Source organism: Amblyraja radiata, chromosome 1 (genome assembly GCF_010909765.2).
Source record: "Amblyraja radiata isolate CabotCenter1 chromosome 1, sAmbRad1.1.pri, whole genome shotgun sequence".
Lineage (NCBI taxonomy): Eukaryota > Metazoa > Chordata > Chondrichthyes > Rajiformes > Rajidae > Amblyraja > Amblyraja radiata.
In genome coordinates this window covers 90559004-90703182 of record NC_045956.1, presented here as the reverse complement: position 1 = coordinate 90703182, position 144179 = coordinate 90559004, and the positions used below count along the sequence as shown (strand labels likewise).

General features: G+C 43.3%; 2 protein-coding genes and 2 long non-coding RNA genes across 8 annotated transcripts; 1 reads left to right on the top strand and 3 right to left on the bottom strand.

The window, feature by feature from the left end:
* Window positions 1-41469: 41469 nt before the first annotated feature.
* On the bottom strand, window positions 41470-50783 carry smim20 (small integral membrane protein 20). Its single transcript, XM_033026562.1, has 3 exons — window positions 50511-50783; window positions 45588-45644; window positions 41470-42180 (listed from the first exon to the last, which is right to left on the bottom strand). The coding sequence occupies exons 1-3, from the start codon at window positions 50617-50619 to the stop codon at window positions 42143-42145; spliced, it is 204 nt and encodes a 67-aa protein (XP_032882453.1). The 5' UTR covers window positions 50620-50783; the 3' UTR covers window positions 41470-42142.
* Window positions 50784-59113: 8330 nt separating this feature from the next.
* sel1l3 (SEL1L family member 3) lies at window positions 59114-134584 on the top strand. Of its 5 annotated transcripts, none has more exons than XM_033026522.1 (25): window positions 59114-59179; window positions 59305-59449; window positions 67196-67760; window positions 76634-76760; window positions 78504-78625; window positions 79271-79386; window positions 81240-81298; window positions 86400-86532; window positions 91954-92089; window positions 98601-98753; window positions 102509-102729; window positions 110045-110224; window positions 116719-116838; window positions 120299-120439; window positions 120911-120973; window positions 122028-122204; window positions 124405-124532; window positions 124620-124703; window positions 125711-125801; window positions 126197-126275; window positions 126365-126474; window positions 128228-128355; window positions 129136-129238; window positions 129808-129880; window positions 133054-134584. In XM_033026522.1, the coding sequence occupies exons 2-25, from the start codon at window positions 59363-59365 to the stop codon at window positions 133146-133148; spliced, it is 3291 nt and encodes a 1096-aa protein (XP_032882413.1). In that variant the 5' UTR covers window positions 59114-59179; window positions 59305-59362; the 3' UTR covers window positions 133149-134584. The 5 variants fall into 5 exon arrangements, with proteins under 5 accessions (XP_032882413.1, XP_032882422.1, XP_032882406.1 ...); XM_033026531.1 differs by having other exon boundaries at window positions 59302-59449; window positions 133087-134584; XM_033026515.1 differs by having other exon boundaries at window positions 59302-59449.
* LOC116976708 lies at window positions 61780-65656 on the bottom strand. Its single transcript, XR_004413023.1, has 3 exons — window positions 65587-65656; window positions 63443-63447; window positions 61780-61791 (listed from the first exon to the last, which is right to left on the bottom strand). It is a non-coding gene; the product is annotated as an uncharacterized LOC116976708 (long non-coding RNA).
* Window positions 67294-87030, bottom strand: LOC116976704. Its single transcript, XR_004413022.1, has 3 exons — window positions 86876-87030; window positions 75402-75407; window positions 67294-67324 (listed from the first exon to the last, which is right to left on the bottom strand). It is a non-coding gene; the product is annotated as an uncharacterized LOC116976704 (long non-coding RNA).
* Window positions 134585-144179: the final 9595 nt, after the last annotated feature.

The following is a 144179-nucleotide window of genomic DNA, read 5'->3' as shown; positions in this document are numbered from 1 at the left end:
AATGTTTTTTATTCATTCTGTGGTTCTTATAATCCCAGATAAAATTTGTAACAATTGAATCAATTTTTTTGAAGAATTTTTTTTGGAGGTATATCGGAATTGATTGGAATAAGTATAATAATTGTGGGAGAAAAATCATCTTTATAGCATTAATTCTACCAACTAAAGAGATGGGAATTGTTTTCCAATATTGGATATTTCTGTGTAATTTAGTAAGTAAAGGAGGAAAATTTGATTTGAATAAAGAAGTATATTTCTTAGTCACATAGATTCCAAGGTATTTAAACTTATCATAAGCGATTTTAAAAGGATACTGTTGAAGTATAAGCGGGTTTTGTTCCGTTATTGGCATAATTTCGCTTTTATTCCAATTAATTCTATATCCCGAGAATGAACTAAATTGAGTTATGAGGTTTAGTAAGGTCGGAATGCTAATTTCTGGGTTTTGATGTATAATAATACATCGTCTGCATATAAAGAAATTTTATTAACTGTGTGTTTAGTATTATACCCATGTATTTCTGAGTGGGATCTAATGCTCTGTGAGTGGTTCGATAACAAGGGCAAATAGAAGCGAGGAAAGTGGACATCCTTGTCTACACCCTTGAATAAATTAAATTTAGGTAACAACGTTTGATTTGTCAATATTCTAGTTGTTGGGTTTGTATATAGGAGTTTCACCCATGAGCAGAAGTTTTCACCAAGCTGAAATGTTCCCATCACAGAAAAGAGGTAAGGCCATTCCACCTGATCAAATGCTTTTTCAGCGTCTAACAAAATGATTGATAAATCTTCATTTAATATTCTATTTGAATATATTATATTAAACAAACGTCTTAGATTATGGAATGAATATCGTTTCGGGATAAAACTTGATTGATCAGGGTGTATTAACTTGTGGACCACTAAACTTAATCTATGAGCTAAAACTTTGGCTAATATCTTTTGATCAGCATTTAAAAGAGCTATGGCTCTATATGAGCCTGGGTCTTCAAGATCCTTATCTCTTTTAGGAATTAGTGTTATTGGTGATTCAGTCAATGTTTATGGCAATATCTGGTGCTTAAAAGCGTAACTATATAGAGTCTGTAAGCGTGGGGAGACCAGGCCATTACATTTTTAATAAAATTAATTGTTCAAACCATCAGGGCCAGGGGTCTTCCCATTTTTCAGAGATCTAATAGTTTCTTCAATATCTGTTAATGTTATTTCTGCACCCAGTAAGTCTATCTTTCTCATTTAAACCTGAAAGGTTGCATTTCTGCAAACAATTTTGCACGTTCACTGAGCTGTGTGTTGTTTTTGCTGAGGATAGTGTCTGGTAATATTGCTGAGTATATTGTCTGGTAAGACTTGCTTATTTCATACTTCACTCTGCTTTTGAGGCTGGATGATGAATTGTAAAGCAATGTTTGGTCATCTTACATTTCACATAATAGTCCAAATAGTCGTAAAACCCCATCTAGTTCATTACTGTCCTTCAGGAAAGGAAATATGTTATCCTTATCTGCCCCGGCTATATCTACCTCCCGATCCAATAATGTCGGTGGATTTTTAATCCTGAAGAAATTAGGGATAAACAATAAATGTTGCCATGTCCAGAAAGATTCACATCTGATAAATGTGTTTCTTTAAAAAAAACAACTAACGTGTTATATTATCTTATAAAAATCCAACAGAAAGACCTTTTATTGTGAAAATAGATCTGAATTTGTCAATTATGCACTTAATGTTGATGCATCAACCTACAAGCTTTGTGTCAATTTATTTTGAACAGCTATCCACCAACATCAGGAAACTGTCTACACCTTACTAGATGGAATATGTGGATAATGTTTCAGGGATGAAGCTGAGGGGATAGTTGTATCAGCAGAGAGCAGTTCTATGATAAAAATTAAAATGCAATTAATTTTACGTGCTTACAGAAAAAGACAAAAAAAACAAATCAAGGTAAGTCGAGTTTATTATTATGTGCACAAGTATGGTGAGGTACTAGTACCAAAAGACAATACACAAGAGTACATTATACATAAATTACACTTAAATTCAAAGTACAAAACAGTAAAAAGAAATTTAAAAAAAGACTGCAAAAAACAAGACACCAGTACAAAATGCAATTAGATAAAACAAGTCTGTGGTAGCGCAACTTTGATAAGGTGCCACCTGGGAGGCTGCTATGGAAGTCGAGAGCCCATGGTATCAAAGGGCAGATACTAGCATGGATAGCTGGTTGGATGAATGGCAGAAGACAAAGAGTGGCAATAAAAGGGGCTTTTTCTGGTTGGTTGGCTGCCAGTGACTAGCGGGGTTTCGCAGAGCTCGGTGCTGGGGCTGCTGCTCTTCACATTGTATATTAATACTTTGGATGAGGGGATTGAAGGCTTTATGGCCAAGTATGCGGATGATACGAAAATAGGTGGAGGGGAAGGTAATGTAGAGAAATCAGAGACTCTGCAGAAGAGACAGGTTAAGAGAGTTGGCAGAGAAGTGGCAGATGGAATATAGTGTGGCAAAGTGTGGAGTCATGCATTTTGGTAGTAGGAATAAAGGTATAGATTATTTTCTAAATGGGAAAGAATCCAGAAATCGGAGGTGGAAAGGGATTGGGAGTGCTGGTGCAGGATTCCCCAAAAGTTAATCTGCAAGTCGAATCAGTAGTAAAGAAAGCAAACGCAATGTTGTCATTTATTTCGAGAGGGTTTATATACAAAAACAGGGATGTAATGCTGAGGCTCTGTAAGGCGCTGGTCAGGCTACATTTGGAACATTGTGAGCAATTTTGGGGCATCATATCTGAGGAAGGATGTGCTGGTTCTGGAGAGGGTCCAGAGAAGGTTTACAAGAATGATCACAGGAATGAGTAGGTTAACATATGATGAGTGTTTGATGGTACTGGGCTTATATTCGCTGGAATCTAGAAGAATGAGCGGGGACCTCATTGAAACGTACAGAATAGTGAAAGGCTTGGATAGAATGGATGTGGAGAGGATGTTTCCACTAATGGGAGAGTCTAGGACTAGAGGTCATAGCTTCAGAATTAAAGAACATTCTTTTAGGAAGGAGATGAGGGGGGATTTCTTTAGTCAGAGGGTGGTGAATCTGTCAAATTCTTTGCCACAGAACGCTGTGGAGGAAAGGTCAGTGGATATTTTTAAGGCAGAGACAGATAGATTCTTGATTGGTACGGGTGTCAGAGGTTATGGGATGAAGGCAGGAGAATGGGGTTAGGAGGGAGAGATAGATCAACCATGATTGAATGGCGGAGTAGACAATCTTATGATCTAATGATCTTATGATAGGATAAGGCAAAAGGAAGCTTCTGTCAGGGAACCTTTTTGAAGAGAAGTTTATTTCCACCCAAGGATAAACATTTTCGATGAAATGAAAGGGAGGGGCTATGAAGGAAATGAATTTAATGCAGAGTACATGGGCTTTCAGAAAGCCATTGACACCATCCAAAATGGCAAGTTGATACAATAAATAAACCCCCTGTGATCCATCTAATGCAAAATTAGTTCAGTTGGCAGGCAATACAAACTTGGCCCAATTGTTGACAGTAAGGAGAAAAGCTTTAGACTGCAAGAAAATATTAAATATTTATATATAATGATCTTATCATTCGGGTATATTGGATTGAATCCAGAGAGCTGTGAAGTAATATTTTTAGGAAGATACATGGAACTGTAAATTAAATGAGGGATATTGAATAGTGTGGATGAACAGAAGGACCTTGAAGTACATGATCAGGCAGATATAAATTAGGATAAAGAGGCAGAGGATGGAGGAAGGAGGTCATGCTAGAGACATCCACAACATTGGTTAGATCATAGTTCAAGTACTGCATATAATTTTGGTCGACATTTTACAGGAATTATATGAACATGCTTGATAGCAGCAGAGAGGATTATCAAGAATGTTGTCAGGAAATATAATATCCATAATGGGACAGGAGGAGGCTCAGCCCTGCATTCTGACGAGTCCAAAAATGGGCAACAAGAAGCTTTGGTCAGTGACCAAATTGAATGGTCTGTATTACAAAATTGGTGGAATCTTGTGATCTCAGCAATGATTCAATCTTAAAATAATTCCCCTTGGTCTTCGTGAGTGTGTGCAATGCAAAGGGAATGGGCTTTTCATTGTACTTTTCCACGGTAATGGATTATAACAGCATCAGCATAAGCAAGTTCCAGACTGGTGATGTAATACTCTCAGAGGGACTCACGACTAAGATTTCTCTTCTACAGTTTATGTGCCTGCTCTTGCTTATTTTTTCTCAGTCCCCTTGCCTCACTCTGCCTATTCCGGCCCCTCCCCTTTTTTATAGCACAGGCCACACAGTCTGTGACCCAGTGCAGACTCCCAACCTTTCTCAGAGAAACCTCAGGGAAACACTGCTTGGCTCCACCGCCCACTGTCCTACCACCCCAGTCTTAATGCTGTCCAGTGTCTGCAGATCATGGTCTTCCTCATTACTCCAAACATAAATTGGTGGGTCCTGGCTGGAGAGAACACAAACCCAAGGTTGCCACCATCAACTGCTTCCACCAAGCTCGGTCTAGCCCACTACTTTGAGAGGCCAGATTCAGAGATCTGCGACCAGCCACTGGCAGTAGAAAAAGTGGGCTTTGGGGGATGGGCCAAGGTGAGGGAATGTGAGGGATAGGATCTATGAGGGGACAGCGTGAGTGAAGGGATGTAGAATTAAGTGGACTCTCTTCTCTGCACTTCAACCTACATTATATCATGTAAGATCATGAGGGGAATAGATAGGTTAAATGTACAGAGTCTTTTCAACAGAGTAGGGGAATCAAGAACCAGAGAACATGGGTTTAAGGTGAGAGGGGAAAGATTTAACAGGAACTCAAGCGGCAACTTTTTCACACAGGGCAACAGGCAGATGGAACAAGCTGCTAGAGGAGGTAGTTGAGGCAACATTTAAAATACATTTGGACGGGTACATGGATAGGAAAGATTTAGAGGGATTTGGGCCAAACATGGCTAGGTGGGACTACTGTAGATTGGCCATGTTGGCTGGCATGAGCAACTTGGGCCAAAGGGCCTTTTTCCGTGCTGTGTGGCTCTATGACTCTATCTTTGCAGTAGAGTCTGGTCTGTAAACATTTTGGTCTCTCTAGACACTGGACAAGAACTTGCTTTGTGCTGTCTGCATGGCAGTTTGTATACAACAGTTAAACAATGGTAAAAGAGGTCATGAAGCAGGCTGCCTACACTCTTAATGTGAAGTCCAGGACCTAAATTGTCCAGAGCCTCAAAATAACAACAGATCTGAAGTTCTGTGAACAAAGCCTAACTACTCATACTTGTTGTTGATATTCCTGTCCGACCAAGACATGTAGGGCACGAAATGGCTCGCATAAAATACGATAAGGATTACCATCTCCATGGGCATGATTTGCTGCGCAGTATGAGGCGTTTTGGCATCTTAGTCATTCCTCCTTCAGGGTAAGTGCGTGTTTCATGTCCCTCCAGCTCAAAATGGTGGAAGCCATCAGACCTGCCAAGAGTATTTGTGGGAAGGGACTGGACAAGATGAGAAAGAATAGTCAAGATCAGAAGAGAGCTTCTTCTTGCGTATGGCGTGCACAGCCTAAAGTTGTAGGAGTTCTATTTGATCTTATTTGATTGTGCACGCTGGGTTGATTGCATCCTCTGAAACAAGGCGGACCACGTGAAGGTTGCAATCTCCCGCCCCAACAGAAGAGATAAATTCCATTGAACAAGAATAGGATGAAATAGCAATCTAGTGGGACAGTCATTGTTGTGGTTCTTGCAGAGGAGGTAGAAGCAGGATATGTGTGGTTAGGGGACGATGACCACTGGCTCTGCCAGTAAAATGAGTTCAGTGACTGCCTGGAAGAGAATGGTCTGATGTTCACTGGTGAGGTCATGGTCCAATGGGAGGTGTAAGGAGGCAGATGAGGAGAGCTAACATCAAATCTTTGCAAGCTAGAGCTCAGCTGGCCAGACTACATCAGCGCCACCCTTGTCAGCAGGTCTGATGAAAATGTTGGGTTTGGTCCATCATGAGTGGAGTGCATTGAGTTTAGAGGATTGTTTAGGGAGAGAAACGTGAGTGTCAAAATTGAGTGTCAACGTCACTTCAGCAGTAAATAAATCTGGAGAGGGCAAGGGAGTGTGTCCTAGGTGGATTGTAAACTCTGAAGAAGGAGAATGGGTCCACAGGATACTGGCCAAAGAAATGGGATTTGATTTCATGAATTAGTGTCAAGCAAGGCTGTGCCATCACCCCAAAACATCTCACAGTCATTCTCACTTCTATTCTGTTCCTCAGCACTAACAAGCCTCCTCCTGGAGTGGAGCTAATAGAACATAAAACACAGAACAGTACAGCACAAGTACAGGCCCTTCGGCCGACAAAAAATGTCCATGCCAAACATGATGCCAAGACCAGTTTTATCTGCCTGCACATAATCCATATCCCTCCATTCCCTATATATCGACATGCTTATCCAAAAGTCTCTGAAATGCCACTATCCTATCTGCCACAAACAACACCCCTGGCAGTACATTCCAGGCATTCACCATCCTCTGTGTAAAAAAACTTGCCATTACCCTGAACAACGTATTTAAACTTTGTCCCTCTCACTTTATAGCAATGCCTTCTAGTATTTGATTTTCCCATCCTGGGAAATAGGTTCTGACTGTTGACTATTTATGCTTCTCATAATTTTATGTACTTCTAGCAGGTCTTCCCGCAACCTCTGGCATTTTAGAGACAACAATCCAAGTCTGTCCAATCTCTCCCTGCCCCTAATCTAAGCATATTTCTGGTAAACGTCCTCTGCACCCTTTACAAAGCATCCACATTGTTCCTGTAATGGGATAACCAGAACTACATGTGATACTCCACATACGGCCCAACCAAAGTCCTATAAAGTTGCATTATGACTTCCTGACTCTTATACTCACTGCCCTAATCTATGAAAACGAAATCAAATCTGCAGGTCAATTAAGAACTATTCCACCTGTGGTTCATATGTTCTAAATCAGTCACCCCAAACTCAGTGAGTTTCTGGATATAGTCATCAGTGGACAAACAAGAAACTGCAGATCCTGGAAACTGTAACAAAAAATGAACTGCTTGACAAACTCAGGAGGTAGAGCAGCTTCTTGACAAAAGGGGTATGTCAATGTTTTGGGTCGAGACCCTGCATCAGGACCGGGAGGCGGGGTAGGGGAACAGGAAAAATGGCCCGTTTGGCAGCTACATAGAAGTGCAGGGCTGAAGTAAGTCAGGAATGTGATAGATGATAGGTCCATAGGCCATCCTTCCATTCACCCTCGCCCCACTCTTGGTCCAGATGCAGGGACTTGACCTGAAATGCGCTGAAAACACATCCTCTTTGCCTCCACAGATGCTGCTTGAGCCACTGAGTTCTTCCAGCAGTTTACAATCAAACCATTCACAGGTACAACAGATATGCAAGTGAACAATACCAGAGTGTAGAATATAATGTTACAGCATTTTAGCGTTATAGTTACAGAGAAAGTGCACATTGAAAAGTACTAGAGCCCAATGAGGTATGTTAGGAAATTGGGGCTACACCCTTAATTTATGACTAAGCTTATGACTACATCCCTAGCTTAAACTAAGAATAATGCCCACAAACTATACATGAGGGCCTTGTGTAATATTAAAGTGGTGTGAGTATCACAGAGTATCTGCGATAAGCATCAATAATAAAAAGTGCAGAGATGTTAAAATTTAAAAGTAAATGAGCAGTATTTCGACATTGATATTAATTATGGATAGAGGTTTGAACATCACAATGTTCACAAAGTACTGTTAACTGAAACTGATACTGAACACATACTGAAACTGAACACATTCTGGCAGGATACTTAGAACTGATATGCAGTTTCTCATATCAGAAATTCAACAAAAGCACCAAGAAAAGATTGGATCAAGAAATTAAAAGAGGATTAAAATAATTTATTTTGTGGGCACCTCACAGCCAAATCTAGATAAAGCTGCATGACCAAATGTAGATATAATCAAATATATGTATATCGGCATTAAGATACATACATTAACCAATGTCAATTCATTCAAATGTCTTGACTGAGATCATTTAGATTGAAGGCTTAAGTAGAACAACAAACTTTCCAGTGGACCTTGCAATGGTACAGATATCAATGGCTCCAAAGTGGAGATGAAGTAGATAGAGTTCAAGTGGTCAAGAGTTCAAGTTCCTCGGCAACAATATCACCAACAATTTGTCCATGTTGCTGCTATGGCCAAGAAAGCACAACAACATCTCTACTTCCTCAGAAGATTACGGGAGTTTGGCATATCTCCAATGAGTTTCCTTTCAAATCTTAAAGACCTACTGGTAGGTTTTACCAACTTCTATAGATGTACCGTGGAATGCATACTATCGGAATGCATCACAACTTGCTTAGACAAAAGTTCCACCCAAGACTGCAAGAAATTGCAGAGCTGTGCATGCGGCCCAGTTCATCACACACACACACACCGACTTCCACTCATCAATTTCATCTACATTTTACACTGCCTCAGAAAAGCAGCCAACATAATCAAGAACTATTTACACCCTGGCCATTTCCAGTTCACCCCTCTCCTAGGCATAAAATGCAAAAGCAGAGTAATTTTCTCCTTACACTACCTGTTGTACTTGCGTGTGACTTGAGGTCAAGGTCAAAGGTCAAAAACTTTATTTGCCATTTGTGCTTACACACATAGGAACTCTTGTGCGGCTATTCAGAGAGTCAAGTTAAGTTAAAAATTAAAATTAAAAATTTAAAAAAAAATTTAAAAATTTAAAAAGACACACAGAAGACACATAGAGCATTGTAACTTGCACAAACACTATATCAGGACATCAGTTCATTTTGTTGTGTTTTGGCCAAGAGTCTCACTGTTGCAGGGAAGAAGCTCTTAAAAAAGCGTGTTCTATTTGTGGCGATACTGTCCGCTCGTCTGTGCCTGAGGTTGTATGTGCAGTTTTTGTGTTTGAGCAGGGAGTGAGCTGGATGTAGTGTGTCTCTAATGATTCTCCCTGCTCTTTTTTGACAGCGCTGTGTGTAGATTGTGTCCATGGAGGGGAGTTCAGTTCTGATGATCCTCTCTGCAGTCTTTATGACTCTTTGCAGAGCCTTCCTCTCTGTCTGTGTGGTGTTTCCATACCACACCGTGATGCCTGTGGTGAGGATGCTCTCTACCAGTCCTTTGTAGACCTGCGTGAGAGGGCGACAGTGCAGACCAGCTTTTCTGAGCAGCCTGATGAAGTACAGTCTCTGCTGGGCTTTTTTCACTGTGGCTGCAGTGTTCAAAGTCCAGTTCAGATCTGATGTTATTTGTAGTCCCAGGTATCTGTAACTGTGAGCCCTCTCCACCACAGTCCCCTTGATGATGAGGGGCTGCAGGGGGGTGGATTTTTTCTGAAGTCCATTATTATTTCTTTTGTCTTGTCTGTGTTGAGGCTTAGGTCGTTCACCTCACCATAGGCAAGAATGTCGTTCACCAGACTCCTGTAGCCCGACTCGTCCCCCCCCTTGATGAGGCCCAGGATGGTGGTATCATCCGCATACTTAATAATGATGGTGTTTTCCTGGGTGGAGACACAGTCGTGTGTGTACAGGGTGAAAAGTTTGGGACTGAGACAGCAGCCTTGTGGTGATCCTGTGCTGACGGTGAGCTCTGCAGACACCCTCCTTCCCATCCTCACCACCTGTGGTCTTTCAGTCAGGAAATCTAAGATCCAGTTGCAGGTGGGAGTCGGGACGCCGAGGTCTGTCAGGGCAAATAGCCCTGAATTGAACAGAGCCTTGAATTAATGTATAAGATGATTTGACCAAATAGCATGAAAACTAAGTGTTTCTTTTTTGACAATGATAAACCAATACCATTACCAAACTTTATTTCAGTATGGCTTTATGTTGCCCATTTGCAACAGATGGAGTGCCTGAAAATGTTCAGTATTTTTGGAAGTCATCATTTTTAATGCAATAATTTTGGATGCATGTTCAGTTGTTAAATCACGTGTATTGTCATTTATACTGAAATTGCTTTATCTGTTCAATCACACACAAAGTTGTCTTTGTTGAGTGGTGTGGGCTGAATCACCTTCAGCTCAACACCGACAAGACTAAGGAGCTGGTGATGGGCTTGAGGAGGAGAGGAACACCCCTGTCCCATGTCACCATCAATGGTGTGGATGTGCAGTTTACCAAGGAGTACAAATGCCTTGGAGTGTACCTGGACAGTAAACTGGACTGGTCCAGGAACGCTGAGGCCCTGTACAAGAAGGGACAGAGCCGGCTGTACTTGTTGAGAAGGCTCCGCTCCTTCAATGTCTGCAGTAAGATGCTGCAGATGTTATACCAATCGGTGGTAGCCAGTGCCATCTCTTTCACTGCGGTGAGATGGGGCAGCAGGGCGAAGGCCGGGGATGCCAATAGGATCAACAAACTCATCAGGAAGGCTGTCTCCTGGGGGCAGAGTTGGATACATGGGAGGTGGTCTAGGAGGGGAGGATGCTCCTCAAACTGCAGAGCATCCTGGAAAATACAGTTCCCCCCCTCCATGACACACTGGTCAACCTGAGGAGTACCTTCAGCAACAGACTGGTTTCACCAAGATGCAGGACAGAACACCACAGGAGATCCTTCTTCCCTGTGGCTATCAAACATTACAACTCTTCACCCGTCTGTCGTGGGATAGACTGAGACCAACTACCCCACCCCCCCCCCCCCCCCCCCTCTCCCCCCAATCTTTGCACATCCCCCAAACCTTTCCACTCGTCACTTTAATTTCATGTTTCATGTGTTTTGTCAATTTTGTTTTTATGACGGTTGGCAGATCAATTTCCCTCCTGGGATAAATAAAGTTATATCGTATCGTATCATCTTTCAGTGCTGATTTCAGGAAGTGCCAAAATTTCCCATTGCTATTGTGTACTCAGCGGCCTCACTTAATGTTGGGGGGTTTTTGTTCCAATTTTGCAACTTTCTCCAAGCTCCAAAGAAAACATCTTTTTATTTTGCATGGTCTGTCAAAATGTCACCCATATTTGAGCCCTTCCCTGTTAATGACGTTTCAGTCTTACTTTTTTGTGTGGCTTCATTTTGAAGCTTGGAGGGACACTTTTCCCCTTTTAATCCAAATAATATAATAAAAGTGACTTCACCCGAACTCATGGACCCAAGCGCTTTATCATAAATGCTAACATTCCCAATAGAGCTGGTGCAGTTGTGAAGTGCCACCTTGCACAATTCCCAGCTAAACATTTACAGCACTTGATCCCTCCACTTACATTATGCTTTGATTTATTCTGCACAAGTATGAACTTCAAATGTACATGCAATTTGATTTATTGTATACTTTCAGACTCCCCTACTAAGACATGTACATTGCAACAGTCTGAAGAAGAATCCGGACCTGAAACTTTGCCTATCCATGTCCTCCACAGATAGTGCCTGACCTGCTGAGTTATTCCAACACTTGCAGATTCCAGCATCTGCAGTTCCTTGTGTCTACATTACAGGCCACAGCGGCAGAGGGCGGAGCCTCGCGGGTCGGATGTACTCCACGGAGCCCACGGAGCCCACGGCCGCAAAGCCTGGAGCCTCACGGGTCGTAGCCTGCGGCCGGCCCCTGGATCGACGGAGCCCGCTGGTCGGTCTAAAGAAGGGCCACGACCCAAAACGTCACCCATTCCTTCCCTCCAGAGATGCTGCCTGTCCCGCCGAGCTATTCCAGCATTTTGTGTTTATCTTTAGCTGTAAAGACTGTCTGTTTTATTACGGTTTCTGATTGGGGTAGACAGATATGCGTAATGATACATAACATCAAATATATCTTCACATTTCAGAAGACCTCACATGGTCCACAAACACCGCCGCGCTGGTCAAGAAGGCACAGCAACGACTGTTCTTCCTGAGGACATTAAAAAAGACTGGTCTGCCCCAACAGCTGCTGACAACGTTCTACCGCTGCACCACAGAGAGCATACTAACGTATGGCATCTCTGTGTGGTATCTCAGCTGCACGGAGGCGGAGAGGAGAGCTCTTCAGCGCATCGTCAACAGAGCGCAGCGGATCATCGGGACAGAGCTACCAGCCTTGGAGGGCATCTACCACACGCGGTGCCTCAGGAAGGCCCTCAGCATCCATAAGGACTCATCACACCCCTGCCACGGTCTGTTTCAACTACTTCCCTCCGGCAGACGTTACAAGGCCTTCTACGCCCGAACCTCCAGACTCAGGAACAGTTTTATCCCAAGAGCTATAGCGGCTCTGAGCCGGCCCTAATGAGGGCCCCCCCACTCACCCCCTTTGGACAGTCTCCCTCAGATGGTCACGTCAATCAATTCAGCGTGCTTATTTATGTATTGTATTTATTTACCTTTCTTGTACATCAGTGGAGCTGCACACTAAATCTCGTTGCACTGACGTGCAATGACAATAAAAGATATATTATTATTATTATTATTATTATTATGTCATATTTATTTATATACTCTACACAAACCAACAATGTTACATGTGATGGTGATTACGTTTCTGAACACTGACCCAAAAGCTGGACTGCACAAATTCTCCAGTTCAAATAATAATAATAATAATAATAAATTTTATTTTTGTGCGCCTTTCAGACATCTCAAGGACACCTTACAGAGATTAACAGGAATAAAAAACATATAATCAGAATAAATTAAATAAAAAAGACATCACAGAAACACAAATTAAAAACAGAATTCAGTTCAAAAACAAAAAATCATAAACACAATGTGAAGAGAGAGCAGCGGCAGCTAAAGCGCGCCAGCGTCCACTCTCCCTTCACGACAGCCATCTTGGACAAAGACTAACAGGATTACGTACAGACAAAAAAATCATCCCCCCACAATGGATACCACTGTGGGGGAAGGCACAATGTCCAGTCCCCAACCCCAAGTTCACCCAAAGTCAGGCCTATTGAGGCCACCGCAATTGCCTCTACGGAGGCCCGATGTTCCTGGCCGTTCTCACCGGGTGGTCTTGCCCCGGCGTCGGGAGAGTCCTCTCAGCGGCTGGGCCACCTGGAACGGCCGCTTCCTAGCTGGAGACCGCGGCTTCCGAAGCCGACAAGGCCGCGCCGGTTTGGAGCTCCCAGGCTCCCGATGTTGAAGTCGGCGCCGCCCGTTCCGCTCCGCAGACCCGCAGCCCGGAGGTGTTGAACTCGGCGGTCACAGCTCACCAGAGCTCCAGCGCGTCGATCCAGCGTGGCGACCCAGGCAAGGCATCGCCCGCTCCGCGATAGCGCTCCAGCGCTGTGCCGCCACCGAGACCGAGGTGCTGGGTGGTCCCCGCCAGGAAACGGCGCTCCAAGCCCGCTGGTAGGCCGCGAGGACGGGTCGACGGGCAGCCCGGAGAAAAAGCTGCCTCACCGACCAGGTAGGGACCTAGAAGTAAAATTGCCCCCTACCCCCCACATTAAAAAGTCCATCTTCTCCAACGGACGAAACACACGACTTACTAAAAACCTACACTAGTCCCACCTGCCCACTTTTAGCCCATGTCCCTCTAAACCTTTCCTATCCATGCATCTGTCCAAATGACTTTTAAATGTTGGTATTGTTTCTGCCTCAACTACCTCCTCCAGCAGCTCATTCCATATGTCCACCACTCTGTATGTGAACAGTTTGCCCCTCAGATCCTTATTAAATCTTCCCCCTCTCATCTTAAACCCATGTCCTCTGATTCTTGATTTCCCTACTCACGTAAAAGACTGTGCATCTACCCTGTCTATTCCCCTCATGATCTCATACACCTCTACAAGATCGCCTCTCATCTTTCTACGATCCAAGGAATACAGTCCGAGCCTGGCCAATCTCCCCCTATACTTCAGGCCCTTAGGTCCTATCAACATCCTCGTCAATCTTCTCTGCACTCTAACCAGCTTAACAACATATTTCCTCTGACATGGTGCCAAAATCTGAACACAATACTCCAACTGTGGCCTCACCAGCGCCTTGTACAGCTGCCAAATAACATCCCAACATCTATACTCAAAATTCAGACTGATTAAAACAAATGTGCCGAAAGCCTTCTTGACCACCTTAGATCCTAGATCCCTGTGCACGACAACACTGCCCAGAACCCTGCCATACACTGCAGGTCTTGCCCTGGTTTGACTTCCCAAAATGCAACATCTCGCACTTCTCTCTATTAAACTCCAATATCCATTCCTCAGCCCACCTGCCCAACCGATCAAGATCTGGCTGCATTTTCTGACAACCGCTATCTACAATACCACCCATTTTAGTATCATCTGCAAACTTACTAATCATGCCCTGTATGTTCTCATCCAAATTATTGATATACTGTAGACCACCGATTCTTAAGGCACATCACTAGTCACAGGTCTCCAGTCCGAAAAACTTCCACCATCACCCTCTGCTTCATTCCATGAAGCCAATTTTCTATCCAGTCAGCTAACTCTCCTTGCATCCCATGCGATCTAACCTTCCAGAGCAGCCTACCATGTGGAGTCTTGTCAAATGTGCAAACCCATCAGTCTCTTTCTGAAGCCTCAAATGTAAAAAAAAATGCAAAAGGGCTTTGCCCTCCCTTGAACTGTTATCTGCGGAATTTATTAATTGCCCCGTAATCGTATTGACCCCCCTAAACTACTGACTGACACACACACATCAACCTTCCCTGATTCTCCTACAACCAGTATGTCCGTATTGATGGAAATGTGTCATCCTCGATAATAATCAGCACGGGAGCACGTCAAGGCTGCGTGCTCAGCCCCCTGCTGTACTCACTCTATACATATGACTGCATAGCCGGACATAGTGCGATCCAGTTCGCCGACGAGACCACTGTTGTGGGACGTATCACTGATGGTGACGAGTCAGAGTATAGAAGTGAGATCGACCGACTGACCAAATGATGCCACCACAATAACCTGGCTCTCAACACCAGCAAAACCAAGGAACTGATTGTGGACTTTGGATGGGGTGGGATAGGGACTCACAATCCTGTTTATATCAACGGGAGACTGGTGGAAAGGGTCAAGAACTTCATATTCCTGGGCCTGCATATTTCCAAAGATCTTTCCTGATCCCAGCAGACTGATGCAATTACAAAGAAGGCACATCAGCGCCTCTGCTTCCTGAGAAGATTAAGGAGGGTCGGTATGTCAAGGAAGACTCTCTCGAACTTCTGCAGCTGCGCAGTAGAGAGCATACTGACAGGTTGCATCGTGGCTTGGTTCGGCAACTTGAACGTCCAGGAGCGGAAAAGAATGCAGAAAGATGTGACCACTGCCCAGTCCATCATCTGCTCTGACCTCCCCACCATCGAAGGGATCTATCGCAGTCGCTGCCTCAAAAAGGCTGTCAAAATCATCAAAGACCCACACCATTCTGGCCACACACCCATCTCTCCGTTGCCATCGGGAAGAAGGTACAGGAGCTTGAAATGTGGAACATCCAGGTTCAGGAACAGCTTCTTCCCCACAGCCATCAGGCTATTAATCACAACATCAAACAAACTGAACTATAACAGCCTATTGCACTTTATCTGTTTATTTATGTGTATATATATGGTCTATGCTATATAGACACACTGAACTGTTCTGTATTTATGCTTACAATATTCTGTTGTGCTGCAGCAAGCAAGAATTTCATTGTCCTATCTGGGATACATGACAATAAAACTCTCACTCTCTCTCTTGTCGTTTATGTGTGAGGAAACCAGAGCATCCTGAGGAAAACCACAAGGTTACAGAGAGAACATGCAAATTACGCACTGGATCAAACCTGGGTTACTGTAACAATGAACCACAAAAGCTATTTGAGCACAATGATTTTTGTTACAAAATAGGCTAAAACTTGAAAATCCATTGTCCCAAATTGTACACATATTTAATAAGCAATCCTACCTGGAAGAGAAAAAAAGTGGATGGTAAATGATAGCACCTTAACAAATGATTGAAAGGGAGATAGCACAGTAGGCACATAGATCTATACAGTTCAGAAGAAGACTCTTTAGCCCACCTTATTCATGTCGACCAAACTGGCATATAGGTCTACTCCTGAGCTCTCTGAACCATTCTTTGTCGTGCCTGACCATCAAGGCTGAGCAGGTGAGGAAGGAGCTGAGCGGACTCCGCCCAGGCAAAGCCACGGGTCCCGATGGTGTCAGCCCTAGGGTACTCAAGGTGTGTGCCAGCCAGTTGTGCGGAGTACTCCTGCATATCTTCAACTGGATCCTGAGCCTGGAGAGGGTTCCTGTGATGTGGAAAACATCCTGCCTGGTTCCTGTACCAAAGAGGACACGCCCCAGCTCGTCCAATGACTACAGACCGGTGGCTCTGACTTCACACATCATGAAGTCCCTGGAGAGGCTGGTGCTCACTCACTTGCAACATCTGGTTAAACCCTACCTGGACCCCCTGCAGTTCGCTTAGCAAACAAAGATGGCCATCATCCACCTGCTCCATCGGACCTATGCTCACCTGGATAAGCTGGGAAGCATTATGAGAGTCATGTTTTTTTACTTCTCCAGTGCTTTTAACACTGGGGAGCAAACTGACTGACTGGACGACCACAATATGTCAGGCTACAGAACTGTCTCAGACATGGTAGTGAGCAACACAGGGGCCCCACAGTGGACAGCCCTCTCTCCCTTCCTGTTCACCATCTACACTTCGGACTCCAGATATAACTCGGACCCCTGCCACCTGCAGAAGTTTTCAGATGACTCTGCAATTGTGGGCTGCATCAGTGAGGGGAGGGAAGCTGAATACAGAGGTGTAGTCAACGACTTTGTTGAGTGGTGTGGGCTGAATCACCTACAGCTCAACACCGACAAGACAAAGGAGATAATGGTGGACTTTAAGAGGCAAGGAACACCCCTGTCCCCTGACTCCATCAATGGTGTGGATGTGCAGTTTACCAGGGAGTACAAATACCATGGAGTGTACCTGGACAGTAAACTGGACTGGTCCAGGAACGTTGAGGCCCTGTACAAGAAGAGACAGTGCTGGCTGTACTTTTTGAGAAAAGCTCCGTTCCTTCAATGTGTGCAGTAAGATGCTGCAGATGTTTTACCAATCGGTGGTAGCCAGTGCCATCTTCTTCGTTGCCGTGTGCTGGGGCAGCAGGGTGAAGGCCACGGACGGCAATTGGATTAACAAACTCATCAGGAAGTCCTGGGAGTTGGTCTTGGAGGGGAGGATGCTCCTCAAACTGCGGAGCATCCTGGACAATACAGCTCACCCCCTCCATGACACAACGGTCAACCTGAGAAGTACGTTCCACCAAGATGCAAGACAGAACATCACAGGAGATCCTTCTTCCCATTGGTTATCAAACTGTACAACTCCTCCTCCTTCTATCATGGGGTAGACTGAGACTGAGACTTCCCCCCCCCCCCCCCCCCCCCCCCCCCCCCCCCCACACACACAATCTCTGCACATCCCCAACCCTCTCCACTCGTCAATTTAATTTCATGTTGCATGTATTTTGTGGTTTTGTGTTTTTATGACTGTTGGCAGATCAATGTTCCTCCTGGGATAAATAAAGTTCCATTGTATCATATCCATATATCTTTCCAAGTGCCTTTTGAAATCCCCTTCTATGTTAACTTAAAAAAAATCACAGGAATTACATTGTAATAAGGAGTTGAGAAGACCCATGGATAATTTTATCAATTTTTAATCTAACCTGCCTTCAAGCTAGCTATGGATGGTACTTTTCTACAGGTGTTACAATTAGTGCCAATGGAAACTTTGAAATGATTACATTGATCACAAAAAATACACATTTCCTTCTTTTGATTCCATGCCGATCTCACTTCCTATATTTAATTGTGCCACAACTTAGCTGCTTCCCGTTCACATTACGTTATTCTCTCTTCCTCATTACTGCCTTCAGTTAGCTTTACAGAATACTTACTAAATTTGCTGTGCTGACTACAGAAACTGGAGAACTATACTTAAAAGGGGAAATACCAGATCTTCAATGGGGAGCAAAAATATACAAACATAGACATAGAAACATAGAAATTAGGTGCAGGAGTAGGCCATTCGGCCCTTCGAGCCTGCACCGCCATTCAATATGATCATGGCTGATCATCCAACTCAGTATCCCGTACCTGCCTTCTCTCCATACCCTCTGATCCCTTTAGCCACAAGGGCCACATCTAACTCCCTCTTAAATATAGCCAATGAACTGGCCTCAACTACCCCCTGTGGCAGAGAGTTCCAGAGATTCACCACTCTCTGTGTGAAAAAAGTTTTTCTCAACTCGGTTTTAAAGGATTTCCCCCTTATCCTTAAGCTGTGACCCCTTGTCCTGGACCTCCCCAACATCGGGAACAATCTTCCTGCATCTAGCCTGTCCAATCCCTTAATATCTGTTTCTTTTTCCCAATGGGCTCTCTTATTTTACAGAGTAATCTGTTAGGTAGATTTTATTCTTCCGGCTTGTGAATAGTGAGCAAAACATCACTGCTTCAGCTCCATATATTTAACAATAGACAAAGATTCAAGATTCAAGATTCAAGAAGTTTATTGCCATGTCAACAAGTTGATAGGAATGTGTCTTGGTTCGCTCTCAGACAGATACAATTCAGTACAATACATCCACCACATACACCACAATAAATAATAAATAATACAGACAATACCGTACGAAGGACTATATATACAGGAAGGACAGTACCCAGCAGCGTCATGTTAAACGTAGGTGCAAGTGCAAAAGAAAGTGCAAAGTGATTAGTGCAAATTCAAATATCTGATGGCTTGGAGGTAGGTGCTGTCTCTGAAGCGAGATGTATTACTTTTAATGCTTCTATATCTCCTTCCTGATGGGAGGAGATTAAAGAGGTGATGTGCCGGGTGAAAGTGGTCTGCTATGATTTTTTTGGCCTTTCTGGTGAGTCTTGTTGAGTAAAGTGATGTCACTGAGGGGAGTGTGCTGCAACCGATGATCTTAGAAGCTCGGCGCACTATTCTCTCCAGCCGAATCTTATCCTGCGAGGTTGTGTGACCATACCAGACAAGCATGGAGAATGTGAGTATGCTTTCTATGGTAGACCTATAGAAGTGGGTCATGGCTGGTCGACTGACCCTGAATTTTTTGAGCTGCCGCAGGAAGTAGAGTCGCTGATGGCACTTACTGATTATGAGACTAGTGTTGAGCTCCCATGATAGGGATTGATGTATGGTGGTCCCGAGGAACTTAAAGGTGACCCTCTCAACCACCTCTCCATTGATGAAGAGAGGGAGGAGGGGGGTGGCCCTCTTTCTGAAATCAACAACCAGCTCCTTAGTTTTTGACATGTTAAGATGCAGGAGTGGGCCATTCGGCCCTTCGAGCCAGCACCGCCATTCAATGTGATCAATAAACTATTGGTTGGGCAACCACAAACCCAAACTGAAGCATGGCTTCTTGCCCATGAGGAAGGTTGTACACATCTGTAACTTTATTAAATTGCTCGAATTTGTGGCTTGTGTTCTTTGCTTTCATTCAGTGCATTACGGATGTATATCTAAAATGGAGAATCTTTTACCCAGCATGAAGATTCACCAAAAGATAAGCATTTCCTTGCCATCACAGACAAAAAAAGCTGGAGTAACTCAGCGGGTCAGACAGCATCTCTGGAGAAAACGAATACGTGATGTTTCGGGTCGAGACCCTTCTTCAGCCTGAGAGTCAGGGGAAATGGAGACGAGAGAAATAGACGGTGATGTAGAGAGATATAGAATAAATGAATGACAGATATGCAATAAAGTAACAATTATAAAGGAAACAGGCCATTGTAAGGTGTTTGTTAGGTGAGAACGAGTACAATGAGACTCAACAAGACGACTTTGAAGCTGGAATGACTTAGGTGGGGGAGGGATGGAGAGAGAGGGAAGACAGGGGTTACTTGAACTTAGATAAATCAATATTCATACCACTGGGTTGTAAGCTGCCCAAGCAAAATATGAGATGCTGTTGAACCCAAATGTCATCTATTCCTTTTCTCCAGAGATGTTGTCTGACCCGTTGAGTTACTCCAGCTTTTTGTGTCTATCTTCAGTTTAAACCAGCATCTGTAGTTCCTTCCTACACATTTTCTTGCCATCAGATTATTAATGCTTGTCTCATTATTCGTTGCTAATTCTAATAGGGTGGCCTTTGTTGTTATCCAATTTAAGTTTTGCCAGTCATACCTCGTACATTTAATTTCAGTGCCTGGCCACAAATGATCACCTGAGCCCAGGACATAATCATAATAAGCCAAGGGCTGGAGAGTACAAATAAAATCACAATACCTTGGTATTTCATGCTATTCAAAAATTGAATAGTGGATAAATCTTTGTCTTGGCCAGCAGCGTTGTTGTATGCTGGGGATAAAACAATCTTCCCAGATCTTTCCATTCACTTAGCCCTTATAGAGGTCAGAATTACATTATTTTGAGATATCTAAATGAAATTGGTTCCTGTTATCATGCCGTTGCAGAACTACTTGTAATATATGAGGGCTTATCTATCTTTCCACTCGCATGTTTTTTTTCAACAAAGAATTATCTTTGGCAACTTTCTAGAAATCAATAAGATCATGGTCAATTATAACTCAAATGCCAGAATTTTCTTGAGGTTATTTGATGCAAGATTGCAGAACAGACACAGCCAACCATGTCATACAATTAGGAATTTGTGTCATTATTGTCAGATGCAGCACCAAATCAAATCACTTGCTTACGTCAAATGGCACAGAATAAACTGGCTGGTCTGTGGAGTGGTAACAACCTGAGTGAAACAAATACATAAAAGTGACTGTCGTTGAAAATGTGGAAGGCATTTTCATTAAAGTTCAAAAAATTCTAACTGAGAATCTGCTTTCCACCGCAGTAGCCTTGAGCAAAGAAAATTCTGTAAAAATATGGAAAGTCTGGAGCATAGCGTAATTAATTCAAATGAATGAACTATACATTGTTGACTAATACAAGAGAAAACCACAAATGGAAAGTCTGGAGCATAGCGTAATTAATTCAAATGAATGAACTAGACTTTGTTGACTAATACAAGAGAAAACCACAGGTTAACTTCTGAAGCTTGAAATATTTCAGTTTAGTCAAATATGTATTATTTCTCCATATATGCAAAACTGATTGTTTCCTCACCACAAAACTAATTTATAGTGTCTAACCATTGCACGATGTATCCAGCATGCAGTATTTCCTAAGTTTTGCATAAAATATTCAACAAATATGGTCATTTGTTAAATTGACATCTGAACTTTAACTCACACTTGGATTATTTGTGCTGACATGTTTTAATACATTTATAGTGGTTCTTCAGTTAAACTGGTCCAAAATTATCTGAAACTGTCCAAATCTTGTATTTAAGCTCAATTTTGATTGAAATCGCCTTGAATTTTTGTTGCCGTTCAATCCTAAAAGAAGTAATAAATGATTGCTAAACTAATTTATTTCTGCATGGCTTGACTTGGAAAATGAGGAATGCAAATGCAGATAAAGACGGAGACATTTGCTCATGGAGTAAAAAATGTCAAACAATTGGGATTTGGGCAAGATATAGTGTGATATGCTGTCGAGGGCGGGAGAAAGGTAGATTACCTTTTGGAAGATGAAGATGGAGAGAGCTGAAAAGAGGAAAACTGTGGAAAGAATTTGTAGTATTAAAGGATAAGATAGAGAGAGTGTTGTTTATGGGAAAGGCAACATGAAAAATTCATTCTATTTCAGGGATGAAAAAATATTTTAAACGGAAAAGAAGGGAGATTTGGATCAGATTGGGAAAAAGATGTGGTTGAGTATGGTTTGTGCTCTTAGAGAGCGGTGGAGTAAACGCTGCTGCTGGAGAGCTGCTTGTTGGAACAGGTTAAACAGTTGCTATATATAACCTCTTTCACCCTCTACAGGTAATGCCACCCAGCAATCTACTAAAGAGAACGAGGCAATTTAATTTGAAGTATTCCAGAGCTCCCGCAACAACAGCTTCGTCCGCTGGACTGGAGGGCGGCAGCTTCGACCGCCCCGGGCCGCGGAGTTTGAACCGGCCCGTTCGTGGTGTTTGGATTCAGCCGCGGGACTGACTTACTTACCATCGCCCGGCGGAGTAACAACATCCGAAGCCTGGATCGCCTCGGCGCAGAGGGAGAATAAGGAGGGAAGAGACAAAGGCTTAAGATTTTTGCCTTCCATCACAGTGAGGAGGTGCCTGATGAACTCACTGTGGTGGATGTTAATTTGTGTTTATTGTGTGTTTTTGTCATTTTTTATTATATGTATGACTGCAAGGCAACGAAATTTCATTCAGACCGAAAGGTCTGAATGACAATAAAGGCTACTTTGACTTTGACTATTACCAATTACTGTTTCTTTGTCAATGGCTGTATGAGCCAGCACATGCGTAAATTAACTACAGTATGATTTTTTTAAATTGGAGTATAGAAACCTTCAATCTTCTTCGATCATCATGCTTTGAAGAAAAAGGTTATATTGCTATTCGTGTCTAAATTTTCTGTGAAGGCAGGTAATATTCAGTTTAATGGGTGACAACACATCTCAAAACCTGTCCAAGTGGACATTCTACATGTGTGTTTAGATGATGAATGACAGAGGGATGGCAAATGGTTTCGTTTTTCCCAATAACGTCCACGTTGAATTTGAAGTTGTTACTGACACAACCCTTTCTCAGGAACTGCCCCACTGAAGTCTCTAATAAGCAGAAGAATAAACAAGTATTTACTCCTTCATCAGCCCAAAAGACCAACTCAACCCTTAGGCTCATTATCAACGCAGCTCAGATTATCATGTTCTGACTTCATAGCAGATATTAATTCCATAATCAACTTAATTCGTCAGCTCATAAAACAAACTAGAAATGCTAATACCATTTTATGTATTATTTTCCTCCTCTCTTACCTCGGCTACTTTTAGTATAAGCGAAAATCAAATAACATCAGATGCAGAAAATCTAAATTATTCTGACAGTTCGCCTGAAACACTAACTTTGGATCTCTTTCCTCAGCCTGACCTGTTGAGTGTTTCCAGCACTTTCTGTTTTTACTGTAACTGTAAACTTTGCATTGCATAGCATTTTGAAAATGGAAGAAAGGAGTAGGCAATTTAGCCCTTCACGCATGATCCAACATCCATAAGACCATAGCTGATTTTTAACTCACTTGTTCTAGCTTTTTTTTATCAGGCAAAATGCAGACTTGCTGTCCAATAAAACTATACTGCGGTCAAAAGCCCAGGCATAAAGCACAGTAATGATTGGTTTAACAAATTGAAGCATTGCAGCACATTGGGATGAAAACTAATATTCCAATAGACTTTAAGAGAAGACACATGAAACTACAGATGCTGGAAACTTGAGCAAAACACAAAGTGCTGGAGGAATTTAGCAGATCTGTGGAGGGGATGGACAGATAACATTTCCTGTCAAGACTTTTTCATGTTTATTGGAGTAGGGGTGGAGAAAGCTGGAAAAGTGTTTTCTTTTCCAGCTCTCTCACCCCACTACTCCAAAGTTTAAGTGTTGTACTTTTTGATAGACAGGATTCACAATAACTCAGGGAATAGCTCTTCAGTCACTAGAAGGCAGCATTTCAGGACAATCCAGAAGGTGGAATATGGGTATAGTGGGAAAAGTGCATGAGTGGGGAAAAAAAACAGGTTTACTGGGGTATGGATAAATGGATACCATTTCAGGGCACCATAATGTTTGGGACACATGGCTTCACAGGTGTTTGTAATTGCTCAGGTGTGTTTCATTGCCTCCTTAATGCAGGTATAAGAGAGCTCTCAGCAATTAGTCTTTCCTCCAGTTTTTCCATGACCAAAGTTGTGCTAATGAAAGTCAAAGAGGCCATTATGAGACTGAGAAACAAGAATAAAACTGTTAGAGACATCAGTCAAGCAGGCTTACCAAAATCAACTGTTTGGAACATCATTAAGAAGAAAGAGAGCACTGGTGAGCTTACTAATCGCAAAGGGAATGGCAGGCCAAGGAAGACCTCCACAGCTGATGACAGAAGAATTTTCTCTATAATAAAGAAAAATCCCCAAACACCCGTCCGACAGATCAGAAATATTCGTCAGGAATCAGGTGTGGATTTGTCAATGACCACTGCCCGCAGAAGACTTCATTCATGAACAGAAATACAGAGGCTAGACTGCAAGATGCAAATCACTGGTTAGCTGCAAAAATAGTAAGATTAAACGAGAACTTACCAGTTTGAAGTTTGATCTTCAAAGCAGCGGTGTGGAATCACAGATACCAGTAGTTGAACTGAACATAGTAAGATTTTGAGAACTCGAACCACCATATGACCTTGATAATATGAGGGCGGGAGCGGTGGACACGTAATCGCTCATCGTAACTCCTCATAAAATCAAGATTAAACTTCAAACTGGTAAGTTCTCGTTTAATCTTACTATTTTACTTTGCAGTCACGTGAGTGACTACGTGAAGGTTTCAAAGCTCTGTGATTTCATGCCGGAAACGAATCCATGCGTTACACGCTGCATGAAGTGACCATGGATGAGTGAAAAAGATTAATGCATTCAGACATGACTTGATTTGTTATGCTGATGCTTTAATCATCCAATGAGAATAATAGTGACCCCTTTCATCCAGAGGAAACTATAAGCAAAGTCTAAAATGGAGTTGGAAAATATCCCCGCTTTGGCAATGGGTTATATTAAATGTTGGTAAAGTATGTTTGTTTGACCATCCTGCAGCTGCTAGGATGTGGTCCAGTGGAAACGTACATAATCCTTTGAGCTGATGTGGTAGCAGCCCCGGTGGAGTAAGTGTTGAAAATATTAGTATCAACTCCTGCATTTGCCAAACCCCGTTTTACCATCTGGAGATGGTTGAACTAAAACTTCTTGTGAAGTTTTTTATTTTTATTTTTATTTTTTTACTAACAAACATTGTTTTGTTTGGAGCCTTTGGATCCTTTGAGGATGATCTAGACGTATTGTTGTGAATGTGTGACCACACATTCCCGAAGGTCCATCGGGTATGCCATGAATCTGTTTGAGACCTAACGCCCCTGGTTAGCTCTGGTTGATTAAATCAAAACATAATATATTGTTATTAGCAGATGTAACCACCCTGTCCAGTCGCAATTTATGTCGTGACTGGACCCGTTGCACTGAGGTCTGTGCCATGAGGATTATTACCTTATGAGAGCCGGCTAAAGATAAGGATGTAGCTGGAGCCCCCTGGTGAAGTAATGGTAACATTACGTCATTGTCCCATACTCCCATGCAACTGGGCCTGGGAGAACTTGTGTTAAGATATCCTATATAATTCTGGATATCAGAGGGTGAGGCCCGACAGTGTGGGTCCCACTTGCTGCAGAAAATATGAGAAAGCACGTTTGCACAGTTAATGGCACTGTAACTTAATATTGTCAAAGACTCATTTGAAAATGAACTCTAGGACATCAGTTATCCATGCTGTATAGTATATAACATGTGTGGTATAGTATATAACATGTGTATTCAGACAAAAATGTTTCCCATCTGCTGAAGTGGAGATGTCCTGTCTTTTTTGGTGCTTGCCCTGCATTCTGCAGTGAGCACACCACGGATTGGTCTGACAACCCGCGCCGCAGGAATAATCGTCTCAGAGTCTGCAAGTCAATGACTTGATGTATCATGCAGAGGCTGATCTCCCGAGTCACAGGCTGAACCAGCAAGTTTTATGTTTTGAATAACCATATAAGGTTCTATACCATTCCCTACATTTGCGGGAACCATGGCTCCGTATGCCAGTCAGGCAGTTTGAGGCCTGAAGCGGTATCTTGCTGGATTAATTGCAAAACCCGACTGATGAGGCAGAATGGAGAAAAAACACATGCAATACATTCCTCCCCAGAGTGGCGATAATGTATCTCTTGCCACTGTATGCCACATATTTTGCAGCTGGTAAATGAGCCTGGATGTAAACATATCGATATTCGGTGTTCCATTGAGCCAAAATGACATTAAATACTTTGTGATCCAACATCCATTCTGTGTTGTCATTGATTTCACATGATACAGTAGCGTCAAATGAGATTAGGTAAATATCACAGGATATTTAAACTTGATTGCACCCATGTGACTAACATATGTCACCACCATAGTGTATCAACTTGGAGTTGAGCATGCAGATTATGCACATTCTTACAATAACCTTTAATGTATAGAATGCACCGAGTGTTTATAGGTAGTTGATACCAATTACTGAAAATCGGTAACTTATGCAACCCGCATCCGCCTCCGTAACTGGAGATGGCATTCGTAACTTCTCATCTTTGAGCACTAGCATCAGTTTGTAAATACTGAGGATTACTGAGATCGATGCTTGCCATATAGCTCCTATAGAAATCAGTTGTTAGACCGTAACGAAGTTTACTATTCTGAAAGTCTGTACTGCACATACGAGTTAAATCTGGATGAAGTGACATCCTCCCTCTGTCAACCTGTCCTAAAAGGCAATCCTGCCCATAATACTGGGCCTGTCTCGAAGACAACTCCGGTCCCAATTCCAAGTCTGCTTGGAACCTATGTATGTTGTGCAGTATAAGTAATCACATGTTATCATCTGTTTTTTAAAACCAGATCTGAATCTCATGTTGTTTTTCATTGTCACTTGTACAAAAACACAAGAGTAAGAATTACCAACATGTAACTGGTCCACAATCCCATGTTTCGGAAAAACCAGACCCACCTACCTCCATGGCTACCGGTGGTCTTATGGTAAGCCAAAAGGCCGCTGATGCGGGTTCCTTTTCCCTCCTTGAATGGGGAGTAGGACTGGTAGGGTGCGTGGATTCCATGTTTCTCCTGAGACCGGCTTGGGTCTTGGTCTGAAACCTCATCATACTGAGCCTGCCTTGTAAGACAACTCTGGTCATAACTCTGAGCCTGCCTTGAAAGACGACTCTGGCCATATTTCCGTGCCCAGCTTTCAGGCTACCACCGGCTTCAGTGAACCGCTTACCCCCTATGGAGGCGTGGGGTGTGTTGTCGCCTACCGATGAAGCTTTTGCTCGTCGTTGGTACCTTGATTAGTCCGACAGCTTTTTGCTTCCTCCTGGTCTTACCTGTGGGATAGGTCTTACCTGAAGAGAGGATTCGGCGGCTGGTTTCATTTTCTGGATTTCGCCCTCCAATGTCACCCTGATAGCGCTGTTCACTTGCCGGCACTTGTAGCGTGAGAACTCTGGCCGCTTACGGGTATTCTGCCAACGGCTGGAGACCAACTCTTCTGGCAGCAAACCCTTTGTTTGCGAGTACTCTTGAGGCCATATGCATGTGCTTCAGTATGTTCATACTTTGAATTTGGGATCAGTTACATACTGACCACTCGCACTCCCCTCCATAGAGAGTGAGATTCGTAGGCAGCCCTGAAAACAGGTGCTGCCGCAGGCCCCTGAGGATACCTGCGCTGACATGGCCCCTCCAGCGGACCTATATCAGGTTTTTTGCTTTGGGTCAGACTGAAACTGACCGTGGATGCTCCTCTCCTCAGCGCAGGAGACATTTGTGCAGCCCTGAAACAGGTGCCGCAGCCTGCGGGTTCTCCATAATACCCGGGCTGATTACTCCCTCCTTTGGAGTATATCATTGTGGAGCACCTCTCCACCAGGTGCTCCATGTGGGTTTGAACATTTAAACATGTTACCCATTTAAACATGTTACCCATGAAGGAGGGAATCCTCTCCATCCGGAATCCTCCTGGCCCGACTTGTTTGCGGGCTTTCTCCTTGCGCTCCCCTCCTCAGAGAGGGAGATATAATATAGTGGCTAACCCTCCAATTGGGTTTGCCTAGGTACTCTTGGCCCATTTTGTTTGAATGAGCGGGCCTCTTCCCTACACTCCCCTCCGCAGAGAGGGAGATACAACTTTTCTGACTAACCCTCCAAAATGGCTGTCTAGGTGCTGTCGGCACCAGTCTGACGCCGCTGGCTCCATCGCCAGCGATTCGAGAAGCGAATTTCGACCGCCGCCCGCTACTCGCACTTCCGCGGTCTCCGTAGCGGGTCCCGATGTCCATTTCCGGGATTCCCCAAGGTCATGACCGGGATTCCCTATGGTCCATGACTGGGGTCCCCGCGGTCCATAGAGGTTCACCCACAGCCCGTCCGGACTTCGCCCCCAATCCAGCAGGCAAACTCTGTAATGAGTTTCCTGCAATACAAAAACCAACCCCAGAGGTAAGTTTAAAACTTACCTTGTTGGTTTAAACTTACCGCTGGACAGCGCAAATGCTGCCGCCAGTCGGCTCATTTGCGCAAAGCGAGTCAACGTAATGACGCGCCAGGCGGGATGACGGCCTTCTTCACGTAGTCACTCACGTGACTCCAAAGTAAAATAGGATGGCCAGGTTACAGTTTGCCAAGAAGTACTTAAAAGAGCAACCACAGTTCTGGAAAAAGGTCTTGTGGACAGATGAGACGAAAATTAACATATCAGAGTGATGGCAAGAGCAAAGTATGGAGGAGAGAAGGAACTGCCCAAGATACAAAGCATACCAACTCATCTGTGGAACACGGTGGCGGGGGTGTTATGGCCTGGGCATATATGGCTGCTGAAGGTACTGGCTCACTTATCTTCATTGATGATACAACTGCTGATGGTAGTAGCATAATGAATTCTGAAGTGTATAGACACATCCTATCTGCTCAAGTTCAAACTAATGCCGCAAAACTCGTTGGCCGGCAGTTCATTCTACAGTAAGACAATGATCCCAAACATACTGCTAAAGCAACAAAGGAGTTTTTCAAAGCTAAAAAATGGTCAATTCTTCAGTGGCCAAGTCAATCACCGGATCTGAACCCAAATGAGCATGCCTTTTATATGCTGAAGAGAAAACTGAAGGGGGCTTGCCCCCAAAACAAGCAATACAGGCCTGGCAGAGTATCACCAGAGAAGACACCCAGCAACGGGTGATGTCCATGAATCGCAGACTTCAAGCTGTCATTGCATGCAAAGGATATGCAACAAAATACTAAACATTACTACTTTCCTTTACATGACATTGCTGTGTCCCAAACATTATGGTGCCATGAAATGGGGGAGGGACTATGTATAAACACCGCTGTAATTTCTACATGGTGAAACCGAAATGTGTAAAAATGGCCTTTATTAAAATCTGACAATGTACACTTTTCTTTCTATTACAAATCTCAAATTGTGAGTAAAGAAGCAAATAAATAAATGATGGGTCTTTGTCCCAAACATTATGGAGGGCACTGTGTGCTGATATATCTAATCAGGTCAGATACTACTATACAAAGAAATTAAGTCAAACTCAAGAACGAGAGTGCAGAGTGCAAGATACAGAGTACAGAATATTGTTTTCATACTATACATAAATAGAATCAAGCCAAACTCTTATAGTTTTCAATGGAAGTGGCCAAGACAGAAAGATTGGTAGGGGAATGTGAAGGGGAGTTGGCAGCGGGGAGTTTTGGCAGGCCTTGGTGGACAGAGCACAAGCATTCGGTGAAACAATCATCTAGTTTACACTTGGTCCCAGTGATGTAAAGGAGAGAAAGGAGAGAGAGGGGTTAGAGAGAGCAGGGGGAGAGAGAGGAGGAGAGAGAGAAGGGGTAGAGAGAGAAGGGAGAGCGAGGGGGGAGAGAGAGAAGAGGGGAGAGAAAGAGAGGGGAGAGAAGAGAGAGAGAGGGGGAGATAGAGGATGGGGAGAGAGAGGAGGAGAGAGAGAAGGGGGAGAGAGAGAAGGGAGAGAGAGAGAGGATATTCTTGGCTCTTCTTGGCTCTTAATAAACTTCCAACCATTCAACAGCTCCCCCATGTGTACAGTTATGGTATTTTTGTCCATTTCTGACATCCTTTGAGACGATGAGCATTGATGTAACTGAAATACTTTTTAAAAAAGGTACAGAGTAGAATTGTAGAAGCTCCTTTTTCGAGTCTGTTCCATGTGTGGACGTGGCGCCGATGGATGAGAAGCCGAAGCAAAGAAGTCAAAGCCAAAGAACCGAATGGAAACGAGGCTGAAACGCCAATAAACCGAAAGAGTACGAAGACGAAACGCCAACTAACCGAAAGGATGAGACGCCTAAAAGCCAACTAACTGAAAAGCTGCGTCGCCTAAAAGCAAACTCACCGAATGGCCGCTCTGTCGAAACGCCACCTACCCGAAAGGCGGCGTTGCCTACAAGCCAACGAACCAACTGCCGCTCAACAGAAAAGTCCAATAATGGACATGACGTTGCCGGGGGGCGGGACTTGTCAGCGATTGGTCCAGACCCCCGTGTCCATCACATGACTGTGGAGGGATGAACATTGTCCCATACCTCCGCTCCACCCGACCCACAGCCCGTGGAGGGTGGCCTTGGAAGAGTGGGGGCAGTCCCGAGGGATGCGCACCTTCGGCCGCTTACAACTTGGTGCTTGGGTTCAGATTGCCCAGTCACCTATGGCTTGTGTGGGAAAGTGACCCCCTTCTCTTTCCCCTCTTCTCTCTCTCTCCCCCCTCTCTCTCTCCCCTCTCTCTCTGTCTTCTCTCTCCCCCCATTCTCTCTCTACTCCTCTCTCTCCCCCTCCTCTCTCTCCCCCTCTTTCTCCCTTCTCTCTCTCTCCCCTTCTCTCTTTCTATCCCCTCTTCTCTCTCTCCCCCCTCCCTCTCTCTCTCCCCCTTCCAGGGCCAGATTTAGACGAAGAGAGGCTTGCATGACACGTGCGATAATGTGCTCGGACGAAGTGCGTAGTTGCCAGTCGGAATTATGCTCAATGAAGCATTCACATATTATTTCTGCTTCAAATAAAGTCACAAACTAAACATATTCACCAATCAAGACATGATATATACCACAATGACATGCAGCAAAATTATAATAAAGTATCTCAACTCTTTTTACACATTGCAATGAATGCAATTTCTATTATTTCTTTCGACTTCCAAAAAATGTGGTTGGATTATTCAGCGTATGATCAACCTCGGTGAGACCAAGCGCAGGCTTAGCGATCGCTTCGCACAACACCTCCACTCAGTTCACAATAACCAACCTGATCTCCTGATGGCTCAACAATTCAACTCCTCTTCGCATTCCGAATCCGACCTTTCTGTCCTGGGCCTCCTCCATGGCCAGAGTGAGGCCCACCGCATATTGGAGGAGCAGCACCTCATATTTGCTTGGGTAGTTTACACCCCAGCATTATGAACATTGGCTTCTCTAATTTCAGGTAGTCCTTGCTTTCTCCCTCCTTCCCCTCCCATTGCCAGCTCTCCCACAGCCTACTGTCTCTGCCTCTTCCTTTCTTTTTCATGCCCCCCCCGACATCAATCTGAAGAAGGGTCTCGACCCAAAATGTCGTCTATTCCTTCGCTCCATAGATGCTGCCTTACCCGCTGATTTTCTCTAGCTTTTTTGTCTACCAATGGGATCCCACCACTGGCCACATCTTCCCATTTCCTCCCCTGTTGGCTTTCCGCAGAGACCGCTCCCTCCGTAACTCCCTGGTCAATTCGTCCCTTCCCACCCAAACCACCCCATCTCCTGGCACTTTCCCTTGCAACCGCAGGAAATGCTACACTTATCGCTTTACCTCCCCCCTCCATTCAAGGACCCAAGCAGTCTTTCCAGGTGCGTCAGAGGTTCACCTGCACCTCCTCCAACCTCATCTATTGCATCCACTGCTCTAGATGTCAGCTGCTCTACATCGGTGAGACCAAGAGTAGGCTTGGTGATCGCTTCGCCCAGCACCTCCGCTCGGTCCGCAATAACCAACCTGATCTCCCGGTGGCTCAGCACTTCAACTCCCCCTCCCATTCCGAATCCAACTTTTCTGTCCTGGGCCTCGTCCATGGCCAGAGTGAGGCATGCCATAAATTGGAGGAGCAGCACCTCATATTTCGCTTGGGCAGTTTACACCCCAGCGGTATAACCATTGACTTCTTCAATTTCAGGTAATCCCTGCTTTCTCCTCCCCTTCCCAGCTCTCCCTCAGCCCACTGTCTCCGCCTCTTCCTTTCTTCTTCCCGTCCCCCCCACCCTCACATCAGTCTGAAGAAGGGTCTCGACCCGAAACGTCACCTATTTCCTTTGATCCATAGATGCTGCCTCACCCGCTGAGTTTCTCCAGTCTACCAGTTGTGCCACTATATTTTGTTTTCCAACACACAAAAAATTATACGTTGATAACTTTGGTTACTAAAAAAATGAAAATATCTACTTTCAGTTTTAAATCACCAAGTGACGCTATGTCATCCTTTACAGCTACTGTATGTTTTAATTAAGTTCAAGACTATGGGGGCAGTACATTGGCCATAAAGTTGCTGCCTAAAAGTGCCAGAGACCCGGAATTGATCCTGAATATGGGTGCTGTCTGAATGGAGTTTGCTCCTTCCCTTTGATCGCATAGATTTTCTCCAGGTGCTCTTGTTTCCTTCCACATTCTAAAGGTGTGCAGGAACCTATTTCAGACCCAACCCAAAACATAATATTTTCCTTTTGTCCAGAGATTCTGTCTGATCTGATGAATTACTCCAGCTTTTTGTGTCTACCTTCAGTTTAAACCAGCATCTGCAGTTCCTTCCTATACGCACGATACTATACGATAGAACTTTATTCATTTCAGGAAGGAAATTGTGTGTGTGTGTGTGTATATATTACACACACACACACACACCCATATACATATATATATTTATATATTCATATATAAATATACACCGTTTTGTTTTCTCGTTTATAACATTGTTTACAGAGTACTATGTTTACATATTCTATTGTGCTGCTGCGAGTAAGGATTTCATTTTTCTAACTGGGACATGAGAGAATAAAACACTCTTGACTTACTCCGCAAATATGTGGGATAGAACTAGTGTACGGGTGATCGGTGGTCGGCGTGGACTTGGTGGGCCGAAGATCCTGTTTCCACACTGTATCTTTAAATTAAACTAAAAACACTAAAACCAGAGGGAGTCTAACGAAGGGTCTCTACCCGAAACGTCACCCAATTTCTTCTATCCAGAGTTGCTGGTTGCTCCAAGGAGTTCCCCCGAACAATTAAAGCATAGAATAGTCTTCACCCTACCATAGTTACCCAACCAAACGCAACAAAATTTAAGGTACCTCTTTTTTCCCCAAGAACCCTTTTTTGCTTAAGTCAAGAGTGAAGAGAGTTTTAGTGTCATGTGTCCCAGATAGGACAATGAAATTCTTGCTTGCTGCAGCACAACAGAATATGTAAACATAACACAGAGCTGGAGATAAAAGTTCAGTGTGTTTATATACCATAGACCATATATATACACAATACATAAACAGATAAAATACAATATGCTGGTATTGTTCGGTATCTTCTTTTAGCTTTTCTAATTTCTTTCTTAAGATTCTTTTTACATTCTTTATACTCCTCAAGCACCTCATTTACTCCATGCTGCCTAAAATTATTGTAGATCTCTCTCGTTTTCCGAACCGTGTCCAATTTCCCTTGAAAACCATGGCTCTTTCCAATTTTTACTCTTTCCTTTCAACCGAACAGGGACATAAAGATTCTGTAATTTCACCTTTAAATGTCCTCAATTTCTCTTCTACATCTTTCCCATAAAACAAAATGTCCCAATTCACTCCTTTTAAATCCTTTCGCATCTCCTCAAAGTTAGCCTTTCTCCAATCAAAAATCTCAACCCTTGGTCCATTTCTGACCCTTTCCATAATTATATTGAAACTAATGGTATTGTGATCGCTGGACCCAAAGTGCTCCCCAATACATACCTCCGCCACCTGGCTTGTCTCATTTCCTAACAGGAGGTCCTGCACTGCCCCTTCTCTAGAAGGTACCTCTATGTATTGCTGCAAAAAACTATCCTGCACACATTTTACAAACTCCAAACCTTCCAGCCCTTTTACAGAATGTGTTTCCCAGTCTCTGTGTGGAAAATTGAAATCTCCCACAATCACTACCTTGTGCTTACTACTAATAACTGCTATCTCCTTACATATTTGCTCTTCCAATTCTCGCTCCTCATTAGGCGGTCTATAATGCACCCCTATAAGTGTTGCTACACCTTTCCCATTTCTCAGTTCCACCCAAATAGCCTCCCTAGACGAGCCCTCTAATCTATCCTGCCAAAGCACTGCTGTAATATCTTCCCTGACAAGCAATGCAACACCTCCACCTCTTGCCCCTCCAATTCTATCACACCTGAAGCAACGATTTGCTCCCAATTTCTCTCTCCCCCCTCTCTCTGTCTCCTTTCTCTCTCTCTCCCCCACTTATGCAGAGCGGTTAGAGACTCTTCAGACTCAGTCTTCAGGTCTGGAGAATGGTCTCGACACAAAACGTCACCCATTCATTCTCTCCAGAGATGCTGCCTGTTCAGCTGAGTTACTCCAGCATTTTGTGTCTGTCTTTGGTGTGACAGTTGTCTAATTTCATCGGCTTCGTGTATTGCGCGCCTAGAAGAGACGCTTTACATGCCGTTTGCATCTATTCAACCAAGTGCGCTCAAATTGAAATCTCACATCTTTGCGAGGGAGGGATGGAATGGGTGTGACCACCGGCTAAAGCAAAGGCATAGTTAGGACAGGGAAATAATGCCACCAGTTAATTAACCAGGTTCCCGAATGTAAGAACGATTTATACATGTAAAATTTTTGTTTTTAAATCAACGTAACTTGTTTTGATTTTAATGCCGAGTTAAAACCCCGTCCCGTGGGAAGGGCATGCGGCAGATGGTTTTATAGTGCCTTCATTGTTGGTAGGTGCTGTATTTTCAACTTCCATAGCCGCTCTGCATGTGAGGGAGACAGAGAAGGGGGTAGAGAGAGAAAAGGGAGAGAGAGAAGAGAGAGAGAGAGAGGGGGGTAGAGAGAGAAAAGGGGAGAGAGAGGAGGAGAGAGAGAAGGGAGAGAAAAGAGAGAAGGGGGAGGGGGGGAGAGAGAAAGAGGCGGAGAGAAGAGGAGAGAAGGGGTCGAGGGGGAGAGAGGGGGGAGAGGGGAGAGAGAGAAGGGAGAGAGGGGGGAAGAGAGAGGGAAGGGGGGGGAGAGAGAGAGGGAGAAGAGAGAGAGAGAGAGAGGGGGTGTGAGAGAGAGAAAAGTGGGAGGGAGAGAGAAAGGGGGAGAGAGGGGGTAGAGAGAAGGAGGGGAAGAGAGAGAGAGGGGAGAGAGAGAGGGGCTTGGGATTGAGAGAGGGGATAGAGAGAGGGGGAGAGAGAGAGAGAGAGAGAAGGGGAGAGAGAGAGGAGGAGAGAGAGAAGGGGTAGAGAGAGAAGGGAGGGGGGAGAGAGAGAAGAGGGGAGAGAAGAGAGAGAAGGGAGAGAGGGGGGAGAGAGGAGGGGGAGAGAGAAAAGGGATAGGGGAGAGAGTGGGGGAGAGATAGAAGGGGGGAGAGAGAGAAGGGGAGAGAGGGAAGGAGAGAGAGAAGGGGAGAGAGGGAAGGAGAGAGAGAAGGGGAGAGAGAACGGGGAGACGGGAGCATTGGGGTCACTTTCCCACACAAGCCATAGGTGACTGGGCAATCTGAACCCAAGCACCAAGTTGTAAACGGCCGAAGGTGCACATCCCTCGGGACAGCCCCCACTCTCCCACGGCCACCCTCCGCGGGCTGTGGGTCTGGTGGAGCGGAGGTTTGGGACAATGTTCATCCCTCCAGTCATGTGATGGACGCGGGGGTCTGGACCAATCGCTGACAAGTCCCGCCCCCTGGCAACGTCATGCCCGTTATTGGACTTTTCTCTTGAGCGGCAGTCGGTTCGTTGGCTTGTAGGCAACGCCTCCTTTCAGGTAGGTGGCGTTTCGACAGAGCGGCCATTCGGTGAGTTTGTTTTTAGGCGACGCAGCTTTTCGGTTAGTTTGCGTTTAGGCGTCCCATCCTTTCGGATAGTTGGCGTTTCGTCTTCGTACTCTTTCGTTTTTTTGGCGTTTCGGCCTCGTTTCCATTCGGATCTATGGCTTCGACTTCTTTGCTTCGGCTTCTCGTCCGGGTACCAGTCAAATCATCCAGCATGGTAATAAAATCATTAAAGTTCATGAATTAAATTCAGAAGCCTTTTACATCAGTAACATTGAACAAAAATGTATTTAAAGCCTCAAAATATATAATGATACTAGACCAATTGCAGACCCGTTGGGTCTGTTCCCCCAATGTGCGGTTGTGGGGGGGGAGGGGGGAGGCGGCACGCAGCGTCACACACACTAACTATCCCCCCCGCACTCACGAGGGGGGGAGAGGGGGGGGAAAGAGGGGGAGAGAGAGGGTGTGCTGAGAGGGGAGGGGGAGACGTGGGGAGCAGGGAGGGGGAGGGAGGGTGGAGGGAAGGGGGTAGGGGTGTGTGGAGGGGAGGGGGTTTAGGGGAGGATGGTGGGGGAGGGGATGGAGGGGAGAAAAAGAGGGGAGTGAGAGAGGGGGGGAGATGAGGGGGGGAGAGGAGGGGGGGGAGAGGACGAGGGGGAGAGGAGAGGGGGAGAGGAGAGGGGGAGAGGAGAGGGGGGAGAGGAGAGGGGGGAGGGGGGGAGAGGAGGGGGGGAGAGGAGAGGGGGGAGAGGAGAGGGGGAGGAGGAGAGGGGGAGGAGGAGAGGGGGAGGAGGAGAGGGGGAGGAGGAGAGGGGGAGGAGAGGGAGGGGGAGGAGAGGGGGAGAGGGGGAGGAGAGGGAGGGGGAGGAGAGGGGGGGAGGGGGAGAGGAGAGGGGGGAGAGGAGAGGGGCGGAGAGGAGAGGGGGGGAGGAGAGGGGGGGAGGAGAGGGGGGAGGAGAGGGGGGGAGAGGGGAGGAGAGGGGAGGAGAGGAGGGGTGAGGTGGGGAGAGGAGAGGAGAGGAGAGGGGGGAAAAGGAGAGGGGGGGGAGAGGAGGAAAGGGGCGGGGAGAGGATAGGCGGGGAGAGGAGAGGCGGGGAGAGGAGAGGCGGGGAGAGGCGAGGCGGGGAGAGGAGAGGCGGGGAGAGGCGAGGTGGGGAGAGGAGAGGGGAAGAGGATGGAGGGATAGGAGAGGGGGGGAGAGTGGAGAGAGAGGAGAGGGGGAGGAGAGGAGAGGGGGGAAGAGGAGTTGGGGGAGAGGAGAGGGGGGGGAGAGGAGAGGGAGAGGAGAGGGGGGGACGTGGGGAGCAGGGAGGGGGAGGGAAGGGGGTAGGGGTGTGTGGAGGGGAGGGGGTTTAGGGGAAGAATGGTGGGGGAGGGGATGGAGGGGAGGGGGGGGAGAAAAAGAGGGGACAGAGAGAGAGCGGGGGAGAGGAGAGGGGGAGAGGAAAGGGGGGGAGAGGAAAGGGGGGTGAGGAAAGGGGAGAGGGAGAGGAGGGGAGAGGAGAGGGGGGGGAGAGGAGAGGGAGAGGAGAGGGGGGGAGAGGAGAGGGCGGGGAGAGGAGAGGGGGGGGAGAGGAGAGGGGGAGAGGAGAGGGGGGGAGAGGAGAGGGGGAGAGGAGAGGGGGGGAGAGGAGAGGGGGGGGAGAGGAGAGGGGGGAGAGGAGAGGGGAGGGGAGAGGGGGAGAGGAGAGGGGGGGAGAGGAGAGGGGGGGGTGGGGAGAGGAAAGGGGGAGTAGAACCTAAACAACATTTTAGAACCAAAAAAGACACATTCTGCAAGCATTGTAGATCCAAAAGAGACTTTTTGCAAACATTTTAGAACCAATAAACTCTTTTTGCAAACATTTTAGAACCAATAGACACATTCTGCAGGCGTTTTAGAACCACTAAGGACACTTACATTTGAGTTGACATGTGTTCAGTGTTATTCACAGCTCAGGGAAACGTGACCCTCTGCCTTCCTCCAGCTTGCAGGCACTGATTGAGGCACACCACTTCCTGGTTTTACAGTCCCTCCCCCCTGCCGCCAGCAAGGGCAGCAGAGAGAATGGGGAATTTTGTAAAATCATTAATATCTCTGTCATTTTTCATCGATGGGAAAAATCCTCAGCACACATACGGCGGAGGGGGGCTCTGAGCAAGGTGGCCAAAAATGACGGCCGTAGGTGGCGGCATTCTCTCGGAAATCGCAGCACAGATGGCCAAAACCAGTCAAGAACAGACTTTTAGTAATATAGATATACATCTTCTATCTATATTACTAAAAGTCTGATCTTGACCACTTCCTGTTGTTCTGTATATTGATTTTAGTGCTGCCACTTATGGCTGTGATTTTTGGCCATCTTACTTAGAGTCCCCCTCTGCTGTGCAGGACAAGAGGATTTTTCCCATCGAAAAATAAAAGAGTTATTAGTGTTTAAAAAATGTTGAGATTCTCTCTCCTGAAGGCCACGCCCCTTCCGGAGGGACTATAAAACCCAGAAGTGCCTCAGTCAGTCACTGCAAGATGGGGGAAAGCGAGAGGGTCACGTCTCTCAGTCTGAGCTGTGGATAACACTGAACACATGTCTACTAAACTGTGAGTGTGGCTTTACTGACCTTGAGTGCCCTTAATGTGGTTTGAAGTGATGTACTGCAAATGGCTGTTGTTGGTGGTGGTTGGTTCGAAGTGAAGCACTACAAATGGCTGTTGTTGGTGATGGTTGGTTTGAAGTGAAGCACTGCAAATGGCTGTTGGTGGTGGTTGGTTTGAAGTGAAGCACTGCAAATGACTTGTTGGTGGTGGTTACTTGACAACTTCCTGTTTGCACTGTGTATTGATTTTAGAAAAAACGCAACCAATTACAGCTGTGATTTTTGGCCATCTTACTCAGTCCCCCTCCGCTCATCAGGTGCAGAGGATTCTTCCCATCAATGAAAAATAAAAGTGTTATTAGTGTTTAAAAAATGTTGAGAATCTCTCCTGTCAATCGCGCCATGAAGGCCACGCCCCTTCCAGTGGGAGGGGGAAGGATTATAAAACCCGGAAGTGTGGGTGTGGCTCAGTCTCTGCAAGATGGGGGAGGGAGAGGTCACGACTGTCTGAGCTGTGAATCAACTGGACACACTGAATGTCTTCTGAACTGTGAGTGTGGTGTTTATGTAGTGTTTATGTGGTGTTTTGATGGTGGTTTCACCCTGCTTTAAATGGTATGAAACTGCATTTGAATGTGGTGGCCTTGCACCCTGCATGAAATGGTATGAAGCTGCATTTGAATTTCGTGGCCTTGCACCCTGCTTGAAATGGTATGAAACTGCACTTGAATTTGGTGGCCTTGCACCCCGCTTGAAGTGGTATGAAACTGCACTTGAATTTGGTGGCCTTGCACCCTGCCTGAAGTGGTACGAAACTGCACTTGAATTTGGTGCCCTTGCACCCTGCTTGAAGTGGTAAGAAACTGCACTTGAATTTGGTGGCCAACCCCTGATCAGCATCTTGAACAAAGCAATACAGGCCTCTCCAGGAAGCCTTCAACGGATGTTGCTACAGCTTCAGAAGTATGACATTGTTCTGATCTACAAACATGGCAAGGACATGGCTGACACCCTCTCGCGTGCACCTCGAAAGACTTGCGAGGGTTCACCCTCACCAGATGACGGTTTTGTGGTAATGACTGTTTCCTTTATTCCCTCGTTCTGCTTGGAGGACCTGGTAGCCCACACTGACGATACCCTACGATCGCTCTCTTTCGTCATTAAGCGAGGTTGGCCTGACAAGCAATACAATCCACCACTTCCAGTTCGGCCCTTCTTTGCCGTCCGTGATGAACTAGTACTACAAGATGGCATTATCGTAAAAGGCCACAAAGCTGTTGTTCCTGCCTCCCTACACAGCAAGTATTTTGATGCTGTCCATGCAGGACACCCAGGCGCCGAAGCAACTGTCCTGCTAGCAAAAAACATGTTCTACTGGCCTGGCATGACTGATTACATTCATGAGAATGTGGAATCCTGTGCAGTGTGCAACAGTTTGGCGCCATATCCACAAAAACAACCACTTTTCTCAGACCCGGTTCCTGCCCTTCCATGGTCCACCGTGGCAACTGACATATTTGAGTGGCATGGCAAACAATACCTGGTTTTTGTTGACTCGTATTATGGTTGGTTTGATATCGATCTTTTTAGTAGCTCCACTACTCACGGGGTAGTTCAGAAGCTGGTACGCCATTTCTCCGACCACGGAGCTCCATGTCAAATACTATGACAATGGCAGTCAATTTACCAGCCAGTATTTCAAAGACTTTGCTGCACGCTGGGGTTTTCGTCACATCACCAGCAGCCCTGAATATCCTCAGTCAAATGGGCTGACTGAACGTGCCGTCAGGATTGCCAAACAATTAATGGAACGTTCCCACAGAGCAAAATCAGATGTGAACCTGGACCTGCTTAATCTGCGCAACATCTCCCGCGACCCAATATTGGGTTCACCCGCTCAGTGTCTAATGTCAAGGCAGACCCGAGCCACACTGCCTGTGGTGAAGCAGGCACTAGTTCCACAAGTGGTCCCACCATCAGAAGTACAGTCCAGACTACAGCAAAAGCACGACATTCAGAAAGGGTGGTATGACAAAATGAGCAGACCGCTTCCATCACTAGCCGAGGGACAAGTTTGCAACCGACAAAGGTCGCGAACGCATTGGTGTAATTTCTGGAACTGCCTCTGAGCAGTTCATACTTGGTTAATGCCGATGGCGGCTCCTACAGACGTAATAGGAAACATATCCTGCCTGTGAATGAGCCAGTACCACCTCCGTACTATCCTGATCGTACAAGTATACTTCCATCCTGTAGATTAGTGGCTCATCCACATCCAGCGGCATCGGCCCGACTGCACCAGCATGACAACTTGTTTCTGATCCGGTTACTTTGCCGATGGCTACGCCACCTCCACCTGTACCAAAGTCTCCTGTTTCGTCCCCAGGAATGCCGTTTCAATCTCCGACACCTATTTCACCACCGATTGTGTCCCCGGTGACGGAAGGAGATGGACTGCATCGTATGCGTGCTGGTTGTGTTTGTAAGCCCACCGTAAAGTACCTGGGCTATGTTTGAACTTCCTCCAGTTTATTGCCACATACTATGTGTGCTTTATAAAGTCGGCAGTATACATTTGCATTTAATTCTTTGTAGTACTCAGTAGTTTTGCCTTTGCAATTAATTCTTTAAGAGGGAGGATGTAGATTAGTGTCACTCATACTATTGCTCCGCCCACAGGCTTATTAGGGAGCTCTCTCTCTCTCTGGCAGACTAGTACTATGCGTGTAGAGATGAAAGCATCTTGTGTTTCCTCTGCAGAGTTGCTAATAAAAGACTATGAATTCTAATCACTATGTGTGTCTGATCATTTCCAACAATGCTGCTCTGAATAACATGACCATATGCAAATAGAAACATAGAAAATAGGTGCAGGAGTAGGAGTAGGCCATTCGGCCCTTCGAGCTTGCACCGCCATTCAATATGATCATGGCTGATCATCCAACTCAGTATCCTGTACCTGCCTTCTCTCCATACCCCCTGATCCCTTTAGCCACAAGGGCCACATCTAACTCCCTCTTAAATATAACCAATGAACTGGCCTCAAATACAGATGAAAAAGTAATTAAACAATACTGTATATGATTAGATGCAAAGAAATGTAGTCAGATGAGTAACTATGCTTTATTTAATAAAACATTGTCACAGCATACAAAGGTATGTAAAGCATACATCAGACAAAGGTATAGTACACCAAATGAAGAGTTTGGGTTTTAGAGACAGCATGAAAACAGGCCCTTGTGCCTTGAATCCACACCAATCATCGATCAGGTGTTCATACTAGTTCTATGTTATCCAACTTTCTCATCCACTCCATACACATCAAGAGTCCAATTACCTACAAACCCATACATCATTGGGATGTGGGAGGAAATCAGAGGACCCAGAGGAAACCCACACAATCACAGGGAAAACATGCAAACGGCACACGGACCTATAGTACAGAATATAAACTCCCCTGGGTGCCTCAAAATGCATTACGCCCAATGAATGTGTGAGCAATTGCAATGTGATGTAAAGAACGCAGTAGCCAAGATGTGCACAATAAATTTTCTGTGATACCCATAATAAAGACCAGATAATTTATTTCAGTGGTGTTGAGCTAGCATCAGTCAATATTGCGAATTTAAATAGAAATATCCATTTATATACAAATCCTGCCATTGCCTAATTCATTGATTAGCATTACAATGATTACTGACAATTATTTCCTCATAGAATTTGAATGGCAAGGCACAAATGGTCGCTGAAGCATTCTTCATAACATCAACAGTTTGATTATTTCCGATTGAAGGGGTCAGACCAGACTTTCATTCCTTTAAAAAGAGATTAAAATTTGGTCAAAGTGGAATATGTCACACACAAGATTATATACATCTGCAAGATTGCCACATTTAAAATCTGAATTCCAAAGGTAAAAAAATGAAACATCTGCTCACATGACATTCAACTTCAATGACAAAACTCGGTTATAAAGTCATGCTTCGAAGAAAATTCAATGGCACAATAGCCCATTGTGCCATTGGGACGACAGATGGCACAATGGGCTAAGTGTTCGGCTGGCAACCGGAAGGTAGCCGGTTCGAATCCCGCTTGGAGTGCATACTGTCGTTGTGTCCTTGGGCAAGACACTTCACCCACCTTTGCCTGTGTGTGAATGTGTGTGAGTGATTTGTGGTGGTCGGAGGGGCCGTAGGCGCAGAATTGGCAGCCACGCTTCCGTCAGTCTGCCCCAGGGCAGCTGTGGCTACAGAAGTAGCTTACCACCACCGAGTGTGACTGAGAAGTGAATGAATAATGCGATGTAAAGCGCCTTGAGTATTAGAAAGGCGCTATATAAATCCCATCCATCATTATTATTATTATGATTCTGCTATCACCAGTACAAAAAAATATTCACATGAAACATGGAATGTTAATCAATTGCAAAATGTACGAGCTGAGTTCAAGAGAAATATGATCACGTGCATGCAATGTTACATAAAGTACTTTCAAATTTAAAGAGCAGAGTTTACAACACATATGTGCACTTGCAAATATGGCTAAATATTATACAAATTGCTAATAATAGCTATCATTCATTAGATTCACCAATGTGTACATATTTTTGAAAATTTAAGTGGAGTTTCGCCTCCTTCTGAAAAAATTGTGAGGAAGTCTGTAGTGCCAAACTGCCCAACGGTGAAAATGTGGTGGGAGTAGAAACACAATAGATGTTGTACCTTATTGCACAAAATAAAGTCTGTTGTGCCTATGTTCTTTTGTAACATAAATATCTACAGTTCATAAATGAAAGGAGATTCTAGTAAACATTGATAATGCTGTTCCACATCACAACTTTAGTACCAGTACCAAAGATCAACAAGCGTTCAAGAATGAACCAAAACAAGAGGACATGACTTCAGAATTAAGGGACAGAAGTTTAGGGGTAACATGAGGGGGAACTTCTTTACTCAGAGAGTGGTAGCGGTGTGGAATGAGCTTCCAGTGGAAGTGGTGGCGGCAGGTTCGTTGGTATCATTTAAGAATAAATTGGATAGGCATATGGATGAGAAGGGAATGGAGGGTTATGGTATGAGTGCAGGCAGGTGGGACTAAGGGAAAAAAATTGTTCGGCACGGACTTGTAGGGCCGAGATGGCCTGTTTCCGTGCTGTAATTGTTATATGGTTATATGGTTAAATATAATTTGTTGAATATTGCCAAAGTATTTTTCCTTGCAATTTTCATTTTCAGAAGGTTGAATCCAAAGAAAATACAAGTATATGAAATGTAATGCTCCAACAACAAACAAAATCAAAAAACACTAATCACAGATACTTTTATTTGATTATTCAATCAAAACAAAATTCATAGAACATCGAACAATACTGCACAAGAATGGGCCCTTCGGCTCACAATGTTTGTGCCGAACATGATGCCAAGTTAAACCAATCTCATTGCCTGTACATAATCCATATTCCACTATTCCTTGCACTTCCAGGCGCCTCTCTAAAAGCTTCTTAAACTCCACTATCCTATCTGCCGCCAACACAACCCCAGGCAATGTGTTCCAGGCCACCACTACTCTCTGTAAAAAAAACTTGCCCTGCACATCTCCATTGACACATTTCCCTTCTCACCTTATAGCTAGGCACCACTAGTATTGGACATTTTCACCCTGGGGAAAAAGGTTCTGACTGTCTATCCAATCTATGCGTCTCATAATTGTATATACTTCTATCAAGTTTCCCTTGAACCTTTGACATTCCAAAAAAAAAAACCCAATCTAAGTCTATCCAATCTCTCCCTGCAGCCGAAATCCATTAATCCAAGCAACATTCTGGTAAACCTTCTTTGCACCCCCTCTAAACCCTCCACATCATTACTGCAATGGGGTGATCTGAACTCCATGCAGTGCTCCAAATATGACATGACCAAAGTCCCAGGAGCTGCATCGTGACTTTCTGACGTATATTCAATGCCCCTAGCAATGAAGGGAAGCATACCATAAGCCTTTACCATCCTATCTCCTTGTGCTGCCACCTTCAATGAGCTATGAACTTGGACTTCAAGATCCCTCTGCACATCAATGCTGTTAAGGGTCTTGCCGTTAACTGTATATTCTTTCCTTACATTCAACTCCCCAAAGTGCAACAATTCACACTTGCTCAGGTTAAACTCCATCTGCCATTTCTGCAGCTGGTCTATATCCTGTTATGCCTTCTGACAGCAATCCTCACCGTCTGCAACTCCTCCAATCTTAATGCTGTCAGCAAACCTACTCACCAACCCATCTACATTTACTACTAGTTCAATTATATACCACAAACAGAGGTCCCAGCACAGATCGCCGCAGTATTCCAATGGTCACAGACCTCCAGCCAGAATATCTACCTTCCACCACAACCCTCTGTTCCATGTATAAACCAGCTCTGCATCCATATGACCAAGCAATCCTGAATCCCATCGACCTTAATCTTCTGGATCTGCCTACCATGAGGGACCTTATCAAAAGCCTCACTAAAATTCATGTATACAACACCCACCACACTACCTTCTTCAATCCCTTTTGTCACCTCCTCAAAAAGCTCGATCAAGTTAGTCACGATCTGCCACTACAAAGCAGTGCTGGCTATCTCTCGTTAGTCCATTCTCTTCCAAATGGGAATAAATGTTATCTCGAAGTATTCGCTCCAATAGTTTCCCTACCTCTGATGTGAGGCTCACCAGCCTATAGATAGATCCCTGTATTCTCTCTACTCCCCTTCTTAAACAATGGACAGCATTGGCCACTATCCAGTTCTCTGGGACCTCATGTGTGGCTAGAGAAGAAAAAGCGATCCCTGCAATTTCCTCTCTGGTTTCCCTCACTAAACTGGGATAGAGCCCATCAGGCCGTGGAGACTCGACCACCTTAATGCTCTTGAAGAGTCTCTGCACCACCTTCTCATTCTATAATTGCCCTAGCATATTTGCATTCTCTACACTGATCAAGTTGTCCTCCAACTCTTCCCCCTCAGTGAATACAGATGCAAAGCACTAATTTAGTACCTCACCTATATCCTCCAACTCAAAGTAAAGATTCCCTCCGTTATTTTAATTTCTTTCATCTCTGCAATTTTTCTTGACACAGCAAATGTTAAAAAAATATTTATCAAAGATAATTTGGAATATTGAATAGCTTAAAATGATTTCTATATTAGCATAATCAATGACTAAGCAACAAGGTCCGAAAAGCTCACCTCCAGGTTGAATTTCGTCCTGATTTATTCCAGTTCGATTCACCTTTTGCTCCTGCTCTGTTTAAAAGTATTTGTGCAATTGTTTAATATTCACCTTATGACAATAACAATGTAATCATCATTGAATTGATAAATTATTCAGAATTAATTTGTTTTACCTAACTACTATTAGGTAACAAACAACAGTTCCACAAAATAGCTAACACAGCAGAATCACAATTGGGAGCATGAGTGACTGATTTTGCTTGAGTGCAGCCATTTTGAGGAAGACCTAATGTTTCCTTGGAGAGGTGCTGCCTATGTGGTAAATGGGGTGGGGAGAGCACATGATTTTGATTGGTGACAACAATGCAGTAATGGCAAGTCAAGCCCTGAACCATGTGTAGGAAGGAACTGCAGTTGCTGGTTTGAACCAAAGATAAACACAAAAAGCTGGAGTAACTCAGCGGGATAACTCTGGAGAGAGGGTCTGAAGAAGGGTCTTGACCCAAAGCATCACCCATTCCTTCTCTCCAGATGCTGCCTGTCCCGCTGAGTTACTCCAACTTTTTGTGTCTATCCTGGACCTGGAAACATGAGTAACGATTGGGATGAAGGTACAGAGTTAAAAGGAAAACAGCTTTCCATTTATAAAGCTTTACTCCTTTAAAGACTCCTCAAAATGCTGGCTCCGTCCTGGGGTTGGAGTTGGATTCACTGGAGATGGTCTTGGAGCAGAGGATGCTCCTCAATCTGCAGAACATCTTGGACAATACAGCTCACCCCCTCCAGGACACACTGGTCAACCTGTGGAGCACCTTCAGCAACAGACTGGTTACACAGGACACACACAGATCTATTTTCCCTGTGGCTATCAAACTGTACATCTCCCCCTTCTGTCATGGGGTAGACTGACTTCCCTCCCCCATCTTTGTACATCCCCAATCCGGGACTTTCAACATCACTATAATTTCATGTTTCATGCCTCTTGTTGTGTTTTTATGACTGTTGGCAGACCAATTTCCCTCCTGGGATAAATGAAGTTCTATTGCATCGTAAATATTTTTTTCTTATTTATTTGCAGGAAACTGGCAACACTAGCAAAGCCAGAACTTATTACCCAGCCCAAACTGCCCTTCGATCTGATGAATGGTCTCGACCCGAAACGTCACCTATTCCTTTTCTCCAGAGATGCTGCATGACCCACCTCCAGTTTAAATTCCATTTGGAATATTTTGGAGGACCAAGAAACCAAGAACCCACTGAGTTATTCCAGCATTCCAGCATTTTGTGTCTATCTGTCCTTCTGAGGTTGGCTGTAAGCTATCATAAATTGATAGCTTGGTGGAGAGGTTTCTGGTTTGGGTATACATTTCATCAATGGCACACGCTACACTAGTGCACCCTTCTGCCACATTTGAATCTGTCTTCCGTTGCTTTTGAAAGCACATTCCTACTTTGAATCCCTCTGACAATGAGGACAGTTTCTCTCTCTCTGCCTTCAACCAACATAATTTGTCTTCAAATCAACATGTACACCTCCTCTGATCCAAAGAGAACAATATTAATTTCTCCAGTGTATCTATATAATTGAAATGCCTCATACTTGGCATTATTTTTGTAAATCTGTTCTGCGACCTCACTGAAGCAATGACATTTTTCCTATCCATCTTCCAAAATTTAATCAATTTTGTAATTATTCCTGTGGATTGGGGCGTAAATGTGACCTCACTATTTAAGAAGGGAAAAAGAAAACAGGGAACCACCAAACTATTAGCCTAATGGGAGGAATAGGGGAATTACAGGAACCTACGATTAAGGATATAACATAACAGAAATCAATACGATTGACTAGCTTCACAATGAAAGGAAAATCATATTTGATTCATCTGATTTTTTTTGAGAATGTAATTAAAACAGAAGGAACAAGTGGAAGTGATGCATTGGGATTTTGAGGAGGTTTTTAACAACTGTAGTGTAGGTTGGTCATTGAGGTTTGAGAACATGAAATTGGGGAAATAACATTCGGACATTGACTAAGAATCACAAACAAGGGGAGAAAGCTACTAGATAAAAGGCCAGTCATTTAAAACTGTGCATATAAAAGCATTCTCTCAGAAGTGAGTCTCTGCAATTCTCTGCCCCAGGGAGCAGTGCGAGGCCAGATTATTAGATATATTCAAGCTGCAGATAAATCGATATTTAAAAGATCGATGAATTGTGTGCTTATAGGGAACCGACAGAGGAATTAAATTCAGCATAGATTAGCTATGATCATATCAAATTGCAAGGCTGTCGTGAAGGGGTTATGGGTTGCTTCCACTCCTATTTTCTGGAGAGCAGGTAATTGAATGAAAAGCACAGTGGGAATAAATGGATGGTTCTTAGGTTGACACCTGTGATGAGTGATGAACGGCGGATTGGAACTTTGGTCCCAGTTTTTCATAACCGACACTGTCAATTCGTCACGAGGGGAACAAATGCCATACTTCCAAGTTTGCTTCAGATGTTAAACTAAGTGGAATGATGATACAGAGAAATAAGTAATGAGGCTTGAAGAGGACATAACCAATTTTAGTGAGTGAATGAGAGAATGTAAAGTGGAAAATATCCACCGTGAGAATAGAAAAACATGGTATTTGGTTAATGGTGAGAGATTTCCAAAGGGACCTGGTAGTGTTTGTCTAGTGCTAGTCCTGAGGGGCAACATACCGTTAAAATGAGCGGACAAATGGCATCCAAGTCTTTATTATCAAAGAAGTACAGAAGTAAGGAAGTATTTTTGCAACTGTGTAGGGTTTGGCGAGTACTGTAGAGTTTTGGTCTCCTACCTATGAAAGAGGGGTTTCTAGAGTTTAGAAGAATGACAGATCTCATCAAAACACAACATAAAGGGCTTGACAGGCTAGATATAAGGATGTTTTCCCTGGCTGATGACTCCAGGTTCAGGGAGCAGATATTCAGAATAAGGGGCAGTCCATTTGAGACTGAAACATAGAAAATAGGTGCCGGAGTAGGCCATTCGTCCCTTCGAGCCTGCACTGCCATTCAATATGATCATGGCTGATCATCCAACTCAGTATCCCGTACCTGCTTTCTCTCCATACCCCTGAGCCCTTTAGCCACAAGGGCCACATCTAACTCCCTCTTAAATATAGCCAATGAACTGGCCTCAACTACCTTCTGTGGCAGAGAATTCCAGAGATTCACCACTCTCTGTGTGAAAAATGTTTTCCTCATCTCGGTCCTAAAAGATTTCCCCCTTATCCTTAAACTGTGACCCCTTGTTCTGGACTTTCCCAACATCGGGAACAATCTTCCTGCATCTAGCTGAGTTCCTCCAATACTTTGTGTTTTGCTGAAGTAGAGGAGAGTTCTTAGAGATTCTACCATCTACTAGGTATGTTGCAAAGCCTACCTGAAGCGTCGTTAAAATCTGCCGCTGCGGGTGTGCGCGATTTGGGCACCGTTTAGAGGGGGGCGGGTTTAAAACGCGATTTTCTCTAGGCTGTTCAAATCGAAGATGTTCAGCCTAGTTAATTATTAACGAAAAATCGCTGGAAGACCCCGTCGCAAAAGCTATTATTAGTTTTAAAGGCCTCGTATAATAGTTATAGTAGTTTAAAAATCAATCTCTAAACCCGCGACCGCCAGCAACCGCAGGGTCTCATAAAGCAAACCACAGACTGAATATTTTTACATTAAAAAGGGCTTCTAAAGATCCCTTTATACAAAGTTTAATATTGCGAGTAGCTCATTTTGGGCCCATTATATCCCGCAGTATTTTTCTGGGCATTTGGGGCACAAATCTACCGCAATGTGAACGTTCTAAACCAGCGCTTTCCACCCGGACCCACTGGAAAGCTGATTTAAATGGGCATTTATTTACAGCAATTGAACACTGAATTCCTTCCATTTGGCCTATAAATTAATGTAAATGAGATTTAAAAATCATGTTTTATTGTGAATTATTTGTGAATATTATTTGGACATTTAGGCTATTTAAAAATGTTAATCATTTATTAAGAAATGGATAGATGTTTAGATCTAGTAATTGAAGTCTGAAATTAGCTACAATTAGGTAACTAACTAATTATATGCTTTAATTTCAGGTCATCCAAGTAAGATTATTTTATATTTGTTTCAGAATGCTTCAATCTATGATAACTGAAAATTTCATTCAGTTCTCTTAATTTTTAAGAAAGTTATGGGCTTTTGACTGTTCACGATCACAGCTTTTTTGTTATGTCCATAGAAAATCAATAGGGAACAAGATGCTCATTTCCAAGTATGAAAATGGCCATAACTTTTTAAATACTTGAGATATGAAAGTGAATTAGGTGTCAAATTAAACTTATTTTTATGCTTTATCTGATGGGATAAATTACAGACTTGATTTTTAAAATCTCAAAATTTTGTAACATTGCTACATCTACGGTCTCTATCCATCCTTTAAACCCGCTTCCAGGTTGTGCCGGCCGCACAGGCACCAGTCCTCCGGGGCCGTACCGGGAGTTGACATTTGTTTGTTTTATCCTTCCAGTCGATTCGCAGGAATTCACAGAGATCGCATTAGTGGTCCGGAAAAAACTGCTCGAGGAACTCAGCTCCTCTATAATCTTTGCTCAGCAGGTTAGACTGACTGACTGACGGCCGGGCCGGGCCAGCGCCTGCTCCAGTCCTCCCTCGGTCGGTGCATCAGCCGAGCTCATGGAGACGGGACCGCGAATCGGCGCCGTCCTGCTGGGGCCCAACCTGGACCCGGACCTGGACCCGTCCCGCTGGGGCCCAACCTGGACCCGTCCCGCTGGGGCCCAACCTGGACCTGGACCCGTCCCGCTGGGGCCCAACCTGGACCCGTCCCGCTGGGCCGGACCCGGGGCTCAACCGTCAAAGCAAACCGCCGCGGCCGCGAAGTGCGGACCCGCATCCTCTGCAACTCACGGTAATCCTGAGTGTACATCAGCGGTCGGAAATAGATGGGATAAAACGCAGCTCCGACAGCGGCCGCAAAGCCGCCGAACAGCAGCACTGCCCGCAGGTTCTTGGCCATCACGGACCGGACCCGACCGGCTGCAGCGGTGGCCAAAAATACTATAAGAGCTCCTCTAGTATCTATGGCAGTGGCGGCTCCTCTCCCTCCTCCTCCTCTCAGGCTGCGCCGGCTACCACGTGACGGCAGGCGCCATCTTTGACACGGTCACGGGTGGGCGCCATCTTTGACACGGTCACGGGTGGGCGCCATCTTTGACACGGTCACGGGTGGGCGCCATCTTTGACACGGTCACGGGTGGGCGCCATCTTTGACAGGTCACGGGTGGGCGCCATCTTTGACACGGTCACGGATGGGCCCCATAGAGTACGAGTGGCGCAGGCGCAGAAAGCTATGCTTCCAAACTTGACCCATTTACAGAAATACAGTGAACCCTCCTTATAACGAACTATGGAGGGGAATGGCGTCCGTTATTGCCGAAGCAAAGAGTAGGAGTGAACGGGACCTTTTCAGAATCACAGGCAGCGGCGAGTGGAGTTCCGCAAGGCTCGGTGTTGGGGCCGCAACTGTTTACCATATATATTAATGATTTGGAAGAGGGAATTAGGAGCAACACTAACAAATTTGTGGATGACATAAAGCTGGGTGGCAGTGTGAACTGTGAAGAGGATGTTAGGAGGTGGCAGGGTGACCTGGACAGGTTGAGTGAGTGGGCAGATGCGTGGCAGATGCAGTATAGGGGGGTTGCATGTAAGGTCACCGGGTCAAAGGGCTTGACGCACGGAGCCGCTCAATCAATCTGGAGGACATCGCAGCTTCCTGTATATGTTGTTAATACACGAAACGCGTACTTTCCTACCTGTTAAAAACCGCCAAAAATGGTGAATTTTTGCACTGTAAAAAATTGTGGAAGTCGGGGTAATCATGAGAGACATCTATCCTACTTCTGAATTCCGAAAGTGAAGAGAAATGAAGGTAAAGAGAAGCAAGAGCTGAAGGGACAACAGCTAAAGTGCTTGGCGAACATTGGCCGTGCAGATATCAAATTGGAAAATATTGAACAATGCGCTTGAACAATGCGTTTGCTCACGGCATTTCATCATCAGTAAGGCATTATGTATGTTTTTTCTTTATTCATTTGGTATCTAAAAAGTTTCAGAAGTGATAAATCTGGCTGTAAAATTTTAAAATCACCCATGGTTCTGAAATGGGTTATAGAGCAGATAGACTTCACTGCTGCTCATTAAACTGAGTTCATGCCACTTATGAAAACTTCAAATATCTTATTTTTTCTTCAGTTTACTTTAAAGCAGTGGTGAACTTCATGATCAATCTTGGCTTTCTCCGAGATGCATCTTAGAGATACAGCATGAAAACAGGCCCTTCGGCCCACCGAGTTCTCACCAACCATTGATCACCTGTTCACACTTGTTCTATGTTATCTCATTTTCTCACCTTGGCTAAGGACCAAATACACCAAGGCCTCATCTTCCTGGGTGCCAAGAACAGAGGTGAACTTATCAAATACGAAAAGGCAGTGTATGCTCAGTTGAAAAGACACTTCAAAAGCCTCCTCAACCCTGAAGCATTCCTTGATATGAACTCGCTTGACGCCCATCCCAAAGTATCCCGGCGAGCCAAAGGACCAGCTCGCCTGCCGAAGACTGGGGACTCGCCTGGTCGGCCTGACTCGCCTGCCGCAGATGGAGGACCCGCGTTGCAGACCAGAATCCACCTCAAAGGCCCAGCTCACCCACCACGGACAGAGGTCCCACGCCACATTCCGGAACCTCACCAACGTGGATCAAGGGCCTGCGCCGTGGATCGAGGACCTACCCTGCAGACCCACCTGGAAGGCACGGCTCGCCTGCCCAGAGTGGAAGGAATTGGATGGAGCGGACCGGTTGAGGGAGGCAATGCATTGCCTTGACAGTGGAGCGGGTCACTGGAGGCCCTGCAACATCCTGGTGCTCAGCTAAACTGGGCGCCACTCCAAGAGGCCAAGTGCATGGATGCACATCGCCTACACTAGCACGGAGCAGTGGAGCATCGCTGGAGAATACGAATTGCCATGCATGGCTGGGCTGACCCTGCAACGCCGCCATGACAACGGACCTTCATGGTCAGGTCAAGAACCCTACACGTGCAACAACTGGGACTTGAAAATGGCACCAAAATCTGTCGACTGTATACTGTCTCAGTGTACTACTGCTATACACTTGTACTGTATCTGAGGCTTATTTGATATGTATAGAAGTGCTTATATATAGTGATACTTGTACTGAACTGTAGACCAAAATGAATTTCACTGCGCCTCAGTACATGTGACAAATAAAGTACCTTGCTACAATCTATTCAATCCAGCTTTGCCGTTGCTTCTTACCGACACAGATTTATAAATGCCATATTGTCATGTAAAAAGCAACATGGCCAGGGCATCAGATAGTATACATGCTGAAGTTCAAATACCCACTGGTGAGGAATATCAGTCGCACATCCAACACCTCAGTTACACAACCAAAACCCCATTTTATCCTGCAGCAGAATCTCAAGCTAAAACATGGAGTGTCACTTTCCCTCCGCAGTTGCTGCCTAACCCACTGAGTTTAATTTAATTTTTGGCTCCAGATTCCAGCATCTGCAGTCTCTTGTGTCTCCACAATCTCACTGAACACATCTGAGAAATGGAAGATCTCAGAGACTCCATAATGGATGTGCACCTCTAATTTCTGGATTCTCTCCCCTTTTAGAAAATACTAGACTAAGTGGGACCCGTTGGGTCCCATGTTCACATGGGAGGGCTGGTCCCCGACGCAATATTCTACCTCTCCACCAATTCCAATATTGGTGGCCAGTGGGGGGGCTTTCTGGAGCGCTGGTATGGGTTCTTGGGGTGGCAGCTCAGTCTCTCAAGCCTGATCTGCTGGCAGCTCACTCACGGTTGGTGGGCTGGCAGTTGACTCATGGCTATTCCTTGAAATTCCATTTCAAGCAAGGCCACCAAATTCAAATCAATTTTCCTACCATTTCAAGCAGGGTGCAAGGCCACCAAATTCAAGGGCAGTTTCTTACCACTTTGAGCATGGTGCAAGGCCACCGAATTCAAGTGCAGTTTCCAACCACTTCAAGCAGGGTGCAAGGCCACCAAATTCAAGTGCAGTTTCATACCACTTCAAGAAGGGTGGAAGGCCACCAAATACAAGTGCAGTTTCATACCACTTCATGCGGGATGCAAAGCCGCCAAATTCAAGTGCAGTTTCATTCCACTTCAAGCAGGGTGCAAGGCCACCAAATTCAAGTGCAGTTTCATTCCATTTCAAGCAGGGTGCAAGGCCACCAAATTCAAATGCAGCTTCATACCATTTCATGCAGGGTGAAACCACCATAAAACCACACAAAACACCAAACTCACAGTTCAGTAGACATTCAGTGCGTTCAGTCAATTCACAGCTCAGCCAAAGTCGTGATCTCTCCCTCCATCATGCAGAGACTGAGCCACACCCACACTTCCGGGTTTTAAACATCTCCCACCGGAAAAGGTGTGGCCTTCATGGCGCGATTGACAGGAGAGGGATTCTCAACATTTTTTAAACACTAATAACGCTTTTATTTTTCATTGATGGTAAGATTTCTCTGCACCTGCTGAGCAGAGGGAGACTGAGTAAGATGGCCAAAAATCACAGCCGTAAATGGTAGCGTTTTATCTAAAATCAATATACAGTGCAAACAGGAAGTGCATTTGCAGTAGTGCCTTTTAAATTCAAGCCAAAGCACCCAAGCCACCATTTGCAGTAAGTAGTACCTTTCAACTTCAAGCCAAAGCACCCAAGCCACCATTTGCAGTAAGTAGTGCCTTTCAACTTCAAGCCAAAGCACCCGCCACCATTTGCAGTAAGTAGTGCCTTTCAACATCAAGCCAAAGCTCCCAAGCCACCATTTGCAGTAGGTAGTGCCTTTCAACTACAAGCCAAAGCACCCAAGCCTCCATTTGCAGTAAGTAGTGCCTTTCAACTTCAAGCCAAAGCACCCAAGCCACCATTTGCAGTAAGTAGTGCCTTTCAACTTCAAGCCAAAGCACCACAGCCACCATTTGCAGTAAGTAGTGCCTTTCAACTTCAAGCCAAAGCACCCAAGCCACCATTTGCAGTATGTAGTGCCTTTCAACTTCAAGCCAAAGCACCCAAGCCATCATTTGCAGTAAGTAGTGCCTTTTAACTTCAAGCCAAAGCACCCAAGCAACCGTTTGCAGGCAGTGCCTTTTTACTTCAAACAAACCATATTTTCATTTTCAAACCACATTAAGGGGACTCACAGATGGGTAGACATGTGTTCAGTGTTATTCAGAGCTCCGAGAGACGTGCCCCTTTGGCTTCATCCATCTTGCAGAGACTGAGTGAGGCACACCACTTCCTGGTTTTATTGTCCCTCCCCCTCCCTCCAGCAGGGGCAGCAGAGAGTATGGTGAATTTTTAAAAAACATTAATATCTCTCTGATTTGTCATCGATGGGAAAAATCCTCCGGTCCAGGAATGCGGAGCGAGGTGGCCAAAAATGATGGCCGTAGGTGGCGGCGTTCTCTCGGAAATTGCGGCACAGTGGGCCAAAAACGGTCAAGATCAGACTTTTAGTAATATAAGATATTGATGGTAAGGAAAAGGTGGGGGGGGGGGGGGGGGGGGGGGGGGGGGGGGGGGGGGGGTGCGGGTGCAGGAACAGATAATTTGCTTGCCATTGAATAAATCTGCTTACCATTGAATAAAATTGCTGATCCAAAGAGATTGTTATCTTTTAAAATCCTGCAATCAAATCTTCAAATAAGGGCAAAAACTGGCAGAAAAGCAAGTAGAAATGTATTCATGGAGTCATAGAGCTGTACAGTCGGGAATCAGGCCCTTCGGCCCTCCCTGTCCATGCTGACCAAGTTGGCATATGGGGCAATTCCATTTGCCTGGATTTGGACCATATCCCTCTGCTTGCGCAAACCGCCCCCCCCCCCCCCCCCCCCCCCCCCCGCATATCCATGTGTCTGTCCAAATGTGTTTAAAAAATGTAATTGTGCATTTACAGTGTTGGTTCTGATTAATTTGTCAATGTTAAGCTAGTTTTAGCAACTTAATTAAGCTACCAGAGATAACAAGAAACATAGTCCAATTTAATAACTCATTCAGCGCACCACTGGACTGGAGAAGCCTGCATTTCCACTGCAGCTTGGAGTGGCAGCTAATTGTGCTTGAATAGGGGGTTGCAATGCTAGCTGAAGGTAGACACCTAGGGCTGGAGTGGCACAGCGGGTCAGGTAGCATCTCTGTAAAAATGGAATAGGTGATGTTTCGGATCGAGACCCTTCATTTTCAACCTAGGTTGATCCCACAACAGTGCTAATGAAGCTCGTCACCACTTGCATGTTGGAAAGGACGGTCTCCACGTGACTTGGCAAAACACTAATGATTTGGTGCCAGGATCTTCGATGCATCCTGATTCTAAGCTCAGTGTTTCTGAGATTCATTGATTCGTAGATATTAAGGGAATCAAGGGAAACAGGATTAGTGCAGGAAAACAGCACTGGTCAGCCATGATTGTGGTTCCCTCTTCTCCCCTCTCCCATCAGGCAAGAGGTACAGATGAAGTGTGAAAGCGCACACCTCCAGATTCAGGGATAATTTCTTCCCAGCTGTTATTACAGCAGGGCAAAGAATATCATCAAGGACAGCTCCCATCCTGCGTTTGGACTGTTCGACCTGCTGCCCTCTGGAAGGCGCTATAGGTGCATCAAAACTAGGACAAATAGACTCAGGAATAGTTGTTTTCCGAAAGTCATAACTACTCTTAACTCACACATGCACTGACTTCACAGCCCAACACCCGGACTTCCATCTATTCTATCCACGTACTGACATTTGGAACTGTAATGTGTATTGTAACTGTAATTTTTAATATTTCTTAATAATTTTTAATATTTTAATATAACTTTTAAACATCTGCCTAAGAATACTACCTATTCATCCTTCACCATTTTGCCTTTATAGATATGCATATAGCGCCGCAGAATTGTGCACCTATCCCCCACCCCACCCCCCCTTGTTTTGTTTTCTGTTTCTTATTTTTTGTACTAAATTATATGTATGCACTGAGTACGAGCTGCTTTTAATCTCATTGTACATGTATAGTGACAATAAATGGCATATCTATCTATATCTATTAGGCAAGAGAACCATCCTATCACCAACTAGAGAGCAGTCCTGAGCTACTATCTACCTAATTGGAGACCCTCAGACCATCTTTAATCGGACTTTACTGGACTTTATCTTGCACAAAACGTTATTCCCTTTATCATGAATGTGTACACTGTGGTAATCATGTATGCTCTTTCCGCTGACTGGTTACCATGCAACAAACGCTTTTCACTGTACCTCGGTACAGGTGACAATAAACTAAACTAAACTTTCATCAGGTCCACTTTCCCACCCATCCCCAGAATTCTTGATTCCCTCACTAATTAAAAAGCTATCAGTCTCAGGTTTGAATATATTCTTTGATGCAGTCTCCGTGGTTTCCAGGGGCAAGGAATTCCAAAGATCCACAACTGTTTGAGTGAAATAAGTAATTCCTCATCTCAGTCTTAAATGGAGACCTGCTCATTCTGAGACTATGCCCTCTGGTCTTATTCTCTCCCATGAGGGAAACCACCCTCCCAGCATTTACTGATAGTCACAAAAGATAGACACACAATGCTGGAGTAACTCAGCTGGACAGGCAGCATCTCTGGAGAGAAGGAACGTGTGACATTTTGGGTCGAGATCCTTCTTCAGAATCCTGAGTCTTCAGACTTTACTGAGAGGCAACCTCCCACCAACTCCATCTGAACAAATTATTCATCAACTCTGCCCAGCCAATTCATTAACCAACTTTGGGAAGTTTGTTAACCATTTCCAACTGGGGAATTCATTAACCAAGAGCACCAAAAATCTAAACAGTTCAAAAGTTAGTTAATCTCTCCCGCTCTCTTAGAATTGTTACTCCTCATTGGCATACATTTTGTTGATAGTTACAAATTATATCCTTAAATATCTGCCATCACTTGTCCATTGTTTTGCCTATATATTGTTTTTCCCAGACCATTTTAACTATTTTTAGCTAACTTTCCTTTGTAGAATTCACTTAAATTTAATGCATTTGTATCAGACCTAAGTTACTTACTCTCTCGCTTAATGCTAATGTGCACTATACTTCCTTGGGGTTCTGTTACTCTTGAGATTATTTATTAAAACTATCTAATTTGACATTATCCGATCCAAAGTAGCCTGCTCTGGTTGGCTGGATAATGTGCGGTTCTGGGAAACTACCGAATGTGCTCTGTGAATTCATTCTTGTGGTTCCCATTTCCAATTCAAATAACCCAATCTTTGTGAACATTACATTCACAGATGATTTTGTTTACACCACGCCCTTCCCACCTCCTGTTACTGAAGAAGGGTTTCGGCCCGAAACGTTGTCTATTTCCTTCGCTCCATAGATGCTGCTGCACCCGCTGAGTTTCTCCAGCTTTTTTGTGTACCTTCCATTTTCCAGCATCTGCAGTTCCTTCTTGAACAATCCATCTGAATGTTGTCCTCTTGGCGACGGAGTTGCTAACTGATTTGCGCATTAGTTTTAAATATGTGGTAAATAGGTGTTCGTTGATTTAACAAATATTGCAACCTTAAAACCAATTCAAAAGTGCAGTTTGCTGACCAATGCAACTTCCTGTACCTTTCTCCGCGTTTGAAGAAAGACAAATCAAACACCGAGATTTATAATATTTTTAGATGCTGAAACTTTTTAATTGAAAAAAAGTCAAAAAGCTCACTTTGGTTATTACATATCTGGAATTAATATAATGATTCATCAGTTTAATAATTTGAACTATAATAGTCCATGAGAGAGGAAAGAAAACAACATGTTGTTTCATGAGTAATTGAACTAATACAAATTTCAAGCGACCTGGGCAGTGACAAGGTTAAAACTGTCTTTCCCTGTTTGAGAACATGTGGCATAGGTAGAATTAAAAATGCACATATTAAACACCGTAATTGGGGGAAATGACAGGAGATTTGATGATTGTTTGATATTTGTTTGCCTACCCGCCCCCATACTGTACACACATATCCATAGCTTTTAGAGGGGAGAGAAAAGAAAAGGGAGGTAGACACAAAATGTTGGAGTAACTCAGCGGGACAGGCAGCATCTCTCGAGAGAAGGAATGGGTGGGCGTTTCGGGTCGAGCTCCAGTATTTTGTGTCTACCTTCGATTTAAACCAGCATCTGCAGTTCTTTCCTACACCAAGAAAAGGGAGCGTTATATCACCAAGGAAGAAAGCCTCACATGCTGTAGAAGATCAAAACCCGCTCATACTGTTAAAATTCGGGCGGATTAGTCTCATTTAATTTACCCAGGGGTTGCTTTGCGCCAAGGAGACGTTTGGATCTTCCTGGATTGCGCTGTGGCTGTCTCTCCTATTGGCTGCGCAGCTCCCGGAAGTACCTTGGGTTGCTCCACGTCTGTCAGATTCACCCGGGCTGAATCAACTGTGGCCACCAGGCGAGACTCACCTGTTGCTTGCTGCTCCCCACCTGAGATCACGTAAGTGTGAACGGGTCCCCAAACTGGGGCAAAAAAAGTCGAACTATCTTTCCTAGAACTTCCGAAATGATTTGTACACAGTTGAAACATGCAAGCCTCTAATCACTGAGCTCTTCTTAAAGTAGTGTCCAATTCGAAGAAGTAAAATATACAGATGGAAGATGCAAAGCTATTGGATTTAGGATGGTGACCAGATTGTGTGCCATGGCGACTTGCAGGAGAATTAGGTCATTTCACTGGCTGCACTGCCTCGGGTGGCTATTCGTGCTGGTAAGTGATATTAAACTTACTGATATTGTAATCAGAGATAATAGGTTATGCTGACGCCAAGATCAATGTTTACATAAGTGTTTCCAGGTTGAACTGCATCCTGTTCTTTTGCCCCGCTCTGCTGGTGACAGGTTGTGTGAGCTGGATGATCGTGCGCCTATGAAATGGGATTTAAATCATTGTCTGAAAGAAAAATCTGATTTTACTCCATTGCAGTTTCCCATTTTTCATCAGTTTTCTAATTGAAATATTTTCTTTAATCTATTTTGGATTCATATTCTGGTACAGTTTTGGGAAATTATTATACCCCACAATAAGCTTTAACTAAAAGTAATCTCAAACTGTTTTATTTTAATTTTTTGAAATTATGAGTCAGTTTATCAATTTAAGAATCAGTTTTTATAGCTTCTACTGATTTACCCTACTGTGAACCTTTACAGTTGTCAGTATTTCAATCTGATCTCCATTTGGCCTTTATTGTATAAAAAGAGTGCAGAGCTGTTGCTTTCTCAGATACAATTCCAGATTCTTGATACCATTTTTATGACTGCAGGTTCTATCCATGGGTTTGACATTGATCTCAAAGTAAAATCACAACAAAAGTAGTTTCCATGCTCCAGAACCTATTGGAAAATAGTGACAAGTCCAGCATACCTGCGCTTATAATAAGAAAAAGGCATGCCTGCTGTTGTGAATGCTATAAATTGCTTTGCATTTTGGGACAGTCTCATTTTACTCTCACAAACATGGTTCAACTCCCTGTTACAAGGATAGTTTAACAGTCAAGAAACGTTTGCATTTGATCAATAGAACTGAATAAATCGTACTATACAGACATTGTAATATGGTATTTGATGTCTCAAAAGTGACTGGTAATTGATGTCCAAAAAGTGCAGTTAATGAAATGATTTATAGTCATGAGATAATATTCAATCTCGGAGGCCCAAAATGGATATAATTGAAACTGCGAAGAGAAGATGGAGTCATATTTAGCTCTTTGCTTCCTCTGAGGAAGTATCATGGTGACTATGTTCATGAGATTTGGAAGGAAAGCACAAGGCAAACTGCTTGAGGGAATTGAATTTTGAACCAAATCCAAATCCTTTTTTTGTACCCTTTTGGAAATATTTAAAATTCGCCACAGGGAAACAGGCCATTTGGTTTATGCTCCATATAAGCAAATAGTCTTATCAGAAATTGTGGAGAACTAAAAGTCTTATGAGAGCAAAGAACTCAACAATAAATATTAACAGAATTTTTTTTTATTGAGCATAAAGCTGATAAATATTGTTGTGTTTAATTAATGGCTTAATCCCAATGGCTACGCAGAGATTGTATGATTTAATTTGAATCATTAATCTCTGACTTGGAATGTTTTGTAAATAATAAGTACAGATAAAGGGTCTCGACCCAAAATGTCAATTGTCTATATCCCTCTACAGATATGCCTTACTGGCTGAGTTGCGAGCATGGAACATGAATTCAAGCATTTACAGCTTCTCATGCCGCCATTTAACGAGAATGTTGCTTCTCAAAAAAATAGGGAAAGGGATAATAGAGACCCACAGGTCAGTTAGCATGATATTGGTCATTGGACAACCAACAGGTTGATAATGGGACAGAGCTAACATGGTTTCATGATAGTGGAATTATCCGTGGAGGAACCAATCTATGGGATTTAAAAAGATAACTAGGTTCAGTAATGTTGATCCTAGTTATTTTTTCTATCTAGTTTTTTCTAGACCATCAGAATGGCATAAAATTCATATTTGTAAATATTCTTTAGAAAAGGAAATTCACTATCCTATCCATAACTCCAGTCATACAGCAATACACTGGTTCTAAAATGCCCTCTGAAATGGCTTTGAAAGCCAAGTAGGTCTAGCAAACGGGCTATGTTTGAAACGCAATAAAAATAAAACCAGACAGATCACCCGACATTGACCTGGGCATCAAGCTTGCAGTCATTTACACAAACACTCGGGAACTGGTATTTAAATTGAAATAGTTGTCATAATTGTACTTAATGAAACATAGAAACATAGAAAATAGGTGCAGGAGTAGGCCATTCGGCCCTTCGAGCTTGCACCGCAATTCAATATGATCATGGCTGAACATCCAACTCAGTATCCTGTACCTGCCTTCTCTCCATACCCCCAGATCCCTTTAGCCACAAGGGCCACATCTAACTCCCTCTTAAATATAGCCAATGAACTGGCCTCAACTACATTCGGTGGCAGAGAATTCCAGAGATTCACCACTCTCTGTGTGAAAAATGTTTTTCTCATCTCGGTCCTAAACGATTTCCCCATTATCCTTAAACTGTGACCCCTTGTTCTGGACTTCCCCAACATCGGGAACAATCTTCCTGCATCTAGCTTGTCCAACCATTTAAGAACTTTGTAAGTTTCTATAAGACCCCCCCCTCAATCTTCTAAATTCTAGCGAGTACAAGCCGAGTCTATCCAGTCTTTCTTCATATGAAAGTCCTGACATCCCAGGAATCAGTCTGGTGAACCTTCTCTGTACGCCCTCGATGCCAAGAATGTCCTTCCTCAGATTAGGAGACCAAAACTGTACGCAATACTCCAGGTGTGGTTTCACCAAGACCCTGTACAACTGCAGTAGAACCTCCCTGCTCCTATACTCAAATCCTTTTGCTATGAATGCTAACACACCATTCACTTTCTTCACTGCCTGCTGCACCTGCATGCCTACTTTCAATGACTGGTGTACCATGACACCCAGGTCTCGTTGCATCTCCCCTTTTCCTAATCGGCCACCATTCAGATAATAGTCTACTTTCCTGTTTTTGCCACCAAAGTGGATAACCTCAAATTTATCCACATTATACTGCATCTGCCATGCATTTGCCCACTCACCCAGCCTATCCAAGTCACCTTGCAGCCTCCTAGCATCCTCCTCACAGCTATCACTGCCCCCCAGCTTTGTGTCATCCGCAAACATGGAGATGTTGCATTAATTTCCCTCGTCCAAATCATTTAAGATATATTGTAAATAGCTGGGGTCCCAGCACTGAGCCTTGCGGTACCCCACTAGTCAATGCCTGCCATTCTAAAAAGGACCTATTTACTCCTACTCTTTGCTTCCTGTCTGCCAGCCAGTTCTCTATCCACATCAATACTGAACCCCCAATACCGTGTGCTTTAAGTTTGTATACTAATCTCTTATGTGGGACCTTGTCGAAAGTCTTCTGAAAGTCCAGATATAGCACATCCACTGGTTCTCCCTTATCCACTCTACTAGTTACATCCTCGAAAAATTCTATAAGATTCGTCAGACATGATTTACCTTTCATAAATCCATGCTGACTTTGTCCAATGATTTCACTACTTTCCAAATGTGCTGCTATCCCATCTTTATCGGGACGACAGATGGCACAATGGGCTAAGTGTTCGGCTGGCAACCGGAAGGTAGCCGGTTCGAATCCCGCTTGGAGTGCATACTGTCGTTGTGTCCTTGGGCAAGACACTTCACCCACCTTTGCCTGTGTGTGAATGTGTGTGAGTGATTGGTGGTGGTCGGAGGGGCCGTAGGCGCAGATTGGCAGCCACGCTTCCGTCAGTCTGCCCCAGGGCAGCTGTGGCTACAGAAGTAGTTTACCACCACCGAGTGTGACTGAGGAGTGAATGAATAATGCGATGTAAAGCGCCTTGAGTATTAGAAAGGCGCTATATAAATCCCATCCATTATTATTATTATCTTTAATAACTGTCTGTAATTCCCTGTTTTCTCTCTCCCTCCCTTTTTAAAAAGTGGGATTACATTAGCTACCCTCCAATCCTCAGGATCTTTGTACTAATTGTACAAATTGTACCAATTGTACTAATGGACTTCTAATCAACCTTGGGCACATCCTATCCTTGTGGCAGAATAAACCCTGTGAGGTAATGGCCCAATAGAATACCAGCAGGACTGAGTCCTCAATATTGATCCAAACCCAATTGCAGTCATAATACTGCCCAATTTGACCAGGGCTGTCGAACATTCTATCTAAACTAGGTTTACAGCAAATTATGAATGAAGCAACACATAGGTAAACGTGTTTGACCTTGTTCCCATCAATCTACCTGTACCAGACTCATTACATTACGGCAGGAATGAACCACTAGATAGGCCTTGTGGAGGCAATGTCCCAACTTTGGAAATACCCTTTATTGTATCATGTGGCACTTTCATTATGTCTTAGGGGATATGTGCAGAACCAATTCTGGGACTCCATGAATATCCCTCATTATGCCATTACTTTAAACTAGTAGTTCAACCCTGGTTCAATGAGGAGTGTAGTTAGGCTTGCCTGCTGTGGCATTGGAATGTTTGCACATTAAACAGGAAGAGTGTTATGCAATGGACAGAGGCAAATGATTTTGCAGTTTACAGATCAAAGTTCTCTCGTCCAGTCATAATCATTTGTGAGTATAGGTGGGCAAATAAGCAGCTAATAGAAACATAGAAACATAGAAATTAGGTGCAGGAGTAGGCCATTCGGTCCTTCGAGCCTGCACCGCCATTCAATATGATCATGGCTGATCATCCAACTCAGTATCCCGTACCTGCCTTCTCTCCATACCCTCTGATCCCCTTAGCCACAAGGGCCACATCTAACTCCCTCTTAAATATAGCCAATGAACTGGCCTCGACTACCCTCTGTGGCAGAGAGTTCCAGAGATTCACCACTCTCTGTGTGAAAAAAGTTCTTCTCATCTCGGTTTTAAAGGATTTCCCCCTTATCCTTAAGCTGTGACCCCTTGTCCTGGACTTCCCCAACATCGGGAGCAATCTTCCTGCATCTAGCCTGTCCAACCCCTTAAGAATTTTGTAAGTTTCTATAAGATCCCCTCTCAATCTCCTAAATTCTAGAGAGTATAAACCAAGTCTATCCAGTCTTTCTTCATAAGACAGTCCTGACATCCCAGGAATCAGTCTGGTGAACCTTCTCCGCACTCCCTGGGAGTGGGAGGAAGAGGCTGTAAGAACATTTCCAATCTTATCTTTGGTAGATGCTAATATGCCAGTGCTAAAGGCAAGGCTGAATCTTTTGCAACAAAACCATTCAAAAGTACTGGGTGGATGCTCTTTATCTATTTCCTCCTGAAGCCCCCGCTATCACACGCTAACCTTCAGCTAACTCAAATTGTATTATGGACCAGCTGAAAAGACAATTGGACTGGGAAACATATCTGCTGTAATGCTTTAAAATTAGCTACAATTCCAGCCAATTTGTCACGAAACAGCTGCAATATTGGCACCTATCAATCAAATGTGGAAAATTGTCCAAAAGTGTCCTGTCCATAAGCAAGCAGGACAAATCCCTCCAGGCAAATTACCATCTTATTAATCATAGGCAATGTAATAGAAGGTTTATCATCAGTGCGATTAAGCAGCACTTATTCACCTCTACCCATTAATTGATGCTAGATTTACATTTTGCTATGGTGACTCGCTCACATCTCCTATAGGCTTCTTCCAAACCTGGATTATGTAGCACAGGGCACTAGTCGTCGTACTCAATGAAAAGCTCAGGCTTATGGTGATTGGGGGAAGGAGGGTTACAATAGTAAAAAATACTAAAGGACACAAAATGCTGGAGTAACTCAGCGGGTCAGGCAGCATCCATGGAGAAAATGGATAGGTGATGTTTCGGGTTGAGACCCTTCTTCAGATTGATTGTAGGGTTGTAAGCGACCCTAGGTGCTGTTCCTCCAGTTTGCGTGTGGCCTCACTCTGGCAATGGAGGCGGCCCAGTTCTTTATTTAAAAACAAGGAGTAACTCAAAAGAGAAAAGTGGGAGTTAAGGAATTAAATGAAAGAACAGGACAAGGAAAACAAAAGGGGGAATCAAAAAATGCAATGCCACCTCAAGGGAAAGCAAGGTCAAGTGTTTTATTATCATATGTCCCGAAATGGAATAATGAAATTCTTACTTGCAGCAGCACAACAGAATATGTAAACATAGTAGTCCGTAAATAATAGTACATCAGTCACACGATTGAGCTGATTTGTTAGTTGTTGGTGAGTATCCTTGTTTTTAAACTCTATTGATTTCTGAGAGCACTGGATACAGCAAAGCCTATGGGACCAGGCAATATCCCAGCTGTGGTACTGAAGACTTGCACTCCAGGACGCATGTTTGTGAACGGATGGCGGGTCACATCTATCACGTGTATGCATGGATCCTGCCCCTTCGCGAAAGCCACTCATAATCGCTCGTCCCCAGCCTATTGACAACCCCGATCCCGACCAAAGATCATAGAGCGGATCTTTGATCCCGACAGTGAAGCCCAGACACAGAAGGTGCGCAGCCGTGCCGGCAGCTTTGCGCAGGATGCGGTACAGCCAGAGCTCAGCGCTGCTAGGTGCTCGGTGGCTCTGCCATTGCGGCCGCCAGTGCAGGCCTCCTTGTGTCACCGCGCCTGGGCGCCGCGGCCTCGGGCACGGGAGGTACCGGAGATAATGGAAATCTGCGGGCCGGTTGATTTCGGGTTACGGGCCGCATTCGGTCCAGGGGCCGCAGGTTGCTGACCCCTGATCTAGTCAGTGGAAGCTTGTGACCCGTGGTCCATAGCCTGAAATTGCTTGGCATTTACTACTCACCAAATTCCTTCACTGCAGTTTGCAAATCTTTAGAGATTTGAGTCTGAAGAAGGGTTTTCGGCCCGAAACGTTGCCTATCTCCTTCGCTCCATAGATGCTGCTGCACCCGCTGAGTTTCTCCAGCATTTTTGTGTACCTTCGATTTTCCAGCATCTGCAGTTCCTTCTTAAACACTATTCTTGTTGTGAATCGTGGAATATGGGAATTGATGTAAAAGAGAGATTAGTATAGCAACACATCACTCTATGGCCTATTCCTACTCTTATTATGCCCATCATTTTTATGCATCCTGTTTCTGTATCGTATTCAGCTTGTTCTGACTTGGCCACATAAAATTTGGTTGTTAATTCTTTTGCTTTACAACTGTGTATAAAGGAGTTTCACATGTCATCTGTTCACATGTCATCTTAGATTAAAGCCAATTAAATTTAGAAAAAAAGTCTCCAAATGTCACAAAAAATCAGATGGATTACAATGCCACATAAATGCGACATTAATTTTTGTAATTTATATCTTGACCATTGTGGGGCATGGAAGCCCAGGTTTGTTGGTTGTTGGGGACAGAGGTAAGATTGATATTTATAGTTTGACCCCCTACTGCAATCATTTTCAGATTAATCAACTGGATTTCATAAACCAGTAGACAGGGGAGGAGTGTGATTTATCAGAAATATATGTTGTCCTTGTATTTCCACCTGCCTCCATGTTTCTGCTTATGCTGCACATAAGCACCTCAGCTAAACTTCATGGTGTTGGAAACTTTTATCTTCAGCAGTTGCCATCATCTGTTGTTTACTCAATCATAATCCAGCATTTCTGGAAGTTATTAAAATAATAAAGAGAATTAAAAATTATAACTATTGCGTGTATAAATAATTCCAAGAAGTATGATTGTTACATTTTGGATTTTATGTGGAGAAAACAATAATGCCAAGATTATCACTCTTCAAGGTTAATTCTCAGTTTTTGTTTGTGTTATGTGAATTACTTTTCATAATTCTAAGTGCCCATTTTAGGTAATTTATTATGAGATACATGAAAGATTAAAAACTATTAACATTAAAATATAAAAACATCATGACAATGGTGATGGTGATCTAATAGAAGTTTGATGTTTGTGAATTTCTTTAGGTACCAGCACCTTCCTACAGTGCAGATACCACACAAACTACATCTGTTTTGAAATTATCAGGAGATAGAGCGGTCAAAGATTTCATTCGATTCATTAATGCAACTGATGTGGTAGAGGCCAAGTATAAACTCTCTATTGAATATTTATGTTCTGAACCGAGTACTGTTGGTGTTGAGGTGTTAGTTTCGACTGATGTCAAAATTGGCGTCACTGTTTACAGGAAAAAATGGAAATGTAAGAAACGTCTTAATACCTTCAGCAATCGGACGCTGTGGGTGAAATTTCCAAGCATCATGTTATACAGACCTGATAATTTGATCAAACACTCCATTGTCATTAACAATGTAATATTAAGAGCCTGGATTATAAATACCAACCGGGGAGCATCTGAGAATCGTGAAGCAACTTTTTATGAACAAGCAATTGCTAGAACCTACAAATTGCTGAAGACATTCAGTCCTTTTGAAAGGCCTTACAAAGATCATGAACACTGCCTTCAGTGGGACACAGAGAAGATAGAAGCAATAAAAGAAAAGCATATACCCCAATGCTTGCTTGAAAATGGTATGTGTATTTTTCTTCACTGTCCTCATGTTTATCTTTTCTCTCAGATTTGCACAATCCAGATAGGAAACTGCTATGTGAATGTGCATTTCAATTTATCACATTGATGTTTGCCTTCACTGGCTTTGCATCAACTGATTTAATAATATGTCTGCTACTCATTTAGATTCTGCCTGATCAGTTTCCAGAAATCAAAGATGAAAAGTCTATCATATTGTTATAAAAATATTTAGTTACAATATCTTTTGTGAAATTAATATTTTTATTAAGGCAATTAATTTGCATCTTTCGGAAGTTGGATTTCAGAAACTGAGGTATTTTTCCATTGGAAGTGTCCCAAACTTTAATTTCACTTTGAATAGCATAATATATCTTCCCTGTAAGGACTCCATCCCCTACTCCCAATTCCTCCGTCTACGCCGCCACTGCTCCCAGGATGAGGCGTTCCACACCAGGGCATCTGAAATGTCCTCATTCTTCAGGGAACGGGGGTTCCCCTCCTCCACCATAGATGAGGCTCGCAGCAGGGTCTCTTCCATACCCCGCAACACTGCTCTCTGTCCCCATCCCCCCACTCGCAACAAGGGCAGAGCCCCCCAGTTCTCACCTTTCACCCCACCAGCCGTCACATACAACAAGTCATCCTCCGTCAGTTTTGCCACCTCCATCGTGACCCCACCACTCACCACATCTTCCCATCTCCCCCCATGTCTGCCTTCCGCAAAGACCGCTCCCTCCGTAACTCCCTTGTCAATTCTTCCCTTCCCTCCCGTACGACCCCCACCCCGGGCACTTTCCCTGGCAACCGCAAGTGATGCAACACTTGTCCCTTTACATCCCCCCTCGACTCCATTCAAGGACCCAAGCAGTCGTTCCAGGTGCGACAGAGGTTCACCTGCATCTCCTCCAACCTCATCTATTGCATCCGCTGCTCTAGATGTCAGCAGATCTACATCGGTGAGACCAAGCGGAGGCTGGGCGATCGTTTAGCCGAACACCTCCGCTCGGTCCGCAATAACCAACCTGACCTCCCGGTGGCTCAGCACTTCAACTCCCCCTCCCATTCCGTATCCGACCTCTCTGTCCTGCATCTCCTCCATGGCCAGAGCGAGCATCACCGGAAATTGGAGGAACAGCACCTCATATTCCGCTTGGGGAGTCTGCATCCTGGGGGCATGAACATTGAATTCTCCCAATTTTGTTAGCCCTTGCTGTCTCCTCCCCTTCCTCAGCCCTCGGGCTGTCTCCTCCCATCCCTCACCCTCAGGCTCCTCCTCCTCCTTTTTCCATTCTTCTCCCCGCCGCCCCCCACCATCCCCCCCATCAATCTGAAGAAGGGTTTCCGCCAGAAACGTTGCCTATTTCCTTCGCTCCATAGATGCTGCTGCACCGGCTGAGTTTCTCCAGCATTTTTGTGTACCTTTGAAAACAACCTTAATTGGCTTCAACGTACTGATTCAATATCAGCCAATATCTGCCTACACAGTTTTGAGAAAACTGCCTACGCAGTTGTGCTACGAATCTAATCCCATGAATGCTATATATATATATCTTATGTGTCTGTGATGTATCCTACAGCCAACCTACTCAGCTCTTAGTTACACCTTGTCATGTAAATCTGGAATTCAGTGAAGTTCTGAGAACGAGAGGTCATGTTGGAAGTGCCATCTTTTGGATGAGACAATTAATTGAATCCCATCCGCCTCTAATCATTGAAGTAATTCTCAAGACATCAATATGGAAGAAAAGCTAGGGAGTTATCACTGGTGCCCCAGACTAGGTGTACCTTCCTTTCCTTGCCTGACCCATCTCACCCTCGCCAACTATCTACCATCATGTCAAGAAAGCTAAATGGTCATTATTGTGTTGATGTTCTTATGAACTTGATGTACACAAATTGGCTATTGCTTTCTACGTTTGCACTTATCTTCAAAAAGCACTTTTATTGTCAGTGGGAGGACTGAAAAACACTATGGAAATATAACTTTAGTTTTGAGAAAAATGTTGTTTTCCTCTACCACCAGCTGTGCCCTCTTGAATTAATTCCTGTAGCCTACCCACCTCTTTACCTCTCCATCTAACTCCAACCATCCCTGTCCTCCTGTCCCTGAACTTGAGACACAGAAATTATTTTTGAATATGGTCTTTCAAAGCCATCTTGTGATTTTTTTACATAAGAAGTGTTATGCAAATATGTTATTTTATTGTTGTAAATGGAATTGGTCATGTAAGTTATTTGGGGTACAGTGCTGCACTGATTATTCAGATACCTGGACAAATAGAGTCGGACAAATAGTTCAAATTTCATCATGGCAGGGGGGAATTTAAATTCTTTTGATTAAAAATCTGATAATATTGAACCATTTACATAAAACTACCAGATTGTTATCAAAGACCTTGAGCAAATGAAATTGGCTGTTCTAATGTGAACAGGCTTGTCAGTGAAGTCAGAACCTTAACAATGTGATTAAGTTTAGCTTTACTCGAGGTGGCCCAGCAAACCATTTGACTGCAACAAACTGCAGCTTCAAAGTACGATAAATGCTAAACAGGATGAAGTAACAGCCATGACCTTATTGAATAGTAGAGCAGGCACAAAGGGCCACTCCTGCTTCTTTTTACATGTAGAAGGAACTGCAGATGCTGGTTTACACCGAAGATAGACATAAGATACTCAAGTACCTCAGCGGGTCAGGCTGCATCTCTAGAAAAGGAATCGGTGACGTTTTTGGGTCAAGACCCTTCAGCTCCTCTTAACAACTGGGGTTGACATAGACACTGGATTTGACCAAAAAAAAGCGAGTAGATTTGGCACAGTGAACCCTGCAATCTCTTCCAAATGAACATGCTTAGAATGCCAGTGGTGAAAGAGGTAGCCACGGACTAGTCCAGCAGAACTTGACTGGATCAGAATAAGATCTTTGATCTAACATCCTAGATTATTCTTCCATTGGTACTCTGTGCTTACCCTGTCCTACCACCAGGGCTGTGCTGGCATCAGAGCCCTGGGGAAATGGCCTGTTGGGGAAATGGCCTTGCTCTGAATATTCATCTCAGGCTTTTATGAAGTCCCTTGGCCTCGGGTCAATCACAGAAACATAGAAACATAGAAAATAGGGGCAGGTGTAGGCCATTCGGCCCTTCGAGCCTGCACCGCCATTCAATATGATCATGGCTGATCATCCAACTCAGTATCCTGTACCTGCCTTCTCTCCATACCCCCTGATCCCTTTAGCCTCAAGGGCCACATCCAACTCCCTCTTAAATATAGCCAATGAACTGGCCTCAACTACCTTCTGTGGCAGAGAATTCCACACATTCGCCACTCTCTGTATGAAAAATGTTTTTCTCATCTTCGTCCTAAAAGACTTCCCCCTTATCCTCAAACTGTGACCCCTTGCTCTGGACTTCCCCAACATCGGGAACAATCTTCCTGCATCTAGCCTGTCCAACCCCTTAAGAATTTTGTACGTTTCTATGAGATCCCCCCTCAATCTTCTAAATTCTAGCGAGTACAAGCCGAGTCTATCCAGTCTTTCTTCATATGAAAGTCCTGCCATCCCAGGAATCAGTCTGGTGAACCTTCTCTGTACTCCCTCTATGGCAAGAATGTTTTTCCTCAGATTAGGAGACCAAAACTGTACGAAATACTCTAGGTGTGATCTCACCAAGACCCTGTACAACTGCAGTAGAACCTCGCTGCTCTTATACTCAAATCCTTTTGCTATGAATGTTAACATACCATTCGCCTTCTTCACTGCCTGCTGCACCTGCATGCCTACTTTCAATGACTGGTGTACCATGACACCCAGGTCTCGTTGCATCTCCCCTTTTCCTACTTGGCCACCATTAAGATAATAGTCTACTTTCCTGTTTTTGCCACCCTAGTGGATAACCTCACATTTACCCACATTATACTGCATCTGCCATGCATTTGCCCAATCACCCAACCTATCCAAGTCACCTTGCAGCCTCCTAGCATCCTCCTCACAGCTAACATTGCCCCCAGCTTCATGTCATCCGCAAACTTGGAGATGTTGCATTCAATTCCCTCATCCAGATCATTCATATCTATCTATCTATATTACTAAAAGTCCGTTCTTGACCGGTTTTGGCCATCTGTGCTGCGATTTCCGAGAGAACGCCGCCACCTACGGCCGTCATTTTTGGCCACCTTGCTCAGAGCCCCCCTCTGCCGCATGTGTGCCGAGGACTTTTCCCGTCGATTAAAAATGACAGAGATATTAATGTTTTTACAAAATTCCCCATTCTCTCTGCTGCCCCCGCTGGCGGCAGGGGGGAGGGTCTATAAAACCAGGAAGTGGTATGCCACACAGTCTCTTCAAGATGGAGGAAGGCAGAGGGTCACGTTTCTCTGAGCTGTGAATAACACTGAACACATGTCTACTCAAATGTAAGTGTCCTTAGTGGTTCTAAAATGCTTGCAGAATGTGTCTATTGGTTCTAAAATGTTTGCAGAAAGTGTCTATTTTGGTTCTACAATGCTTGCAGAATGTCTCTATTGGTTCTAAAGCTTGCAAAAAATGTCTATTGGTTCTAAAGCTTGCAAAAAAAAGTCTATTGGTTCTAAAGCTTGCAAAAAAAGTGTTTATTGGTTCTAAAGCTTGCAAAACAATGTCTATTGGTTCTAAAGCTTGCAAAAAAAAGTCAATTGGTTCTAAAGCTTGCAAAAAAGGTGTATATTGGTTCTAAAACTTGCAAAACAATATCTATTGGTTCTAAAGCTTGGAAAAAAAATGTCTATTGGTTCTAAAGCTTGCAAAAAGTGTCTCTATTGGTTCTAAAGCTTGCAAAAAGTGTCTCTATTGGTTCTAAAGCTTGCAAAAAGTGTCTCTATTGGTTCTAAAGCTTGCAAAAATGTATATTGGTTCTAAAGCTTGCAAAAAAATGTCTATTGGTTCTAAAGCTTGCAAAAAAATGTCTATTGGTTCTAAAGCTTGCAAAAATATGTCTATTGGTTCTAAACCTGGCAAAAATATGTCTATTGGTTCTAAAGCTTGCAAAAATATGTCTATTGGTTCTAAAGCTTGCAAAAATATGTCTATAGGTTCTAAAGCTTGCAAAAATATGTCTATTGGTTCTAAAGCTTGCAAAAATATGTCGATTGGTTCTAAAGCTTGCCAAAATATGTCGATTGGTTCTAAAGCTTGCAAAAATATGTCGATTGGTTCAAAAGCTTGCAAAAATATGTCTATTGGTTCAAAAGCTTGCAAAAATATGTCTATAGGCTCTAAAGCTGGCAAAATATGTCTATAGGCTCTAAAGCTGGCAAAATATGTCTATTGGCTCTAAAGCTGGCAAAATAATGTCTATTGGTTCTAAAGCTTGCAAAAAAATGTCTATTGGTTCTAAAGCTTGGGTGTGGCTTGAAGTTGAAAGGCACTACTTACTGCAAATTGTGGCTTCGTTGAAAGGCACTACTTACTGCAAATGGTGGCATGAGGTTGAAAGGCACTACTTACTGCAAATGGTGGCTTGGGAGCTTTGGCTTGAAGTTGAAAGGCACTACTTACTGCAAATGGTGGCTTGGGTGCTTTGGCTTGAAGTTGAAAGCACTACTTACTGCAAATGGTGGCTTGGGTGTGCCTTGAAGTTGAAAGACACCACTTACTGCAAATGATGGCTTGGGTGTGGCTTGGGTGTGGTTTGAAGTTGAAAGACACCACACTGCAAATGGTGGCTTGGGAGCTTTGAAGTTGAAAGGCACACTACTTACTGCAAATGTTGGCTTGGGTGTGGCTTGAAGTTGAAAGACACCACTTACTGCAAATGATGGCGGGTGTGGCGAAGTTGAAAGACACTACTTACTGCAAATGATGGCTTGGGTGTGGCTTGAAGTTGAAAGACACCACTTACTGCAAATGGTGGCATGAAGTTGAAAGGCACTACTTACTGCAAATGGTGGCTTGGGAGCTTTGGCTTGAAGTTGAAAGGCACTATTACTGCAAATGGTGGCTTGGTTGCTTTGGCTTGAAGTTGAAAGGCACTACTTCCTGCAGATGGTGGCTTGGGTGCTTTGGCTTGAAGTTGAAAGGCACCTCTTACTGCAAATAGTGGCATGAAGTTGAAAGGCACTACTTACTGCAAATGGTGGCTTGGGTGCTTTGGCTTGAAGTTGAAAGCACTACTTACTGCAAATGGTGGCTTGGGAGCTTTGGTTTGAAGTTGAAAGGCACTACATACTGCAAATGGTGGCTTGGTTGCTTTGGCTTGAATTTGAAAGGCACTACTTACTGCAAATGGTGGCTTGGTTGCTTTGGCTTGGAGTTGAAAGGCACTACTTACTGCAAATGGTGGCTTGGGTGCTTTGGCTTGAAGTTGAAAGCACTACTTACTGCAAATGGTGGCTTGGGTGTGGCTTGAAGTTGAAAGACACCACTTACTGCAAATGATGGCTTGGGAGCTTTGGCTTGAAGTTGAAAGGCACTATTACTGCAAATGGTGGCTTGGTTGCTTTGGCTTGAAGTTGAAAGGCACTACTTCCTACAGATGGTGGCTTGGGTGCTTTGGCTTGAAGTTGAAAGGCACCTCTTACTGCAAATAGTGGCATGAAGTTGAAAGCTACTACTTACTGCAAATGGTGGCTTGGATGCAATGGCTTGAAGTTAAAAGGCACTACTTACTGCAAATGGTGGCTTGGATGCAATGGCTTGAAGTTAAAAGGCACTACTTACTGCAAATGGTGGCTTGCGTGCATTGGCTTGAAGTTGAAAGGCACCACTTACTGCAAATGGTGGCATGAAGTTGAAATGCACTACTTACTGCAAATGGCGGCTTGGGTGCTTTGGCTTGAAGTTAAAAAGGCACTACTGTAAATGCACTTCCTGTTCGCACTGTATATTGATTTTAGATAAAATGCTACCACTTACGTTGAGAATCTCTCTCCTGTCAATCACTCCATGAAAGCCACACATTTTCCGGTGGGGGGAGGGTGGGAGGGGTTATAAAACCCGGAAATGTGGGTGTGGCTCAGTCTCTGCAAGATGGAGGAGGGAGAGGTCACGACTCGCTGTCTTTAGTGGCTTTGCACCCTACTTCAAATGGTATGAAACTGCACTTGAATTTGGTGGCCTTGCACCCTGCTAGAAGTGGTAAGAAACTGCACTTGAATTTGGTGGCCTTATACCCTGCTTGAAATAGAATTTCAAGGATTAGCCGCGGGTCGACTACCAGCCCACCAGCCGTGAGTGCGTGAGTTGCCAGCACAACAGGCTTGATTGACTGAGACGCCAGCCCAAGAATCCATTTGGCGCACAATTTGCATACTAGCCCTCTGGAAACCAGTCCCTTCAGCCCACAACACCCATATTAGCGCTCCAGAAAGCCCCCCCCCCCCCCCCCCCCCAACTGGCCACCAATATTAGAATTGGTGGAGAGGTGGAATATTGCGTTGGATGACCAGCCCTCCTGTGTGATGCTGGGACCCAACGGGTCCCACTTAGTCTAGTATATTATAAATAGCTGGGGTCCCAGCACTGAGCCTTGCGGTACCCCACTAATCACTGCCTGCCATTCTGAAAAGGACCCGTTTACTCCTGCTCTTTGCTTCCTGTCTGCCAGCCAGTTCTCTATCCACATCAATACTGAACCCCCAATACTGTGTGCTTAAAGTTTGCATACGAATCTCTTATGTGGGACCTTGTCGAAAGCCTTCTGAAAGTCCAGATATAACACATCCACTGGTTCCCCCTTATCCACATTTCTCTCTCCCTCCCTTTTTAAAAAGTGGGGTTACATTAGCTACCCTCCAATCCTCAGGAACTACTCCAGAATCTAAAGAGTTTTGAAAAATTATGACATGCATCCACTATTTCTGGGGCTACTTCCTTCAGTACTCTGGGATGCAGCCTATCTGGCCCTGGGGATTTATCGGCCTTTAATCCATTAAATTTACCTAACACCACTTCCCTGCTAACCTGCATTTCATCAGTTCCTCCATCTCATTTGACCCCCGGTCCCTGCTATTTCCGGCAAATTATTTATGTCTTCCTTAGTGAAGACAGAACCAAAGTAGTTATTCAATTGGTCTGCCATGTCCTTGTCCCCCATGATCATTCACAGACATGGGAACTTGTTGCTGATGAATCAATATTTCTCTGTGTAGGGACCAATTCAATTTGAGGATGTCCCACAGGCCCTGAAGAAGGGTTTTAGCCCAAAACGTTGCCTATTTTCATCGCTCCATAGATGCTGCCGGACCCGCTGAATTTCTCCAGCATTTTTGTCTACCTAGTATTGGCAGACAGATCTGAGAATTTTAAAACGGAGCCCTTTTTTAATTGGAAATGGTGTCATTTAGTTCAGATAATATCTTTAGTTACCACATGGAAACAGGCCCTTCATCTCACCAAGTCTAGGCCGATCATCGATCACCCATTGAAACTAGTTCTATTTTATCCCGAGTTCGCATTCACTCCCGACAAATTAGATGCATTTAAAGAGGCCAATTCGCCTACAAACCTGCACGTCTTTGGGATGTGGGAGGAAACTGGAGCACCCGGAGGAAACCCACATGGTCATAGGGAGAATGTGCAAACTTCACACAGACAGCACCTAAGGTCAGGATTGAACCCAGGTCTCTGGTGCTATGAGTTAGCAGCCCTACCAGTTGTCCCAATGTTCCACCCATTCAGAGTAATTTGTAAGTGTGGTTTGTATTGCAAAGTGAGCTCATATTCTACCTATTTTATTTTCTGTTAAGTGCCACCAATCCAGCAGATTCAGTTCAGATTTTTCTTTTCACTCGGACAAGTAGACTTCCAATAGAATTCTAGTAAATTACAGATAATAGGCCTTGTATGCCTTTTCCTGTTATGTAATAGAGTTATCAACTTTTTTTTCATTTTCCCTAGATGTTGTGGAACTGCTTTGTTTTCCATTTGCGTTAACTGGTTTGAGTTATGGAATAACAAAAAGGTTAAAAAAATTTAATAACTTAGAAATGGAACTGACTGGTAAACAACTTCTCAATAACCCAAGGTATGCCCAACAACCTCAAATATTCCAATTTACATTCACGCAAAATAGTTATTGTTCGGAAGTGTTTAATTTATACTTCAGAATTGCAAACTGCAGAATTACAAACTTCAGAGTTTTTAATGTATACTTCAGATATCTGCAGAAGAATTAATTATGTATTCTAATTAGCCTCTACTAATCTAAATTTAAGCAAAGCAGAACGTGTACACAACAATGAATGTTTTCAGAGAGGCACTTAACATGCCTCAAAGTCTCCACTATTGTTCCTGTACCCAAAAAGCCAAGGATTACTGGTCTTAATGACAACAGGCCTGTCGCACTGACCTCTGTAATCATGAAGACCCTTGAAAGACTTGTGCTGGCCCACCTGAACAATATCACAAACCCTCTGCTGGACCCTCTGCAGTTTGCATACCAGGCCAATAGATCAGTGCATGATGCAGTCAACCTGGGCCTGCACTTCATCCTCCAGCACCTAGACTGCCAGGGGACCTATGCAAGGATTTTGTTTGTGGATTTTAGCTCTGCATTCAACACCATTGTGCCAGAGCTACTACACTCCAAACTCTCCCAGTTGACTGTGCCTGAACCCCTCTGTCAGTGGATCATCAACGTTTTGACAGACAGGAAGTAGCATGTGAGGCTGAGAAAACACATCGCAGACCCGCTGACCCTCAGCATAGGAGCACCGCAAGGCTGCATACTCTCCCCCCTCCTTTACTCTCTCTACACCAACGACTGCACCTCCACAGACTCCTCTGTCAAGCTTCCCAAGTTTGCGGACGACACAACCCTGATTGGACTGATTCAGGATGGGGAGAAATCTGCCTACAGGTAGGAAGTGACACAGTTGGCATCCTGGTGCCATCGCAACAATCTGGAGCTCAATGCTCTTAAGATATGGAATTGATTGTGGACTTTAGGAGAGCTCCTCCTCCCCTCCCCTACTCACCATCAACAACACCACAGTCACACCTGTGGAGTCATTTAAGTTCCTTGGAACCATCATTTCCAGGGACCTTAAATGGGAGGCCACCATTGACTCCACAGTCAAAAAGGCCCAACAGAGGGTGTACTTCCTGCAGCAGCTGAGAAAACACAATCTGCCACACGCAATGATGGTCCAGTTTTATATTGCCATCATAGAGTCTGTACTCACTTTCTCCATCATGGTCTGGTTTGGCTCAGCCACCACGCATGACATCCGGAGGCTGCAGCAAATCGTTCGATCAGCCAAGAAGGTCGTTGGCTGCAACCATCCCCTCATCGACGAACTGTACACAGCAAGGGCCAGGAAGCGAGTGGGCAAGATCATCTCTGACTCCTCTCACCCTGGCCACATACTCTTTGAAGCACTTCCCACTGGAAGGTGACTCCGGACTGTCAAAGCCGTCACAGCCAGACATAAAACCGCTTTTTCCACGAGCAGTAGCTCTACTCAACAACCAAAAGTCTGTAGCCTCCTTTTGCTCTGGTATTTTATTTAATTCTTCACATGTTTAAATTATAATATTTTATTCTTAATTGTTTACTGTATATCGTGTTGTTACTTGCGAGCAAAGCACCAAGGCAAATTCCTTGTATGTATACATACTTGGCAAATAAAATGTAATCAATTAAATTCAATTCAACCATGAGAATATACCTAGGGATCTGCGTGTGATTTTAGTTTGTAGATTCCTTTTTTGTTTGCATTATTTTTGTGTTATATAATCATATTATTTCTACAATAATGTCTGATAGGTTCACAATATCAATCTGGATTTATGTCCTCAAAGCATGCAAACGGCATCTTTGTGGGATCTTTCATCAGATCAATGAAAAACAGAAGTATGGCACCCCATTGTTGTTTCTAACATCAAATGGTAAGCTTCAATAAGAATCTGAAATTGCCAAATATATTTAACCAAAGCAATCATTATGTTATGCTCGAGATAAGATTCAGGGCTTTCACTCTTCTCATTGCAGACTGGGTGATTTGGTCAATTGAGGAAAAGAGTATTTCAAATTCAAGATCTCAGTGATGTCACAAAACTAGTGATCTACTTTGCAGCAGTGCCCATTGGCCTCCTATATGCTTCAGACTCTTGAACTTCCCACAACAAGCACCTCAAGGCACAGAGAAAATACCATCCACAATGATTCCACAGAATTGTGCAAATTCATTGCATGGTCCAGCAAACCACCATCAAGTTAACATACACTATATTGCAATTGGGCAGTCACCTGGTTCAGATCATCATATAGACGTCTTTGGTGTTTCTAGTTCTTTGGGTTCTCTGGGTTGTCTAGTTACCAACTTTCAGCAATATTTGAACCATTCCGTTCCCTTTGGTCATCTCCCTATATTACCTGCAATTACCTCTCTGCCACCCATTTTCAACAGAGATTCCTGGTCTGAGCACATAGTGTGATAGCGCAATGCAGAAGAGTAGGCTTATACACCTCGGCCTACATAATATTTAAGTACCATTAATTACTAATAACTATGCTATTGTTATTTTCTTTAGGTAATATTCACTTTCAGATGATGCTATCCTCTGGAAAAAACATTGCAGGATTATCGAATTTCAAAGTGGTATTGAGGCGATGGTGTCGACTGGATCTCACCATGCAAGGAAGACACGTAACACATGTTTTTTTTAAATGAACTCCTGCTGTTTGATAAACTACTATTATCTTTTCTTCGCATTCTTTTCTTCATACTCATAGACCATGTCCATGCCGACCAAGTTGACATTATGGGATAGTCTAATTTGCCAGGATTTGGCCCTTATTCCTGTAAACCCTTCCTATCCATATATCCATCCAAATGTCTTTTTAAAGTCATAATTTTATCTGCTTCAATAACTTCCTCTAGCAGCTCATTCCAGATACGGACTACCCTCTGATGGTAACATTTGCCCCTGAGGTCCTGCTTAAATCTCTCTTCTCTCGCCTTAATTCTTTTCCCACTAGTTTTTGAATCTACTACTCTGGGAAAGGGACTGAGTGCGTTCACCATATCCCTGCCCCTCATGATCCTGTACACCTCAATAAGGTCACCCCTAACGCAACAAAGATAAATGTCCCAGCCTATCCAACCTCTCCCTTTAATTCAAGCCTGCACCCTGGTGAATATTTTTTTGTGCTCTTTCCATCTTTTGATATCCTTCCTATAGTTGGGCAAACAGAACTGCACATAGTACTCAAAGTGTGGTCTCACCAAGATGTTTACAGCCGTTTCATGATGTTCCAACGGTTATACTCAACACCCTTGCCAATGAAGGCAAGCATGCTAAATGACTTTTTTACTACACTGGCAAGCTACTTTTAGGGAACAATGCACTTGTACTCTCAGATCTCTTTGTTCAGGAATACACTACAGAAATCTACCATTTAGTCCTGCATAAGTCCTGCCTTGGTTTGACATAGCATAGTGTAACACTTCACTTTACCAGAGTTAAATTCCATTTGCTATTCCTTGGCTCACCTTCCCAACTGATCCAGATCTTCTTGTAAACTTAGATATCCTTCCTCACTGTCCACTATATCACCAATTTTTGTGTCATATACAAATTTACTATCCATGTTCACTACATTGTGATTCAAGCCATTAATGTATTTAATGCATTTAGTGTATGGACCCGGCAATATGGATTAGAAGAATTTATTTAATATCTCCCACATGTCTTGCGGTTCTATACAAAGATGGCCTATTCTTGTCCTGGCCAACTGTTTATTGTTAATATACTGACAGAATCCTTTGGAATTTTCCTTGACCTTGCCTGACAGCTCCATTTCATCACTTTTTTGCTTTGTTGATTGCCTACTTACGTGTACTCCTGCCCTTCTTATACTCAAGGAGAGATTCTCTTGATCCCAACTGCCCAAATCTGATGTATGCCTCCTTTATCCTGACCAGAGCCTCAACATCTCTTATCAATTTGGGTTCCCTAATTTTGCCAGCCTTATCCTTCTCCAAAACAGGAACACGCTGTCCCTGTGCTCTTGCTAACTCACTTTTGAAAGCCTCCCACTTGCCAGCCACTCTCTTATCTGCAAACAGATTTACCATTAGACCTCTGCATGTTCCCACCTGATGAATCCTTGTCCTAATTTGGGACATAAACTTCATGGACCAGTCCTATTCTTCTCCATCACTATTTAAAAACTAATGGAATTGTGATCACTGGTTGTGCTTCTTCCACTGACGATTCAACCACTTGTCCTATGTGTTCCCTGAGAGGATGTCTCTCTCTAGTAAGGCCCTCTATATAGAAGCTTTTTCGGACATAGAGTCATACAGCGTGGAAACAGGCCTTTTGGACCAACTTACCCACACCAACCATCATGTCCCATCTACAATGGTAACATACCTAACAAATTGCTGATAAAAGCTATTTTAGTAAATTACCAACTCAACAACTAATTCTAGGTGAAAATGTCTGTACATAACAATTTGCAATTACACTTTTGCTTGTTCAACATATTTCATAGATGACTTTGACTGTCAGCTATGGAGAAAAACTGCAAGCAAGAGAAAATGCATTATACACGTAAGTTAATTTAAAATATGCAGCTAAAAATGTTTGACATCCAAATCATGTCAAAATATGCTGCTAAAAATCTTTGACATCCAAATCATTATTTTATGGTGACTATTTGTGAGATAACCTTAGCAATGCAAAGATACGTATCAACGTTATTTGGTTTTGAACATGGGGCCTGTGTATTATCTCAATGGTCTCTTTATTATCACGTGTTCCAAGGTCGTCAGATTCTTTTTTTGCATACATATCAGTGAGATTGTTGCCATACATAAGTAATTAACTGGTTGTCACATTATGCAAATAAACAACCCATTGAGTTTATCTGCAATAGTTGGCAGGTTTTAAACAATAGACAATAGGTGCAGGAGTAGGCCATTCAGCCCTTCGAGAGTTTCACTATGATCATGGTTGATCATCCACAATCAATACCCCGTTCCTGCCTTCTCTCCATATTCCCTGACTCCGCGCTCTTAAAGATAGCGGAGTCAGGGAATATGGAGAGAAGGCAGGAACGGGGTATTGATTGTGGATGATCAACCATGATCATAGTGAAACTCTCGAAGGGCTGAATGGCCTACTCCTGCACCTATTGTCTATTGTTTAAAACCTGCCAACTCTCTCTTGAAAGCATCCAGAGAATAGGCCTCCACTGCCTTCTGAGGCAGAGAATTCCACTGATTCAAAACTCTCTGGGTGAAAAAGTGTTTCCTCATCTCCGTTCTAAGTGGCTTACCGCTTATTCTTAAACTGTGGCCCCTGGTTCTGGACTCCCCCAACATCGGGAACATGTTTCCTACCTCTCGCTTGTCCAAACCCTTCATAATCTTATATGTTTCAATAAGATTATCCTCTCATCCTTCTAAATTCCAGAGTATACAAGCCCAGCCACTCCATTCTATCAACATTTGACAGTCCCGCCACCCCGGGAATTAACCTTGTGAACCTACGCTGCACTCCCTCAATAGCAAGAATGTCCTTCCTCAAGTTTGGAGACCGAAACTGCACACTATACTCCAGGTGTGGTCTCACTACGGCCCTGTACAACTGCAGAATGTTGCTCTTATACTCAACTCCTCTTGTTATGAAGGCCGACATGCCATTCGCTTTCTTCACTGTCTGACGTACCTGCATGCTTCCTTTCAGTGTTCAAGAAGGAACTGCAGATGCTGGAAAATCGAAGGTACACAAAAAAGCTGGAGAAACTCAGTGGGTGCAGCAGCATCTATGGAACGAGGGAAATAGGCAACGTTTCGGGCCGAAACCCTTCTTCAGACTGATAGGGGGTGGCGCGGAGAAGGAAGCTACCCCTTATCTTTCTCCCCGCCACCCCCTATCAGTCTGAAGAAGCTTTCCGCCCGAAACGTTGCCTATTTTCCTCGCTCCATAGATGCTGCTGCACCCGCTGAGTTTCTCCAGCTTTTTTGTGTACCTGCTTCCTTTCAATGACTGATGAACAAGCCCTCATTGTACTTCCCCTTTTCCCAACTTGACAACATTCAGATAATAATCTGCCTTACTGATTTTGCCACCAAAGTGGATAACCTCACATTTATCCATATTAAACTGCATCTGCCTTCCATCTTCCCACTCACCCAACCTGTCCAAGTCACCCTGCATCCTCATAGCATCCTCCTCACAGTTCACACTGCCACCCAGCTTTGTAAATATTGTAAATAGCTGCGGTCCCCAGCACCGAGCCTTGCAGTAGCCCACTAGTCACTGCCTGCCATTTTGAAAGGGACCCGTTAATCCCTACTTTTTGCTTCCTGTCTGCCAACCAATTTTCTATCCATGTCAGAACTCTACCCCCAATTCCATGTGCTTTAATTTTGCCCATTAATCTCCTATGTGGGACCTTTTCAAATGTTTTCTGAAAGTCCAGGTACACCACATCCACTGGCTCTTCCTTGTCCATTACCCTAGTTACATCCTCAAAAAATTACGGAACATTAGTCAAGCATAATTTCCCCTTCGTAAATCCATGCTGACTCGGACCGATCCTGTTACTGCTATCCAAATGTGCCGCTATTTCATCTTTTATAATTGACTCCACCATCTTCCCCACCACTGATGTCAGGCTAACTGGTCTATAATTCCCTATTTGCTCTCTCCCGCCTTTCTTAAAAAGTGGGATAGCATTAGCTACCCTCCAATCCACAGGAACTGATCCTGAATCTATAGAACATAGGAAAATGATCATCAATGCATCCTTAAGTATCCTGGAATGCAGACCATCAGGTCCTGGGGATTTATCAGCCTTCAGTCCCATCAGTCTACCCAACACCATTTCCTGCCTAATGTAAATTTTCTTCAGTGCCTCCGTCACCATAGATCCCTTGGCCACGAGTATATCAGGAAAATTGTTTGTGTCTTCCTTAGTGAAGATGGATCCAAAGTACCTGTTCAACTCATCTGCCATTTCCTTTCTCCCCATAGTAAATTCACCTTTTTCAGGCTTCAAGGGCCTAACTTTGGCCTTAAGAAGCTTTTACTATCCTCCTTTATATTCTTGCTAGCGCACCTCATCTTATCTCCCCGTTTTGCCTTTTAATTATGTTGCTCTTTAAAAGTTACCCAATCCTCAGGCTTCCCGCTCATCTTTGCTATGTTATACTTCTTCTCTTTTATTTTTATACTGTCCCTGACTTCCCTTGTCAGCCATGATCGCCCCTTACTCCCCTTGGAAAAATTTCTTCCTCTTTGGAATGAACCGATCCTGCACCTTCTGTATTATTCCCAGAAATATCTGCCATTGTTGTTCCACTGTCATCCCTGCTAGGGTATCTTTCCAGTCAACTTTGGCCAATTCCTCCCTCATGCTCCATAGTCCCCTTTGTTCAACTATAATGCCGACATCTCCGATTTACCCTTTCCCCTCTCAAATTGTAGATGAAAACGTATCATATTATGGGCACTACCTCCTAATGGCTCCTTTACCTCGAGTTCCTTTATCAAATCTGGTTCATTGCACGACACTAAATCCAGAATTGCCTTCTCCCTGGTAGGCTCCAGTACAAGCTGCTCTAAGAATCCATCACAGAGGCACTCCACAAACTCCCTTTCTTGGGGTCAGTTCCAACCTGATTTTCCCTGTCTACCTGCATGTTGAAATTTCCCATAACAACCGTAGCATTATCTTTGCGACATGCCAATTTTAACTCTTGATTCAACTTGCATCCTATATCCAGGCTACTGTTTGGGGATAGATAACTCCCATTAGGGTCTTTTTACCCTTACAATTCCTCAGTTCCATCCATACTGACTCTACATCTCCTGATTCTATGTCACCCCTCGCAAGGGCCTGAATATATTTCCTCACCAACAGAGATAACCCACCTCCTCTGCCCACTTGTATTTCTTTTCGATAGGACGTATGCACTTGAATATTCAGTTCCCAGCCCTGGCCCTCCTGCAGCCATGTCTCTGTAATTCCCACAACATCATATGTGCCAATTTCTAACTGAGCCTCAAACTCATCCACTTTAATTCTTATACTTCGCGCATTCATATACAACACTTTAACTTCGGTATTTACCTCCCCTCTCACACCGGTTCCTATTGGCCCTGACCTTACTCTCTTATCCCTTCTCGAATTTACCTTCCCATTAATTCGGGAATCTTTTGTAACTCACTTCCCCTTTAACTCCATCTTTATACTCCCAATTTGTCAACACCTCACCCCCACATTTCACAGTCCACATTTCGCTGGCCATCAAGGCCTGTTGCAGCCATCGCCTCCATGCAGTCTTCCAACTGTCGGCCTTCTCCTTGCCCAGCCCATCTTCAGCCTTCGTGCCTCCAGCAACCGACCTTGAAGATGCGGAAGGTAAGACCCCACCAGTTCTTCCCACCATCCCTTGACCCATATCCACCATCGTCGCTGAATCCCTTCATCTCCGGTTCCTGGTCTTCAGGGCGAGCAGGGCTCGGCGGTTTCCCGCTCCTATTTCCACGGCGGGCGAGCCTGGCCTGCTGCCGCAGTATGACCGCAGGTCGCCGGGACCTTCAGCCTCATGCGTCTTGCCGGGACCTGCAGCTGCATGTGACATTTATGGATCTTTGGTTATAATCAGAGCTTTGAGAGTTCTCATGCAGACTCAAGCACATAACCTTTTGCTTTAAATTGCTGTAGCCACTAATCCAATGATACTGCTGCAACATTCTTTGATCAGGGATTCAATAATTTTCACCCATTGACAGTGAAGCAATGGGAAATCTACACGAGTCAGGATGATTTTTAGCAAAACTTGATAATGATGCGACTTTCATGAAACTGCTGTTCTTGCAGATCTCAATGTTGGGCTTAAAATATTCAAACAGCAATGAAAAGCTGATTAATTGCATCTGGTGATCTTCTAAAAACACAACTTTGCATTCTGTAAATATAATAAACAGTGCATAGTCTACAAGCAAACATTGATAAGTAGATTTAATCTGACAAAATTTGAATTTATTGATTAGAATTATTCAGTATGCAGAACATATTTTGATCCGGAAGTGTAAATGAGTCCCGGGCACATTCATAAAAATGGAAGTCTTGGCTGGAAGAAAAGGGAAAACTTCAAGGTTAACATTCCCACATGAGGCAAAACAGACAACTCATCCAACTTGATCACCTCCCCCCCCTCCCCACTGATGTCAATTTCATCCATAAACAAGTTGCTAATTAAGTTAGGGTTCAATAATTTTGGACACAAAGTATATTGGTCACGGGATGAATAAGGTGATTGATGAATTATGGTCTCAGTTCTTTCCTTGCATCATATCTGTTGATAAACCTCTCATCATATCTAGGTCTGTTATAGTCTAATTGATAGAGGTTAATTGATTATTTCAATTTGTCGTACAATTGAGAGGATGAAGTAGATGGACCTAGATATATTTTGTTTTATCTATTGACTCTTTAACACCAGAGAAAAACCACTGTTAGAATTAATCTCCTTTACTCTTCCATGGTCAATGGATTTAATAATCCTAAACAGCTAATTTTATGTGTATAGTGTCTTTATAATTTGACAAACACAGTGTGAATTACAGGAATATTTTAAACCCTTTGTGTGCAGAATGGTGCAATAGTCATTAGTCTTTAAATCCCATCCTTTTCTAGCTTTCCTGAAGATGTCCATCACAATGTTTTAGCTGGATACTTTGTACTTGGAGGCAGCAACTATGTACAGAGTTTTGAGGGATTCATTGGTCCTGTGAAATTTTACCGCGTCATGGGTCAAAAAGGAGAAAAGGTAAAGGTCAAATTCTCTGAACATGTTTACATTCACAAAAAAATGGTGTTCTTTCAATGATTTTCATTACAATGCCTGTAATAGTTCATTTACTATCTCTTGAATTTCTGATGAATGGTCAGATATTAGACAGATTAACAACTAACCCCATTGAAATTCTAAAACAATTTCAGTTGCGCTATTGAACAAACTAATTCTTGTTCAAGGGCTCTTAAACTTTCCTTCATGCTTCTAACTGACCTGTTCTGACAACAGTTTAAGACAACCAGTCTTTATGGATGAATAGATAAATTGTGATAATGGCTACTGAACTCAAAAGCATTTTTCTGAAATTTGCAAATACAAAAAGAATCTTGAGAAAGAAATTTGAAAAGCTAAAAGAATATACGAGGTTGCTTTGGCAAGTAAGGTGAAAGTAAATCCAAAGGGTTTCTACAGCTATATTAATAGCAAAAGGATAACGAGGAATAAAATTGGTCCATTAGAGAGTCAGAGTGGACAGCTATGTGCAGAGCCAAAAGAGATGGGGGAGATATTGAACAATTTCTTTTCTTCGGTATTCACCAAGGAGAAGGATATTGAATTATGTGAGGTAAGGGAAACAAGTAGGGTAGCTATGGAAACTATGAGGATCAAAGAAGAGGAAGTACTGACACTTTTGAAAAATATAAAAGTGGATAAGTCTCCAGGTCCGGACAGGATATTCCCTAGGACATTGAGGGTAGAAATAGCAGGGGCTATTACAGAAATATTTCAAATGTCATTAGAAACGGGAATGGTGCCGGAGGATTGGCGTACTGCGCATGTTGTTCCATTGTTTAAAAAGGGTTCTAAGAGTAAACCTAGCAATTATAGACCTGTTAGTTTGACGTCAGTGATGGGCAAATTAATGGAAAGGATACTTAGAGATAATATATATAATCATCTGGATAAACAGGGTCTGATTAGGAACAGTCAACATGGATTTGTGCCTGGAAGGTCATGTTTGACTAACCTTGAATTTTTTGAAGAGGTTACTAGGGAAATTGATGAGGGTAAAGCAGTGGATGTTGTCTATATGTACTTCAGTAAGGCATTTAACAAGGTTCCACATGGAAGGTTGGTTAAGAAGGTTCAGGGATCTGCGTTGGGTCCACTGTTGTTTGTCATATACATCAATGATCTGGATGATGGTGTGGTAAATTGGATTAGTAAGTATGCAGATGATACTAAGATAGGTGGTGTTGTGGATAATTAAGTAGATTTTCAAAGTCTACAGAGAGGTTTAGGCCATTTGGAAGAGTGGGCTGAAAGATGACAGATGGAGTTTAATGCTGATAAGTGTGAGGTGCTACATCTTGGTAGGACAAATCAAAATACATGGTAAATGGTAGCGAATTGAGGAATGCAGTAGAACAGAGGGATCTAGGAATAACTGTGCATAGTTCCCTGAAGGTGGAATCTCATGTAGATAAGGTGGTAAAGAAAGCTTTTGGTGTGCTGGCATTTATAAATCAGAGCATTGAGTATAGAAGTTGGGATGTAATGTTAAAATTGTACAGGGCATTGGTGAGGCCAATTCTGGAGTATGGTGTACAATTCTGGTCACCAAATTATAGGAAAGATGTCAACAAAATGGAGAGAGTACAAAGGAGATTTACTATAATGTTGCTTGGGTTTCAGCACCTAAGTTACAGAGAAAGGTTGAACAAGATAGGTCTTTATTCTTTGGAGCATTGAAGGTTAAGGAGGGACTTGATAGAGGTCTTTAAAATTATGAGAGGGATAGACAGAATTGACGTGGATAAGCTTTTTCCATTGAGAGTAGGGAAAATTCAAACAAGTGGACATGATTTGATAATTTAGGGACAAAAGTCTAGGGGTAACATGAGGGGGAACTTCTTTACTCAGAGAGTGGTAGCTGTGTGGAATGAGCTTCCAGTGGAAGTGGTGGAGGCAGGTTCGATTTTATCATTTAAAAATAAATTGGATAGGTATATGGACGGGAAAGGAATGGAGGGTTATGGTCTGAGTGCAGGTAGATAGGACTAGGTGAGAATAAGTGTTCGGCAGGGACTAGAGGGGCCGAGATGGCCTGTTTCCGTGCTGTAATTGTTATATGGTTAATTAAGTGTTTCATGTATTAGAGAAGTGCTTTCTGATTTTTATGACTTGTATTTAGTTGTAAAACAAGGTTTGTAAGGTTTTATATTCATTGTGAAAAGACCTTAATGGGAGTAACCTACAGGCCCCCAAACAGTAGCCAGGGTACAAGTTACACCAGGAGATAAAATTGGCATGTAAAAAAGGCAATACTACAGTGGTCATGGGAGATTTTAATATGCAGGTAGGCTGCGTAAATCAGGTTGGTACTGGACCCCAAGAAAAGGAATTTGTAGAGTGTCTTCGAGATGGATTCATAGAGCAGCTTGTCGTGCAGCCTGCCAGGGAAAAGGCAATTTTGGATTTAGTGTTATGTAATGAATCAGATTTGATAAGGGAACTCAAGGTAAAGGAACCATTAGGAGGTAGTGACCACAACATGATAAGATTTAATCCGAAATTTGAGAGGGAGAAGGTGAAATTAGATGTGTTGGTATTGCAACTGGGCAAAGGGGCTACAGAGGCATGAGGGAGGAGCGCTCAAAGTTGATTAGAAAGGGACCCTAGCAGGGATGACGGTGGAACAGCAATGCAGGAATTTCTGGGAATAATGTTGCTTGGGTTTCAGCACCTAAGTTACAGAGAAAGGTTGAACAAGATAGGTCTTTATTCTTTGGAGCATTGAAGGTTAAGGAGGGACTTGATAGAGGTCTTTAAAATTATGAGAGGGATAGACAGAATTGACATGGATGCAGATGCAGGATCTTTTCAATCCAAAGAGGAAGGCAGATTCTAGGGGGAGAAAGATGCGACCGTGGCTGACAAGGGAAGTTGGGAAAGACAGTATAAAACTAATAGAGAAGGCGTATAACATAGCAAAGATTCGTGGGAAGCCAGAGGACTGGGAAGCTTTTAAAGAACAACAGATATGGGGAGAAAAAATGAAATACAAAGGTAACCTAGCCAATAATATAAAATGATAGCAAGAGTTTCTTCAGTTATATAAAGAGCAAGTAAGAGGCAAGAGTGGATGATGGACCGCTGGAGAATGATGCAGGAGATGTGATAATGGGGAATAAAGAAATGGCAGAGGAGTTGAATAGCTTTTTTGCATCAGTCTTCACAGTGAAAGACACCAGCAAAATGCCTGAAATTCAACAGTCAGAGGTGGAAGTTAGTCTAATGGCTATCACCAGGGAGAAGGTGCTTGGGAAGCTGAAAGGGCTGAAGGTGGATAAGTCACCTGGGCCGGATAGACTGCACCCTAGGGTTCTGAAAGAGGTGGTTTTAGAAATTCGGAAGGCATTGAAAGTGATCTTTCAGGAATCACTAGAGTCAGGAGTGGTCCCAGATGATTGGAAAATTGCCAATATTACCCCGCTGCACAAAAAGGGAGCAATGCAGCATAGTCGCAACTATAGGTCGGTTAGTCTGACTTCGGTAGTGGGTAAGATTTTAGAGTCCATTATAAAGGATGTGGTTACGGAGTATTTAGAAGTTAATGATAAAATAGGCCAAAGTCAGCATGGCTGTGTGAAGGGGAGGTCTTGCTTACCAAATTTGATGGAATTATTTGAAGAAGTAAATAGCAGGATAGACAAAGAGTCAGTAGTTGTTTACTTGGATTTTCAGAAAGCCTTTGATAAGGTGCCACACGTTAGGCTGCTTAGGAAGATGAGCCCACGGTATCAAAGGGTAGATACGAGCATGGATAGCAGGTTGGCTGGATGGTAGAAGACAAAGAGTGGCAATAAAGGGGACTTTTTTTGGTTGGCTGCCAGTAACTAGTGGGGTTCGTAAGGGTCGGTGCTGGGGCCGCTACTCTTCACGTTGTATATTAATGATTTGGACGAGGGGATTGAAGGCTTTTGTGGCAAAGTTTGCGTAAGATATGAAAATAGGTGGAGGAGAAGGTAGTGTAGAGAAAGCAGGGACTCTGCAGAAGGACTTGGACAGGTTGGGAGAGTGGGCAGAGAAGTGAAAGATGGAATATAACGTGTGGAGTCATGCATGTTGGTAGTAGAAATAAAGGCATATATTATTTTCAAAATGGGGAGAGAATCCAGAAATCGGAGGTGCAAAGGGACTTGTGAGTGCTGGTGCAGGATTCCCCCAAAACAGGGATGTAATGTTGAAGCTCTATAAGGTGCTGGTAAGGCTGCATTTGGAATATTGTGAGCAATTTTGGGCACCACATCTGAGGAAAGATGTGCTGGCTCTGGAGAGGGTCCAGAGGAAGTTTACCAGATTGATCCCAGGAATTAGTAGGTTAACCTATGATGAGCGTTTGTCGGCACTCGGCCTGTACTCGACGGAATTTAGAAGAATGAGGGAGAACCTTATTGAAACATACAGAATAGTGAAAGGCTTGGATTTAATGGTTGTGGAGAGGATGTTTCCACTAGTGGGAGAGTCTAGGACTATAGATCATAGCCTCAGAATTAAAGGACATTCTTTTAAGAAGGTGATGAGGAGAAATTTCTTTAGTCAGAGGATGGTGAATGTGGAATTCTTTGCCACACAAGGCTGGAGAGGCTGCCAGTGGATATTTTTAAGGCAGAGATAGATAGATTCTTGATTTGTACAGGTGTCAGAGGATATGGCGAGAAGGCAGGAGAATGGGGTTAGGAGGGAGAGATAGATTAGCCATGATTGAATGGCGGCGTAGACCAGATGGGCCGAATGGCCTAATTCTACTGCTATTCCTTATGACCCTATGAAAAGCTGGCAAAATGTTAGTGTTGCTAATCCACTAAAGGATAAAGTCACAGTTGTGAGACTACTCCTTTTTGTCCAAACTGATAATTTATTTCATTTTTGAGAAGATGACATTCATTTATTGTTGGCTTCTGCCAGGAGATGGATGCTACTTGTTAGATGTACACATTGATTGTGAACCAATTATGGGTCAAAACTCTGAATACTTATAGTAACTGAAGGAACTTGATGGTTTTGAGGATGGGGGCAGGTGAAGGTTGGAAGGATTGCTTCCCAAAGGAATGAAGACGTCTAGATGAAGGGAAAATGCCTCACTATATCGTAATGATTAAACTACTGGAGAAAATGTCCCTAAAGATATTGAGCCAACTAGGACCTCAGCATGTTCAGACAGGGTACTTTATCTCATTGCGATCATGACTGAATTCAGTGTAACATTTTCACTTTTAAAAGAGCTTTGATATCCTTACAAAATGTAACTGCCTTTTCTCTCTTTCCTACTGCTTTTGCCACTGAACAAATTATCTATTATCATTTTAATAAACCATGATACTTACATGGCAAATAAGCAATGGATTTATGGACCATTTCATAACTATTAATGTTGCATCATATTTGCAGATTTCGAATCCTCTTGTAATTGCTCACAATGTCGACAAACATATTGATCGGTATTATCGAAAGTGCAAACATATCAATCCACTCATCATCAAGTATTTCAAGTCCCTTGGATTACTCAAGACAATAGAGAAAAGGAGTAAGTAAACTAAAATTTATGAACTACATCAGTAAGTCAAATAAACACTACCTTATACAGTATGTGCATGCAAAAGTAGTAAATAATTATAGAATCTGAATGCAGAGAAATCAAGAGCTAATTAAAAGCTGAGGTGGAAAATATATAATTGAATCACTTATTTTAACGTCAATCATTACCACATACAATGCATGAAAAACACATGTTTAAATTAAATGTTCTGTACTTTTCTGATTCACAACATTTTTAAGATATCCAAGCATTTTCCATGTCCCATGCCATCGCAACAACCTGGAGCTCAATGCTCTTAAGATGGTGGAATTGATTGTAGACTTTAGGAGAGCTCCCCTATAAGGGGTAAGCCATTTAGAACGCAGATGAGGAAACACCTTTTCACACAGAGAGTTGTGAGTCTGTGGAATTCTCTGCCTCAGGGGGGTGGTTCTCTAGATACTTTCAAGAGAGAGTATAGGGCTCTTAAAGATAGCAGAGCCAGGGGATATGGGGAGAAGGCAGGAACGGGGTACTGATTGGGGATGATCAGCCATGATCACATTGAATGGCAGTACTGGCTCGAAGGGCCGAATGGCCTACTCCTGCACCAATTGTCTATTGTCTTCCCTCACTCACCATCAACAACACCACAGTCACCATCACCTCCAGGGACCTTAAATGGGAGGCCACCATCGACTCCACAGACAAAAAGGTCCAACAGAAAATGTACTTCCTGTGGCAGCTGAGAAAACACAATCTGCCACAGGCAATGATGGTCCAGTTTTATGCTGCCATCATAGAGTCTGTCCTCACCTTCTCCATCATGGTCTGGTTTGGCTCAGCCACCAAGCATGACATCTGAAGGCTGCAGCGAATCATTCGATCAGCCGAGAAGGTTGTTGGCTGCAACCTTCCCCCCATCGACGAACTGTAGACTGCAAGGGCCAGGAAGAGAGCGGGTAAGATCACCTCTGACCCCTCTCACTTTGGCCACATACTCTGGAAGGCGACTCCGGACTGTCTAAACCACCACAGCCAGACATAAAAACAGCTTTTTTCCATGAGCAGTAGCTCTACTCAACAGCCAAAAGTGCGTAGCCTCCTTTTGCTCTGGTATTTTATTTCATTCTTCAAATGTTTAAATTATAATGTTTTATTCTTAATTGTCTACTGTATATCGCGTTGTTACTTGCGAGCAAAGCACCAAGGCAAATTCCTTGTATGTATACATATTGGGCTACTAAAATGTATTCAATTCAATTCAATGTCAGGAGTTTATAAAGGTAAAGGAGTTAAACTTTCTGATCTGGATGAAGGTATTAAATATTTTCTGAGTACATTTTTCACTTGGGTTTTGTTGGTGATCCTGTTTCAGTGCTGCTGCACTTTTGGATAATTCTGTCTTTCTTGCTATAGCTATTTTAAGATTCTGTTATTTTATTTAGGATTGAAGCTCATGGAATAAGGTGGTGTGGTCCTGAACTTGAGCGATGCCTTTGTGGAGTTTGCATGTTCTCCCCATGACCTCCGGATGCACTGGTTTCCTCTCACATCCCAAAGATAGGCTGATTGCCCCTAGCATGTGGATGGTAGGAGAAGCAGGGTAGAGTTGGTGGGCCTGTGAGAGACAATAGTTTATAGGGAAATGGAAGGAGGAATGGAACCTCATGGACATAACTGATGGGATTGTTCTGAGAAACAGCTCGATGGGCTGAATGGTCTCCTTCAACGTCACAAAAAATATGAATAAAATGAACAGCAAGTCTGGAAAAATAGCTGAATAGCTGGAAATAGGGAGTTTTTTTCCCTCAGACTGAAGGAATGGGGTCAGTGGTGTACCCCAGGGGCTAGTACTCAGACACTTGGTTTTCTGAATATATTTTAACTAGTTGTACTTGACCTGGAGTTGAGTGTGAAAGATGCAACATGAAAAACTGCAGAGAACATGTAGATGATAAATGTGGAGAACTGTGAGGCAGTTAGTAAAGAGCTTCAACAGGATGTAGAGTCGCTGGCGGAGTGGGCGGGATCCTGGCAAATGAAATTTAATCCAGGAAAACATGAAATGTTACATTCCAGTAAGAAGATCAAAGGCATGTGAACTAAATTGGATGACAAATTTCTGAGAGTAGTTCAGGGAATAGAGAAATCTGAGTCTTTATGTACATAAATTATTGAAAGTGGAAGAACAGGTTGAAAAAGTGGTTAAAGATCATGCAGGATCCTAGGCATTATAAACCAAAGAATACATCATAAGAGTTTGGAAATAACAATGAACCTTTATCAAATGCTGATTTGCCCAAAGCTTGACATTTTACCTGGTTCAGGGAGTCATAATACGATACCCACACATACGACAGTGACGCATAGATTTGATAGTGGTGTTTTAGAATCCTTTAGATAGGTGCATAAATAATCATAGAATGGCAGGATATGGATGATGTGTAGGCAGACGAGATTAGTTAATCTTGGCATCATGATCGGCACAAACATCGTGGGACAAAGTTCCTGTTCTTGTGCTGCACTATTCTATGTTCTATAATGTGGGAAAATTTGAAGGCTTTGGAGAGGATGCAGAGGAGATTTATTAGAATTATCCCAGAAATGGGAGAATTTAGCCATGAGGGTTGCGTGAAAAGGCTGGGGTACTCTTCCTGGAACAGAGGAAAGGAGATCTGATGGAGATAATTAAAACCATAACGTGTCCAGATAGATAGAGAGAGATAGTCATCTTTGTAAAAATATTTGAATGGAAAAAAAATTTCCATACTTTGCTCTGAGGAAGGAGGTGGATCCTTGTTAAACCGTACAAACAAGGAAGTAGAATCATAGAGTGATAGAGCAAAGAAACCAACCCTTCAACCACAGAGCCTGAGGTGACTATCAAGTTCCCATGTACACCAATTTTCCCCCTCCCCACACCTTTTTTGTCTCTCCATTTTATCATCGACTGCCCCCAGATTCTACCACTACACACCAATGGCAATATACAGTGTTGCATTCATGAGCCTGTCCCACTTAGGCGACTGCAGACGACTATACAGTCGCCATATGTTCGCGGGTGGTTGCCGGGGAGACGCCTTCATGGTCGTGAGGAGTTCCCGCATTCTGGCAACTAGTCGCGGCCTTATTAGAATGATGCCGCCATGGAGAGTAGCGAGAATTCTCGTGCCACAGGTGGGTCGCCAGGAGGTCCTAGTGGACGTCAAAGGTTCTCTTAGGTTCTTGTAGGTTGTAGCTGGTGCTGACCGGTGAATTTCATCGGCTCATTGGGAAAAAAAACATAAGCAGTAGTTTTCAGAACCATGGATAACCGACCGGTAATGTTAAATGTCCGCCGAGCTTCACAGCCGTGTATCTCTGACTTCTTAAAAGTTGTCTCCACTCCATCTCCCTTCATCTCCCTCCACCTCCCTCCACCTCCCTCCACCTCCCTCCATCTCCCTCCACCTCCCTCCACCTCCCTCCACCTCCCTCCACCTCCCTCCACCTCCCTCCACCTCTCTCCTTCTCCCTCCTTCTCCCTCCCTCTTTTAAAGGACTTACCGTACACTTTAATTTATGGGCCTGTTCCACTTAAGCGATTTTTCAGGCGACTGCCAGCTTCATTTATGTTGTGACTGCGAAGCTTTTACTGTTAAGTGATTCATTGTTGGTTGCATCAGTTTGACAACATAGGAGTGTTGAGCTAGATGTTCGATTGATTCCTTGGAAGATATAACACATCAAACTGTTTGGTGGAACAATTGTTTAGTTCAGTTTTTTATACAGTAGTGTAATTCAGAATTTTCTACATTGCACATCAATCATGTCTCGTGATTGCAAGGGCATGTGAAAAAATTCAGACATGACATAATAAAAGCAATCATGCTTTAAGAGAACAATGGCATTCACACATTGAAGGAACGTATAATGTTATGCTACTGCCGATTAAGAATGCACAATAATCACACTGCTGAGTTCACTGAGGGTCTGAAGAAGGGTCTCGACCCGAAACATCACCCATTCCTTCTCTCCAGAGATGCTACCTGTCCCGCTGAGTTATTCCAGTATTTTGTGTCTATCCTCGCACAGTCAAGTTCAGGGACCACAGAATATAAACCAGAGGACATAATGTGAAAAGGGGTTCATTGCTGATTTCAGAGAATGCACTGAGCTGAAATAAATGAGTTTGCTGAGTGCTGACTGTTTTAGTGTGAGCACCATGCGCTCTCTATACTCGGTAGTGTGAGCACCATGCTCACTTTACACTCAGGGGGGCGAGCACCGTGCACTTTCTAAACAGTAGCGTGAGCACTGTGCATTCTATACTCAGCAGTGTGAGAACTGTGTTCTTTGTGCACTGGGTAGTCTGAGCATCATGCACTCTATACGCGATAATGTGAGCAATGTGTGACCTGTACACTTGCTAGTGTGAACACAGTGTTCTCTATGCTCACACTAGATGTTGCAACCAGTAGAGGGCACTCGTGCACCTGATACCCACTACAATAATATTGAAGGCATCCTTCTAGTTAAAAACCATGACCTAGTTTCTGCAGCATTAGATTCTGCTGGGACCTGCAGAGACAGCTCCCATTTAAGATTCACCAAATCTGGCCTCATGTTAAATTTGGAGCAAAAGCCTTTGGACATGTAAATATTGGAGTATGTCTTTGCTGAATAATAGACAATAGGTGCAGGAGTAGGCCATTTGGCCCTTCGAGCCAGCACCGCCATTCAATGTGATCGTGGCTGATCATCCTCAATCAGTACCCCGTTCCTGCCTTCTCCCCATATCCCCTGGCAACGCTATCTTTAAGAGCCCTATCTAGCTCTCTCTTGAAAGTATCCAGAGAACCGGACTCCACTGAGGCAGTGAATTCCAGACTCACAACTCTCTGTGTGAAAAAGTGTTTTCTCATCTCCGTTCTAAAGGGCCTGTCCCACTTAGACATACACACACACACACCCATGCACGCCCGCCCGCAAAGGTGGGGGCCAGGGAAAGCGGGGGAGCGCTGTCTGAAATTCACACGGTGCTAAGACAAGGTGATACAGACACACACTGGGATGAACAGGAAGGTTAAGACGGCTAGCACAGTGTACGGTAAGTCCTCTAAAAGAAGGGGGGGAGAAGGAGTGGGGACACTTTTAAGAAGCCAGACAACTTTTAATAAGCCAGAGATACACCATTGTGAAGTTTGGTGGGCATTTAACATTACTGGTCGGTTATCCTTGGTTCTGAAAACTCGTGCTTACGTTTTTTTCCCCCCAATGAGCAAATTAAAATGCCCGGACAGCAAAGGCGATTAACTAAAACTATCTACGACTACCTCGACTACCCATAACTACATGGCGACCCCACTACAACTGCACCTACGACTGCAGGATTATCAATTTTCTCCTTGGCGAAAAATTTGCGCCGACCATACTGAGGCCACGACTAGTTCCCAGAATGCGGGAACTCCTCGGGACCATGAAGGAGAGTCACCAGAGACCACCAACGACCATGTGGCGAGTGCAGAGTCTCCTGCACTCGCCTAAAAAGTCGCCTAAGTGGGACAGGCCATTAAAAGGCTTACCCCTTATTGTTAAGTAGTAAGCCAGTAGAGGATCCCTCCAAATACTGTACATATCTAAAATGGAAGACAAGAAGATATAGAAGGTGTGCAGATACACTGTCAGTCATTTATTCAATTTGGTCTGTAGGAATTGCATTTGTTTAGTTTGTGTGTCTGCTTAGTTGCACTTAGTTGCATTTTCATGATAATTAAATAACTACTTATAAAACATTGCCAAATCTTATACTTGCAACCATTTAAAAAGTCCAACAGTGGCCAGACATGCATTGTACCCCTCTGCGACACTATTATGTATGTCTGGCTCCTCGGTATGTTTAGTTTAGTTCAGCGATACAGCTGTCGGGTCAAGGCGTAGCCTTGCAACTGGTACCATGTAGTCCAGTTCAACCTGTGAGACATGCTCATCCTTCATGGAAAGTCTGCTTTGGCGGACCAGGCGGAAGAGATCTTTAGGAACCAATGGCTGGAAAGGCTAGGCAGCAACACACTGTGGAATGCGAAGGGCTAGTCAGAGCACTAAAGACGACATGGCCATCCACTGCAGCCAAGAAGTCTCCAGTCAATTAACCTACAAATCCGCACTTCTTTGGGATGTGAGAGGAAACAGGAGCACCCGGTAGAAACCCACACGGTCACAGATAGAATGTGAAAACTCCGTACAGACGGCACCTGAAGTCGGGATCGAACCTGTCGCTGTGAGGCTGCTGCTCTACCAACTGTGGCATTGTGCCATTACCACATGATTGTTAACACATCCAATCCACAGAGGACTCAAAGTCACAACATTTGAAATTTCTACATTGAGCACAACATGATCAATTTTCCAATAGTGGTATCATTTTGACAGAATTTATTGGTCATATATTCTTCAGATGTATCCATAATGTAATTTATGGAAAGTTATTTGCACATTAGCAATCAAGGTAATTAATTATAATGCTTTTTTGTTGCAGCTAGAAACAATGATTACTATTTACAGATGCTGAATGGGTCAAAAGACGATGACGACAATAAATGCCCAGCACGTCCTTGGGGAAAAAGAACAGAGAAACGTTATAAGGCATTATTTGATTTGCTTCAAACAATGGCTTCAGACTCCTTAATAGGTAACTTCAAATTATTTGCATAATGTAAAAACAAAAGTGCATCCAATCCTTTTAGCTCCTTCACCCCACCCCACATTCATACCCATTACTTTGATTCATCTTCATTGTCAATACACTAGGCAGATGTTAATTTCTGATGTTAATTTCTGCTGGACCCGCTGGGTTACTCCAGCACTTTGTGATTCTCTTCAGTATAAACCAACATCTGCAATTCCTTTCTACACAATCATATTTTTAGTTTAGTTTAGTTTATTGCTGTCACACATACCGAGGTACAATGAAAAGCTTTTTGGTTTCTGCCCTCCTTGTGTGGAAATATATAACAATACTAGACCAAGTGCAGACCCGTTGGGTCTGTTCCCCCAACGTGTGGTTGTGGGGGGGGGAGGCGGCATGCAGCGTCACACACACCAACTAACCACCCCCCCCACCCGCACTCACGCTAATTACCCCCCTTGATATTATATTAATATTATTAATTTGCTCATTTTACCCCATAACCACCCTATCTACTGACGCATAGCCCCCAACTTGCAGTCACATCTAGAGAGGGGGGAGTGGGGGGAGGGGGTAGAGAGTGAGGGCAGAGAGAGAAGGGGCAGAGACACAGAGAGAGGGGCAAGAGGGAGAGGGGGTGGCGAGGGGGAGAAGAGGGAGGATGGGTGAGAGGGGAAGGGTGGGGGTGGAGGGGAGGAGAGAGAGAGAATGAGAGTGAGGGGGAGTGAGGGGGGGAGAGGTGAGGGGAGGGGAGGGGAGGGGGAGAGGTGAGGGGAGGGGGAGAGGTGAGGGGAGGTGGGGAGCAGGGAGGGTGGAGGGAAGGGGGTAGGGGTGTGCGGAGGGGAGGGGGGTTTATGGGAGGGATGGTGGGGGAGGGGATGGAGGGGAGGAGTGGGAGAAAGAGAGAGGGGGGAGAGGAGAGGGGGTTGAGGGGGGGAAGAGGAGAGGGGGGGAAGAGGAGAGGGGGGGCGGGAAGAGGAGAGGGGGGGAAAGAGGAGAGGGAGGGGAAAGAGGAGAGGGGGGGAAAGAGGAGAGGGGGAAAGAGGAGAGGGGGAGTGAGAGGGGGGTGAGGTGAGGGGAGGGGGAGAGGTGGGGAGCAGGGAGGGGGAGGGGGGTGGAGGGAAGGGGGTAGGGTGTTTAGGGGAGGGACGGTGGGGGAGGGGATGGAGGGGAGGGGGAGAAAAAGAGGGGAGAGAGAGGGGGGTAGTGGAGAGGAGAGGAGGGGGGGAGAGGAGAGGGGGGGAGAGGAGAGGGGGGGAGAGGAGGGGGGGAGAGGGGGGGGGAGAGGGAGGGGGGAGGAGAGGGGGGGGAGAGGAGGGGGGGAGAGGGAGGGCAGAGGAGAGGGGGGAGAGGAGAGGAGAGGGGGGGGAGAGGAGAGGGGGGGGAGAGGAGAGGGGGGGAGAGGAGAGGGGGGGGAGAGGAGAGGGGGGGGAGAGGAGAGGGGGGGGAGAGGAGAGGGGGGGGAGAGGAGAGGGGGGGAGAGGAGAGGGGGGGGAGAGGAGAGGGGGGGGAGAGGAGGGGGGGGAGAGAGAGGAGGGGGGGGAGAGAGAGGAGGGGGGGGGAGAGAGGAGAGGGGGGGGAGAGAGGAGGGGGGGGGGAGAGAGGAGGAGGGGGGGGGGGGGGGAGAGAGGAGGAGGGGGGGGGAGGAGAGAGTGCCTTTTTATTTCAACCCAAACCCCCCAAATAACCATTTGCAGGTAGTGCTTTTTTACTTTAACCATATTTTCATTTTCAAACCACATTAAGGGCACTTACTCACAGTTGTGTGAACATGTGTTCAGTGTTATTCACAGCTCAGAGAAACGTGACCTTCTGCCTTCCTCCAACTTGCAGACTAATTGAGGCACACCACTTCCTGGTTTTATAGTCCATCCCCCCTGCCGCCAGCGGGGGCAGCAGAGAGAATTGGGAATTTTGTAAAATCATTAATATCTCTGTCATTTTTCATCGACTGGAAAAATCCTCGGCACACATGCGGCGAAGGGGGGCTCTGAGCGAGGTGGCCAAAAATGACGGCCGTAGGTGGCGGCGTTCTCTCGGAAATCGCAGCACAGATCGCCAAAACCGGTCAAGAACAGACATTTAGTAATATAGATATAGCAACCATACAATGTCTTGACTTCATGAGACAGGATCTGGAACAGATCAAGTGAACATTATGGCAGCAAAATATTGCCTTAATATTGCACGTGTAAGGACGTATGAATTAGAAACAGGTGTAGGCCACACCCCTCATACCTTCTCTAACATTTAATAAGATCATGGATGATCTGTTGTAACTCACTCCACATTCCCACTTACCTCTGGTAGCCTTTCACCCTCTAGTTAAACAGGTATCTATCTATCTTTGCCTTGAAACTATTCTAGGACTCTACTTCTATTGAATATGTCACTTCTATCTGTGGTTATGGTGAACCTTCCCTCTCTCATATTCCTTAAGAGCATATATGTGCCTTGGCTTTCACCTGCAAATGACATGCATGCCTTGATGGGATGTAATTTTGTTACAAATGATGGACAAAAAGCTGCTGATAGGTCTCATTCATTCTAAGTTTTATCAGGGAAGAATTCAATAACTACATGAAATGAATCATTGGCAGTTTTGACTCCACAGTCAAAAAGGCACAACAGAGGATGTACTTCCTGCGGCAGCTGAGGTACAGGCAATGATGGTCCAATTCTATACGGCCATCGTAGAGTCTGTTCTCACCTTCTCCATCATGGTCTGGTTTGGCACAGCCACCAAGCACGACATCCGGAGGCTGCAGCGAATCGTCCGATCAGCTGAGAAGGTTATTGGCTGCAACCTTCCCTCCATTGACGAACTGTACACTGCAAGGGCCAGGAAGCGAGCGGGTAAGATCATCTCTGACCCAACTCACCCTGGCCACAAACTCTTTGAATTATTTCCCTCTGGAAGGCGACTCCGGACTGTCAAAGCAGCCACAGCCAGATGTAAAAACAGCTTTTTTTCCAAATAACCAAAGATCTATTGCCTCCTTTTGCTGTGGTATTTTATTTAATTCACATGTTTAATCGATAATGTTTTATTATTAATGTTTAATGTTTTATGTGTCATTCCAAACTGTCACTATGTCATGTTGTCACTTGCTGGCGGAGCACCAAGGCAAATTCCTTGTATGTGAATACCTGGCCAATAAACGTATTCATTCATTCATTTCAGTGATATTCTGTTTCAAATTAAAATAGAGAACTACAATTCAGAGATAATTTTGAAAGGAACAAAATGTAGTCTAAGCATCTCCAGAAGAGTAATTTATTGCATGCTATCTAGTGTTGTGATATCTCAATTTATAGATCGGAACATTCAATTGTTCCAACACTTGTTTATATTTTCCATTCTACAAAGAACATTGCAGTTGAAATTCCCACATGTGATACAAACAGCCGTGGTTACACATGTGTTTTTCAATGCCTCTGCTAAAATAGGCGTGGAAGAATTATAAACCACTTATAAAGCTGGTTGTTGTGTAGAAGGCAAATACTGGGGATGCTGTAAATGTGAAAATAAAACAGAGGCTGTTGGAAGTACTCTGCAGTCAGGCAAGATTTGTGGTAAGAGAAAGGAGTAGCATCTCAAAATGATGACATATTATTGGAACTATAAAAGAAGTGGTTAAAATATACCAGATTAGCTTAAAGCATACAGGGGCAATAGAAATGTGGTTCGTCGTTACGAATTGTGTATTTCATTGTATTGTTTATCTAACATTTTAACAATTTATTTTTGTGCCTAGATGCCACTCATTTACCAAATTTACCTTCCATACTTATTAAAGTTGGTGAGAAACTTTACTGGAAGACAATGGAGAAACTTACTGGTGCAGATGGTATCAAGCAGATTGGACATCATATATCTTCATTAATAGAAGCCAGCTGCTGCGGCTATTATAAAGCCGCCTACTTGCTGGGAGTCATTTTTGAGACAGGTCTGGGTGTGGAAGTACAATCCTCAAAGGTAATGCAATCTTTTGGACAATAATTAAGCCTTTAACATGCTTTGATTTTAAATCTCAGATAGTTTTATCTTCCTCCAGGTTCCAAGTTCTCCAACTAGACATTCAAGCAATTATGACAGTGTAGACTTGAGAACATTTTTGACATCTTCAACAAATAACCAACATTTCGTAATAAATGTTTGATGGCAACAGACCGATGAAACATTGCCTGACATTCATAGTGTCGAAATGGATTTGGTTTGATTTGATCAACAAAGGACCAAAGCCGCTCTAATGTATCTTCTACCATACATAACTGAAAGATTTGCTGAGTACCCATAGCAATCATTTGCCCTCAGTCTACAAAAAGATCCAGATGTAAATGAAGAAAACTTGAAAGTCACCTTTGCCCCAATAAGACTTGAATGTCTTGAATATACAAATATCTATATTTCACCATAATATTTTTTGAACAAAATGCAACCTGCATTGGGATGATATCATATGTTTTTGTCTTTCCCAGGATGGGAACTAGGCATTGATTCAATAATAACCCTAATATTTATTTGCCTGAGAAAAGAGTGGTAATTGATTATGAATCTTAGAGGGGAAACAAAAGCATGGGCTTTCTGAAAGTCCTACAGAATTTAACTACAAACTTTCACAAAATAATTCAACAAGTTTCTGTCCTGACCTTTTGCTGGTGGATAGGAAAGCAGTCATGGTTCAGATCCATGGATTAGGATATTACGGAACATTTTTGATTAAACCGATTCCATGGCTCAAAATTATTGCTTTGCAGATTGTAGGGAGAGCAAGGAGATAATTATATGATAAGAGCAATAAAGCAACAGTGACCATCTCCTTTACCAAGGAACTTTAGAGAGGTGAAATGATGGAGAAATATAATGAATACAAGTATACAAGTATACTCTTTCTATACTCATATACAAGTATAGAAAGAGAAATAAAGAAAAGATAAGAAAGAAGGGGTTATGGGAGTGTGCGGAGAGAATGAGAACAAGAAAGTAAAATGAAAAAAAATCAAAAAATATTTTTATGCGTGGTTTCAGAATTCACGGTTTCAATTGATCCCTTTTCTGGGCTGGAGAAATGTAAACTTTGTGGGAAAAGAAGAGTGTCCTTGATCTTTTAGTTAATTACGCTTCTCTGGTGAGTTTTAATAGCACTTACTGCACAAAAGTAGCAATTTCTCAATTTTAGGAGTTTAGAAGCATGAGAGGGGACCTCATTGAAACTTTAGAAAGGACATAAGGAGGAATTTATTTTGTCAGACTGTGGTGAATCTGTGGAATTCATTGCCACAGACAGCTGTGGAGGTCGTCAATGGATATTTTAAATGTGGAGATTGACAGATTCTTAATTAGTAAGGGTGTCAGATGTTATGGGGAGAAGGCAGGAGAATGGAGTTGATAGGGACAGATAGATCAGCCATGATTGTAGGGCGTAGTAGAATCGATGGGCCGAATAGCCCAATTATGTACCTAGAACTTATACACTTATGAACTCATAAATCCATTGTCATTCTGAGGACGAGTTGCTGTTTTCAACAACAATCTGTTCTTTTCTTTAGCACAAACTGTTGAATGATTGTACACTGATAACAATATAGCATCTTTAATCCTGTTTTAACTATGCCCACACGTTAAGGCCCACAGAGCTTGTCTAAAGTCACTTTCACATTCTGTTTTCTCTTGATGATTTGTCTTGGGGAGGATTAGGAGGAAAGGTTCTTTGTAAATGTGTAACATGGTATGGTATTTTACTTCATTTTTTAAAATTTCAAATCCAAAATGATCGGCTTTGAAGATGCTAATGAAGCAAAAAATAGAAAAAGCTAGAGGTCAGTCAGTATCTGGAAAGAAAAAGTTAATATTTCAGGACTGGGATGCTTCATCAGAACTGGGAAAGAGAGATGAACAAGTTAGTTTTACATAAGTGAAAAGGTGAGTGAGAAAGTATGTATAGAACAAAAGGACAAAGAACCTTAAATGTGCTGATAATTGCACCCATTAATTGAACCCATCCCATCAAAATTATTCTATTTGGTCTACATTTCCATCTACTTCAGTCAAAACCTTTTTGAAATTCTCTTTCCCAGTTCAAATGAAGGGTCTCAGACCTGAAACGTTAACTTATTTTTCTTCCACACATAGTCATTCTCTGCCTTGCGCAATATGCAACTTGTGTAAACAATTCTGAACTCGGTCCTTAGTGCATTCAAGGCAGTTTGTAATTTCCACAACACTGCAGGGTCTCTCAAGTTTGACCCATTGAATTACTCCAGCACTTTATGCTCAGGGGGAAGATTACAGAGGGAGCTGAGGGACAGACTGCACACCTTACCCTGTCCGACAACTTAAAGGAGACAGAAATACACCTGTGAGTCTTGGTTTCTTTCCTATCCTGCACTCACTGCAGTCTGAAAGTTGCAAACTCAAAAAGAAAAAAACTATAATACCTAAATCACAAAGGTATTTCCAAACCCTCCTTCCCCTTCCACCACTTACGAAAACCAACATGCAATTTCACTACTGGTGGGACCTGCTGAAAACGAAAAACTAAACTAATGAGGAAATGGTTGAGTTCAGTAATCCTGTTTAAGGGCCTGTCCCACTTACGCGACCTAGGCTCGCAAATTCCGCGACCTCGTGGTCGCTTAAGGCGTACGGGCACCGTATGGCCGCGCAGGGCTGGTCTCTCTTAAAAGCGCGGAGTTGTGCGGGGCTGGTCCCGACATCACGCGGGGCACTGAAATTCTGACTGGCCGAAATCTTCGTGCGCCAACGGCCTGTCGGCACGCAGGCGCATTACGGTCGTACGCAGTGTCTTGAAGTACGCAGCGTCTTGACAGCGTACGCAGCGTCTTGACGGCGTACGCCTTGCCCCTGGCGTTGCGTGATGACGTCACCACCCGGCGTGGCGTTGCGTGATGATGTCACCGCCCGACGCCGTGCGACGCCCAAATTCAGTCGGCCCGCCTCCTGCCCAGCTGATTGGTAAGCATGATGCAAATGACGTCACGCGCGAACTTAGCGCGAACTTCACGTGAACTCCGCTTCTGTTTGGTCGTGCCAAACGCACGCAATCGCATGCAAGTGGGACAGGCCCTTTATTTCACTGCTGGTTGGCTACTGGGCTTACAAGGTCACACCAGTCCATTCCCTCTGAATCCGATTAACTTCAGACATGCACTGCTCATCGTGTGACTGGCTGAGTGTCAGGATCCATCCACTCACCTTAAATGTTAGAAAACGAGCGGTAAGGTTGAGCAGCGGTAGTGTTGCGGCCTTACAGCGCTTGCAACACCAGAGACCCGGGTTCGATCCCAATCCCGACATTGTGCTGAAAATCTATATTACTAAAAGTCCGTTCTTGACCGGTTTTGGCCATCTGTGCTGCGATTTCCGAGAGAACGCCGCCACCTACGGCCGTCATTTTTGGCCACCTTGCTCAGAGCCCCCCTCTGCCGCATGTGTGCTGAGGATTTTTCCCGTCGAATAAAAATGACAGAGATATTAATGTTTTTACAAAATTCCCCATTCTCTTTGCTGCCCCGCTGGCGGCAGGGGGGAGGGACTATAAAACCAGGAAGTGGTGTGCCACACAGTCTCTTCAAGATGGAGGAAGGCAGAGGGTCACGTTTCTCTGAGCTGTGAATAACACTGAACACATGTCTACTCAAATGTAAGTGTCCTTAGTGGTTCTAAAATGCTTGCAGAATGTGTCTATTGGTTCTAAAATGTTTGCAAAAAGTGTCTATTGGTTCTAAAATGATTGCAAAAAGTGTCTCTTTTGGTTCTACAATGCTTGCAGAATGTGTCTATTGGTTCTAAAGCTTGCAAAAAAAGTGTCTATTGGTTCTAAAGCTTGCAAAAAAAATGTCTATTGGTTCTAAAGCTTGCAAAAAAATGTCTATTGGTTCTAAAGCTTGCAAAAAAATGTCTATTGGTTCTAAAGCTTGCAAAAAAAATGTCTATTGGTTCTAAAGCTTTCAAAAAATGTCTATTGGTTCTAAAGCTTGCAAAAAGTGTCTATTGGTTCTAAAGCTTGCAAAAAATGTCTATTGGTTCTAAAGCTTGCAAAAAATGTCTATTGGTTCTAAAGCTTGCAAAAAAAGTATCTATTGGTTCTAAAGTTTGCAAAAAAAGTGTCTATTGGTTCTAAAGCTTGCAAAAAGTGTCTATTGGTTCTAAAGCTTGCAAAAAATGTCTATTGGTTCTAAAGCTTGTAAAAAAAGTGTCTATTGGTTCTAAAGCTTGCAAAACAATGTCTATTGGTTCTAAAGCTTGCAAAAAAATGTCTATTGGTTCTAAAGCTTGCAAAAAAATGTCTATTGGTTCTAAAGCTTTCAAAAAATGTCTATTGGTTCTAAAGCTTGCAAAAAGTGCCTATTGGTTCTAAAGCTTGCAAAAAATGTCTATTGGTTCTAAATCTTGCAAAAAATGTCTATTGGTTCTAAAGCTTGTAAAAAAAGTGTCTATTGGTTCTAAAGCTTGCAAAAGAATGTCTATTGGTTCTAAAGCTTGCAAAAAATGTCTATTGGTTCTTAAGCTTGCAAAAAATGTCTATTGGTTCTAAAGCTTGCAAAAAGTGTCTCTATTGGCTCTAAATCTTGCAAAAAGTGTCTCTATTGGTTCTAAAGCTTGCAAAAAGTGTATTGGTTCAAAGCTTGCAAAAAGTGCCTCTATTGGTTCTAAATGTTGCAAAAAATGTCTATTGGTTCTAAGCTTGCAAAAATATGTCTATTGGTTCTAAAGCTTGCAAAAATATGTCTATTGGTTCTAAAGCTTGCAAAAATATGTCTATTGGTTCTAAAGCTTGCAAAAATATATCTATTGGTTCTAAAGCTTGCAAAAATATGTCTATTGGTTCTAAAGCTGGCAAAAATATGTCTATTGGTTCTAAACCTGGCAAAAATATGTCTATTGGTTCTAAACCTGGCAAAAATATGTCTATTGGTTCTAAGCTGGCAAAATATGTCTATTGGTTCTAAAGCTTGCAAAAAATGTCTATTGGTTCTAAAACATGGAAAAAGTGTCTCTATTGGTTCTCAAGCTTGCAAAAAAATGACTATTGGTTCTAAAGCTTGGGTGTGGCTTGAAGTTGAAAGGCACTACTTACTGAAGATGGTGGCTTGGGTGCAATGGCTTGAAGTTAAAATGCATTACTTACTGCAAATGGGGGCGTGGGTGCATTGGCTTGAAGTTGAAAGGCACTACTTACTGCAAATTGTGGCTTCAAGTTGAAAGACACTACTTACTGCAAATGGTGGCATGAAGTTGAAAGGCACTACTTACTGCAAATGGTGGGTTGGGAGCTTTGGCTTGAAGTTGAAAGGCACTATTACTGCAAATGGTGGCTTGGTTGCTTTAGCTTGAAGTTGAAAGGCACCACTTACTGCAAATGGTGGCTTGGTTGCTTTGGCTTGAAGTTGAAAGGCACTACTTACTGCAAATGGCGGCTTGGGTGTGGCTTGAAGTTGAAAGACACCACTTACTGTAAATGGTGGCATGAAGTTGAAGGGCACTACTTACTGCAAATGGTGGATTGGTTGCTTTGGCTTGAAGTTTAAAGGCACTACTTACTGCAAATGATGGCTTGGGTGCTTTGGCTTGAAGTTGAAAGCACTACTTACTGCAAATGGTGGCTTGGGTGTGGCTTGAAGTTGAAAGACACCACTTACTGCAAATGGTGGCATGAAGTTGAAAGGCACTACTTACTGCAAATGGTGGCTTGGGAGCTTTGGCTTGAAGTTGAAAGGCACTATTACTGCAGATGGTGGCTTTGATGCTTTGGCTTGAAGTTGAAAGGCACTACTTACTGCAAATGGTGGCTTGGATGCAATGGCTTGAAGTTAAAAGGCACTACTTACTGCAAATGGTGGCTTGGATGCAATGGCTTGATGTTAAAAGGCACTACTTACAGCAAATGGTGGCTTGGGTGCATTGGCTTGAAGTTGAAAGGCACCACTTACTGCAAATGGTGGCATGAAGTTGAAATGCACTACTTACTGCAAATGGCGGCTTGGGTGCTTTGGCTTGAAGTTAAAAGGCACTACTGTAAATGCACTTACTTCCTGCACTGTATATTGATTTTAGATAAAACGCTACCACTTACGGCTGTTTTTTTTTTGCCATCTTACTCAGTCCCCCTCCGCTGAGCAGATGCAGAGAATTCTTCCCATCAATGAAAAATAAAAGTGTTATTAGTTTTTTTTAAAATGTTGAGAATCTCTCTCCTGTCAATCACTCCATGAAAGCCACACCTTTTCCAGTGGGGTGGGGTGGAAGGGGTTATAAAACCCGGAAATGTGGGTGTGGCTCAGTCTCTGCAAGATGGAGAAGGGAGAGGTCACGACTCGCTGTCTTTAGTGGCTTTGCACCCTACTTCAAATGGTATGAAACTGCACTTGAATTTGGTGGCCTTGCACCCTGCTAGAAGTGGTAAGAAACTGCACTTGAATTTGGTGGTCTTATACCCTGCTTGAAATAGAATTTCAAGGATTAGCCGTGGGTCAACTACCAGCCCACCAGCCATGAGTGAGTTGCCAGCACAACAGGCTTGATTGACTGAGACGCCAGCCCAAGAATCCATTTGGCACACAATTTACATACTAGCCCTCTGGAAACCAGTCCCTTCAGCCCACAACACCCATACTAGTGCTCCAGAAAGCCCCCCCCCCCCCCCCCCAACTGGCCACCAATATTAGAATTGGTGGAGAGGTGGAATATTGCGTTGGATGAACAGCCCTCCTGTGTGATGCTGGGACCCAACGGGTCCCACTTAGTCTAGTAAGGTATACAACCAAAAGTTGCATGGAGGCAAGAGGGTAGGATCAAGTTAATTTGCTTGGTTCAATCAAGTCCATTAATTCAAATGAAAGAGAATTGTAGTATGGTTTTCACTTTGTTTTATTGCATGGATCTAAGTTGCTTTCTGCAGGTTGACTAAGTGAACTCAGCTGGCTGTTCACTTTGCTATAAAATAAGAAGCACTTATCTATTTATTTTTACATATCTTGTTTGTAATACTTGACATTGCTTCAATTTATGATTCTCTTTCAAATGACAAACCATTTACACTTTCTGTTCTTGTATATATCGAAGCAAGTATGATGATTTGTGGGTGAGTTGTAATGACTGGCTAAACTTCCATGAACCGTTCACTAATATATGCCCTTGTTTAGTAAATACATTGGGCTTATCATTGATAATACAACCACAAAGTGCAACCATAGTAAATATTTTTTGTAAACCATAGTAAATATTGCAAACATTTTTTAAAGTAATAATCTTATTGATATTTCATCAGGGCATGTTGTACAGTCTGGTTGCAGCACAAGGAAATGACAGACTTGCCTTACTGCATCTTGGATATAAGCATGATCAGGGTATTGATGGTTATCCCTTGGACTATGGTGTGTCATATGGTTACTACATAAACATTGCCCAACGCACAGTTAAAGACCGTCATGATTTTGATGTAGAACAGGTGAGTTATGGATCTCAAAATTATGGCATTTTCGAAATAATGTGAATCTTTGATGCAGGTTTTGTTCTTGAGTCTGTTTGTGCACGTGGGCTGGCACTTTCATCTCTTTTTACTTTTATTTTGATTAGCCACCCTTCATTTCCCACTGCAGAGATCTCACCATTCTTATCTTTACCAGCCAGGTCAATTTGCCTTGCCCCACACTCAGTCCTAACTCTTTTTGTGTTAGCCTAAGACTTCCCTCTGCGCCTCTTTTGTCAGACTCCTGATGGTCGATTGAGGCAACTCACCACTAGTTCTTTCAAACAGCCTCCTCACTGCTCTCTACCCAGTCAACAGTGGGACTACCAGTCTCTACTCTTGCCTCGCTCCTTCCTGACTGTGCTGGGGGCCCTGTGGATTCTGTCAGTAAATCTGTTATGAGAAAAAGGCCCTGCTTCTGATCTTAAATTGTTGTTTGCTGTTGCTCAGTCAAGTGTAATCGATATTTCCATTGCCCTTCTCCCTCAGTCGCTGCACAAAGCAGTAATCCCGGATGATTCCAACCTTCATCACTTCTCAATGTGTTCCCTTTCCTGTGAGGGTATTACTTTTCAACCTCCCCCAACGCTTCCTTTCTTTAAATTACAAACAAAAAAAAACCAGAGGTGGCAAGGTGTTGCAGAAGGGCGGCATGGTGGTGCAGCGGTAGAGTTACAGAGTGGCCTTCGAACACCAAAGACCAGGTTTGAACCTGACTACGGGTGCTGTCTGTACGGAGTTTATACGTTCTTCCTGTGACCGAGTGGGTTTTCTCCGGGTTTCTCCTTCCTCCCACACCCCAAAGACGCACAGGCTTGTAGGTTAATTGGCTTCTGTAAAGATTGTAAATTGTCTCTAGTGTGTAGGATAGTGCTAGTGTACAGGGATCGCTAGTCAGCGCAAACTTTGTGGGTTGAAGGTTGAAGGGTCTGTTTCCACGCTGTATCTTTAAACTAAACTATAAACTAAAATAAATACTCTGTGGCTCAGTCAACGAGTGGGGGCGCCATCGAGTATGGCTGCCCAGCCAGCAGCTGTCCGTCCTTTACCCTTTTTTTATTTTTAATATGTTAAAACTTTTTTTTGGAGGTCTAGTCTTTCTATGTGGGGGGTGGGGAAGGGGGAAACTGTATTTCTCAGTCCCTACCTGGTCGGAGATGCGGTTTTCCTCCGAGCCGCATCTTCGCCCCTTCCTCGCGGCCTACCAACGGGACTGGAGCGGTGTTTCCTGCCGGGACCGGCCAGTACCTCAGCTTCGGCAGTGGCACAGCGCTGAAACACCATCGTGGAGTGGGCGATGCCTTTCCCGGGTCGCCGTGTGCGACCGTCGACTCCAACATCGCGGAGCTGTGGTTGCGGAGCGTCCAGCTGCGGGCGACGCTGCCTTTCAAACACCGCGGAGCCTGGAATCTCTCACCAAGATCGCCAGTGTCGGAGCTCCAACCAGCGCGGCCTGTGGACTTCGGAAGCCGCGGTCTCCGGGGAGGAAGCGGCCGTTCCAGACACTCCAAGCCGCTGAAGATTGTTCTCCCGACGCCGGAGTTCCATCATCCGGCGACTGGGCCTGTAACATCGGGCCGCCGTTGCGGCAACTGCGGAGGCCTCAAATAGGCCCCGACCACGGGGTGAACAAGAGGAAGAGGACTGGACTTTGTTGCCTTCCCTCACAGTGGGACCATTGTGGGGGGATGTTTTTATGTTTTATGTTAAATCCTTCTTTAATGTTGTGTCTAAACCGGAAGTGAGAGTGAACGCTGGCGTGATTAGCTGCTGCTGCTCTCTCTCTCCGAATTATGTATTATTGATATGCTATTTTTGTTTCATTTTATTTATATATTTGTAATTTGCTTGTTTTAACTGTAAGGTGTCCTTGAGTGTTCTGAAAGGCGCACATAAATAAAATGTATAAAATGTATTAACAACTCTGGAGACAGAAACAAATGTTTTAGGTCACAGATCATTTAATTCTGAAAAATCATTGATCTGCGGCATGTCGACAGTGTTCTCTGTTTATTTCACAGTTCCAGCATCTATTTTGTTTTGTTTTTGTACTTTTGTACTTTCTTGGTCACCACATTTAACTAGAGAATCAGCAGTAAAGGCTTTTCCTCTCACTCTCACATCATTATCTCTGGTGTGGTCTATGAGGAGGAATTTCTTTAATCGGAGGGTGGTGAATCTGTGGAATTCTTTGCCTTAGAAGGCTGTGGAGGCCAAGTCAATTGATATCTTTAAGGCAGAGATAGATAGATTCCTGATTAGTAAGGGTGTCGGGTTATGGGGAGAAGGCAGGAATATGGGGTTAGGAGGGAGAGATAGATCAGCCATAATGGTGGAGCAGACTTGATGAGCCGAATGACCTAATTGTGCTCCTATCACTTATGACCTTATGGTGTTACTCAAACTCCCGTCCTTATCTCCCTTCTATTTTTGCATCACCTCAGAAAGAAAGGTCAATCACCGCAATGAAGGTAACTGCTCCCCCCCCCCCCCCCGGAGGAGGACTGTGAGTAAGATGGCCAAAAATAATAGCGATACTGGGTAGCGTTTTTTCTAAAATCAAATACAGCGCAGACAGGAAGTGGTCAAGATGAGACTTTTAATTATATAGATCGCATTATTGGCCCAACAGCACATATTGGTCCAACTAGATCAGACCTGAGTGACTGAACAATTGTCTGTTTATCTATTCAAAGCCAGGACTTTGAAGTAAGATGAGAGCGGTACTGGAGGAATAGCACTGTCAAATGATATTCATGATGATCGTAGGGCTCTGGAGTCAAAGGAAGAGGCATATGTTTACCGTCCTGGTGTCTTGTTTAACCTCATGTTGTGTGTTGGGCAGCATGTTCATGCCATCACATCTGCCTCATTCTAGTCCTATACCACTACAGGACATTGTAACATAAATGAATGGGATGATGCAAGTTTATGGAGGGTTGAATGAGGAAGTATCTAGGGGTGTGTTGGCAGAGTACCTTTGCTGTTGCTCAATAGCTTCAGAAATGGAGCAAATGTAGGAGCAAAAGTTAAGTTGTGATTCTGACAGTATAGATGTAAACGAATTTGGAGTGAGATTTTTTGAGCAGTGATTCTGCTCCTCGTGATTTATTTTCCTCGACAAGTGGATTCATCAACTGTAATATGTTTATCACTAAAATATCCCTCAGTTAAATAAAGTATCAGCCTTTTAATTGCACTGCTGTAACCTATCACTCAAAAACCTCAAAAAAGAAATTGTGTAACAATTTGGACAGTGCTACATTCATGGAGCAAACAACTAGAAATTCTGTTGAAAGAATTGTGTTCAGTTCTGGGCACCATGTTATAAGAAAGATATTGCCAAGCTTGAAAGGGTTCAGAGTAGATTTACGAGGATGTTGCCAGGACTAGAGGGTCTGAGCCACAGGGAGAGGTTGAGTAGGCTGGGCCTCTATTCCTTGGAGCACAGGAGGATGAGAGGTGATCTAATGGAGGTGTATAAGATCATGAGATGAATAGATCAGGTAGATGCACAGAGTCTCTTGCCCAGAGTAGGGGAATCGAGGAGCATAGGTTTAAGGTGAAGGGGAAAAGATTTAATTTGAATCTGAGGGGTAGGTTTTTCACACAAAGGGTGGTGGAACAAGCTTCCAGAGGAGATAGTTGAGGCTGGGACTATCCCAACGTTTAAGAAACAGTTAAATAGGTACATGGATAGGACAAGTTTGGAGGGATATGGACCAAGCGCAGGCAGGTAGGACTAGTGTAGCTGGGACATGTTGGCCGGTGTGGGCAAGTTGGGCCGAAGGGCCTGTTTCCACACTGTATCACTCTATAATAGTTGACAATATTTTTGAGGGGTGGGATAGAATTTTAACTATTAAGTGTTTCTTGAGGTTTCAACTTGAGCTCTCTTCAAGGACCACAAAACCCCTATTTCCTGTAATCCCCATACCCATCTTCATGTGCCATGGTTTCCTTTCTTCCTGCGATGTTTAGTGTTACAATTTGTTCCACCCGTTGCAATTATTTTATCTTTATAATCTTTCCTCTAAAAGTCATCGTGCCACCTGCCTGTACACTCTGCGTGAGTGTCTGAGTTGTGTGCAAATATTCTGCTCGGAATCCCAACCGGTATATTTGTTTCTTAGATTGGATGAATTCATGCAAATTTTCTATTTAAATTTCCATACGTTTTTCAAAAAGGCAACATTTGTGCTTTTTATCTTCAAATCAATGGCTGACTGTTCATTGTGTATTATGAATTCTGGCATAATTCCCTGTTGCACCCATTGTTTACTTATGTTTGGGTACTTCAGTTATGAAGTTTGTATGTACATAATTGTTGTATGTATATATATGTCTGTAGGTATTATGGGAAATTGCCTAGGGTAGTATTATTATTAGTAATGAATTGATTTTTAAATATGGTAGAAGTGTTGGGAAAAGGGGTGAGATTTAATAAGTTATTCTTCTTCTCACTCCTTTTCGAGCTTGTACAGACACAGAGTTGGACATTGGAACTTTGATTTTGTTCTTCTCATTGCTTTGTAAATATTGATTGTAATGTCCAATTGTTTGATAATTTTGATTTTGTTAATATTAATGTCGTTAATGTCTTTACTTGTTCGGAATAAATAAATAAATAAATAAATAAATAAATTCCTGTCTTAAATCTTAACAGTAAGTGTTAACTGTAGGTTTTTACATGCCATATGGCCAATGGAGGACACATCACACATCAATGACAACTCATTTTAGAAGCAACCAACGTTTCTCTTAGGATTTAAGGGAAACTTGTAAATTGGAATAAAAATGGGTTTTGCGGTGGGCAAAACAAAGCTATATAATTTCTCAGGCAATGCACAGAAGGAATGTTACAAGGCAAAAGATGCCGACCCATGTACAACTGTGCAGAAGGCAAATTATCAGCTCACAAATGATTAATAGCATCATTCCCTCCAGAAATGACTATGATCTATGCAGGGAATAAATGTTATTTAACATAGAAACATAGAAACATAGAAAATAGGTGCAGGAGCAGGCCATTCGGCCCTTCGAGCCTGCACCGCCATTCAATATGATCATGGCTGATCATCCAACTCAGTATCCTGTACCTGCCTTCTCTCCATACCCCCTGATCCCTTTAGCCACAAGGGCCACATCTAACTCCCTCTTAAACATAGCCAATGAACTGGCCTCAACTACCTTCTGTGGCAGAGAATTCCAGAGATTCACCACTCTCTGTGTGAAAAATGTTTTTCTCATTTCGGTCCTAAAAGACTTCCCCCTTATCCTTAAACTGTGACCCCTTGTTCTGGACTTCCCCAACATTAGGAACAATCTTCCTGCATCTAGCCTGTCCAACCCCTTAAGAATTTTGTAAGTTTCTATAAGATCCCCCGTCAATCTTCTAAATTCTAGCAAGTACAAGCCGAGTCTATCCAGTCTTTCTACATATGAAAGTCCTGCCATCCCAGCAATCAGTCTGGTGAACCTTCTCTGTACTCCCTCTATGGCAAGAATGTCTTTCCTCAGATTAGGGGACCAAAACCGTACACAATACTCCAGGTGTGGTCTCACCAAGGCCCTGTACAACTGCAGTAGAACCTCCCTGCTCCTATACTCAAATCCGTTTGCTATGAATGCTAACAGACTATTCACTTTCTTCACTGCCTGCTGCACCTGCATGCCTACTTTCAATGACTGGTATACCCTGACATCCAGGTCTCGTTGCATCTCCCCTTTTCCTAATCAGCCACCATTCAGATAATAGTCTACTTTCCTGTTCTTGCCACCAAAGTGGATAACTTCATATTTATCCACATTATACTGCATCTGCCATGTATTTGCCCACTCACCCAACCTATCCAAGTCACCTTGCAGCCCCCTAGCATCCTCCTCACAGCTAACACTGCCCCCCAGCTTCGTGTCATCCGCAAACATGGAGATGTTGCATTCAATTCCCTCGTCCAAATGATTAATATATATTGTAAATAGCTGGGGTCCCAGCACTGAGCCTTGCGGTACCCCACTAGTCACTGCCTGCCATTCTGAAAAGGACCCGTTTACTCCTACTCTTTGCTTCCTGTCTGCCAGCCAGTTCTCTATCCACATCAATACTGAACCCCCAATACTGTGTGCTTTAAGTTTGCATACGAATCTCTTATGTGGGACCTTGTCGAAAGTCTTCTGAAAGTCCAGATATAACACATCCACTGGTTCCCCCTTATCCACTCTACTAGTTACATCCTCGAAAAATTCTATAAGATTCGTCAGACATGATTTACCTTTCATAAATCCATGCTGACTTTGTCCAATGAATTCACCACTTTCCAAATGTGCTGCTATCCCGTCTTTAATAACTTACTTTTGATGTACATTATAGAGAAATATAATCACTGAAGCATGACTGGATTTCTATACCTTTACAATAGTTTTGTCATGACAATGTTAAATGATTCTACAATAATGAGTTATTATTTTTTCAGGCTTTTGTTGAACATGTGAGGCTAATGGATGATTCAGTTTTGCAGCGTCAAACTAAAGAAAATGAAGACTTCTTTTTATGGCTTAGATATCAAGCAAAACGTGGAGATGCATTTGCTCAGGTATATATTGTACATTGTAATTGTAATTCAGAAATGTCACTAACTCATGAGGATTCACTGTACTTGTTATCAATATTTTACTGAACATGTTAGAAATTCTGTAATTTTCTTTTGGCTTGGAAGACTTACACACTGGTTATAGATGAAGTGCCTGGTTCTGCCACAAGTTTAGTTGCCTGTTCTGGTGGTTAGATGAAAGGTGAGACTGAAGAGAATTGGGATATATTATCACAATGAAGGCAGGGCAATTCTCAGCAAGAACAGGAATAGCAACAACCGGTACTTTTTTTTAAAGAGGTGGATAGTTGGTATAGTGGCACTGCCAACCGGAGTCAATATTCTTTGCAGGAATTGTGTATGCAATTGTTTTTTTCCTTTTGATTGGGGGATATTTATAGTTATGATAATAATGTATTGGTTACAATGAACATGCATCAGATGAGTCCATGTGGGTTTGTATAAAGTCCAAATAAATATTTTGAGGAGATGATGAAGGTGATTGACAAAGGTGGTAAGGTGGATATTGTCTATGTCGATTTAAGTAAGCCGTTTGTTAAAGTCCCTCATGATGGCTGATCCAGAACATACAATGCATGGGAGCAACAGTGACTTGGTAGTTTGGATTCTGCACTAGTTTACCAGATAGAAGAACAAGGGTAATGGTGGAAGGGCATTATTCTGGCTAGAGGTCTGTGACCAGTGGTGTTTTGTAGGGATTTGTACGAGGACCTCTGTTGATCATGAAATGACCAGAACGTAAATTTGGATGGGTTCGCTAATACGTTTGCAGCCAACACGAACATTTGTGGATTTATGGACATTGAGGATAGCTGTTAAAGGATACAGCAGGATAAAGATTAGTGATATATATGGATGAGAAGAATGGCAGATGGATTTTGATTGCAGCAAGTGTGGCCTGTTGCACTTTGGGAGGTCAAATGTAAGGAGAAAGTAGAGAGTTAATAGCAAAATCCTTAACAGTATTGGTGTACAGGGGGATCTTGGGATCCAAGTATGGGTTTATTGTGACATTAATTGTTCAGCAGACATTGTGGGCCGAAGAGCCTGTTCCTCTGTCAAATGTTCTATATTCTAAGTTTTGCATATTGTCACAATATGGCTTGGTGAGTGAAAGACTATGAGAAGGTGAATGATGTACCCTTTCTCGTGAACTTTTCATTAATCTAGGCTGGGATGAGGAGGTCAAGGAGGTGTAAGGGAGTTCTACCTTGGATTGACCCAGCAGCCAGTATGTGATGCTCTCTCCCCAATAATGATCAGCAAGTTTGTTAAACAAAATGGTTTTGAGGACTTACTAAATCACTGTAAAAATATAAAATATAGGTATCCTTTTCTTATTCATTAAGGATTTATGAATGTAGCTGCAGACTAATAGTAGTCAGACTTTGCTGGACATGTTCAGATTATTTTTTGTGAACTGTACTACGTAATGTAGATTACTTAGCAACCATCGTTGGATCTGTCAATTTCACAGAAATGATCATTAGATTTCTCATTATTAGCCTTCGATCCACAGCGACTGGGATGTAATACACTGGAAATGTTCCTCCATATCTAGCCACAATTTACCCGGCACCATTTATGTCCACTTTCAGGTGCTGATCTGTACCCAACTTCAGTTGTTCTTTTGGCTCCCTCCAAGCATTCCTCCTTTCTCCTGTCCATTGGGCACTTTGACTCCCTTTTCCCAGTCCTTTCCGAAACATGACTTCACTACCTTATTATGTTCTTATTATCAGATTCAGATTCAGATTCAGATTCAACTTTATTGTCATTGTGCAGTGTACAGTACAGAGACAACAAAATGCAGTTAGCATCTCCCTGGAAGAGCGACATAAATATGAGCAATAAATAAATCTATTTACGTGCATACAGTCATAGTTTGTTTTTTCCTGGTGGGAGGAGTGTCCGGGGGGGGGGGGGATTGGCAATCACCGAGGTACAGTATTGAGTAGTGTAACAACCGCAGGGAAGAAGCTGTTCCTGGACCTGCTGGTCCGGCAACGGAGAGACCTGTAGCGTCTCCCGGATGTGAGGAGGGTAAACAGTCTGTGGTTGAGGTGAGAGCAGTCCTTTGCGATGCTGAGCACCCTTCGCAGACAACGCTTGCTTTGGACAGACTCAATGGAGGGGAGTGAGGAACCGGTGATGCGTTGGGCAATTTTCATCACCCTCTGCAGTGCTTTCCGGTTGGAGACAGAGCAGTTGCCATACCATACTGTGATACAGTTGGTAAGGATGCTCTCGATGGTGCAGCGGTAGAAGTTCACCAGGATCTGAGGAGACAGATGGACCTTCTTTAGTCTCCTCAGGAAGAAGAGACGCTGGTGAGCCTTCTTGACCAGAGTTGAGGTATTGTGGGTCCAAGAGAGGTCATCGGAGATGTTGACTCCCAGGAACCTGAAGCTGGAAACACGTTCCACCTCCGTCCCGTTAATGTGGATGGGGGTGTGCGTGCCGCCCCTAGACTTCCTGAAGTCTACAATGAGCTCCTTGGTCTTCTTGGAGTTAAGGGCTAGGTTGTTGTCAGAGCACCATGCTGCTAGGAGCTGGACCTCCTCCCTATAGGCCGACTCATCGTTGTTGCTGATGAGGCCAATCACCGTTGTATCATCTGCATATCTTGATTTACCTGTTGCTCCCAATTTAATAGCTATTTCATCTGCTTGATTTCCTCTCCCATCAAATTTCCAGTTTTGTGCACAGGTAAGGGATAGTCATGTTTTCCTCCTCGTCCACTGACCCCAATCAATGCAGCTTTGAATCCAAAAATCAACACCTCACTTGCATTTCCCCAAGTCACTTGGAAACAAGACTCTTTCTGTCCACAATCTCACTGTAGTTGATTATATCAGAATTGTGATTAACTGACCACCAGCAGCACAAATCCTATGACCAAACCACTCTAGGCCCTGGCCAAAGAATCAAATGGCTGCATTTTATCTCCCCTATCTCTCTGCAGCCAATGATATATTGATTACTTCTTCTTCAGCACTTCTCTGATGCTCACTGATAGAGATGCACGTTCTACTCTTTCATAAACTATTTGGTTAGCATGCCTTTTGGATTTTTTTTTCACTCCTATGCCATTCATTACCAATGAAATTCTCTATTTAATCCCCAGCTTCTCTCTCTTGAAACTTTTGTAGTTTTCTTAAAATCTTCTCTGAAGTGATTCATTTTTATTCTAAAGACACCATATAAAGATGTTAACGATGGAGATGAAGAAGAAGGAATTTCTAATAGTAGCGGAATATATTCCAAGCAATTAAGTGGTAGGAATTAAGTCTGGGTTTTAAAGTTGTTCAACCTGAATAGAAAAAAATCATTTTAATTCATTGGAAAAAAAAGGGGGAAATATTAACTGTGATAAAAATGGAAGTTAATCGAAGAATCAAACTAATTTAATCATTCAATCAAATGAAATGTTCCTTTTTAGCAAAAACTTGCAAGAATGCTGTACTGGGGCCAGCAGGGTATAACACGTGATGTGCAAAGTGCAATGAAATGGTATTCCAGAAGTGCAATGGAATTAAAACATCCCGCATCAATGTTTGAGTATGGACTTTTTCTTATTAAGGTTGGTGGCACTGTTGAATGTAGATACTCGTATGTAGTGAATTCATTGTTTTATTTTTGTCAGTGTTACACCCAACAGACCTTCATTTGACTGTGCAGTAGGATAATGCATGGGCATAAAAACAGTTCTCTTATGACACATGATCCGCGTAAGAGCTCACTAGAAGAATAACCAATCCAAAAACAACCATTGACAATTACCATTGCATAATGGAGAAGGCTGAGGTGAAATAACAATATAGTAGTTCCTTATATATTTTCTCATCTTCAGTTGTCCCTGCTTGGGACTGCTCAATTGAAAATGTGCTTCTTTATATAATTGTACCTTTGAGGTATCTCACTGGAAAATGATTGGGCTTCATGGCAATTGTTTGGATTCAGGAAGGGGTGCTGATCTGTGGGAATTGATAAAATCGGTAAAATACCTTGAGTTCAAATCATTAACTCTACTGTGTTCTAACATTATTTTTAGGGTCAAGGTGTGAAAAAGAATACAGAATTAGGTTTAAGATTAATCACTGAAGCGGCTTCCAAGGTAAGTGTTCCTAAAAACTAACTATGTCCACGTGCTAAGCTTTCTTTTGTTTACTGTTTGTTTATTGTTTAATGTGAATTTAATAATGAAAGTTATAAGAATTAAACAATAATCAAGCCTTCCCAGTGTTAATCATACAGGCTCAGTTCTATCCTGAATATTACAACATAACCTTAAACATTGAAAAGCATTTGTGGTACGTAACATAAGGTGGAATCAATTGCACAGAAAAGTCTGCGTGTTCCTTGCCGGCACTTGGATATCACACAAACTACTCCAACCTATTTCTCAATTCCTATTCAATTTTCCTTCAGATTTGCAACGAACCACCCATTATGTGTATCAGTTTTACCCATATCCACAACAGAAATTCTGCATGGGTAATACACTTCCCAGGAAACATGGGCATATACACTGTACTGAAGAGCTTCTCTCCACTCCCTGTCCAACACAGGCTACCCACAATTCTGCCCCAGCCCATGCCACCCTGGTATACTGTCATCCTGTCATTCCTTTTAAATTCTTCATTTTTATTCTTAGGTGTTACATTTATGTCTCCTTGTTGTGAGCAAACCTACAAATAAAAAACATTTATTTGCGATTGTGCCATTTTATATCATAGATACATAGACAATAGGTGCAGGAGTAGGCCATTCGGCCCTTCGAGCCAGCACCGCCATTCAATGTGATCATGGCTGAGATAAGTGATCTGAGATCTGTTTCAGATCTCCTTTTAAGCCTCATTGCCAGCATCTATTTTCTGATTTTTAGACCATCTGCCTTAATGACCTATCAAAGTAAGAGTGCCAAGTAGTGCTGGCCTATTATGTCTTTAATACTGTTAAAATGCTCTAGGACTGGTTAATTTAGTTTAAGTTTGTTTCCTTAGTAGACATGGACAAGCAAGGATTTTTACCTGAGCTAACTGCCTTTGATTTGGAACCAAGCTTTGATCAGTAAAATAATGTTCTAAACCCATAGTGACCCTCTCCACATTCAGAGAATACAGATATTTTGTAATTGCAATTATTAATATAATTTATTATTGAAACAGGGAATCCCTGAAGCAATTAACGCTTTGGGATGGTATTATGAAACCCATCAAAAGGATTATGTGAAAGCGGCAGAATATTGGAATGAAGCTGTGAAAAGGGGCAATCTCGATGCCGTTCATAATCTCGGGGTGCTTTATGAGAGTGGAACATATCCTGGCAAACCTCAAAAAAATTTGGTAAATTTACACAAATCTCTGAATACTGATACTTTATTTATCATCAGAAACTACATTAGACTTCATTGTTTAAAATATATTGCATTCTTTATTAATTTCTTCATAGAAACAAAAGTAACATATTTAGTCGCTCTTAAAAATACTTAACATTTTCCTTATAGAACAGAGCAATAGAACATGAAGCAGACCATAGGTACACAAAAAAGCTGGAGAAACTCAGCGGGTGCAGCAGCATCCTTCGCTCCATAGATGCTGCTGCACCCGCTGAGTTTCTCCAGCTTTTTTGTGTACCTTCGATTTTCCAGCATCTGCAGTTCCTTCTTTAACATGAAGCAGACCATTCCTGCCGGAAACGTCCAGTGTGCATCAGTAGAACCTTTACCTCAGCCAGATACTCTGCTGAACTATGATTTCTGTTTCTATGTCAGTTTGCAATCCACTTGACAATTTGGTCTTGATACAACTGCTAAATTTTGCACGGAGCAGCATCCCTTCTGGCCATTTAATGTTGTAAATCCTGATCGAATTGTACCTTGCTGGGGCCTATGTCTCTTCATCAGTGAGGAGTTCTATAAGTGAAATGTTCAGGCGGACCTACACCTATCTATACACAAACTTATGAATTAGGAATAGGCTAGTTGGTCCCCTAAATTTGCTCTGCTATTCAATAAAAACATGAGTGTTGTGACTACACCCTCAACTCTCCATTATTGTCTACCCACGGGTAACCTTTCATTCCTGCCATCCTTTAATTATCAAGTTCCTATATTCCTCATCCTTAAAAATAATCTAAGGTTCTAGAAGAGATTTTCAGAGACTTCAGCTCTGAAGGGAAACCATTTTATCTTAAATGGAAGCAGTCTTCTTCTTATCGAGTCCACACACAAGATTAGGAGTGTACCTGGATAACAAACTGGACTGGTCTGTCAACTCTGACGCCCTCTACAAAAAAGGCCAGAGCAGACTCTTTTTCCTCAGAAGGCTCAATTCCTTCAATGTGCGTAATGATATGCTGCACATGTTTTAAAACACTGTGGTTGCAAGTGTTATTTTCTACGCTGTTGTCTGCTGGGGCAACAGCATTAGTGCAAAAAACAACAAGAAGCTGGCCGAACTGGTTAAACGAGCTAGCTCAGTGCTGGAGGGGAGAGTGGACTCTTGGATGGATGTGCTTGAGAGGGGTATGAGACGCAAGGTGCAGGTCATCCTGAAAAATTCCGGGCATCCTCTCCATGTAATTCTGGAGAGTCAAAAAAGCACTCGGAACAACAACTGGCTCCTCTCCCTGCCCTGTAGAACGGAACGGTTCAGGAGATCCTTCACCCCTGCAGCCATTAGATTTTATAATTCGGACCGCTAGGCTGTAGGGGGATGCATTTTTGCATTTTTTAATTTTTAATTGTTAATTATTGGTCTTTTTAAGGATTTATTGCTCTCAGGTAGTGTCCACATTGTATTTTATGTATTTTCTGTCTGCATTCGGTTTGAATGTGTGGGTCTGTTGGTTGGGGGCTTCTGGACATCTGAATTTCCCTGAGGGGATCAATAAAGTATTTATTATTATTATTATTATTATTATTATTATTATTATTATTATTATTATTATTATTATTATTATTAACTCTTTGCAATCTCTACAAGTCGTCCACGTCTGGTCACAAACTTTTGCAATCCCAAATTTAGGTTATCTTAGCTGTTGGTGGCCAAGTGGCTCTCAAATTCCTTAGCTCTGGAATTCCCTCCCTCAGCCCTTTCCCACTCAGGCATCCCTACAATTCTCCATAAAACTAATCTCTTTGATCAAGGAGTTGGTCAACTCTTTCAATAGTTCCCGATGTCACATCATGTTTGATAATGACCATGGGATATTTCACAAAAGTATTCTCTCAATATTTGTCTTTGTTGTTCTATCGTAGAATGCATGAGTTACCTAGTTGTTGTTTTTTGAAGTGCAAGAGTACAATTTGAGTTTTGGTTACTTTTATCTTTCGCCGTGTGGTAATAATATGAGAATGTCTTGACATAGCTTAGACCTCTCAAATGGCAAAATAGAGCCAGAAGGGCGGAAACCCTGATCATGAATGGGATGAGGGTTTCCATTAAAGACTCCAAGGATATTACTTGCCAACATCTGACAACATTGTTCAATGTTGATAAGGTTAAATTAAATGCTGTTTATTTTATGTCCTTTTCTTTTTAGACGGAAGCATTTCCATACTACTATAAAGCTGGATTTGGTGGACATTTGGAAAGTCTAGTTCGTTGTTCCTTCTTTTGGAATACAGGGAATTTTGAATCGATTCCACACAACCCCAAACAGGCAGTCCAGTAAGATATCTATTTCACATTTATTCTTCGCTATATTTACCTTGAAACAACTATTCAACCTCACAGATTTTTGTTCCCCATTGACAGCTGGGCCAGATATGTCGCTGAGCAAAATGGGTTCTTGGGTTATAACATGAGAAGAGCTCTGGATGCCTATCTTCAGAATTCTTGGTAAGATTAAAAGCCATGCCCTTGAATTAGAGAAAGCAAGTATATTATTTTTCTACGGATCAAATGTCATTGTATTCCGTTGCTGTTTTTCTGGAGCATCAGCATGTAGCCTTGTTTGCTACCAGCAGATAAGTTATAGTTGCACATCTCACAGTTAAAGGATATGTTATTTTATGGCAGGTAATTTCATATGAAATGGGTGAAGAGACAATGGTGGCACCAGCTTTTGTTTATTCATGGTGCAAGAGCATCTTTGGAAAGTTAAACATTTATTGCCATTTTTACTGTCCTGGGGAAATGGCGTTGAGCTTCCTTTTGAACCATTGTAACCCATCAGTTGAATGTACTCCGAGATCCTGTTGCCTAGTGAGTTCCAGGATTGGAAACAATGAAGAAGCAGGGATAGTGTGCAGCTTTGGTGACAATCGGCAGTGATGTCAGTGATTGCATTCCAATGAATGTGAATGGACTACAGGCAACATAGAGCCAGGGGACCAGACTCTGTACTGTGCCCAGTGATGAAGGGAAAGGAGGTTGCATGGGCATCTAACCACCACTTTGTCTGACACTCACAACACTCAATGCAACTGCCACACAAACAGAATGTGCCCAGTAGTTTTGTTATCTCTGCAGCCAGCGAGGTCCAGCCCTATGTGATGATGTGGGCAACGGATGATCTTTTATTTAAATTGTTTAGGAATGGCAAGGCTGAGGTCTTGATTTCCATGTTTATACTCGCCTGTTTTTAATTACTGAACCTACACCAGCACCAACACTATCGCTGGATTTAGAACCTGAAAAACATTGTCCATATTTTTTGAAAAATAGATTGTGTAATTCTTGTTGTACCATGTTGCTATATCTGAGCTTCAATTGGTGAATGTTCAAGTGGTGTAATATTCATATTTAAATGCATTGTAAATGTCTGTATTTTAATTCTGTACCTTAATTCAAATATCTTAAATTGACACACTTTCTTTTCATACCCATGTTTCCTTCTGCTCCAGGAATGAAGCTCTTCTGTATTTCCTCATCACAGCAGAAACAGGAATTGAATTATCCCAGACAAACGTTGCCTATCTCTGTGAAGAAAGAACAGTGAGTTACAGAATGGAGATGTCTCCTCTTTGAAATTAGGGATTTATCTTTTTATTTAGCTTAGTTTTTAGTTTAGAGATACAGAGTGGCAACAGGCCCTTTGGCGCACCAAGTCTGCATCGACCAGCGATCACCCAAACACTAGTTCTATCCTACCCACTAGGGACAATTTACAGAAGTCAATTAACCTACAAAACTGCACGTTGTGGGAGGATACTGGAGCACCTGGAGAAAACTTGCGCAGTAACAGGGAGCACATACAAACTCTATAGACAGCACCCGTAGTGAGGATCGATCCAGGGTTTCTGTCGCTGTAAGGCAGCAACTCAACTGCAGCGCCACTGTGCTGCATAACAGGCAGATTAATAATGTCCCCTTGTGTTTCTTCTGATTAGGAGCTCATGAACAGCTGTGCTGATTTTACTTGGAGATATTATAAATTATCAACTTTTCAGCAGAATGTACATCCTTTCGGTACGTATGTTGCAGATATGTGACCTGTAATTGTACTCCCTGCATGCAGCAATACACTAACTTGTTTCTTAATTTTATATGAATTCTAGTTCTCGTGAAAATGGGTGATTTCTACTATTATGGCCACAAGAACCATGAAAAGGACATCGAACAATCAATTGAGATGTACACCTCTGCTGCATTATTGAATTATTCTCAAGTATGTCACAAAGTGTTTTTTTTGGTCTAGTTTAGCAGAAAATGTTGTAATATTTAAATACTCTGGTACCTTAGTGTTTAATACGCATGCTCCAGAACAAGCACCATTGGAATCAGCATTAAAAGAGACAGGTAGCCCTGCAATACCCCGGCCCTCTGCTGGTGCAATCTGCATTAATCAATGACTACTGATGAACTTGTTATGGTAGAGAAATCCCAAGGCTGTGGAGAGCTGTGCAGACAGACAGAGCAAGGGGGACACAGGGATTTCCAGCACATCCAATGGGAGAGTGGGGGAGAGTGAGAGAGAGTGGGGGAGAGTGAGAGAGAGTGAGAGAGAGGGGGAGAGTGACGGGGAGAGGGAGAGTGTGGGAGAGGGAGAGAATGAATAGACCAGGGCTGCCAACATTGGGTGAGAGGTGAGAGTGAGAAATTGCGTGGGAGAGGGGGGGGAAGCTTTTGCATTTTTCAGTTTGAAATTGTGGAATCCTTTATGGAATCTGGTGCATTCTTTTAACTTAAACTTGGTGCAACATTTATGCTTCAAATTGGATTAGGTGTGAGTAAGGTTAGACTGAATTACAGTCCACAGTAGAGCCAGGCTTTGATCAACAGGTGCAGCACATGAATGACCTTAGTATATTCATGTATGGAAATCAGATTATAATTCATGCTGTTATGCATATATATAGAGAAACAAAAACATAGAAACAAGGCAAGAGGAGGCAGACTTCCATTCTTAAGGGGTTGGACAGGCTAGATGCAGGAAGATTGTTCCCGATGTTGGGGAAGTCCAGAACAAGGGGTCACAGTTTAAGGATAAGGGGTAAATCTTTTAGGACCGAGATGAGAAAAACCTTTTTCACACAGAGAGTGGTGAATCTCTGGAATTCTCTGCCGCAGAAGGTAGTTGAGGCCAGTTCATTGGCTATATTTAAGAGGGAGTTAGATGTGGCCCTTGTGGCTAAAGGGATCAGGGGGTATGGAGAGAAGGCAGGTACAGGATACTGAGTTGGATGATCAGCCATGATCATATTGAATGGCGGTGCAGGCTCGAAGGGCCGAATGGCCTACTCCTGCACCTATTTTCTATGTTTCTATGTTTCTATCACTGTTCTGCACAAATAAATCAATTAACCTTACCCTTTGACTATAGAAACAAGATGAAAATACTGCTACATATTCAACCGTATATGGTTCAATGAAATTAAGATTTATATGTAAAACATATATATGGAAACAGGCCCTTCGGCCCACCAAGTCGACACCGACCGCAATCTACCATACACCAGTTGTAGCCTACATGCCAGGGACAATTTACAGAAGCCAATTAACCTACAAACCTGCACTTCTTTCAGATGTTATGGTGACACGTCAATAAAGATGAACACATGATTCTGATTTCTGCCTTTAGTTAGATAACACACATCTCCAGTCATTGTATTTTATTTCTGAAACATCACCTATCTCTCCAGTCTTTCTCTCCAGAAATGCTGCCTGTCCTGCTGAGTTCTTCACCTCTGTTGTTGCAGAGAATACAGGAGTGTGGAGGAGTGTGACTTTATTTAATTATTCATATATTTTTTAAAATATTTTTTTGAGCGTGAGAACTTCTGTTATCAGCGTGAGAGCTTGAGAATTTCCTCAAATGCGTTAGTCTCACGCTCAATGCGTGAGAGTTGGCAGCCCTGAATATACATACTTTGTGATGGACAAAAGTGCTGCAGTTACTTTCTTCATTTGACTCCTAACAGGCATTTTATAACTTGGGCTCACTGGCAGAGGAGGGTCTTCACATTCCACAGAGTGTTTCAGATCTCCTGAACCTGAACACAAGAAACCAATTCACCAACTTCACACTTCAGCAGGAATTATATGAGAGGTAATAGCAAAATATATTTAAACAATGCAAACTTTGTTTAATTCTGGTCAGCAGTCAGATTGTTGAGTCGCGTATCACAGAGTTTAATGATGCAAACTAACAATTTAAAATATTAAACAGTGATCACGCTGTTACGTCTTTGTCATTCAATACCGTTGCACAATCAAATCCTGTCAAGCGTTGTCAACCTAGTCAAAGAAAACTGTTGTAATGGAAGAAAATACCATGTTCAAAATTTAAAATCGACCAAGGAAATGGTGATGGACAATGAAAAAAAGAAAATGTTCAGTATTTAAAAAATTCTATTATGAAGAAAGAGGAATAATTGGGTTATCAATCTAAAACACGTTTTCAAATTGTGAAGGAAGTTAAACGCAGATTCAAGTCACGTTAGCTGCAAAAAGAGATTAAAAAGGCAAAGGTTGACCACGATAAAATAATAATGACAGGAATGAGCGGGAAAACTATTGGAAAATCCACCATCACCTTGTTCAGCCACCAAATGTTCTTTTACTAAATTAAAGAAAATTATTCTGTGCCCTATGATGAAAAAAATGAGAACTATTTTATGAATATTTTACTTTTTCTGCACATTACCATTCAGATGATTGTGTGAAAAGCAGCAATGGCTACAGGTTTATCAGGTAGCCACTATAAATCCTTTTGGGACCAGTAACTTTAAACCGCTCGTATTCTGAACTGAGAATATTTACAGAATAACACAGTAATTGAATTCTAAGTGACAACCATCTTGATTTCATTAAATTTCCTTGTTTTTAGGTGTATAACAGTTGATGTTGAAGAGGCTTTTATCCCATGCTCGATAGCTTTGCTTCGTGTTCACTTGAAAACAATGTGGATTCATACCTACACTCCAGTTTTAGTACGTATTCCAACAAACACCTTTGATCGGTTGCTCTTTATATATTGCTTCTACATATTTAATATACAGATGACTGAACATGCAAAATATTTTCCAAATCATGTATTGAAAATGATTTTGAATTTTAATCGGCATCATCTTCATGAAATTATTGGAATCATTTTAGGTATATTTGCATTAATGGAGATTTGCAATGTTGTCATCTCGATAATTCACAATATAATTCACAGCAAGGTATGTGTTAGCAAACAAAACATACTTGCCAAATAAATTGTCATGCAGTGTGCCTCTCCATTAATAATGTTTCTGTGATGTCTACACATTCAAACTTTTTACATTTGTGTTCTGTGCCCAGCTATTGCTTAACATCCAAATGGTCAAATATTTGTCAATGGTTTATCGAACTAAAGCAAGTTGCAGTTTCCACATAAGAATTAAATATCTATGGTATCTGGTGCAGAATATTTATTCACCAATATGATCTGCAAAACTTAGTGCATTCTGTAATTGGTATACTTGTTGAAGCTTTCAAAAATGATCTATTAAATCATGTATGTTTTTGTTTCCAGTTATATACTGCAATCTCAATGCTCCTGTCCACATTGATTTGTTTTGCTATGAAACGTTACTGGGACTTTACAGGTAACATATTGTTATATCTTGAAGAAATTCAGCAGTTTGAATTTTGTACCATTTACTTTTAGAAAAATGGGGAAGTAGAATTTAAGTGATTATATTCTATTTACCAGAATGCTGCCTGGATAAGAGGTTATTAGCTATAAGGAGAGGTTGGGCAAACATGGATTGTTTCCCCTGGAGCATCAGAGATAAGGGGAGACCTGATAGAAGTTTATAAAATTATGACAACAACTGATGTGGTAGACAGTCACAACTTGTTTGCCAGGTTGGAAATATTAAAGACTAGAATGCATAGACTTAAGGTGAGAGGGGCTAGTTTAAAGACAATGTGTGGTGGAGATATTTTTTTACAGAGAGTGGTGGGTGCGTGGAATGCGCTGCCAAGGGTGGTGGTGGAGGCAGCGCATTAGCAGCATTTAAGAGGCTTTTGGATAGATACTTGGATATGCAGGGATATGAATCAGGTGCATGCAGAGACTAGTTTAACACGTGCCTGTTTGGCACGGACAATTTAGGCCAAAGTGCTGTTCTATGTTATATGAAATTTCATGATACAAGATAAACATAAAAATATGGTAAAACAAGATAAATAAACCTAGAAATTGGATATGTTAGTGTCTGCTTTTCATGTCAAATTACTGAAAATGTAATTTAACTCCATCCAGGGTCAATCACCTTGATGGTCGTAACACAGTCAAACAGTATTCGTCAGAAAGACTGACTATTTCTGTCCACTATTCTCAATACATACCTTTGGACATCTCCAAATGGCCAGTGTTCATTTTCATCAATAAAAGCATAAATTGAGCTTTAGGATACAATCCTCGAACATCGATAAACAGTTACAGCACACCCAGGAGCACATTGTGCAACATTGCTACATGTATTGTATTTAAAGTATTGGGATACCTGACTGGCAGCTTCAGAAATCATAACAAGCTGCTCAAGCACCTTCCAAATCCATAGAGTGCTAAACTGAAAGGGATTGATATGTTCAGCAGTTATCCGCCGGCATCCTTAGCTAATGATTGCCTCAGTTATGACAACTGCTGGCAGTAATCTGTTAGTGGAGGTGCTGGTATGGCAATGAATGGCCACTCAAAACTGGGTTGAGGGCTGATAAGGAGGCAAAAATATGCCCTTCTGCAAAGATCCTTGCCCTTTGACCAAACTTGCCTATGCTGGGCAAAGATGCCCCATCTATGCTAGTCCCATTTGCTCACAGTTAGCCCGTATCTAAATCTTTTCTATCCGCGTACGAATCCAAATGTATTTTAAATGCTGTTATAGAACTTGCCTCAACGACCTCCACTTGCAGCTCATTTCATATATTCACCAATCTCTGTGTGAAAAAGTTGCTCCTCAGGATCCTATTAAATCTTTCCCCTCTCCCACACCAGGCGTTTTCTCATTGTAGAGACGACCACATCGTGATTGCTGAACCCAATTCACAAAATCTGGTGATGCTTCTGGTCAACAAAATGGTGGCACTGTAATGGCTGCAGCCCCTGCAGTTCGCCTGTCCTTTTTTTTTTAATGTTCAGTTGAGTGTATAGTTTGTTGTGGTTTTTATATTGTTTTTAACTGTGTATATGGGGGGGGGGAAACTTTTGACGGGAGACCGGACCTTTTCCCTGTCGGGTCTCCGGTGTCGCTGGGGCCTAGGACCGTGGAGTGGCCTCCAGCTGGAGCGACCTGGGGACTTACCATTGTGGGGCTGGCTGGCCTCGGAGCTTGGAGAGCTGTGGTGGCGTGCGACTGCGACCCGACTTCGGAGCTTCGGAAGCTCCAGCCATAGGCCAGGTGGACGATAACATCGGGAGCTCGCGGGTCCCTGGTGGGAGACCGCTCTTTGGAGCTCCCGCGGCGGCAGCTTCTCCCGCCCGAGTTGCGGGGCTGAAAACGGAGCGGAGCCTGACATTGCCCGGCGTGGCTTTAACGGCCGCGGGACTTGCCATCGCCCGCCGGGGGCTTTGACATCGGGAGAGGATGGAGAGCAGGGGAGAGACAAGAATTTGCCTTCCATCACAGTGAGGAGGAGATTCACTGTGATGGATGTCTGTGTGAATTGAGTTGGTTGTGTGTCTTGTGGAATTGTTTCTTTTTGTTGTGTGGCTGCAGAAACCAAAGTTCCTAACGGAAAAAGAAAGTTAATTGAATTGAATTGAACTATGTGGGGTCAAAAATGTTAGATCCAAGTATTTTTTTGGATACCAAGTAACAATAGCAACTTTTTTTAAAAATAGTGCGAGGATGAGATATTAGACAAAAAAGAAATCAAAAATTTATTAGAGCATTAAACTCTATATCCTTAGAGCTAGAATACAAAATGAATTATCTTGCAAAAAGTTTTTCAAACTACTGGTTAGAACACCTCTGATGTGCTGTGTATAGTTCTGGGAATCACACCATGGAAGAGATGTAATATACTTGGAAGAAAGTTCCACGGCAGTGTTACAGGTCTGAAGGCATATTCTCAGAGTTGGATGCAGGCCATTGAGGAGAGAACACAGAGGGCGATAGTGATGTGAAATCTTCAAAAACCAGTGTATGGTGATCCCATTAATAATTGTTACTGTAATTGAAAGAGTTTTGCCAGTCAAAACAATTGAGATAAAGGGTGGGTCAATATAGTTAGGACGGAGATGGTGTGAAAACAAGAGATAAAAAAGCATGTGGAAGGGAAGGAGATCCTACAACTTGCAATGGTAGACAAAAAAGCTGGAGAAACTCAGCGGGTGAGGCAGCATCTATGGAGCGAAGGAATAGGCGATGTTTCTTGTTGAGACCCTTCTTCAGACTTGATGTTGAATGTTGACTTCAAAGGTGCAACAGAATCTCTGGAACTGAATGAGACAAAGTCCATGGACTAATTGCATCATCGGCAATCTGATCGGAACCATTATTAAATTAATTGAGTGCTTCATCAGTCTGAAGAAGGGTCTCAACCGGAAATGTCGCATATTCCTTCGCTCCATAAATGCTGCCTCACCCACTGAGTTTCTCCAGCTTTTTTGTCTACCTTCGATTTTTCCAGCATCTGCAATTCTTTCTTAAACACTACAACTTGCAATAATCTTTTCCTATATTGATATTTAAAAAAACTTAAATCACTACATTTGTGACAATTTTTATGATATAAATAAATAAATTGTGCTGTGTTTATGTGCTTTTAGCAGTGGCCTCAAGTGTAAATGAACATACTCCAGATTTGAACTCTTCCAGTGAAAACATTCAGGCGGGTGAGGCATTGTCTGAAGAAGCATCATGACCTCAAAGGTGCAACAGAATCTCTGGAACTGAATGAGACAAAGCCCATGGACTAATTGCATCATCGCCAGTCTGATCGGAACCATTATGAAGAAATTAATTGAGAGCTTCTTTTTAGAATATTTCTACCCTTTGCCGAGTCACATAGATATTTAGCACAGAATCATCTTGTCCATCGAAGGTGACCTACATTAGTGGTTCTGCTCCACATAAACCATTTCCCACTCTACTCCATTAAACCGATCATCACATTTCTACTATTCCATTGTTCCTCATATGCCTAATCAGTTTCCCCTTACATTATTTCATAATTCACCTCAAATGCTGGATATAGGATCAACTCCCATGTTCTTACCATTCCCTGAAGGGATAGCTCAAAGGTGAGAAGGACAACATTTAAAGTATATGTGTTGGGCAGTACTTGGTGAGTACTTGGAACGTGCTGCTGGGGTAGTGATGGCCGCAGATACAATAGTGTATTTTAAGAGGCTGCAAGATAGGTACACAGGTATGCAGGGAATATGAATGTAAAATGGACAGAAGAGATTAGTTTAATTTAGCATCATGTTTGCCATTGTGGGCCGATGGGCGTTGTTGTGCTGTACTGTCTATGTTCTAATAAGAATTATTAACTTCCCTATATTTATTCTGTTAAACCCCTTCATAATCGTGGGAACCTCCATCAGGAAATCTTTAGCCTTAAGGGTCCAGTTCTGCATTTCATGATACATTCCAGATCTTCAGTTCTAGTATCCTTGTAAATCATTTTATAGAGAGGAAGACCAGAGCTAAGATGAATATTCCAACTCTGGTCTCGCTAAAGTTCTATGCATTCTTAACACTATTTCACTATTTTGTTCTATTCATGAAAAATTTCCCCAGGGCATTGTTTATAAGTTTACAGATTTGTCATCTGGTATTTGAATGTTTTACGATGGTTTTCCTCTGTCACTTTGTTTTACTTTACCTTCCACACGTTTTAATGAGGGTAGGCAGTCAATGGATGTAATCATATGGCTAGAAATCACTGACATAAAGGCATATTCTGTATCATATGAGCCAATGTAAATATTGATTAATTTCACACACTTTCAATTGAGCTACAGTAAGTTATTTGGTCAAGTGAAAAAAAAGTTAACTGTAATCTTAAATGATGAAAACACTGAATAAAAATATTTACTTGAATTACTTGAATTAATTACTTTAGGTAATCATTGTCAAAAATCTGATATTGTCCATTAGATTAAATACACTTAACTTCTCTCATTAAGAATATAAATATTGCTCAGTATAATAAATAACAGAGAAACTATCACTCATTCCATAGATGCTGCCTCTTTGCACAATTTGCTGCCTACAGCACCTGCACCATTTTCCTTTAGTACTGTTAATTAAATTGCTTTCTCCGATAAATGTAGCAAACAATGCTTCCATGTGGCTGGGTTAGCATTACATTGTGTATCAGACTGATCGTGCATGATTTGGACTTTTATCAATCATTTTTGCCAATTTTATGTTGGTGGGGTTGATCACAAGATTGTGTTAGGGTTAACAGTAATCAATGTAAAGCTCTCTGTATGTATGTTTTAATAATTGAAAAATTTCATGATTAAATGTTTTAATCATGGAAAACTTCTGCAACTGGAGGGTAGTGCAGGGACAGGGGTTTGCTTGGGTCGTTGCATGAAATACTGATTTGGGAATATCTCATCATCATTGTGGCTGTGAAAAAACCCTGGAGCTCCCGATCCAACAACATCATGCAAACATCTTCACTGGAAGGACGGCAGCTGTTCTGAGGTTGGCTGACCACCATCTTTTGAAGAACACTTAGGTATCGGAAGTAAGTGGTGGCCTTGTTAGCGATGCCCGCACTCTGAGAAATAAATAAATTACTGAAAGCACTGTCCATCTCCCAGCAATGAAGGAGTAATGACATTGAGTGATTGGCATCTGGAACCAACTCCTTCATCATTTTCACAGCTGGGGTTCTCAATCTGAGGGCATATCTGTGTGGACCTGTTAAATATAAATCAAGCGTAGCCATCAGGCATTTAAATCTGTTAATTTTGTGCTGCCTCTCCACAGAAAAATGCCACTGAGCGGCCTGATGCTCAACAGAAAAAAAAAGTTATTGCAGGCAGCACAATGTTTAGTTTAGTTTAAGATAAAGCATGGAAACAGGCCCTTCGGCCCACTGAGTCCACGCCGACCAACGATCCCTGTACATTATCACTCGGGACAATTTACAATTTCACCAAAAGCAATTAACCTCCAAACCTCAACCTGTACATCTTTGGAGTGTGGGAGGAAACTGGAACATCCGGATAAAACCCACGTGGTCACGAGGAGAAGTTACAAACTCTGTGCAGTCAGGATCAAACCCGGGTCACTGGAACTGTACAAAAACAACTCTAACGCTGCGCCACCCTAACGTGCAGGGGCTCGTCCTTGGACTTCAATTTAATGACAATCCTGAGGGATGAGAGATTGTTAAGTCCCTTTGAGCTTAAATGGCAGCATTACTGGAGAGTGAGCTTGTTTCCTTTCCATGTCCAAGTTACAAATTACTGGTAGGAGAACTGGGAAGAGAACCAATCCTCCCCCTTCCCAGTTCTACCATTCTTATGCCCCTGTCCCACTTAGGAAACCTGAACGGAAACCTCTGGAGACCTTGCGCCCCACCCAAGGTTTCCGTGAGGTTCCCGGAGGTTTTGGTCACTCTCCCTAATGGTCGAAAATGGTTTCTGCGTAGTCGAGGCTTCTTCTATGTTCATGCGATTATTTCAACAAATTCAAAACTGGCCTCAACTAAACTTATGGGGCTTTTTCACGGGGCGAGTTGACGCAAGATGTCACCAGAGTGAAGAGGTCGTGGTCCAGCACGAGTCTCGCACGATATAACGGGGGTAGATAAAGAGTTCCCACGGTACTCGGCATTTCTGTTATTTGTGCGAGTGACTTGTCCGTTTCCCGAGCTTTCGCGTTAAATCTTGAATGAACATCGTGAACTACACGTGACACAAATGATGTAACTTTTTTTTTCACACACTATATATATCCTCCCTTGGTTGAATTGGCTCATTTGGAGACATATTTTACTTTGTATGTGGGAGACACAGATGGACTGAGCACAGTACCTCGGTCTTACTGTGTGTGGGAGAGGGGGAGAAAGAGACGTACACTCACAGAGGCAGAGTCTCTCAGCCTGTGTAAGAGGGAGGAAGAGAGAGAGAGAGGCACACACAAGGTGGATGTGAAATCTCACCTGCCTGTTTCAGTGACAGACACCCGCCGCCAGTAAATGAAGACACCCCCATCTGTCTCCCCCTCCTCTCCCTCGACTCCCCCACCTTTCCCTCCCAACTCCAGTCCCGTCCCGACCCCCTGGGAAACTGAATAGAGCAACAATATAGATATAGAAACTGAAACAATATAGAAACCTTTCAGTAAAGTCCCTTTTAAAGTCCCTTTTAAAGATTATAGTTATTTTCTTGAATCTCATTAACATAAGTCATGAATAAGTTGATGTCCATATGCGGATGCAAATCTTTATTTTTATTTATTTTAAAAATTCAATCCCACAGAAGATAATTTTTACTCACCTTCTGTCCCCTCTGTCCAGCTTCCGGGTTCACCGTTCGCAGGAGTTCCCACGGTACCCGCAAGAGTTATTACGGATATCGCACTGGCCACTACGTTCATATAATGTTGCAATACTCAACCACAAGTGTACAAGTCAATCTTGGAGAAATTCAAACTTTCTTGAATTTTCTCCCGAGTGACCAAGTTACACGATGACCTGCCGTTAGCGCTACGGTGGTCCACGGTGGTCCACGAATGCCGTACTGTTATCGCACGAGGTTCCCACGATGTTAAACTCCGGTTAACTCTTGTGTCAAATCGCCCCGTGAAAAGGCCGCTTTAGGTTGCCGTTTGGTCGAAGCCAGTGGAGTGGGGTTGCTATTTACTTACAGGCAGTCGAAGGCAATCTCCTTCGCTGACCGGCCATTTTGATTGGCTCATTGGAGTTTTCAGCAAAGATCCTGTAGGACCTTTGGTTTTCAGGACCTAGAAGATCCGCCGGCTAACTTTATTAAACACCTTCTCCACCCCCCCCCCCTTTTCTCCCTTTCTCCCCCCTTCTCTCTCCCCTTCTCCCCCTTCTCTCCCCTTCTCTCTCCCCTTCTCTGTCCTTCTCCTCCCTTCTTTCCCCTTCTATCCCTCCCTCCCGCACTCTCTAAAGGTGCGGCCTTTCCTGCCGGAGACTGGCCAGACCTTCAGCTTCAGCAGCGGCGCAGCACTGAAGTACAATCGCGGAGCGGGCGATGTCTTACTGGCGTCGCTGGAGTACTGGGACTGCCGACTTTAACATCGTGGAGCTGTGGTCTGCGGAGCTTCCAGCCGCGGGCAGCGCTGACCTTAACATCGCGGAGTCCTGGGATCCCTTTGCCGAGGGCCGCCAATGTTGAATCTCTGCCCAGCTCAGCCTGAAGACTTTGGGAGCCAGGATCTCGGTAGGAAGTGGCCGATTCAGAAACTCCAAGCCGATGAGAATGTTCTTCCGTTGTGACGTCGGAGTTTCGTCGGAGTTTCGATCATCCCGGCGAGAGGGCCACCGTAGCGGCAACTGTGGAGGCCCCGATCACGGGGAACAAAGAGGAAGGAAGATGATTGAACTTTGTTGCCTTCCCTCACAGTGGGAAACGCTGATTCAGCTGTGGGGATGTTTATGTTAAATTCTATTGGGTGTTGTGTTTTTATTCATATAGCTTATGGCAACCCAAATATTACTGTACCAATTGGTGCATGAGACAATAAATGTAAATTTGAACGAACTATAGTTGTGAAAGATGCTTTAGAAATCCAAGGCTGGATATCCTTAACCATTTCATTGCAGTTGTTTCCCATGTCAATAACTCTTACATTGATCACCGTTGGCTGGTCTTCTCTCCCTTTAAGTAGTAAACCAGCACCTGTAGCTCCCCCCAATATGTCTGTACACCCCCCCCCCCCCCCCCCCCCATTATGTTATTTTTTTCAATTTACGCAGGTCTAATTTCTGTAGCAGCTCTGTCCAGCAGTTTATTTTAATGTTCACTGTTCGCACTGATTCACTTCTTTACTGGTTTCTTACTTAGTTCATGGTCCCCATATCTGCAGTGAGGGCTAGGATCTGTTCTCAGTTACAGCAATCACCTGAATTACTATTCCATCCCCCGTTCCTCTCATGAACTTGTTTCATACTTTTTCATTACTTTCTTCCATTCTTAATGACAATCTTTGTTGTTTCCTTTCCAAGCGACCTTTACAGTTGGCTCCTGATCTTTCGGGCCTTTCCCTCTCGGTAAGTGTGGTTGCAATTGACACCACGGGGGAGGGGGGGGGGGGGGGGGGGCAAAGATTTTGATTAGGATGCAATTGCCAATTTAGCAAAATTACCCCTATTTTGAAAAAATGTTTTCTTCCCATATTCTGTTGAAACCAATTAGAATAACCCTGCATAAAATTACATTAAATATGTATAAAATTGGCCAGGATCTTAAATGTACTTTAAAATTATGTTTCATCTCTTTTTATACAGTACTAGACCAAATGTGACCCGTTTGGTCCCAGCTTCACACGGGAGGGCTGGTCCCCCAATGCAATGTTCTACCTCTCCACCAATTCCAATATTGCTGGCCAGTGTGGGGGGGGGGGGGGCTTTCTGGAGCGCTAGCATGGTGTTGTGGGCCGAAGGGACTGGTTTCCAGAGGGCTAGTATAGACATTGTGGGCCGAATGGATTATTGGGCTGACAGCTCAGTCACTGAGACCACACACACTCACTTACACACACACACACACACACACACGCACACACACACACACACACACACACACACACACACACACACACACACACATACATACACACACACACACAGACACTCACATACACAGACAGACTCACAAACACATACACACACACTCACTGACTCACACACCATATATATGGCAGTAAACTTTCACGACTTACACGGCTGAGCGCGGCCTCTCCACTTTGGGGCTTCCGCAGTCAGCGGCACTTCCGCAATCAGGGTGACCTCTGCACTTACCGAAATTACGCAATCAGCATGACCTCTGCACCCACCGGAAATTACACAATCAGCGCGACCTGTCCACTAAGCGGAAGTCACAAAATGAGCAGGATTTTTTAACCAAACACAGTCAGACCTAATAAAGTATTTATTCCTTCCAAACAGTCGGACTTAATAAAGCATTGCAGTTTCAAGCACAGGCAGGGCAGCAGGCCAAACAACTCATGGCATTGCCATTAAGGGCTAACAAATCATTTATTGCAAGTACATTGCAGACTCACAGTTCAGTTTATTCACAGCTTAGATGAGAGACGTGGCCTCTCCCTCGCGATCTTGCAGAGTGACTGAGTTACATCCAGGCATCCAAGGCTTTATAGTTCTGCCCCCGCCCCCCCGGAAGGGGCGTTACCTTCATCGCGGTGATTGACGGGCGAGAGGATCTCAAGGTTTTTTAACACTCATAACTTTTTTATTTTTCTCCGATGGGAAAAATCCTCGGGGCCTGCTCAGCAGAGGCGGACTCTGAGTAAGATGACCAAAAATCATAGCGATATATGGTAGCGTTGTTTCTAAAATCAATATGCAGCACAGAAAGGAAGTGGTCAAGATGAGACTTTTAATTACGTATATAGACTAGACTAAGTGGGACCCGTTGGGTCCTATGTTCACACGGGAGGGCTGGTCCCCCAACGCAATATTCCACCTCTCCACCAATTCCAATATTGGTGGCCAGTGGGGGGGCTTTCTGGAGCGCTGGTATGGGTTCTTGGGGTGGCAGCTCAGTACCTCAAGACTGATCTGGTGGCAGCTCACTCACGGCTGGTGGGCTGGCAGTTGACTCATGGCTGTTCCTTGAAATTCCATTTCAAGCGGGGTGCAAGGCCATAAAATTCAAATCCATTTTCCTACCATTTCAAGCAGGGTGCAAGGCCATCAAATTCAAGTGCAGTTTCTCACCACCTTGAGCAGAGAGCTAGGCCACCAAATTCAAGTGCAGTTTCATTCCACTTCAAGCAGGGTGCAAGGCCGCCAAATTCAAGTGCAGTTTCATTCCATTTCAAGCAGGGTGCAAGGCCACCAAATTCAAATGCAGCTTCATTCCATTTCATGCAGGGTGAAACCACCATAAAACCACACAAAACACCAAACTCACAGTTCAGTAGACATTCAGTGTGTTCAGTTGATTCACAGCTCAGACAGTCGTGATCTCTCCCTCCCCCATCATGCAGAGACTGAGCCACACCCACACTTCTGAGTTTTATAACCCCTCCCCCTCCCACCGGAAAAGGTGTGGCCTTCATGGCGTGATTGACAGGAGAGAGATTCTCAGCATTTTTTAAACACTAATAACACACTTATTTTTCATTGATGGGAAGAATACCCTGCTGAACAGAGGGGGACTGAGTAAGATGGCCAAAAATCACAACCGTAAATAGTAGCGTTTTATCTAAAATCAATATACAGTGCAAACAAAATAAGTGCATTTGCAGTAGTGCCTTTTAACTTTAAGCCAAAGCACCCAAACCATCATTTGCAGTAGTGCCTTTTAACTTTAAGCCAAAGCACCCAAACTGCCATTTGCAGTAAGTAGTGCCTTTCAACTTCAAGCCAAAGCACCCAAGCCACCATTTGCAGTAAGTAGTGCCTTTCAACTTCAAGCCAAAGCACCGAAGCCACCATTTGCAGTAAGTAGTGCCTTTCAACTTCAAGCCAAAGCACCCGCCACCATTTGCAGTAAGTAGTGCCTTTCAACTTCAAGCCAAAGCACCCAAGCCACCATTTGCAGTAAGTAGTGCCTTTCGACTTCAAGCCAAAGCACCCAAGCCACCATTTGCAGTAAGTAGTGCCTTTCAACTTCAAGCCAAAGCACCCAAGCCACCATTTGCAGTAAGTAGCGCCTTTTAACTTTGCCAAAGCACCCAAACAACCATTTGCAGGCAGTGCCTTTTTACTTCAAATAAACCATATTTTCATTTTCAAACCACATTAAGGGGACTCACAGTTGAGTAGACATTTGTTCTGTGTTATTCAGAGCTCAGAGAGACGTGACCCTTTGGCTTCATCCATCTTGCAGAGATTGAGTGAGGCACACGACTTTCTGGTTTTATAGTCCCTCCCCCTCCCTCCAGCAGGGGCAGCAGAGAGAATGGTAAATCTTTAAAAAACATTAAAATATCTATGATTTGTCATCGATGGGAAAGATCCTTCAGTCCAGGAAGGCTCTGAGCAAGGGCTCTGAGCAAGATGGCCAAAAATGACGGTCGTAGGCGGCGGCGTTCTCTCGGAAATCGCAGCACAGTGGGCCAAAAGCGGTCAAGATCAGACTTTTAGTAATATAAATATTCGCATTCGCATTCGCATTCAGACCGAAAGATCTGAATGACAATAAAGGAATCCAATCCAATCCAATTCAAGGACAGAAACTTGTTGATTAATACAGCCAAAAATAGTATTTCATACTTAAAATTATGGCACTGAAAACTTTATGACATCAAAATATGTGGTGTCTGCGCATCGTTTCTTCGAGTAGATGTGAACACACACACACACACACACACACTGGTGAGATTTGGTTACTCTTGTATAAGAAGGATATCATTGAGCTGGAAAGAGTGCAGAGAAGATTTGAGGATGCAGGCAGAATATGAGGGCCTGAGGTATAGTGAGAGGTATTTTATTCCTTGGAGCGTAGGAGGCTGAGCGATGATATTATAGAGGAGGATATAATCATGAAGGAAATAGAGTGAATGCACAGAGACGCTTTCCCAGGTTAGGGGTGTCAAGAACTAGACTGCAAAGGTTTAGGGTGAGAAGGGAAAGATTGTGGGAATCTGAGTGGCATCTTTTTCACTCAGAGGTTGGTGGATATATGGAATAAGCTGACAAGTGAAGTAGTTAAGACAGATCCAGTGCTGGGCATTTGGACACAAACTTGGATAGGAACGATTTGGAGGAATACAGGCCAACCTTGGGCAAATGCGACTAGCTTAGATGGCGGATCTTGGTCAGCATGGCTGAGTTGGGCTGAAGGGCCTGTTTCAGCGCTATATGACTCTGTGACAAAATAAGCATATAGAAACCTAGAAACATAGAAATTACTATCACTGTCAATTTTTCACTTGTGCAAATGACTGAAGATGGCTCCTAAAAAATTGTTTCAAAAATTCTGGTTAGAATGGAACAGAGTAATACTGAGTCCATCAGTACTTCATTTATCATCAGATGTAGCTATCAAAAAAATGGCACAACAGAACTGCCACCGTATATCGAAGCTCCATGGGCCAGAGTTGATAACAAATGCAAATATTTTTCAAAACACTCAGAGGAAATCCTTTTCAGCTGATGATTATGAGACAACACCTCAGCAATCTTATGTAGAAGCAAAGAACTGCAAATGCTGGTTTATACCAAATATAGACACAAAGTAATTGAGTAATTCAGCAGGTCAGGCAGCATCTCTAGAGACAAAAGTTAGGTGACGTTTCTGGTTTCCTTCTTATTCAAACTGAAAGTCGGAGGCAAGAGGGGTGATAAGATGTAGGAGAGAAAAGACCAGGACCTATCAGGGCCAGCAGCAAATGACAACAATGGTGATAGCTAGGGAAGGTGTGATTTCAAGAGGGATCCAAGCTGTGAGCTGTGGAACTGGTTCAACGACTAAGATGGAGGAAGGGGGCAAGGGGGGAGGAGAGGGAAGCGTTAATAGAAGTTGCCAACATTTAGAGAATTCAATGTTGATACTATAGGTTGTAAGCTACCCAAGCAAAATATGAGGTGCTGGTCCTCCAGTTTGCCTGGGGCCTCACTCTGGCAATTGAGAAGACCCAAGACAGAAAGGTCAGTGTGGGAATGAGAAGGGTAGTTGAAATGGATGGCAACTGGGAGAGCCTGTAAGACTTGGCGGTAAAAGTGGAAATGTTCAGTGAAATGGTCATCGAGTGAACGTTTGGTCTTGCCAATGCATAGGAACCTATATTGGGAAAACCAGGTGTAGTAGATGAGGTTAACCTCTGTCTCACCTAAAAGGACTGTCAGGGTCCCTGGATGGAGTCGCGGGAGGAGGTATAATGACATGTGTTGCACCCCCTGCTCTTGCAGGGGAAAGTACCTGGGCAGGCAGGGGTTTGGGTGGAAATGGATGAGTGAACCAAGGAGTTGCGGAGGGAGAGCTCTCTGTGGAAGGCGGAAAGGGGTGGATGAGAAGATGTGATTAGTGGTGTGATCCCGTAGGGGGTGACAGAAATGTTGGAGGATAATGTGTTGGATGGGGAGGGTGGTGGGGTGTAAGGTGAGGACCAGAGGAACTTTGTTCTTGTTGTGTTTGGGGGGAAGGGGGCGGGGGGCGAGAGCAGGACTATGGGACACAGAGGTGACACATGTGATAGCCCCATCTATGACAGAAGTGGGGAACACATGTTCTCTGATGAATGAGGAAATCTCGGATGTCCAAGTATGGAACACCTTATCTTGGGAGCAGATACGGCAGAGACGGAGGAATTGAGAGTAGGGAATGGCATCTTTACAAGAGGCAGGGTGGGTAGACTAGTAGTCCAGATAACTGTGGGAGTCAGTAGGTCTGTAATACTCGTCTCCTGTGATGAAGACAGAGATATCAATACAGGGGAGAGAGGTGTCAGAGATAGTCCAGGTGAATTTAGGGTGAAAGTTCGTGATGAAGTTAAAGTTCTTGAGTTCTACAGGGGTGCAGGAGGTAGCCTCAATGTCGGCATTGGTGTAGCAGAGATAGAGTTGGGGGATAGGGCCAGCGTTTGCCTGGTAAAAGAACTTTTCGATGTAACCGACAAAAAGACAGGCATAGCTTGGGCCCATGCTAGTGCCCATGGCAGACAAAAATGCTGGAGTAACTCAGCGGGCGAGGCAGCGGTACCCGGACGTGGCGCTGACAAACAAGAAGCCGAAGCAAAGAAGTCGAAGCCAAAGAACCGAATGGAA

Bases quoted from the DNA above. Each gene is read 5' to 3' on its own strand.
- smim20 (XM_033026562.1), bottom strand. From the start codon at position 50,619: ATGGCCAAGAACCTGCGGGCAGTGCTGCTGTTCGGCGGCTTTGCGGCC. The intron at 45,645-50,510 runs GTGAGTTGCAGA...ACTTTTAAACAG, and splicing joins GATGTACACTCAGGATTACC to AGCAGGAGCAAAAGGTGAAT. The intron at 42,181-45,587 runs GTGAGCTTTTCG...CTCTTTTTAAAG, and splicing joins GGACGAAATTCAACCTGGAG to GAATGAAAGTCTGGTCTGAC.
- sel1l3 (XM_033026522.1), top strand. From the start codon at position 59,363: ATGGTGACCAGATTGTGTGCCATGGCGACTTGCAGGAGAATTAGGTCA. The intron at 120,974-122,027 runs GTAAGTGTTCCT...TTATTGAAACAG, and splicing joins TCACTGAAGCGGCTTCCAAG to GGAATCCCTGAAGCAATTAA. The intron at 128,356-129,135 runs GTAATAGCAAAA...CCTTGTTTTTAG, and splicing joins CAGCAGGAATTATATGAGAG to GTGTATAACAGTTGATGTTG.